The 144,179-nt window shown below is 37.1% G+C and overlaps 1 protein-coding gene and 1 pseudogene across 1 annotated transcript; one reads left to right on the top strand and one right to left on the bottom strand.

Moving 5' to 3' along the window:
* Nucleotides 1-42,983: 42,983 nt before the first annotated feature.
* LOC122907310 lies at nt 42,984-92,618 on the bottom strand. Its single transcript, XM_044250213.1, has 12 exons — nt 92,558-92,618; nt 91,097-91,150; nt 82,439-82,543; nt 77,460-77,561; nt 75,031-75,135; nt 70,194-70,298; nt 65,260-65,313; nt 64,360-64,464; nt 56,393-56,446; nt 49,717-49,860; nt 48,928-48,981; nt 42,984-43,096 (listed from the first exon to the last, which is right to left on the bottom strand). The coding sequence occupies exons 1-12, from the start codon at nt 92,616-92,618 to the stop codon at nt 42,984-42,986; spliced, it is 1,056 nt and encodes a 351-aa protein (XP_044106148.1).
* Nucleotides 92,619-92,737: 119 nt separating this feature from the next.
* Nucleotides 92,738-95,252, top strand: LOC122907312 (annotated as a pseudogene).
* Nucleotides 95,253-144,179: the final 48,927 nt, after the last annotated feature.

Raw genomic sequence — 144,179 nt, forward strand, 5'->3', positions numbered from 1 at the left:
ATGGGCCACATCTCTTTCCTTCATCCTCTTTTCCATTCCATTAATTTTGTATAAACAATGAAAAAGCCCTAAGAAGGAATCCAAGAGGCAAGAACCTGGATCCCTGTATCACTGAATGGAGAAGAGTCATTGCCCGTCAGCCAACAGTCCTCACCATCAGGTGGCAAATATTCTGTCAGATCTTCATGTTCCTTTTCCATGAGTTCAATTCCCAGGTTTTCCAGCACATTGTCTAGGTTATTGGCTTTAACCATTCCTCCTTAAGAAACAAACAGGAAAGAATCATGAAAAAAAAAGTATTACATGATTTGACAAGATCAGTATATATGTAAATTTTTTATGTCACATGCATTTAATTTAACAAAAAATAAAGAGAAACGTATAACATATTTATATTAGTGAACTGGTGTAAAAGGTTAGCTCAGCAAATCTCCTAAAATGAGATCAAGAACAACTTAGATAAAAATATTCTCGGGTTGAGGGGCCTGGCTGGCTCAGTGAGTAGAGGATATGACTCTTGATCTTGGGCTCATGAGTTCAAGCCCCACCTTGGACACTGAGATTACACAAAAAAATATTTTGAGGTGGAGGCATTACTGGTGGTGGGCTGTGATTACGTGTTTGAAGGTATTATTCACACTATCAAGTAATACTCATCTGTTCAAAGAGAGCCCAAAAGAATACCAATGGTAGGATTGTCCCCATGGGGAATACAGAGAGAATACTGCCCATGTCTGTCCCCAAAACAAAGTTAAGGCATCCACTGAGAGGGATAGTTCAAGTTTCAGATCATCAATGTTCTGCTTTAGCAATACACAAAAAACATATTGAAGTTTAAAATATTACAAATGTGGATTCATTTGCTCTCAGAGGGAAGAGTGTGTCATGCAGAACACATTCACCACAAAATTCTGCAAGGAATGCTGCTGACTGCCATTATTCCAAGGGTCTGGGACGGCAGACCAGCCACCTGCAGGAGACTTTCTCATCAAAGAATGAGCAGCAAAACCTGCAACCTTTCCTCTCTGCCTTCCTACTTCCCCTTCTTTTTTTTTTTTTTCCCCTACTTCCCCTTCTTATCTCTTTTTTCCAAGGACTGATAGGAAGAGGAAGTAAAAAAGTATCTTGGCCACAATGCCATGCTTCTTTTCTACATTTGTTGTTGCTGCTGTTCTTGCTAACTGGGCTTTGAGAAAGAACATTTTATAGAAAATTACTTGATTCATGCAATAAATGATATTAAGGATCACTCCAAATTCCTTTGTGGTGGTGTTGTTGGGCCAATCCCCGGAAAGACTGCCTATGATATTCTCTACATTATTTGTTGTATAAAGTAGATTTCAGATCCATTCAAGAGAGAATGGATTCCTTGCAATGCTATAGCGTGGTTGATTAGGTAAAAGTTCTGTGTGGTGAATGTAAGGAAATAAAAGATCTAAACGTAGGAATGTAGACAGGATTCAGAACCTGCTGGTAAAAACATCTATGTTGGTATTTGTGTTGACAGGTAGCAGATTCTCCTGCTAACCATGGTTCTTAAGTACCTTTTAATGACTTCACCCCATCCAACAATCTTTTCTGATACACCTTTCCAGCAGCTATTAGAAAACAGAAAAGCACAGTTAAATCTGAAGCAAAAAAACATGGACAGTCACAGCGTTATTAGGCAACTGGGCAATTCCAGTAGGAAAGTTTTTAACTCTTTGCCTGGGAAATCTGTTCCATCTTTCCATCAGAAATTATTTTGGGAAAAAGAACATGGTCTTGGTGACAAAAATGTATACAGTTGAGCAAACAAGAAGACTGAATGGAAGACTACTCTGCAGAAAAGAAAATCCCTTCTCCTTTGTGTCCCTTTTCCTGTTTTTGTTTCTTTTCCCTTGTCTCTCACTCCCCTCAATTTCCTTCCTTTCCCTCCCTATCCTTTATACCTCTCAGGAGTGGGAAATGGTAGCCTTATAACAATCTTCATCACTTCTAATGGCAAAATCTCAGTGTGAGAGCTTGGTGACTCCTAGATTGATTAAATCTGTAGTCAGTGAAGTTAACCTTTTCAAAATTCACTTTTAAGGGACAACATTGTGGAACTGTGGACAATGACCCCCAGAACTCAGCTCCCCAGAAAGGTTACCCTGGCACTCATAAGGCTCACCATCAATTGGCACAATTTTTTTCAGCTTCACAAATTCCTCCTCAGTGAGCTCGATCCCCATATTTCCAAGAACTTCTAGCAGATTATTGGCATCCATCTTTTTTCCTTTCAAAAGACAGGACCAATGATGATAAAATAATCACCTTTCACTTGGAAGTAGTGAATGGGTAAAATGAGACATACAACTACAAAGAATTACAGGGAAACCACAAACAGAACACATGTCCTTAATGTCATAAAATGAATACTCCCGGGGCACCTGGGTGGCTCAGCAGGTTAAGCATCTGCCTTTGGCTCAGGTCATAGTCTCAGAGTCATGAGGTCAAGCCCCATCTCAGGACCTATGCTGGGCTTTGTGCCTGCTTCAGAATCTCTCGCTCTCATTCTCCCTCTGCCCCACTCTCCCTTGTGCTCTCTCACTCTAAAAATAAATTTTAAAAAATAAGGAAAAATACTATAGATATATTGGTACTCTGTCACTATTGTCTTAAAAATGCTTTACTGTGGAAAGAACCAAGATGCCCTTCAACGGATGAATGGATAAGGAAGATGTGGTCCATATACACTATGGAGTATTATGCCTCCATCAGAAAGGATGAATACCCAACTTTTGTAGCAACATGGACGGGACTGGAAGAGATTATGCTGAGTGAAATAAGTCAAGCAGAGAGAGTCAATTATCATATGGTTTCACTTATTTGTGGAGCATAACCAATAGCATGGAGGACAAGGGGCGTTAGAGAGTAGTAGGGAATTTGGGTAAATGGGAAGGGGAGGTGAACCATGAGAGACTATGGACTCTGAAAAACAATCTGAGGGTTTTGAAGGGGGGGCGGGGGGTGGGAGGTCGGGGTACCAGGTGGTGGGTATTATAGAGGGCACGGCTTGCATGGAGCACTGGGTGTGGTGAAAAAATAATGAATAATGTTTTTCTGAAAATAAATAAATTGGAAAAAAAAGGGAAAAATGCTTTACTGTTAAAATGAAAAAAATTTGGAGTAAAGACAGATAGAATCCATATTTCAGTACTGTCAATATTGCCTTGAAAAATGACTACTGAATGATTTAACATTGTGTTAAGGAACCTTAAGCTTTACCTTGATGAAACTATGCACAAGAAATAATTTATGAAGGGGTTTTGCAACTGAAAATAAAGACAACTCATGGAATTCAAAGTAGAGAAAGATTTTGAAAATAGCCTCAGTTGCCAAAATTCTTGTACTGGTTTCCAATGGAGATTGATGATTCCCTTGAGCCTGGTGAACCCATGCTGTGACATAGTTTATGAACACAGATTTTTTTTTTTGTGAATATGTTAAGACAGAAAATTATTTATTGGTATAAAAGAATATATAATTATCTTTGAAACTACCTGACCTGGTATCAGAGAGGACTTTATTTAAAAATGTTCTGAAACTGGGGCACCTGGGTGGCTCAGTGGGTTAAAGCCTCTGCCTTCAGCTCAGGTCGTGATCCCAGGGTCCTGGGATCGAGCCCCGCATCGGGCTCTCTGCTCAGCAGGAGTCTGCTTCCTCCTCACTCTCTGCCTGCCTCTCTGCCTGCCTCTCTGCCTACTTGTGATCTCTGCCTGTCAAATAAATAAATAAAATCTTTAAAAAAATGTTCTGAAACTGAAGCAGGAACCGAGGTTGGGTGTGCATGGAAAGGAAAATTTATCATGAAAATTATAACTCAGGAGGCCTAGAGACTGGAGAAAAGTAGCTAGGTGGGGGAACAGAACTACAGAGAGATGGACAATACAAGTTCCTGGCTATCATTGTCCAATTTCTTTCTTTCTTTTCTTTTCTTTTTAGATTTTATTTATTTGACAGACAGAGATCACAAGTAGGCAGACAGGCAGGCAGAGAGAGAGAGAGGAGGAAGCAGCTCCCTGCAGAGCAGAGAGCCTGATGCGGGACTTGATCCCAGGACCCTGAGATCATGACCTGAGCGGAAGGCAGAGGCTTAACCCACTGAGCCACCCAGGTGCCCCATTATTCCATTTGTAAGGGGACACTTGATGAGGTTGATAAAGACACACAGCAAGATGTTATCAAGTGGGTAGCTTGGTTAAATCCACATTAAATGAGAAAACAATCTTGCTGCCACTCTTTCAAAGGGCCCAGGAATGCCCAGAGACATTCTTCTTCTGGCAGGAGATTCCCCTCCATAGGTATCAAGTGGCAGAGCTTCTAAGTCTCTCCTTCATTCTTTTTATGCTCCTCTCTTCCTTTGGATTAAGCACTGGGAAGAGGAAAAGCAAAACAAAAACAAAAGCAAACAAATCCTAGGCACAGCCTTTGTGTACAGTTTGGTTTATTTGTGGGGTTTTTTTTGTCCTTTAAAAAAAAATTTTTTTAAAATTTATTTTCAGCGTAACAGTATTCATTGTTTTTGCACCACACCCAGTGCTCCATGCAATCCGTGCCCTCTCCAATACCCACCACCTGGTTCCCCCAACCTCCCACCCCCCCGCCCCTTCAAAACCCTCAGATTGTTTTTCAGAGTCCATAGTCTCTCATGGTTCACCTCCCCTTCCAATTTCCCCCAACTCCCTTCTCCTCTCTAACTCCTCTTGTCCTCCATGCTATTTGTTATGCTCCACAAATAAGTGAAACCATATGATAATTGACTCTCCCTGCTTGACTTGTTTCACTCAGCATAATCTCTTCCAGTCCTGTCCATGTTGCTACAAAAGTTGGGTATTCATCCTTTCTGATGGAGGCATAATACTCCATAATGTATATGGACCACACCTTCCTTATCCATTCGTCCATTGAAGGGCATCTTGGTTCTTTCCATAGTTTGGCGACCGTGGCCATTGCTGCTATAAACATTGGGGTACAGATGGCTCTTCTTTTCACTACATCTGTATCTTTGAGGTCAATACCCAGTAGTGCAATTGCAGGGTCATAGGGAAGCTCTATTTTTAATTTCTTGAGGAATCTCCACACTGTTCTCCAAAGTGGCTGCACCAACTTGCATTCCTACCAACAGTGTAAGAGGGTTCCCCTTTCTCCACCTAAAAACACATCCTTTTAAGAGGAACTATAATGAATATTTATTTGATTCTTTTTTTATGGTCTTATTTTAAAATTTATTTTTTATTTATTTTCAGCATAACAGTATTCATTATTTTTGCACCACACCCAGTGCTCCATGCAATCCATGCCCTCTATAATTCTATCAGGAAACATTGCCCTTTCTGAAATAGAAACATTGAAACATTGCTTTCTGAAATAGAAACTATTTTTGTTTTCTTTGCTTGCTTAACTGATCCTCAGACTAGCTACCTATCACCCTTTTCATGTTTTCATGTACATAACCTAGAATTCAACTTCAACTTATACCTTCAAGATAAAGTTTTGGCAAATATAAGAAAATGTGGGACCTACCTGCAAAAATTAAACAAATTTTATAATAAAATGCCACATTTAAAATAGCAAAACAATATTTAAAAATCAGTCATGGTAGCTTTGCTCTGTTAAACTCTATAATGAAATAATTTAAACTGTGAACACTAAATTGTTCATTAACTCACCTGTGAAAGACTTCTGATTATCCAACAATCTATTTTGAGAGAACTTCCCAGAAGCTACAATGCAAAGCACACTCTTTGTCAAATAAAATACTGTTAATGGTGAGAAAGATGCTACATATATTCCAAAATATCAGGGAGAGTTTTCATTTACTGAATAAATATGTTCTTATTTCATCCTCCAGTTAAAAAAAAAATGGACACCATGTGAGAACTTTCTTTGAGTATTATGCAACGCTAAGCACCTCATAGAACTCTTAACAGACTCTATTTGTTTCACTATTTGTTTCTTCTTTGATCTCTTGTGTCTAATTCTTCTAAAAATCTCTCCCAAATCACATTCCTTCATTTTCATTCTTGTAGTTTTGTCATTCCCTAGAGGTCATGATATTAAAACATGTGTTTTGCCCCTGATGGCCTGGGTTAAAATGAACAGAAGGGTATCCATATAACTTAAGACTTATCTTTTTAAATTACTTTAAGTATACATATACTTTAAGCTAAAAGAGAACTTTTAAAAAACTTCTCCCAGCTTACCACCCCACTAAGAACTCTAGAAGGCAACTAGGGTATCTTTATGACTCACCATCAACTGGAAGCTTCTTCAGCAGCCTCTTATTTTCTTTATCTGTTAGCTCAACACCCAAATTGCTTACAAAATCTGGTACATGATGCACATTCATCTTTTTTCCTTTGAAAATATGAAATGTGACCATTCAAGAATTTTAGAGATTAGTTATTTCAAATAAAAATTTCATAATGTGAAACATATTTCAACCTAATTCTTGGAATTTCAAGGATATAATAAGATATACACATCTTTACAGAATCGAGAAGGATCATATATCAAATTTATGTAAAGATACTGAAAAGTATGATTTCCGAATCTGACAAGGAGTCAAAGCAGAAGAGAATAAATTTTATCTGAATAGGGTGCCTGGGTGGCTCAGTGGGTTAAGCCGCTGCCTTCAGCTCAGGTCATGATCTCAGGGTCCTGGGATCGAGTCCCGCATCGGGCTCTCTGCCCAGCGGGGAGGCTGCTTCCTCCTCTCTCTCTCTGCCTGCCTCTCTGCCTACTTGTGATCTCTCTCTGTCAAATAAATAAATAAAATCTTTAAAAATTTTTTTTTATCTGAATAATTATCTGGTTAATGAAAATATCAGTATCAATTCATTTATACATCTTACCAGAGAGTATTAATATATTTCAAATTTGTTTTCTGAAATGTTATTTGCTTTCAATACTGACAATACAAAAGCTTTATGTTGTTGCTTGATAAATCCTAATGTGGGAATCTATTATTAACATTGAAGTGAATACTACTGTTGGTGTAAAAACTCCAGAAAGTTCAGAAGTTGTAAGTTAGAGACTTTTAATTAGTATATAAAAAGGCAAACTATGGGACATCAGGAGCAAATATTTTATTAGGAAAGGTTGAAAGCTAAAATTTACAAATCATTAAGAGAATGGTAGAAATATTATTTAAAACTCTACTACGACATAAAGCCTGCCAATCTTGGTTTTATAAACTTCTCACTGACCTTTAGTAGCTTTTAATCCATCAAACAACTTTTTCATTGCAACTCTCCCATATACTGTAAGAAGAAATGCAAATAATAAAGAGAAAAAGACTGTGAGACTTAGAAATAATAGGAGACAAAAACATTCCAGCAACACTGACATACCAAGAACGTTCTCTACTTTTACCCTCTACCTGAGAAGGAGTGTAAAGAAGTGAAATCTGAAAAATGTAACAACTTCAACAGCATAACTATGATTTCACTTTTCTTATACCAAACCTTCAACAGTGAAGGGATAAGATCAAAGGCAACCAATTGTCTAGAGTATACTTTTGAGCTCTAAGAATTTGAAGAACTTTCTTATTTATACCAGACCCCCCAACTGGAATTCAAGCTGGCATATATGCTCTACAAAAATGTTGAAATTGGGGTTTTAGCAATGATTTTCTCATATAATGTGTTCTCATCCAGTATTCTCTTATGGTTTTAGTTCTGGACAGATTTAGTTCCTCCTTTTTGGATTACAAGATCAATTATTAATCACTTTGAAGAAAATTCCATTATATCAGCAGTTGGGGGGTGGTTATCATAATGAGAGACTAAGAGAAGCTTATTAAATTTAATAATTTTGGGAAATTTTTATTTGGATAATTGTACATTCATGTAGAGTTGTTAGAAAAAATATAGAGTGATGACTTGTAAATTTTTGCCCTGCTTCCATTAATGATAAGACTTATAAAACTGTAAGTATAATAACAAAAATATGTTGTTGGCATTGATACAATCCTCCAATGTTATTTGGATTTCCTTCATTTTCCTTGTTCTCATTTGTGTGTGTGTGTGTGTGTGTGTGTGTATAATTCTATACCATTTCATTACCTGTGAAGGTTCATGTATGCATTGCCACGGTCAAGATCCTGACTGCACCACAATGACACTTTGCTAACCACATCCTCTTGTGTGGAAGAGGAGGAAGCTCCCTATTCCTCCACAAGACCCCAAGCCCTAAATCCTGGCAGGGCCCTCCATTTCTACAATTTTATTATTTCAAAATCTTATGTAAATGAAATCTTACAGTGGTGACCTCTGAGCCTGGCTTTTTTGGCTCTGCATAATTATCTGGAAAATCACCCAAGCTGTTGCATGAATCAAATAGTTTCTTTATTTTTACTGATGAATAGTATTCCTTGACATGTATGAAAAACAGTTTGTTGAAGAGTACCTGGGTTGACTCCACAGTTTTTTGCTCTTATGTGTATGTACAGAATTTTGTGTAAACACAAGTTTTTATTTATCTGGGATCAATGCCCAAAGGTGTAACTGCTGGGTCCTATGGTGGTTTTATGCTTAGTTTTTTAAAAACCTGCAACTTTTTTCTCTAGTGATTCTATCACTTTATGATCCCACCAATAAGGGGGAGTGACCCAGATTCTCTAGCATCCTCATCAACATTTGGTGTCACCATTTTTAATTTTAGCTATTTGAATAGGTATGCAGTGATAACTCGCTGTAGTTTTAAACTGCATTTCCTTGATGTCTAATAATGTAGAACACATTTCCGTGTGTCTATTTGATACTGATAGACCCTCTATGGTGAAATGTATTTTTACCTATTTTCCCCATTTTCTAAATGGACTGCTGTATTTTACATTGCTGAGTTTTGAGGGTTCTGTGAATATCAGAGTACTAGTCCTTTGTCAGATGTGTATTTGCAAATATTTCCTTCGAGACTATAGGTTGACTTTACCATCTCCACATTGTCTTCATAGGCAAAAGCTTTTCTTTTTGATGAGGTTTAACTAATCCATTTTTTTCTGTTATGGGTCATGTTTTTCATATAATATGTTTTTAAATTAATTTACTTTTACTAGGTAACATAAACATAAGTTATGTAACTCAAATGTGACCAATGGGTATAAAGTGAAAAACAAAACTCCCTCACAAACATATCCTCTATCAGAGTTCTCTTTCCTCTAAGGGACAAACATTGACATTTTAATCTGTTTTAGAGATATTTTATGCATATATTTGTATACAAATATAGAGCCGACTGGTTCTTTTGATGGCTCTATATACTTCATTGAACACATGTGGAATCAGTTTTTAAAAAGCACTAAAATTGATATAAATTGCTTTTCCCTGTATTTTCAGATACCTTGCTTTAAGAGAATGTATATGGTTTGGTCAAATACTCCCTGCCCCTCTCTATCAAGCCTGTCCTATGGAAGGATGATACCACTGCTCATAATGAAATCATGTAAGGTGCTTTGCCTAATGAAATACTTGTCTCTTCTGAGCAGAAACTTCAAGAACTACTACTTGGTGCTTTCATCTCTTTTCCCTGTTACAAAGGTGACATCACCCACACAGGGATTGCTCCTTCAGCCTGTGCCCTAATAATAGAGAGCAGAGGGGTACAGCAAACCCTTAGCAGTATCCAATTTTGAGTGATTGCAAAAAAATTCTGTTGCCATAAGCCACTGTGAGTTTGTTTGTTGTTGTTTGGGGGTTGTTTGTTACTACTGCACCACAGCTATCTGATACAGAAACTAGGAACTCAAGTGTGGTGCTCTCTTAGCAACAACAACAACAATAGCAAAACCACTGAAAATATGTGGCATTGGCTCTGGTGCTTGGAGAGGTTGAGGAAACTGTTCCTGGAGGCTGGAATGAACTCCTGCCTTGCAGTGGTATTGGCGAGTGTATCAACTTCAACAGCTGAGAAGGCAGATGATGTACTGAATATGCTTGTGCTTTAAAAGAAGGGGTGAGGAAATATAGTGTTACTGGAGTATCTGGTTGATATTTGCTGTCATGGAGAAGTTACTAGAAAAAGACATGAACTCAGAAAACAATTGTCTGTCTGGAAAGAAAAGAGAATTCAGAAATTCTGGGTCCGGCATCGTAAACAAACAAGAACTCTTTCTCCTCCTCTACAAATGGGAGACAACACCAAGGATTTCTTTTAGTGATCAAGGGGATTTAAAAGTAAATTTCCCAGCAAAGACAAAATGAAGAGTGTTGTCATTATTCCTTTTGTTAAAATCTCTAATCTGATTAATGTGGTGGCTAGTAAATCTTCTAAGTTTGAAAAAATAATTCAGGAATAAACATCTTAGGTTGTGCTTCTATCCAAGGATATCTGATAAAACTGTAATTAAGTCTAAAGAGAAGCAGATCTCAAAAAAATTGTAGATACAAGTAATGACACACAACCTAGTCATAGCCAAGCAGATAAAGTCAACTCTATTTTAGTATAAAACATAAACTAAAAGATACTCTTGTTCATGACTCTACCTGGGTCTCCTGGACTTTGCAAATGGGAAGTAGACTTAGAAAGTTGCCTCAGCCCACAAGAAGGGGACATTGTTCAGTGCCTTCTTCAGATGAAGGAAGATGAATAATGAAAAAAGGTAGGATTTCCTCAATGGCATAGCCAACATCCACAAAGAACAATGGGCTGGGAATCTATCACTATGGTAGGATTTTCCTAAAGAACTTAAAAATATTTTACATGCTCACCATCAGTGGGTAGATTGCATTTGAGATCCTTAATTTCATCTTCTGTGAGTTTCCATCCCATGGTTCTCAAAACCGAATCGAGCTTATTGACATTAACAACTCCTCCTTGGAAATGAGAAATGTTCAAGAAACAACAAAATGAAAGAAAAATCCATTTTACATATTTAAACAACCCAGGGGCCCACAGGACCAAAGTATAGGTAGAAATATAAAGGGTATTCTCTGTCAGAAATATCTTTCCTTTGCAGTCAAGGGAGCTTTTTCTAAAATTCTGGTTTAGGGGACACTTACTTCTTAGAAATTTCCCCTTGTGGGGGAAAAAAGAATCTGAAATCTTAAACTCATTGCTCTGAATGCATTTTAGTGTAGTTAATTTGCAAGTTGTATAGTTTTTGTATTCAAATAACTTCAACAGACTTGAATGAAAGAAATAAAAAAATATATTTTTATCTTCTCACTAAAAAGTGAGCTCATTTTTGTTTGTTTTATTGTCTCAACCCCTAACCAAATTCCCCAATATTTTCCCTTTAATTTCACAGTTCTGACACACATATTAGTTTTTTTCTGCGAAATAGTCTTTAAAAGTTCAATGTAGAGATAATTTGCTCGCAGGCAGCTCTATCTCAGAAGCTAGGGATGACATTGGTGGTTAAGTAGGTTTGTGACAGTCACAATCCGGTATCTAGGAAGTAGTATGTATGTGCCTCTTAGATTCATCTGGCTTGGACTATGCTTCACACTCACCATGAAGAGACTTCAAGCCATCCAGCAACCTATTCTTGTAGACTTTCCCATCAGCTACAGGAAACAGAAATCAGATCACACAAAAGTAAGTGATGTGGAGGTTCACCAAGACAGCAAGTCACAATTTAATGTAAGGAAGATTTGTACTTTTCCCTAGAAAACTTCCAAATTACTTTCAAAAAACTTTTTAAAAACATTTCATTTATTTATCTGACAGAGACAGCAAGAGCAGGAACACAAGCCGGGGAGTCGAAGAAGGAAAGCAGGCATCCCCGAAGCAGGTAGCCTATGTGGGGCTCAATCCCAGGACCCTGGGTTATGACCTGAAGGCACACACTCAATGACTGAGCCACTCAGGCACCCCTACGTTTAAATTTTAAAAAATGAGGGGCACCCGGGTGGCTCAGTGGGTTAAAGCCTCTGCCTTCTGCCAGGGTCATGATCTCAAGAGTCCTGGGATCAAGGCCCACATCGGGCTCTCTGCCCAGCGGGGAGCCTGCTTCCTCCTCTCTCTCTGCCTGCCTCTCTGCCTACTTGTGATCTCTGTCAAATAGATGAATAAAATCTTAAAAAAAAAAAAAAAGAAATGGCCACCAACGTATCCACTCTATGCAGTTGTTGGTATCTCATCAAGTTAATGCTGGTAATCTACAGTGCTTTCATGCTTTGAAAAAAAAATTTCTTTCTGCTCTTCCATCTCGTTAGTACCCAGGATACCTTTTAAAATTGCCTTTTCTATGGAGTCATGGCTACAAAATGCATTTCTTAACCTTGATGGCAGGTTGTGAAAAAAGCAGCAGTTGATTTCCAACTACAAATCTGTAATGGATAGAATTCCTTCTTAGAAATCCTCTCCAAAATATTCTTATTATGAGAAATTTCAACCATATTCAAAATCAGAACAGAAACAATGAATCCTCCTATAAAATCAGCGCAGTTACTGATGTTCTACTATTTGATAGAATCCCTTAAGGTAAAACTGGATCATTCATTATTTTTAAAAATTATTTAGGGGTACCTGGGTGGCTCAGTGCCTCACTGCCTTTGTGGGGCACCAGGGTAGCTCAGTGGGTTAAGGCCTCTGCCTTCAGCTCAGGTCATGATCTCAGGGTCCTGGGATGGAGCCCTGCTTAGGGCTTTCTGCTCAGTGGGAAGCCTGCTTCCCCCTGCCCCTTTGCCTGCCTCTCTGCCTACTTGTGATCTCTCTCTCTGTCAAATAAGTAAACAAAATCCTTAAAAAAAAAAAAAAAAGATTCTGCCTTTGGTTCAGGTCATGATCTCGGGGTCCTGGGATTGAGCCCTGTATCAAGCTTTCTGTTCAGCATGGAACCTGCTTCTTCTCCCCACCTCTCTGCCTACTTGTGATCTCTCTCTCTCTGTAAAATAATTAAATACAAATCTTTAAAAAAAATAAAAATTAAAAAATAAAAAATATTTAGACTAATAGTCATATAAGTTTAAATAATTGTATAAATCGAACTAGAAAGTTTATAGAAGTGCTCACAAAATAAGAAATGGATGCTTCCTTCAAGACCACAGTAACATTTTAAATGCTTACCATTAACTGGCAGATTCTTTACCAGCTCTCCACATTCCTTATCTGTGACGGTTACTCCCATGTCCTCCAGGACATTTCCCACATCACTGACATCAACGTCTCCTCCTTCAACATGACCAAATGGGCACAGATTAGTACAGAGAAGGGTCTAATACCTCCCAATGTTTTTTCAGCTCCAGCTACCACAGCTGAATGATCAAACACACACGAATGTGCTAACTGTTCACCACTGTCATTGGCTGGGGCAGAAATAAAATTTCTGCCTTTCTCTGAGTAAAGTAATAGACATACTGTGTATGTAATCTAAGTTAGGACACTGTAGGCCTAATATCCACTTATGTTTTTTTTTTTTTTTTCCAATTTATTTATTTTCAGAAAAACAGTATTCATTATTTTTTCACCACACCAAGTGCTCCATGCAAGCTGTGCCCTCTATAATACCCACCACCTGGTACCCCAACCTCCCACCCCCCCTCCACTTTAAACCCCTCAGACTGTTTTTCAGAGTCCATAGTCTCTCATGGTTCATCTCCCCTTCCAATTTACCCAAAAGCACATACCCTCCCCAATGTCCATAACCTTCCCCCCTTCTCCCAACACCCCTCCCCCCAGCAACCCACAGTTTGTTTCGTGAGATTAAGAGTCACTTATGGTTTGTCTCCCTCCCTATCCCATCTTGTTTCATGGATTCTTCTCCTACCCACTTAAGCCCCCATGTTGCATCACCACTCCCTCATATCAGGGAGATCATATGATAGTTGTCTTTCTCCGCTTGACTTATTTCGCTAAGCATGATACGCTCTAGTTCCATCCATGTTGTCGCAAATGGCAAGATTTCGTTTCTTTTGATGGCTGCATAGTATTCCATTGTGTATATATACCACATCTTCTTGATCCATTCATCTGTTGATGGACATCTAGGTTCTTTCCATAGTTTGGCTATTGTGGACATTGCTGCTATAAACATTCGGGTGCACGTGCCCCTTTGGATCACTACGTTTGTATCTTTAGGGTAAATTCCCAGTAGTGCAATTGCTGGGTCATAGGGCAGTTCTATTTTCAACATTTTGAGGAATCTCCATGCTGTTTTCCAGAGTGGTTGCACCAGCTTGCATTCCCACCAACAGTGTAGGAGGGTTCCCCTTTCTCCGCATCCTCGCCAGCATCTGTCATTTCCTGACTTGTTGATTTTAGCCATTCTGACTGGTGTGAGGTGATATCTCATTGTGGTTTTGATTTGTATTTCCCTGATGCCGAGTGATATGGAGCACTTTTTCATGTGTCTGTTGGCCATCTGGATGTCTTCTTGGCAGAAACGTCTGTTCATGTCCTCTGCCCATTTCTTGATTGGATTATTTGTTCTTTGGGTGTTGAGTTTGTTAAGTTCTTTATAGATTTTGGACACTAGTCCTTTATCTGATATGTCGTTTGCAAATATCTTCTCCCATTCTGTCAGTTGTCTTTTGGTTTTGTTAACTGTTTCCTTTGCTGTGCAAAAGCTTTTGATTTTGATGAAATCCCAAAAGTTCATTTTTGCCCTTGCTTCCCTTGCCTTTGGCGATGTTCCTAGGAAGATGTTGCTGCGGCTGAGGTCGAAGAGGTTGCTGCCTGTGTTCTCCTCAAGGATTTTGATGGATTCCTTTCTCACATTGAGGTCCTTAATCCATTTTGAATCTATTTTTGTGTGTGGTGTAAGAAAATGGTCCAATTTCATTTTTCTGCACGTGGCTGTCCAATTTTCCCAACACCATTTATTGAAGAGGCTGTCTTTTTTCCATTGGACATTCTTTCCTGCTTTGTCGAAGATTAGTTGACCATAGAGTTGAGGGTCTATTTCTGGGCTCTCTATTCTGTTCCATTGGTCTATGTGTCTGTTTTTGTGCCAGTACCATGCTGTCTTGATGATGACAGCTTTGTAATAAAGCTTGAAGTCCGGAATTGTGATGCCACCAACTTTGGCTGTTTTTCAATATCCCTTTGGCTATTCGAGGTCTTTTCTGGTTCCATATAAATTTTAAAATTATTTGTTCCATTTCTTTGAAAAAGATGGATGGTACTTTGATAGGAATTGCATTAAATGTGTAGATTGCTTTAGGTAGCATAGACATTTTCACAATATTTATTCTTCCAATCCAGGAGCATGGAACATTTTTCCATTTCTTTGTGTCTTCCTCAATTTCTTTCATGAGTACTTTATAGTTTTCTGAGTATAGATTCTTACCCTCTTTGGTTAGGTTTATTCCTAGGTATCTTATGGTTTGGGGTGCAATTGTAAATGGGATTGACTCCTTAATTTCTCTTTCTTCTGTCTTGTTGTTGGTGTAGAGAAGTGCAACTGATTTCTGTGCATTGATCTTATATCCTGACACTTTACTGAATTCCTGTATAAGTTCTAGCAGTTTTGGAGTGGAGTCTTTTGGGTTTTCCACATAGAGTATCATATCATCTGCGAAGAGTGATAATTTGACTTCTTCTTTGCCGATTTGGATGCCTTTAATTTCCTTTTGTTGTCTGATTGCTGAGGCTAGGACTTCTAGTACTATGTTGAATAGCAGTGGTGATAATGGACATCCCTGCCGTGTTCCTGACCTTAGTGGAAAAGCTTTCAGTTTTTCTCCATTGAGAATGATATTTGCAGTGGGTTTTTCATAGATGGCTTTGATGATATTGAGGTATGTGCCCTCTATCCCTACACTTTGAAGGGTTTTGATCAGGAAGGGATGCTGTACTTTGTCAAATGCTTTTTCAGCATCTATTGAGAGTATCATATGGTTCTTGTTCTTTCTTTTATTGATGTGTTGTATCACATTGACTGATTTGCGGATGTTGAACCAACCTTGCAGCCCTGGAATAAATCCCACTTGGTCGTGGTGAATAATCCTTTTAATGTACTGTTGAATCCTATTGGCTAGTATTTTGGTGAGAATTTTTGCATCTGTGTTCATCAAGGATATTGGTCTATAGCTCTCTTTTTTGATGGGATCCTTGTCTGGTTTTGGGATCAAGGTGATGCTGGCCTCATAAAATGAGTTTGGGAGTTTTCCTTCCATTTCTATTTTTTGGAACAGTTTCAGGAGAATAGGAATTAGTTCCTCTTTAAATGTTTGGTAGAATTCCCCCGGGAAGCCATCTGGCCCTGGGCTTTTGTTTGTTTGGAGATTTTTAATGACTGTTTCAATCTCCTTACTGGTTATGGGTCTGTTCAGGCTTTCTATTTCTTCCTGGTTCAATTTTGGTAGTTTATATGTTTCTAGGAATGCATCCATTTCTTCCAGATTGTCAAATTTGTTGGCGTAGAGTTGCTCATAGTATGTTCTTATAATAGTTTGTATTTCTTTGGTGTTAGTTGTGATCTCTCCTCTTTCATTCATGATTTTATTTATTTGGGTCCTTTCTCTTTTCTTTTTGATAAGTCTGGCCAAGGGTTTATCAATTTTATTAATTCTTTCAAAGAACCAGCTCCTAGTTTGGTTGATTTGTTCTATTGTTTTTTTTGTTTCTATTTCATTGATTTCTGCTCTGATCTTTATGATTTCTCTTCTCCTGCTGGGCTTAGGGTTTCTTTCTTGTTCTTTCTCCAGCTCCTTTAGGTGTAGGGTTAGGTTGTGTACCTGAGACCTTTCTTGTTTCTTGAGAAAAGCTTGTACCGCTATATATTTTCCTCTCAGGACTGCCTTTATTGTGTCCCACAGATTTTGCACCGTTGTGTTTTCATTATCATTTGTTTCCATGATTTTTTTCAATTCTTCTTTAATTTCCCGGTTGACCCATTCATTCTTTAGAAGGATGCTGTTTAGTCTCCATGTATTTGTGTTCTTTCCAAACTTCCTCTTGTGGTTGAGTTCTAGCTTCAGAGCATTGTGGTCTGAAAATATGCAGGGAATGATCCCAATCTTTTGATACTGGTTGAGTCCTGATTTAGGACCGAGGATGTGATCTATTCTGGAGAATGTTCCATGTGCACTAGAGAAGAATGTGTATTCTGTTGCTTTGGGATGAAATGTTCTGAATATATCTGTGATGTCCATCTCATCCAGTGTATCATTTAAGGCCTTTATTTCCCTGTTGATCTTTTGCTTGGATGATCTGTCCATTTCAGTGAGGGGAGTGTTAAAGTCCCCTACTATTATTGTATTATTGTTGATGTGTTTCTTTGATTTTGTTATTAATTGGTTTATATAGTTGGCTGCGCCCACGTTGGGGGCATAGATATTTAAAATTGTTAGATCTTCTTGTTGGACAGACCCTTTGAGTATGATATAGTGTCCTTCCTCATCTCTTATTATAGTCTTTGGCTTAAAATCTAATTAATCTGATATAAGGATTGCCACTCCTGCTTTTTTCTGATGTCCATTAGCATGGTAAATTCTTTTCCACCCCCTCACTTTAAGTCTGGAGGTGTCTTCGGGTTTAAAATGAGTTTCTTGGAGGCAACATATAGATGGGTTTTGTTTTTTTATCCATTCTGATACCCTGTGTCTTTTGATTGGGGCATTTAGCCCATTAACATTCAGGGTAACTATTGAGAGATATGATTTTAGTGCCATTGTATTGCCTGTAAGGTGACTGTTACTGTATATTGTCTCTGTTCCTTTCTGATCTACCACTTGTAGGCTCTCTCTTTGCTTAGAGGACCCCTTTCAGTATTTCCTGTAGCGCTGGTTTGGTGTTTGCAAATTCTTTCAGTTTTTGTTTGTCCTGGAAGCTTTTAATCTCTCCTTCTATTTTCAATGATAGCCTAGCTGGATATAGTATTCTTGGCTGCATGTTTTTCTCGTTTAGTGCTCTGAAAATGTCATGCCAGCTCTTTCTGGCCTGCCAGGTCTCTGTGGATAAGTCAGCTGCCAATCTAATACTTTTACCATTGTATGTTACAGACTTCTTTTCCCGGGCTGCTTTCAGGATTTTCTCTTTGTCACTAAGGCTTGTAAATTTTACTATTAGGTGACGGGGTGTGGGCCTATTCTTATTGATTTTGAGGGGCGTTCTCTGAACCTCCTGAATTTTGATACTCGTTCCCTTTGCCATATTGGGGAAATTCTCCCCAATAATTCTCTCCAGTATACCTTCTGCTCCCCTCTCTCTTTCTTCTTCTTCTGGAATCCCAATTATTCTAATGTTGTTTCGTCTTATGGTGTCACTTATCTCTCGAATTCTCCCCTCATGGTCCAGTAGCTGTTTGTCCCTCTTTTGCTCAGCTTCTTTATTCTCTGTCATTTGGTCTTCTATATCGCTAATTCTTTCTTCTGCCTCATTTATCCTAGCAGTGAGAGCCTCCATTTTTGATTGAACTTCATTAATAGCTTTTTTGATTTCCACTTGGTTAGATTTTAGTTCTTTTATTTCTCCAGAAAGGGCTTTTATATCTCTGGAGAGGGTTTCTCTAATATCTTCCATGCCTTTTTCAAGCCCGGCTATAACCTTGAGAATTGTCATTTTGAACTCTAGATCTGACATATTACCAATGTCTGTATTGATTAGGTCCCTAGCCTTCGGTACTGCCTCTTGTTCTTTTTTTTGTTGTGAATTTTTCCGCCTTGTCATGTTGTCCAGCTAAGAGTATATGAAGGAGCAAGTAAAATACTAAAAGGGTGGCAACAATCCCAGGAAAATATGCTTTAACCAAATCAGAAGAGATCCCAAATCGTGAGGGGGGATTTCTCCCCCCTCACGATTGGGTGAGGGATCTCCTCTGATTGGGATCTCCTTTGATTGGGATCTCCCAATCTCTTCTGATTGGGATCTCCCAATCTCTTCTGATTGGGATCTCTTCTGATTTGGGGATAAAAGAGGTTCAAAAAGAAAGAAAGAAAAAAAGAATTAAAAAAAAGAGATTGAATTAAAAATTCAATCAAGAATTTAAAAAAGAATTAAGAAAAAAAAGATTGAAGAGATTAGGATCTCTTCTGATTTGGGGATAAAAAGAGGTTCAAAAAGAAAGAAAGAAAAAAAGAATTAAAAAAAAGATTGAATTAAAAATTCAATCAAGAATTTAAAAAAGAATTAAGAAAAAAAAGATTGAAGAGATTAGGATCTCTTCTGATTTGGGGATAAAAAAAGGTTCAAAAAGAAAGAAAGAAAAAAAGAAAAAAAAATTAAAAAAAAAAGAAAATGAATAAACAAAAGTATAAAAAAGAAAAATATATATATTAGATAATCTAGTTAAAAAACGTTAAAAGAGAAAAGGGTAAAAGTTATAAAAAATTTTAGCAGAAGAAGAGAAAAAAAATGAAAAAGAAAAAAATTAAATTAACTGCAAGACTGAAAAATCACAGGCAGAAAGCCATGAGTTCCGTGGTTTGTTTTCTCCTCCTCTGGAATTCTGCTCCTCTCACCTTGGTATTGAAACTGCACTCCTTGGTAGGTGAATTTGGTCTTGCCTGGATTTCTTGTTGATCTTCTGGAGGAGGGGCCTGTTGTAGTGATTCTCAAGTGTCTTTGCCCCGGGCGGAATTACACCACCCTTACCAGGGGCCGGGCTGAGTGATCTGCTTGGCTTTGCTTTCAGGAGCTTTTGTTCCCTGAGCGCTTTCCGTAGAGTTCCGGAGGACGGGAATACAAATGGCGGCCTCCTGGTCTCCGGCCCGGAGGAGCCGAGAGCCCGGGGCCCCGCTCCCCTGTGCGCCCTCAGCGAACAGCTCCCAGTAACTCACGTCTGCCCAACCTCCGGCCGCGCTCCGAGCTCACCGAGCTTGCGACCGGTTCAAGGCAACTCCAAGCTGCGAGCTTACTGTCGGCTCTGTCTCTGCAGCCGGCTTTCCCGTTCCAATATCCGCAAGCTCTGCGACACTCGGACACCCCCGATCCTTCTGTGACCCCGCAGGACCTGAGGTCACGCCGACCCTGTGTGGGCTTCGCCCCCGTTTAGCCTCCGGAGCGATGTCCCTCAGCGGAACAGACTTTTAAAAGTCCTGATTTTGTGCTCCGTTGCTCCGCCGCTTGCCGGGAGCCGGCCCCTCCCCCCGGGGTCTATCTTCCCGTCGCTTTGGATTCACTTCTCCGCCAGTCCTACCTTTCAGAAAGTGGTTGTTTTTCTGTTTCTAGAATTGCTGTTCTTCTTCTCCTCGATCTGCCGATGGATTTGCAGGTGTTTGCAATCTTTAGATAAGCTCTCTAGCTGATCTCCTGCTAGCTGAGGTAGTCTCAGCCTGCTACTTCTCCGCCATCTTGACTCCTCCCCTTCCACTTATGTTTTAAGGGTATTATACCTCCCCTAATTTCTTAACAATGAGAGTATTTTACATTTGTGAAAGTTGGCTTATCATTTGCTGTGCTAGTTTAAATTTGGCAGTCAAATCAAGAATAGTGACTATTCTTGGCAAATATTCCAGAAACAAAGAAATTTGCTACTAGAACTTTGCACTGAAAAGTTCGTGCTAAAATGTAAATATTCTAAAGTGTAATTCTGGGTAACTGAATGCAGATAGTCATCAACACAGAAGAGAAATGGGTAGAACAAAGAAGGAAATGGGGAATGATGGGTCTAGATAAAAATATAATTAGTATGAAGAATTAAGGCATTAGATTTATAGAAACTTGTAACTAACCTGTAACAGTTTCCACTGCTTCCATCACGTTTTTGAAACCAATCTTCCCATTTGCTGTAAGAAATATCATAATTGGGATGTGGCAATGTTGTAAGAAGATAAAGGAGCTAAATGAAGAAACAGATGCCTGAACCAGGGTGCCAAATCCCAGCCATGCTCTAGTTTGCCATCGGATATCAATTAGGAAACACAAATTCAAAGATAAAATTATGAAGACTCTCGGTGATGGCCAAAGCAGACCATTAAATCCCAAGCATGACACTCTTTGAGCTCAGGGCTCTGTCCTGCTAACTGCACTGGTTCCACACTGTCATTAACCAAAGCAAGATAAAAGGAAGGTCCACAGTGCCACAAATTTATGAATCAGAAGACTCAAGAGGAGACCTAAATGCATAATCCATAACCCCTGCTCCTTAGGTCTTCACAAAGTTTCTGAAAGATGTTTTTAAATATAATGAAATATAATGAATCACAATAGAGTAAATGTGATTGGGAATGCAAGAGCGTGAGGCTGGAATGGGGAGGTGACAGAGAAGCTGAGCAAGTGCAAGACGAGGAAAGACACTAAGATGACACCAGAAGAATCTGGATATGAGCCAGTTTCTCCACTGTGGAATTTAAGGCTTGTCTAAATTGTGGCTGGTGCCAGGCTCCTTTAAGAATGAACCGTTCTCAGGTGGGGACGAAGAAAAACTATCTACTGCAATCTGGATTTGGGATGTTACCTGGAAATATGTGTTCTTACTCAATGTCGATGACTGGGAAACAGTCCTCCTTTATTGATTTATTTTCATGTGATTTCGTTTGCTTTTCTCTTCCTGAGTTGTAGCTACATGAGGCTTCTTAGGAAAGTGCGACTTGGCCTCAAAGCATATGGTGTACATATATATTTAGGCCATTGTTAATGAAAACAAAACAAAAAAACAGCTATCTACCCAAAAGCCTTATTTCCTCTCATAGTATAGAATTACAGAGGGAAGTGGATGCCCAACCAGATACTATGTTCTTACCATCACCCACCACACCCCTCCTTGCATTTCGAGGTAGTCATGTAACTAGTTGCAACAAAAGAATGGTTATGGAAATGATGTGTGCCACATCTCCCTCCCTTGTGCGATCTTTTCCTTTCCATTAATTATTTATAAACAATGAAAAGGCACTAAGAAGGAATCCAAGAAGCAAGAGCCTGGATCCTTGTATCACTGAAAAGAGAAGAGCCATTGCCTGTCAACCAAAAATACTCTTACCGTGGACTTTCACGGAGAAGAGAATGAAACTTCTATTGTGTTTAACCATGACACATTTTTGGGTTTGTTCTTAAATTCAAATTTAGTTTACCCTAAATAATACATTCTCTGTTCTTAGTTCTGGTTTATCCCTATCTTTGCAAAATGCTTCTATTTTCTTTTGGTATACCCAATGTCACTAATTATTCTGCATTATCTGACACCAGCCCCTAAACGTAAACTCCTCTCCAAGGATCATTACCACCTACAGTCCTCACCGTCAGGTGGCAAATATTCTGTCAGATCTTCACGTTCCTTTTCTGTGAGTTCAATTCCCAGGTTTTCCAGCACATTATCTAGGTTATTGGCTTTAACCATTCCTCCTTTGGAAACAAACAGGAAAGAATCATGAAAAAAAAAGTATTACATGATTTCACAAGATGAGTATATATGTAAATATTTTATTTCACACACACTTAATTTAACAAAAAATAAAGAGAAACGTGTAACATATTTATATTAGTGAACTGCTGTAAAAGGTTAGCTCAGCAAATCTCCTATAATTAGATCAAGAATAATTTAGATAAAAATATTCTCAGGTGAGGGGCCTGGCAGGCTCAGTCAGTAGAGGATGTGACTCTCGATCTTGGGCTCATGAGTTCAAGTCCCACCTTGGACACTGAGCTTACACAAAAAAATATTTTGAGGTTGAAGCATTACTGGTGGCAGGCTGTGATTATGTATTTAAAGCTATTATTCATACTATCAAGTAATACTCATCTGTTCAAAGAGAGCCCAAAAGAATACCAATGGTAGGATTGTCCCCATGGGGAATACAGAGAGAATACTGTGCATGTCTGTCCCCAAAACAAAATCAAGGCATCCGCTGAGAGGGATAGTTCAAGTTTCAGATCATCAATGTTCTGCTCTTGTAATACACAAAAAAAGTATTAAAGATTAAAATATTACAAATGTGGATTCATTTGCTCTCAGAGGGAAGAGTGTGTCATGCAGAACACATTCACCACAAAATTCCGCAAGGAATGCTGCTGACTGCCATTATTCCAAGGGTCTGGGACAGCAGACCAGCCACCTGCAGGAGACTTTCTCACCAAATAGAAAGCAGCAAAAGCTGCAACCTTTCCTCTCTGCTTTCCTACTTCCCCTTCTTACCTCTTTTTCCAAGGACTGATAGGAAGAGGAAGTAAAAACGTATCTTGGCCACAATGCCATGCTTCTTTTCTACATTTGTTATTGCTGCTGTTCTTGTTAACTGGGCTTTGCGTAAGAACATTTTATAGAAAATGACTTGATTCATGCAATAAATGATATTAAAGATCACTCCAAATTCCTTTGTGGTGGTGGTGCTGGGCCAATCCCCAGAAAGACTGCCTATGATATTCTCTACATTATTTGTTGTATAAAGTAGATTTCAGATCCATTCAAGAGAGAATGGATTCCTTGCAATGCTATAGCGTGGTTGATTAGGTAAAAGTACTGTGTGGTGAATGTAAGGAAATAAAAGATCTAAACGTAGTAATGTAGACAGGATTCGAAACCTGCTGGTAAATACGTCTGTGTTGGTATTTGTGTTGACAGGTAGCAGATTCTCCTGCTAACCATGGTTCTTAAGTACCTTTTAATGACTTCACCCCATCCAACAATCTTTTCTGATACACCTTTCCAGAGAAAGCACGGTTTATATCTGAAGCAAGAGAACATTGACAGTCACAGTGTTATTGGGCAGTTGGGCAATTCCAGTCAAAAAGCTTTTTACTCTTTGCCTGGGAAATCTGTTCCATCTTTCCATCAAATAAAAATTATTTTGAGAAAGAGAACATGGTCTTGGTGACAAAAATGTATACAGCTGAGCGAACAAGAAGACTGATGGGAAGACTACTCTGCAGGAAAAAACCAAAAATATCCCTAGTTCTCTGTCTCCTTTTCCTAATTTTCTTTTTCTTAGTCTCTCACTTCTCTCACTTTCCTAACATTCCCTTGGGCCTCTCAGAAGTGAGAAATGATGGCGTTATTACAATCTTTTCAGTTATGATTGCAAAATTCTCAGTGGAAGAGCTTGATGACTCCTAGATTAAATCTGTATGTCAGTGAACTTACATTTTTAAAATTCACTTTCAAGAGACAACACTGTAGAACTGTCTACAATGACCCCCAGAACCCAGAAAGGCTACCCGGGCACCCATATGGCTCACCATCAATTGGCACAGTTTGTTTCAGTTTCACAAATTCCTCCTCAGTGAGCTCGATCCCCATGTTTCCAAGAACTTCTAGCAGATCATTGGCATCAATCTGTTTTCCTTTCAAAAGACAAGAACATCAGTGCTTGACAATTATGAACCCAATGATTCCAAATAATGACAAAATGATCAACTTCAACTTGGAAGTAGTGAAAATGGGTAAAATGAGACACATACAACTACACAGAATTACAGGGAAACCACAAACAGAACACATGTCCTTAATGTCATAAAAGGAATATTCCCAGGGCACCTGGGTGGCTCAGTAGGTTAAGCATCTGACTTTGGCTTAGGTCATGGTCTCAGAGTCATGAGATCCAGCCCCATGTCAGGCTTTGTGCTGGACTTTGAGCCTGCTTAGGAGTCTCTCTCTCATTCTCCCTCTGCCCCACTCTCCCTTATGCTCTCTCACTCTAAAAATAAAAAAAAAAATAAGGAAAAATACTAGAAATATATCAGTGCTCTGTTACTATTGTCTTAAAAACGCTTTACTGTAAAAATGAAAAAAAAATTAGGAGTAAGAGAAACAGAATCCATATTTCAGTACTATGAATATTACATTGAAAAATGAGTACCAAATGATTTAACATTGTGTTAAGGAACCTTAAGCTTTACCTTCATGAACCTATACACAAGAAATAATTTATGAAGGGGTTTTGCAACTGAAGATAAAGACAACTCATGGAATTCATAGTAGAGAAAGATATTGAATACAGCCTCAGTTGCAAGAAAACTTGTAATGGTTTCCACGGAAGCTTGACGATTCCCTTAAGCCTGGTGAATCCACGCTGTGACATAGTTTATGAACACAGTTTTTTTTGGTGAATATGTAAGACAGAAAAACTATTTGTGTTGGTATTGGTATAAAAGAATATATAATTATCTTGAAACTACCTGGCTTGGTATCAGAGAGGACTTCAGTTAAAAATGTTCTGAAACTGAAGCAGGAGCTGAGGCTGGGTGTACATGGAAAGGAACATTTATCATAAAAATTGTAAATCAGGAGGCCTAGAGACTGGAGAAAAGTAGCTGGATGGGGGAAGACAACTACAGAGAGATGGACAATGCAAGTTTCTGGCTATCATTGTCCCATTTCTACACTTGATGTAGTTGATAAACACACACAGCAAGATGTTATCAAGTGAGCAGCTTGGTTAAATCCACATTAAATGAGAAAACAATCCTGCAGCCACTCTTCCAAAGGGACTAGGAATTCTTCTTGTGGAAGGAGACTCCCCTCCATAGGTATCAAGTGGCAGAGATTCTAGGTTTCTCCTTCATTCTCTTTATGCTCTTCTCTTCTTTTGGATTAAGCACTGGGAAGAGGGAAAGCAAAACAAAAACAAAAACAAAAAACCAAAACCAAAAACAAATCCTAGGCACAGACTTTGCAGATAGCTTTTGTTTGTTTGTTTGTTTTTACTGAATCTCACTAAAAATACATTCTTTTAAGAGGAACTATAATGAACCTTTATTTCTGATTTTGATTCAATCAGGAAACATTGCCCAGTCTTTCTGAAATAGAAACTATTTTTGTTTTCTTTGCTTGTTTAACTAATCCTCACACTAGCAACCTATCATCCTTTTCATGTTTTGTTGTATCTACCTAGAACTGAACTTATAACTCCAAGATAAAGTTTTGGCAAATATAAGAAAATGTGGAACCTACCTGCAAAAATTAAACAAATTTTATAATAAAATACGCATATGAAATAGAGAAACCACATTTAAAAATCAGTTTCTAGTAGAGTGGCTTGGTTAAAATGCTAAGGAAATAAATGGAACTGGAGCGAATTGTGCTAAGTGAAATAAGTCAAGCAGAGATAGACATTTATCGTATGGTTTCTTTCATATGTGGAACATAAGGAATAGTGCAAAGGACTACAGGGGAAGGGAGGGAAACCTGAATGGGAAGAAATCAGAGAGGGAGACACACCATGACCGACTCTGGACTCTGGGAACCAAACTGAGGGTTCCAGAAGGGAGGGAATGGGAGGGCATAACCAGGTGATAGGTATTAAGGAGGGCCCGTGTGGGGATGAGCACTGGGTGTTACATGCAACTAATGAATCACTGAACACTCCATCAAAAACTAATGATGTACTATATGTTGGCCAACTGAACGTAAGAGAGAGAGAGAGAGAAGAAATATCTTTCCTTTGCAGGCAAGGGATCTATTTCTAAAAATTTGGTTTAGGGAACACTTAACTTCTTAGAAATGTCCCTCTGTGGGAAAAAAGAATGTGAAATCTTAAACTCATTGCCCAGAATGCATTTCACTGCAGTCAATTAGGAACTTGTATAGTTTTTGGATTCAAATACTTAAATGGGCTTGAATGAGAGAAATGGAAAAAATAGTTTTATCTTCTCACTAATAAGCGAGCTCATTTTTGTTTATTAGTTGGCTCAACTCCTAACCAAATTCCCCCAATATTTTCCATTTAATTTCACTATTTTGACACATATATTAGTTTTTTTCTGCACAGAATTCTTTAAAAATTCAATGTGGAGATTATTTGCTCACAGGCCACTCTATCTCAGAAGCCAGGGATGACATGGGTAGTTAAGTGGGTTTTGACAACCACAATCAGGTATTAAGGACGTAGTATATATGTGCCTCTTAGATTCATTTGGCTTTGAACTATGCTTCTCACTTACCATGAAGAGACTTCAAACCATCCAGCAACCTATTCTTGTAGACTTTTCCATTAGCTACAGGAAACATAAATCAGATCACGCAAAATCAGATTCACCAAGGCAGCAAGTCATAATTTAATGTAAGGAGGATTTGTGCTTTTCTCTAGAAAATTTCCAAATTACTTTCAAATTTTAAAAATGAAATGGCCACCATTGTATCCACTCTATGCAACTGTGGGCAGCCAAGCAAGTTAATGCTGGCAATCTACCAGCTTTCATGGTTTGAAAAAAACCTTCTGTTCTGCTCTTTCATCTAGTTAGTACCCAGGATACCTTTTAGAATTCCCTTTTCTATGGAGTCTCGCCTACAAAACGTATTTCTTAACCTTGACGGCCGCTTGTGAATAAAGAAGCAGCTGATTTCCAACTAAAAATCTGTAATGGATAGAATTCTTTTTTAAAAATCTTCTCTTAAAATGTTCTTGTTATGAAAAATTTCAACCATGTACAAAAGTAGAATACAAACAATGAATCCTCCCATATACTCAGCTCAGTTATTCATGTTCTACCATTTGACAGACTCCTTTAAAGGTGAAACTGGATCATTATCTTTAATAATTACCTAGACTATTAGATACGTAAGTTTACAGAAATGCATAAATTGCAACATATCATAATGGCTATGCTTTTTCAGTCTAGTGGGTTTTTAAAATTTTTATGTAAATGCCTTTCTCTACTTCTCCCTTCTCAGTCTACAGTATAGCCACAAGCCCCCAGAAAACTCACGTTAAGAGTCTAGAATATATATTTACATTATCCATCAATATATGCATAGATACATAATTACATTAGTGAAATCCTTTATTCTAAGTAATTGTTGAAGTATTTTTTTCTCTGCTGTCATACTAGAAAGTTTATAGAAGTGCTCACAAAATAAGAAATGTATGCTTCCTTCAAGACCACAGTAATATTTTAAATGCTTACCATTAACTGGCAGATTCTTTACAAGCTCTCCACATTCCTTATCTGTGACAGTTACTCCCATGTCTTCCAGGACATTTCCCACATCACTGACATCAACCTCTCCTCCTTCAACATGACCAAATGGGCACAGATTAGTACAGAAAAGGGTCCAATACCTCCCAAAACCTGTTGATGCCTTTTCAGCTTCAGCTACCATAGCTGAATGAGCAAACACTCATGAATGAATGTGCTAACTGTTCACCACTGCCACTGGCTGGGGCAGAAATGGAATTTCTGCCTTTCTCTGAGTAAAGTAAAAGACATACTGTATATGTAATGTAAGTCAGGACACTGTACACCTAGTATCCATTTATGTTTTAAGGGTATTATACCTCCCCTAATTTCTTAACAATGAGAGTATTTTACATTTGTGAAAGTTGACTTATCATTTGCTGTGCGAGTGTAAATTTGGCATCCAAAATCAAGAATAGTGACTATTCTTGGCAAATGTTCCAGAAACAAAGAAATTTGCTACTAGAACTTTGCACTAGAAAATTCGTGCTAAAATGCAGATATTCTAAAAAAAAAAAATAAATAAAATAAAATGCAGATATTCTAAAGCGTAATTCTGGGCAACTGAATGCAGATGATCATCAACATAGAAGAGAAATGGGTAGAACAAAGAAGGAAATGGGGAAATAATGGGTCTAGATAAAAATGTAAATTAGTATGAAGAATTAAGACCTTAGATTTATGGCAAAGAAGCAAGATGGCAGAGTATGAGACTTAAATTTTGCCTGGTCCCAGGAATTCAGCTAGATAGTTATCAAATCATTCTGAACACCTACAAACTCAACAGGAGACTGAAGAAAAGAATAGCGGGAATTCTATGAACAGAAAAGCAACCATGTTCTGGAAGGTTGGACATGTGGAGAAATGAATTTGAGGTGATACACAGGAAGATTAGACCCAGGGAGGAAGCCTCCATCAGCCGGCTACCAGCAAGTGAGAGAACAGCAGAACAAAATCAGAACTTTTAAAGTCGGCTCCATGGAGACTTAGCCACCGTGGCTAAGTGGTGTGTGTGTGTGTGTGTGTGTGTGTGTGTGTGTGTAACCCTTGCTAGGACAGTGTGGTCTCAAGACCTTCAGGGTCACCGAAAGAGCAGGGGTGCCTGAGTGTGGCAGAGCTCCCAAGTATCAGAGCAGGGAAGCTGGCTGCAGAGATCGAGCTGAGGAGTGGGCTTTCAGTCAGTGTTGCCATAAACCATGATCCCAGGCATAGTCAGCCTACTATTTTTCAAGGAGGGACCCCATAAATGGCATATTGGGGGAGACCTCCCCCTTTCCTCTATTGGGAGGAGCCACATGGAAGCATGATGCAGGAATCTGCTGGATTTGGAGACTCCACATGGGGTCATGTGCTAGAGATGGAAACGCTTGGTCACAGGCCAGGTGAGCTGGAATGTAGCCAGAGACCAGGGAGATAGGAGTGATGGACTGCTTTTCTCTGAGGGTTCACTGAGGAGGGAGGCACCTGGTTCTCAGTTCCTCTGGGGCTAGTGATTAGGAGGCTACCATTTCCATTCTCATCCTCCAAAGCTATAAGGAAAACTTTCAGGGAACAAAAGCTATGAGAGCAAACCCAAGCAGATGACTCAGCCTAGTTTCTGGCAAGGGCAGTGTAATTCTGCCTTGGGCAAAGACACTTGAGAATCACTGCAATAGGCCCCTTCCCCAGAAGATCATCAAGAATATCCAGCCAAGATCAAGTTTACTGATCAATGAGAACTACAAAACAACGGCACTAGGGGAAAACAACACATAGAATTCATGGCTCTTTTCCCCATGATTCTTTAGTCTTTCAAAGTTAAATTTTTGAAATTTTCTTTATTTTTTCCCTTTTTCTTTTTTTTGACTTTTTTTTTAAAACTTTCCTGTGTTAACCATCATCTTACCAATACCTTTTTAAAAATCTTTTTAAATTTTGACTTTTGCAGTCATATACTATCCCTTCATTGTATTTAACCTTATTTTTGGTGTGTGTGCATATATATATTCTTTCTTTAAAATTTTGGGATACAGTTTCTTCCAATAGACCAAAATATACCATAAATCTTGTTTATGGATTTGTTCTAGTCTCTTGCATGATCACATTCTCTCCTTCTTATTCTTTTTTTTTTAAATTTGAATTTTTCTTTCTTTTTTCAACCAGCTTCTTTTTTTTTTAAAGATTTTATTTATTTATTTGACAGAGATCACAAGTAGTCAGAGAGGCAGGCAGAGAGATAGAGGGGGAAGCAGGCTCCCTGCTGAGCAGAGAGCCCAACTCGGGGCTTGATCCCAGGACCCCGAGATCATGACCTGAGCCAAAGGCAGAGGCTTTAACCCACTGAGCCACCCAGGCACCCCACCAACTTCTTATCAATTTCTATTTTTAAAAGACTTTTTAAAAGTTTCTTCTTTACAATCATATTCCATCCCTTCATCATATTTACCCTATTTTTGTAAGTTTTTCATTCTCTAAAATTTTGGGAGGCAGGTTCTCCTAACAGATCAAAATACACCCAGAATCAGGTGTGTGGCTCTATTCTATTCACCAGCATGATTATATATATATATATATATATATATATATATATATTTTATATATATTTTATATATATATTATATATATATATATTTTCCTTCCTTTCTTTCCCCTTTGGTTTTGGGTCTCTTCTGATTTGTTTAGTGTATGTTTTTCTGGGGGTCATTCTTACCCTTTTAGCATTATGTTCTCTCATTCATTTATGCTGCTCTGGACAAAACGACAAGGTGGAAAAACTCACCTCAAAAAAAGAGAACAAGAGGCAGTACTGCCTGCCAGGGACCTAATCAATACAGATATTGGTAAGATGCTAGACCTAGAATTCAGAACAATGATTATAAAGATACTAACTGGACTTGAAAAAAGCATGGAAGATGCTAGAGAATCTGAAGGCTAGGGACCTAATCAATATGGACATTGGTAGTATGTCAGAACTAGAGTTCAGAATGATGATTCTCAAGGTGATAGCTGGGCACAAAAAAGGCATGGAAAATATTAGAGATACCCTGTCTGGAGAAATAAAAGCCCTTTTTGGAGAAATATAAGAACTAAAATCTAACCAAGCTGAAATTAAGGAAAAAAAACTATTAATGAAGTACAATAAAAAATGGAGGCACTTAGTGCTAGGATAAATCAGGCAGAAGAGAGAATTACTGATATGGAAGACCAAGTGATGGAGAATAAAGAGGCTGAACAAAAGAGAGACAAATGACTACTGGACCATGAGGGGAGAATTTGAGAGATAAATGATACCATGAGACAATATTAGAATAATTGGGATTCCAGAAGAAGAAGTGGGGGGCAGAAGGTATATTGGAATGAAGTATAATAGAGAATTTCCCTAATATGGCAAAGGAAACAAGCAACAAAATCCAGGAGATTTTCAAAATCAGTAAGAATAAAATCAATAAGAATAGGTCCACACTCCATCATCTAGTAGTAAAAGTTACAATCAATAAGAATAAAAATTAATAAGAATAGATCCACACTCTGTCATCTAATAATAAAACTTACTAGTCTTAGTGACAAAGAGAAAATCCTGAAAGCAGTCCAGGACAAGAAGTCTGTAACATACAACGGTAAAAATATTAGATTGGCAGCAGACTTATCCACAGAGACCTGGCAGGCCAAAAAGAACTGGCATGATATATTCAGAGCACTAAATGAGAAAAACACACAGCCAAGAATACTATATCCAGCTAGGTTGTCCCTGAAAATAGAGGGAGAGATAAAAAGCTTCCAGGACAAACAAAAACTAGAAGAATTTGTAAACACCAAACCAGCCCTACAGGAAATATTAAAAGGGGTCCTCTAAGCAAATAGAGAGCCCAAAAGGAGTAGACCAGGAAGGAACAAAGACAATAAACAGTAACAGTCACCTTATAGGCAATACAATGGCACTAAATTCATATCTCTCAATAGTTACTCTGAATGTAAATGGGCTAAATGCCCCAATCAAAAGACAAAGGTTATCAGAATGGATAAAAAAACAAAACCCATCATTATGCCATCTACAAGAAACTCATTTTAGACCAAAAGACACCTCCAGATTTAAAGTGAGGGGGTGGAAAACAATTTACCATGCTAATGGACATCAAAAGAAAGCTGGGGTGGCGATCCTTATGTCAGATTAATTAGATTTTAAACCAAAGAGTATATAATAAGAGAAGAGGAAAGCCACTATGTCATACTCAAAAGGTCTATCCAACAAGAAGATCTAACAGTTTTAAGTATCTATGCCCCTAACATGGGAGCAGACAACTATAAAATCAATTAATAACAAAATCAAAGAAACACATCGACAATAGTATATTAATAGTAGGGGACTTTAACACTTCCATCACTGAAATGGACAGATCATCCAAGCAAAAGATAAACAAGGAAATAAAGGCCTTAAATGACACAGTGGACCAGATGGACATCACAGATATATTCAGAGCACTCCATCCCATAGAAACAGGTACACATTCTTCTCTAGTGCACATGGAACATTGTCCAGAATAGATCACATCCTGGATCACAAATCAGGTCTCAACTGGTACCAAAAGATTGGGATCATTCCCTGCATATTTTCAGACCACAATGCTCTGAAGCTAGAACTCAATCACAAGAGGAAATTTGGAAAGAACCCAAATACATGGAGACTAAACAGCATCCTTCTAAAGAATGAATGGGGCAACCATGAAATTAAAGAAGAATTGAAAAAAATTCATGGAAACAAATGATAATGAAAATACAACTATTCAAAATGTGTGGGACACAGCAAAGGCAGTCCTGAGAGGAAAATATACAGTGATACAAGCCTTTCTCAAGAAACTAGGCAGGTCTCAAATACACAACCTAACCCTACATCAAAAGGAGCTGGAGAAAGAACAGCAAATGAAGCCAAAACCCAGCAGGAGAAGAGAAATGATAAAGATCAGAGCAGAAAAATAAGAACAAAACAAAACAAAAAGTGGAACAAATCAATGGAACTAGGAGCTGGTTCTTTGAAAGAATTAATAAGATTGATAAACCTCTGGCAGACTTATCAAAAACAAAAGAGAAAGGACCCAAATAAGTAAAATCATGAATGAAAGAGGAGAGATTACAACCAACACCAAAGAAATACAAACAATTATAAGAACATATTATAAGCAACTATATGCCAGCAAATTTGACAATCTGGAAGAAATGGATGCATTCTTAGAGACATATAAACTACCACAACTGAAGGAGGAAGAAATAGAAAACCTGAACAGATCCATAACCAGTAAGGAGATGAAACAGTCATCAAAAATCTCCCAACAAACAAGAGCCCAGGGCCAGACAGCTTCCCAGGGGAATTATACCAAGCATTTAAAGGAGAATTAATTCCTATTCTCCTGAAACTCCAAAAAATAGAAATGGAAGAAAAACTTCCAAACTCATTTTCTGAGGCCAGCATTGCCTTGACCCAAAACCAGACAAAGACCCCTTTAAAAAAGAGAATTACAGAATTACAGACCAATATCCTTGATGAACACAGATGCAAAAATTCTCACCAAAATACTATCCAATAGGATCCAACAGTACATTAAAAGGATTATTCACCACAGCCAAGTGGGATTTATTCCTGGGCTGCAAGGTTGGTTCAACATCCAGGCATCAATCGATGTGATACAATACATTAATAAAGGAAAGAACAAGAACCATATGATACTTTAAATAAATGCTGAAAAAGAATTTGACAAAGTACAGCTTCCTTTCTTGATAAAAACTCCTCAGATGTAGGGATAGAGAGTACATACCTCAATATCATCAAAGCCATCTATGAAAAACCCACAGTGAATATCATTCTCTCGAGAAAAACAGAGAGCTTTTCTACTAAGGTCAGGAACATGGCAGGGATGTCCATTATCACCACTGCTATTAACATAGTACTAGAAATTCTAGCCTCAACCATCAGACAAGAAAAAGAAATTAAAGGCATCCAAATCAGCAAAGAAGTCAATCTCTCACTCTTTGCAGATGATACAATACTTTATGTGGAAAACCCAAAGGACTCCACTCCAAATCTGCTAGAACTTTTACAGGAATTCAGTAAAGTGTCAGGATATAAAATTAATGTACAGAAATCAGCTGCATTTTTATACACCAACAAGACAGAAGAAAGAGAAAGGAGTCAATCCCATTTACAACTGCACCCAAAACCATAAGATACCTAGGAATAAACCTAACCAAAGGGACAAAGAATCTGTACTCAGAAAACTACAGAATACTCATGAAAGAAACTGAGGAAGACACAAAGAAATGGAAAAATGTTCCCTGGATTAGAAAAATAAATATTGTGAAAATGTCTATGCTACCTAAAGCAATCTACACATTTAATGCAGCCCTATCAAAACACCATCAACTTTTTTCAAAGAAATGGAACAAATAATCCTAAAATTTGTATGGAACCAGAAAAATCCCCAAATAGCCAGAGGAATGTTGAAAAAGAAAAGAAAAGCATGTGGCATCACAATTCTGGCCTTCAAGCTCTATTACAAAGCTGTAATCATCAAGGCAGTATGGCACTGGCACAAAAACAGACACATAGATCAATGGAACAGAACAGAGAACCTAGACATGGACCCTCAACTCAATGGTCAACTAACCTTCGACAAAGCAGGAAAGACTGTCCAATGGAAAAAAGACAGTCTCTTCAACAAATGGTGTTGGGAAAATTCAACAGCCACGTGCAGAAGAATGAAACTGGGCCATTTCCTTACACCACACAAAAACAGACTCAAAATGGATGAAAGACCTCAATGTGAGACAGGAATCCATCAAAATCCTGGAGAAGAACACAGGCAGAAACCTCTTTGACCTCAGACACAGCAACTTCTTCCTAGACACATCACCAAAGGCAAGGGAAACAAGGGTAAAAATGAACTACTGGGATTTCATCCTGATAAAAAGCTTTTGCACAGCAAAGGAAACAGTTAACAAAACCAAAAGACAAATGACAGAATCAGAGAAGGTATTTGCAAATGAAATATCAGATAAAGAGCTAGTATCCAAAATCTATATAGAACTTATCAAACTCAACACCCAAAGAACAACAATCCAATCAAGAAATAGGCAGAAGACATGAACAGACATTTCTGCAAGGAAGACATCCATATGGCCAACAGACACATGGAAAAGTGCTCAGCATCACGTGGCATCAGGGAAATGCAAATCAAAACCACAATGAGATACCACCTCACACCAGTCAGAATGGCTAAAATTAACACATCAGTAAATGACAGGTGTTGGTGAGGATGTGGAGAAAGGGGAATCATCCTACACTGTTGGTGGGAATGGAAGCTGGTGCATCCACTCTGGAAAACAGTATGGAGGTTCCTTAAAGAGTTGAACATAGAGCCACCCTACAACCCAGCAATTGTACTACTAGGTATTGACCCTAAAGATGCAAGGATAGTGATCCAAAGGGGCACGTGCACCTGAATGTTTATAGAAGCAATGTCCACAATAGCCAAACTATGGAAAGAGCTTAGATGTCCCCCAACAGATGAATGGATAAAGAAGATGTGGTACACACACACACACACACACACACACACACACACACACACACACATATATACACAGGAATATTATAGAGCCATCAAAAATGAATTCTTGAGGTGCCTGGCTGGCTCAGTGGGTTAAGCCTCTGCCTTCAGCTCAGGTCATGATCTCAGGGTCCTGGGATTGAGCCCTGCATCAGGCTTTCTGCACAGCATGGAGCCTGCTTCCCCTCCCCCACTGCCTTCCTCTCTGCCTACTTATGATCTCTCTCTTTCTGTTGATAAAGAAATAAAATCTTTTTAAAAAATGAATTCTTGCCATTTTGTAATGATATGGATGGACCTACAGTGTATTATGCTATGCGAAATAAGTCAATCAGAGGAAGACAATCATCATATGATCTCACTGATATGAGGAATTTGAGAAACAAGGCAGAGGATCATAGGGGAAGGGAAGGAAACATGAGATAAAATGAAACCAGGGAGGGAGACATACCATAAAAGATTCTTGATCTCAGGAAACAAACTGAGGGTTGCTAGGGGGGAGTGGGGTAAAAGGATGTGGTCCTGGGTGATTGACATTGGGAATGGTATGTGCTATGGTGAGTGCTGTGAATTGTGTGAGAATGATGAATCACAGACCTGTGCCTCTGAAACATATTATACCTTATATGTTAATTTAAAAAATTATAAAATAAAAGGAAAAAAATTAGAATATAGAAACTTCTAACTAACCTGTAACAGCTTCTACTGCTTCTATCACATTTTTGAGACCAATCTTCCCATTTGCTGTAAGAAATATCATAATTAGGATGTGGTAAAGTTATAAGAAGATAAAGGAGCTAAATGAAGAAATAGATGCCTGAGCTGGGGTGCCAGGCCTCAGCCATGCTTTAGTTTCCTATTAGATGTCAATTAAGAATCACAAATTCAAAGATAAAATTATGGAGAATCTTCATGATGGTCAAAGTAGAGCATTATACCCCATGCATAGCATTCTTTTGAGCTCAGGGATCTGTCTTGCTAACTGCACTGGTTACACTCTGTCATTAACTAAAGCAAGAGTGCCAAAATTTATGAATCAAAAGACTCAAGAGGAGACCTAACTGCATAATCCATAACCCCTGTTCCTTAGGTCTTCACAAAGCTTCTGAAAGATATTTTTAAATATAATGAATCACAATAGAGTAAATATGATTAGGAATGCAAGAGTATGAGGCTGGAATGGGGAGGTGACAAGAGAATTAAGCATGTGCAAGCGGAGGAAAGAGGCTAAAATGACAGCAGAAGAATCTGGATATGAGCCAGTTTCCCCATTGTGGAAATTAAGGCTTGTCTAAATTGTGGCTGGTGCCAGGCTCTTTTAAGAATGAAAATTCTCAGGTGGGGACAAAGAAAAACGATGTGCTGCAATGTGGATTTGGGGTGTTACCTGGAAATATGTGTTCTTACTCAATTCGATGACTGGGAAATGGTCCTCCTTTATTGATTTATTTTCAAGTGATTTTGTTTGATTTTTCTCTTCCTGAGTTGTAGCCACATGAGGCTTTTTAGGAAAGTGCGACTTGGCCTCAAAGCATAGGGTGTACATATATATTTAGGCCATTGTTAATGAAAACAAAACAAAACAAAAACCCAGCTATCTACCAAACCTCTTATTTCCTCTCATAGTATAGAATTATAGAGGGAAGTGGATGCCCAACCAGACACTATGTTCCTACCATCACCCATCACACCCCTCCTTGCATTTCGATATAGAAACAAAAAGAATGGTTATAGAAACAAAAGAATGGTTATAGAAATGATGTGTGCCACATCTCCCTCCTTTGTGTGCTCTTTTCCTTTCTATTAATTATTTATAAACAATGAAAAGGCCCTAAGAAGGAATCCAAGAGGCAAGAACCTGGATCCCTGTATCACTGAATGGAGAAGAGCCATTGCCTGTCAACCAAGAATACTCTTACCTTGGACTTTCATGGAGAAGAGAATGAAACTTCTATTGTGTTTAACCATGACACATTTTCGTGTTTGTTTTTAAATTCAAATTTAGTTTTCCCTAAATAATACATTCTCTGTTCTTAATTAGGACTGGTTTATCACTATCATTACAAAATGCTTCTATTTTCTTTTGGTATACCCAATATCACTAATTATTGTGCATTATCTGACACCAGCCCCTAAATGTAAACTCATCTCCAAGGTTCATTACCACCTATAGTCCTCACCATCAGGTGGCAAATATTCTGTCAGATCTTCATGTTCCATTTCTGTGAGTTCAATTCCCAGGTTTTCCAGAACGTTGTCTAGGTTATTGGCTTTAACCATTCCTTCTTAAGAAACAAACAGGAAAGAATCATGAAGAAAAAATACTATAGGATTTCAAAGATTAGTATATATGTAAATATTTTATTTTGCATGCATTTAATTTGATAAAAAGTAAAGAGAAACGTATAACTTATTTATATTAGTGAACTGGTGTAAAAGGTTAGCTCAGCAAATCTCCTAAAATGAGATCAAGAATAACTTAGATAAAAATATTCTCGGGTTGGGGGGCGTGGCTGGCTCAGTCAGTAGACTACGTACTCTTGATCTTGAAGTCATGAGTTCAAGCCCCACCTTGGACACTGAGCTTACACAAAAAAATATTTTGAGGTTGAAGCATTACTGGGTGGTGGGCTGTGATTATGTGTTTAAAGGTTTCAGTCGTACTATCAATTAATACTCATCTGTTCAAAGACAGCCCAAAAGAATACCAATGGTAGAATTGTCCCCATGGGGAATACAGAGAGAATACTGTGCATGTCTGTCCCGAAAACAAAGTCAAGGCATCCGCTGAGAGGGATAGTTCAAGTTTCAGACATCAGTGTTCTGCTTTTGCAATACACAAAAACCGTATTGAATATTAAAAGATTACAAACGTGGATTCATTTGCTCTCAGAGGGAAGAGTGTGTCATGCACAACACATTCACCACAAAATTCTGCAAGGAACGCTGCTGACTGCCATTATTCCAAGGGTCTGGGACAGCAGACCGGTCACCTGCAGGAGACAGACTTTCTCATCAAATAATGAACAGCAGGGGCACCTGGGTGGCTCAGTGGGTTAAAGCCTCTGCCTTCAGCTCAGGTCATGATCCCAGGGTCCTGGGATGGAGCTCCGTATCAGGCTCTTCGCTCAGTGGGGAGCCTGCTTTCTCCTCTCTCTCTGCCTGCCTCTCTGCCTACTTGTGATCTTTGTCTGTCAAATAAATAAAGTCTTTAAAAAAAAAATGAACAGCAAAATCCACAACCTTTCCTCTCTGCCTTCCTACTTCCCCTTCTTTTTTTTTCCCCCTACTTCCCCTTCTTATCTCTTTTTTCCAAGGACTGATAGGAAGAGGAAGTAAAAACGTATCTTGGTCACAATGCCATGCTTCTTTTCTACATTTGTTGTTGCTGCTATTCTTGCTAACTGGGCTTTGAGTAAGAACATTTTATAGAAAATGACTTGATTTATGCAATAAATGATATTAAAGATCACTCCAAATTCCTTTGTGGTGTTGTTGGCCAATCCCCGGAAAGACTGCCTATGATATTCTCTACATTATTTGTTGTATAAAGTAGATTTCAGATCCATTCAAGAGAGAATGGATTCCTTGCATTGCTATAGCGTGGCTGATTAGGTAAAAGTTCTGTGTGGTGAATGTAAGGAAATAAAAGATCTAAACGTAGGAATGCAGACAGGATTCAAAACCTGCTGGTAAATATGTCTGTGTTTGTATTTGTGTTGACAGGTAGCAGATTCTCCTGCTAACCATGGTTCTTAAGTACCTTTTAATGACTTCACCCCATCCAACAATCTTTTCTGATACACCTTTCCAGCAGCTATAAGAAAACAGTGAAAGCACAGTTTATATCCAAAGCAAAAGAACATGGACAGTCACAGGGTTATTGGGCAATTGGGCAATTCCAGTCAGAAAGCTTTTTACTCTGCCTGGGAAGTCTGTTCCATCTTTGCATCAAATTAAAATTATTTTGGGAACAAGAGTACAGTCTGCTGACAAAAATGTATACAGTGTTGAGCAATCAAGAAGACTGATGGAAAGAATACTGTGCAGGAAAAAAAATCACTAGTTCTCTGGGTCCTTTTCCTGTTTTGATTTGTTTTTTCCCCCTATTCTCTCACTCCCCTCAATTTCCTTCCTATCCTTTGACCCTCTCATGAGAGGGAAATGGTAGCCTTATTATAGTCTTCATCAGCTCTGACGTCAATATCTCAGTGGAAGAAATTGGTGACCCCTAGATTTAATCTGTATGTCAGTGAACCTTTTTAAAAAAATCATTTTCAGTATTTTATGGAAGAAATAAAGAGACAACACTGTAGAACTGCCTACAATGACCCCAGAATCCAGCTCCCCAGAAAGGCTAAACTGGCACTCATATGGCTCACCGTCAATTGGCACAATTTGTTTTAGCTTCAAAAATTCCTCCTCGGTGAGCTCAATCCCCATGTTTCCCAGAACTTCTAGTAGGTCATTGGCATCAATTTTTTTTCCTTTCAAAAGACAGGAACATCAGTGCTTGACAATTTGGAATCTAACGATTCCAAATAATGACAAAATGATCACTTTCAACTTGGAAGTAGTAAATGGGTAAAATGAGACGCATACAACTAACTACACAGAATTACAGGGAAACCACAAACAGAATACAGGTCCTTAATGTCATAAAAGGAATACTCCAGGGGCACCTGGGTGGCTCAGCAGGTTAAGCATCTGCCTTTAGCTCAGGTCATGATGTCAGGGTTCTGGAATCAAGCCCTGCATCTGAGCTCTCCACTCAGCGGTGAATCTGTTTCTTCTCCCACTGCCCCCTCCAACCTCCTCATGCTCTGTCTTTCTCTCATTTTCAAACAAATAAATAAAATCTCAAAAAAAAAAGAGGAATATCTCAGCAATGGATTTGTGTCCATCTAATGCAGCAGAGGGTAAGTTTGCTTTACTTAGCCTGCAAATTAGAATAATGGAAATAATGTAAATTTATATTTTTGGCAGGGGAACTTAGAATTACAGGGAGAGTCTAAATTATATGAATTTTCTCTTTATATATGAGAATATATATATATGAGGTTTTTTGAACATTGGTGAGGTAAATTATATTACTGCCTTACTAAAAACATTTCTGCCAAATTTCTTTTTTTTAAAGATTTATTTATGTATTTGACAGAGATTACAAGTATCTGCCAAATTTCTTATCAAAATACAGAATTTTAATTGTATTTTAAAATTTGAAGTTGTGCAGATAAGTACAGTATAGGATCTTCAAAATAAGTATTTGATGAAATATAATATAAAGATAAAATATTACAGTTTGGGCAAGTTGAAATGATTATTTTTAAGATGATATAATTTTTTTGGTTTTTAGTTCCCATTAGTTAGCATATATTGTAATATTAGACTCTGGTATACAATATAGTGATTTGTCACTTCCAAGCAACACCCCGGGCTTATCACAACAAGTGCATTCCTTAGTCCCCAGCACCTATTTCATCCATCCTTCTGCCTTCCTCCCTTCTGGTAACCATCAGTATGTTCTCTATAGTGTAGAGTCTGTTTCTTGGTTTGCCTCTCTGTTTTTTTTTCCATTTTTTTAATAAAATAGTACAATTTTATAGTAACTTGCCACTCACCAGAAAAAGCATTCAATGCATCCATTAACTTTTTCATTTTAATCTTCCCATTATCTGTTAAGAAACACATGTAAATCAAACACAGATATAACACTGACACTCACTAGTGATATGAAATCTTAAGAATAAGACAGTATATTGGGGTGCCTGGGCTAAGCCTCTGCCTTTGGCTCAGGTCATGATCTTAGGGTCCTGGGATCGAACCCCACATTGAGCTCTCTGCCCAGCAAGGAGCCTGCTTCCACTTTTCTCTCTGCCTGCCTTTCTGCCTACCTGTGATTTCTCTCTCTCTCTCTCTCTCTCTCTCTGTCAAATAAATAAATAAATAAAATCTTTTTTAAAAAGACAGTATAATTATATTCTAATATTTTATCATATATTCATCTCTACCATGAGCCAGAAGTTCTAAAATATTAGTAGAGCTTTAATTCATTGGGTTGTAGGAAATTAAACATCTGACAGTTAAGGATGAGATATAAAATTAAATTACATTTTCTGTAGAGTCTGCTTCATGACTCCTATGCATTTGAGAACACTCTACTGTTTAAGCACAAAGAATAGGATTTACGATTTGTGTCTGCTATATATTAATGTTGGTATTTGGCTGTTCTAATGATCTCTGTATGTAATAAGCTGATACTTAGCAGTTCTTGACTTTTCTTTGACAGAGTTTCTTACTCCTTTATTCTATGTAAGTAAAAAAACAGGAAAACACCTCAGTGATTAGCTTGAGGTAATTTTAAATGTAGAGATTCTGTACATTTTTAAATGTATACTATTAACATTAAAAACATTAACATGAAAGCATATTACAAAGACAGAATTAACTCAGAAATTTAGGATACTATAGAATCTCAGATTTACTTTTCTTTATTAGACAAAAAACAACTAAGATATTGCATTTGCATAAAATTTTATTTTTTGTTTAATTGTAGATGACAAATATTTAAATAGAAGCTTCATGTTATTTTTGTTTTTTATTTTCTTCTGGCTTTAAAAATATAGAGCAGGCTATTATTCATTTTTAAAAAATTTGTTCAGATATAATTTACATAGCAAACAATCAAATCATTTAAAGTATACAAATGGAACGTTTTCAGGATATGCACAGAATTCTGCAACTATCACCACTACCTAATTTCAGAATATTTTCATCATCACAAAGAGAAACTTCATTAGAAAACAAATAAAAGAAAACAAAAACCATACCATTAGTTTGCAGTTCCTACCTACTGCCCCAGTCTCAATAATAGGCAATCACTAATCTGTGTCAGGGAAAATGTCAAGAACGACTAAGTGTCAATATATTATATGAAGAGATAATTTCTGAAATCCAAACAGAAACACTAATATGTAGTAATATAGATTTAAATGGAGATTTACATCTATTCTGGACATTTCATATAAATGGAATCATACAACATATCCTCTTTTGTGATTGACTTGTTTCACTTAGCATCATATTTTCATTAGTCCACTGCATTTCAGCTCTAATTCAGCTTTAATTGTATCTCAGAGTTTTTAATTCATCAAGGGAGATGGCCAAGAACAGATGGACTCTGAAATAGGGAGTAGAATATGAGACAGCTTCATAAAAACGCAAAATTCTCTATATTAGAGCCTGCATGTTTGAAGACCCCTGACACTGAGAAAGTGAAGCGTGCTATCATATGGCGATGAAATGTGTCTCTCAAGTTAATAATCTCCCACATTTTCTCTTTTATTTTCCTATTACTTTTGCATTAATCTCCTTCCAGACTGTTTTTCATGTTATTTTGTCCATAATTACTTGTTTTTCCATCACTTTTTATGAGTCGCAATTATAGGATTTATCTGTGTTTTCAGTATTTCTTTGGATCCCAAAGTTAAAAGGTTGATACTACATGTTAATAAAATGACAAGAAAGAATATTACTTTATTTTCTTTCTGAGCTCATTCTTAAGTTTCTAATAAATTATCTTCTTACTGGCAAGTAAATTTTTTTCAGAGGTGATTTTATAGGAGCTCACACCTCAAGTTGTAATTAGCAGTGCAAAAATTTATATGCTTACTCACCATCAACAGGTAGGTTCTTTATCAAATCATTACTTTCCATTCCTGTGAGTTTCATTCCCATGCTTTGCAAAGCAGTGTCTAGTTTGGCGACATCAACAATCCCTCCTGGGGAGAAAGAGAAAAATAAAAGCAAAATTGAATATTAGAATGTGATGAAAGGTATGAATTACTGTGTGTTATAAATAGTGGCTACACCTTAAAGAATAAGGTTGACTGTCTATTCAGTTGTATAAAAACTGTCAGTAATAACAGTGAAACTGGCATTTCCTCCACTGAGTTTTTTTCGGTGGGGGGGAGGAATCAATTTCTATAATTAGCTATTAAGGGTTGTGGCACAACTTCAAGACTATTTACAGAAATAGAGAAAATAAAATTCATATGCTGCTGTAGGAAAAGTATTATATTTGTTTCTTTAACTGAAATTCACATGGGGGAAGCTTGGGTTGCTCAGTCAGTTAAACGTCTGCCTTTGGCTCAGGTTATGGGATCAAGTCCTACATTAGGACTGCTTCTCCCTCTGCCTCTGCCATTTTCTCTCCATCTCACATGAATAAATAAATAAAATCTTTTTTTTTTAAACTTCACGTGGTTCTTTCCTCTGAATACATTTTCCAAAAAAAAGTCTAATAATTCCTCTCATTTTTTGTTAGTTTATGAATTATGGGGATACAGATTTTTATGATGACATCACTGACACCTGTGTATCTCACCCAGCTTTGTTAATAAACAGAACAGATACAATAAAAATATCTTCTATGTTCTCCTCATTCCCCATCTTTCCCCACCTTTCCCAGGGTGACTTACTGACTTATGTAAGTGTTTATAATGCCCATGCATGTTTTACTGGCATATGTTAAACAGTTTTGTAGAACTTTTTTTTAAGGTTTTATTTATTTATTTGAGAGAGAGAGAGAGAGAGAGAGAGAATGAAAGGGGAGAAGGTCAGAGGGAGAAGCAGACTCCCTGTGGAGCTGGGAGCCTGATGCGGGACTCAATCCCAGGAATCCAGGACCATGACCTGAGCTGAAGGCAGTTGCTTAACCAACTGAGCCACCCAGGTGCCCCGGTTTTGCAGAACTTTTAAAGTTTATATAAATCATATCACATTGTGAGTTTCCTTTTGCAACATGCAATTTCATTGAATTCTTGTTTTTTATATTTGTCCATGTTGAAACATGGGACATTTTCATTTATTTTATTTATTCATTTATATTTTTAAAGAGAGCATGAGAGCAAGAGCAGTGGGTTGAGGGCGCACAGAAGGAGAGGGAGAGAGAGAGACTCTCCAGCAGACTCCATGCTAAGCATGGAGCTAGATGTGGAGCTTGATCTCATGACCCTGAGATCATGATCTGAGTAAAACCAAGAGCTGGATGCTTAACCAACTGAGCCAACCAGGCTCCCTTCATTCATTTTAAATACCATTATTCTACTATAATATTATGCCATCATATACTTACCCATTCTCCAACAGATAACATTTAGGTTATACCCAAATTTTTGTCATTACAAGAAAACATTGCAACATACATTCTTGTGAATGTCTCTGTTGATGAGGGTAAGAATCTGAGTAATATATTTAGAAGTGGATTAGTTGGAGTGGAATATATATATTTTGAATTTCTTGAGATTTTATCCAGTTGCTTTTGAAAGTGCTACTATTAATATTAGCAGTGTACAATAATTTCCATTGCTCCATACTATTTCCATAGCTTAGGGTGGCTTGACTGTTACAATTATGGTACATTTGACATCTGTGAACTAGTATTTTATTGTTGTTTTAACTTAGACTTCCACGATCATGTGTGAAATAAAATACTTTTTATAAGTGATTGGCCCCACAGAGATCTCCTCTTTTGTCCAATGTCTGATCTCATATTTGTCCACTTCAATACTAGTTGTTTGGCTTGTTCTTATGGATTCTGGCCTTTCTAATGAGTGTGTAGTGGTATCTCATTATGGTTTAATTTGTACTTCTCTAATGACATAAGGTGTAGACATCTTTTCATATGTTTAATTGCCATCTGTGTATCTTCTTTGGCGAGGCTGTTATTCAGCCACAAAAAAAGAACGTGATCTTGCCATTTGCATTGACATTGCTGGAGCTACAGAATATAATGATAAGTGAAATCTGTCAGAGAAAATCTTTGGCCTTTTCTTAAATCAAGGGTATTCAGTCAGTCCAGTCTACTAATAAGCCCATCGAAGGCATTCTTCATTTCTGCCATAGTGGTTTTGATCACTAGCCTTTCTTTTGCTTCTTTCTTAGGATTTCCACCTCTCTACTTACACTGTACATCTGTTCTTGCCTGCTATCTACTTTATCCATTAGCATATTAATTATAATTGTTTTGAATTCCAACATCCCTGCCAAATTTGAATCTGTTTCTAATGCATGCTGTCTCTTCCATTTGCGTTTTTTACCTTTTACAATTCTTGTGATTTTTTTTTCCATTTTTGTGATTTTTTTTTTCTTGATAGCTTTGCATAATGTACTGGGTAAAAATAACTGCTATGAACAGGTGATCTGGTGGTAAGATGTATGGGGAAGGGAAACATACTATAATCCTATGATTAAGTCTCAATCTTTTCACAAGCCTTTGCCTCTGGACTGTGAACATCACATGTGCTATGCCAAAATGTGCTTAAGTTGGGTATTTCCCCTCCCCCAGGTCAGCTAGGGTCTGATAAAACCTCAGCAGTTTAGGCTATGATTAAATAGTTTCTCCTTTTTATGAAGAACAGGACACTCTGGTGTATTTCAAAACTGTTTCTCCTCCCCCCCCATCCCGCCCACGTGCCAGAAGCTTCTTGAGATTCTTCTTCAATATTCACTGTGAGAACCTGGTTGAGATCCTAGCGGTTAAACCCACAAAAGCATGGGCACTTCCTCTATGACGCGGTACCCTACAAATTTTTGACTCTTAGACTTGTCCTCACTGATCCTCTAGCAATTCATCAATTACAGTTTAGGTTTTCCTGTCCTGCCACTGGTTCTCAGAGAGGCTTCTGCTCAGTAAGTTGTGGTTTGCATGTCTTTCCCTCCAATTTGGGTGACACAGTTTCCCTGTGACCTCATTTCTCATATGGATCCAAAAAGAGTTGATTTTTAAATTTGTTTGGCCTTTTGCTTACTGTTAGGACATAGTGGCTTACAATTTCATCTAAGTTAACAAACTTACTGACATGTGCTTATTCATATTATCCCTTGTTACCCTGTTAAAGCCAGGTATCTTTTCCCGCTACTTAAAAAAAAAAAATATATATATATATATATATATATATATATATATATATATATGAATAATATATTTACTATTTTAACCATTTCTTCCCAAATCAAAAGTCCCTACTCATTAAACAATACTCCCCATTCCTCCCCGCACCCAGCCTCTGTCTCTGTGGATTTAACTACTCTAGGCATCATACATAAATTGAATCAGACAATATTTGTCTTTTTGTGATTGGCTTGTCTCATTTAGCAAAATATCTTCAAGACTCATCCAAAATCTCCTTCTTTTGAAGGGTGATAAACACATAGATTGATTCCATCTCTTGGCTCTTCAGTAGTGCTGGATATACGCTTTAGGATATACACAATAGTCTAAATGTGTGTGTACCTCCAAAATTCATATGTTGAAAACCAAATGCCCAAAGTGACAGTAAAGGGAGTTGAGGGAAATTGGAAGGGGAGGTGAACCATGAGAGACTATGGACTCTGAAAAACAACCTGATGGGCTTATTAGTAGACTGGACTGACTGAATACCCTTGATTTAAGAAAGGCCAATGAAAGGAGAAGGGAATTTGGGTAAATTGGAAGGGGAGGTGAACCATGAGAGACTATGGACTCTGAAAAACAATCTAGGGGTTTGAAGTGGCGAGGGGGTGGGAGGTTGGGGTACCAGGTGGTGGGTATTATAGAGGGCACGGCTTGCATGGAGCACTGGGTGTGGTGAAAAAAAAATAATGAATAATGTTTTTTTTTAAATAAATAAATAAATAAATAAATAAATAAAAGAAAAGGCCAAAGATTTTCTCTGACAGATTTCACTTAACATTATATTCTGTAGCTCCAGCAATGTCAATGCAATGGCAAGATCACGTTCTTTTTTGTGGCTGAATAACAGCCTCACCAAAGAAGATACACAACCTGAGGGCATGGATGGCATGGAGCACTGGGTGTGGTGCAAAAACAAAGAATACTGTTACGCTGAAAAGAAAAAAAAAAAAAAAAAGTGGGCCCTACGGGAGGGGCTTAGGTCATGAGGGCAGAGCCCTTCTGAAAGAGATTAGTCTTTATAAAAAGTGCCCCAGAGAGATCCTTGCCCCTTGCACACTGTGAGGATACAATGAGAAGTCGGCAACCTGGAAGAGGGCCCTCACCTGACCATGCTGGCACCTTGATCTTGGCCTTCCAGCCTCCAAAACCGTGAGAAATGAATTTCTGTTGTTTATAAGCCATCTAGTCTCTGGCAGTTTGTTAAAGCAGCCTGAGTAAACTAAGACATATACCTAGAAGTGGAATTGCTGAATCATATAGAAATTTCATTTTTAAGCTTTTGTGGAGCTGCCATACTTGTTTTCATAGTGGCTGTACCACTTCACTTGCTCACTGCCGGTGTACAAGGCTTCCATTTTCTCCACATTCTCACCAACACTTGTTATATTCTGTTCCTCTTTTGAAAGCAGACATCTTATGGGGTCTGAGGTGGCATCTCATTGTAGTCCAATACAAGTCTAATTGTTACTCATTTGTGGGTAGTCAGAATGCATCCTGGTTGCATTCTTGGGGGGTTTTTGTTTTGTTTTGGAATTGTGAATTCCTTATGATATGATTAAGCAAAGACCTCTTAATTACCATTTAGGATTCATTATGTGCCCTGTATTTTAGAATCCCTGTCTTTCAACAATCACAAAAAAATTACCAACTATTAGGTCTTCAAATTAGCATTTTCCTTCTTTCTCCCTGTTAGCTCTTTGTACTACTATTGGATAAACCGGCAGATTTCCCACTTTCACCCTCATGTCTCCTCCTCCTTCCTATTTGTAATCTTTGTGTCTCTATGCTGGAATCTTGGCAATTTTTTCAGAGTTTTATTCCAATTATCTAATTAATTCTTTGGTTATCTCTAATCTGTTAATGATACCATTGTGTTTTTTAATTTTTCAGGCTAGGCTTTTCATTTCTTGAAATTTTATTTTGACTCCTTTCAAATCTACTTTTTCCTGTGGTAGTTTCTATTTCTTTTCAAATTATTCCCATTTTTGTTTTATGAATTTAATCATTTAAAGTGTACTTATTTTATAGTCTATCTAAAATATTTGTATTATGGGAAATCTTTTGAGTACAGTCTTTTTATTGTATGTATTGGTATTAATTGGACATAGTTTTTTTCATATCTTTTATAATTTTCTATTTCAAGATCATTTTAAGAAAGGTTTTATAGGGAAAATCTTACTGACCATGACATGAGAGTGTATTTCTTAAACTCTAGAGTTACTACAATGCTGGTACTTTTCGTTAATTTTTTTGTGAGTTTCTGGGTCATGCAAATATGAACTGGAACCAATGTGAGCATAGGGTCACTGTCATGAATTTTCAAAGAAGATACTTCTTCATGATCTTAGAGTCTGTGACTATACAGATAAACTTCCTTTTATCTACTTGTGCTGATTAGATAGTTTTCTAGTTTTCCATTTCATTAGGGGTAAAGTTATTCAAAGTCCTACTTTTAAGACTTCCATCTTAAGGTTAAAGAATAGTACAGGAGGTCATTTTGTAAGATATATACAGAAAAGATCTTTGGAAAAAAACATTAATATGGTTTTGCACACACATGCATGGTGGCAGGAATATAAATTAAGTGTGCAAAAGTCTCTTTATCTGCTTTTCATCTTCAGATTCATCTCCTTTTTCATTATACTTATTACTTACCTTTAAGAGTTTTCAAACCATCCATCACCCTATTTTGGTACACCTTTCCAACAGCTGTAAGAAAAGACACAAATCAGACCACACCAATGAGAGATTAAATGAGACATTATGAAAGCCTTAATTTTAGAAGACATCATAATTTACCCCAGAAAAAACCTAATTTAATTTTAAATAACCAAAAAATGTAACAAGTAGAGAAAATTCTGTCTCCTGCTGGAGGTCTACTATGCTGAAACACACACATCTTAATTCTCTATGTCTTCCTTTCATGTCTCCATTTTCCTCTTAGTATTTTCTCATTCTTTTTACTTTCCCATATGTCCCTGTTCATTCTTTCTTTTTTTTAAAAGATTTTATTTATTTGACAGACAGCACAAGTCGGCAGAGAGGCAGGCAGAGAGAGACGAGGAAGCAGGCTCCCTCCTGAGCAGAGAGCCCAATGTGGGGCTCGATCCCAGGACTCTGGGATCATGACCTGGGCAGAAGGCAGAGGCTTTAACCCACTGAGCCACCCAGGTGTCCCTCCCTGTTCATTCTTGAGAATGCCTTCTGACTGGAATCAGAAGTTAGAATAGGCACTTCCTTGACTTAATACAAGGTTAATTTTCCTGACTGAAGGGTCCAAAGATACTATAAAGTTACACAGCTGGGATTACTTCTTAAGATAGAACTGCATGATTCCTTCTAATCCTCTTTTTCTTTATAAAATGGAGATAATTCTGGAAGTTTGCAAAAAAGAAATACACATCTAAGTTCCTTAAAGTCTACATCATTATTTTAAATGCTCACCATCAACTGGCAGATACTTCTTTAGTTCTAAGCACTCCTTATCTGTGAGCTCTATCCCAGTTTTTTCCAGAATACTTTCAATATCGCTGACGTTAACTTCTCCTCCTTCAAAGAAATCACAGTACATGAAAAGTTCAATATGACCTAAATATGAAATATGAATATCAAAATTATGAAAAAAATTATTTATTTGGTAGATATTCAACAGCTGTGAACAAAGTAGCAAGAACTTTGTGCCATCAGCTATCATGGAAACAGAATTGTTCCCTTAACCCCCCAAAATTCAGTATCTATAATTAAAGAGTAAAGTAATTTAAACAAGATATAAGTGGCTTGGGGATTCTAAGTTATTTAAAATATCACAGATATTTATTTAAAATTCAGTGTCTCTGTTATTCCCTTAATTATAAGTGATGTATCTGATTTTACTTAACTACTTAATATGTTAATCCAGTGTAATATGCATTTGCTTTTGAGAACATTTAATTCTATTACAGAAGTTAAGTAAGTACATTAGTTCAAGTTTGTAGTTTATAAAACATGGACTAAATCTTTTAAGATGTTTGCAGTATGGATAAGTAGTATTTAAGTAAAGGATATGTAAGTTAGAAAGGAATGGAAGGACAGAACAATATCGAATGTTCATGGGGCATTAAATATACATGAAGAACCTCTTCACTAAATTTATCTGTTAGACTAAATATATAAGAAGCTCTAAATATTTATGATACTCTAAAATTGCTTGAGACACTAAAAGAAGCACTAAATATTCAAGATATGATAAATATTCATGAGACTCAATATTCAAATGACTTTAATTTGGCAACTCATTGGTGATACCCATTTAGGTCTTATGTGTCCTCTGCTCAAGGAACACAAAACCTATGGCTCTTCAATGGCCTTAATGACAAGCTACAACTATTATCTAGAGGTACTTCACCCTGTGTCTTTCTGAAAGAGCAAGTCTGTATCATTGGCTAGAGCACTTTCCATCTGTGGGCCCATCTGCTTAAACCTCAACCCTGATTCTTGTCACCACATCACCAGCAGAGAAAACTAATGCTGTTGAACAGAGAGACACACAAAACTTACTATGCACCTTGTGCATCTTAGATTCAGGTAGTCTGGTCTTTCCATTCACCATACCCTAAATTTGTTAATTTATTCTGTAATCCCCTTCACTACTTGCTGTGTGTTTTAAATGATTTAATAAACTGTGTGATTCAAACATTTTAACTGGGTTCTTGAGCCTTTCTGTTCTGTGAACTCTAGGTTAACTTGTTGGGTAGTATACTTTGAGGCTATAATTGCAGCAAGTATCTCTTCATGATACTCAGATATTTATAATTGAAGTATTGTTTGGAATAAATCCCAGAGAATAAAGAATTTTCTATCAAGGCATTGCACTGAAGTACACAGTGTAAATAATCTAAAGTTAAAATTGCATATCATTTATCATGTAAACAAGGAGGGTGTTAAAAGTAATTAGTTAAGGAGGAGGGGCAAGACGGCAGAGAAGTAGAAGACCCTGTTTTAACTGGTCCCCTAAAGTGAGCTAAATATCTACTAGAACACTCTGAACATCCATGAAATCAGACTGAGAGACAAGAGTTTACACTTCTGGATCTCTATGGGGGCAGAAGATATCAGTGGAGCGGTAAAGTGGAGTGGGAATGCTCAGACTGACATTGGAGAATAAACAGAAGGGGGAGGGAGTCACCAGAAGTGACCCATTGGAAAGTATTACCCCAATACAAAAGTGTCCTATGATTGGAGACCAGTATTAACTAGGAGTCTGATTAAAAGCACTCCAAAGGGGCGCCTGGGTGGCTCAGTGGTTTAAGCCTCTGCCTTCAGCTCGGGTCGTGATCTCAGGGTCCTGGGATCGAGCCCCACATTGGGCTCTCTGCTCAGTGGGGAGCCTGCTTCCCCCCTCACTCTCTGCCTGCCTCTCTGCCTACTTGTGATCTCTCTCTGTCTGTCAAATAAATAAATAAAAATAAAAATAAAAATAAATAAACAAAAAAAAAGCACTCCAAAAAGAGCAAAAGATCTTAAGGGGCAACCTGTGGAATCTGTCAGTCACTGGCATGGGTCTAAGCCCACATTATAAGATGGTCACCACTGGCAACCACCCATGACAGACAGTGTCTCATGGGGCCCTCAGCCCATGGTCCCTGAGCACGGAGTATTCTGCTGCTTGCACCACCACTTGGGCTGGGTGCACTCCCGCCCCCACACAGGACAGCCCAGTGTGAACTCCAGTTGGGATCCCTAGGCCCGCAGACTTCCACAACCTATATGACTGTAGGGTCTGAGTGCACCCAGCCCCCAACTGAGAGAACCCAGCGTGATCTCCAGTCAGGGTCCCTCAGCCTGCAGACCTCCACGATCTGCACGGCTGTGGGGTCTGAGCATACCTGGTGTGGGTCTGGACCCCAGACAGCAGTCCCAGCAAAGGCAGCCACCAGAAGCAGACTCTCTGGACCAATATCGCTCATGGTTTTAGTGCCATGGGGGTGCAGAGACAAGTGGGGGCTTTGTGTGACCTCTGGGATGATGGCTGGAGTGCACACCACCTGTGTGAGGTTGCACTGTTCAGCAGAGTTTGCCGGGGCACGGTGGGGGGGGCGGTCTGTCTGTGTGTTCTGGACCACCCAGAGGGGAACATCTGAGGCTTCTCTCTGAGGCAGAGGTCTGGGTGCAGACAGATTCTTTGCTCTGACCCTCTGAAAAGCCACAAAAAGCCACCAAAGAACAAAAATCCCTGAAGAGGGGCTCGTGGGTGGCTCAGGGGTTTAAGGTCTCTGCCTTCGGCTCAGGTCATGGTCCCAGGGTCTTGGGATCGATCCCCTCATGGGGCTCTCTGCTCATCAGGGAGCCTGCTTTCCCCCCTCTCTCTCTGCCTGCCTCTCTGCCTGCTTGTGATCTCTGTCAAATAAATAAAATCTTTAAAAAAAAAAAAATCCCCGAAGAACAAAAGGCTGAAAAACCTGTTTCCACAGAGCCCAGCCCCTTTGTAGGGGGAAGGGAACTCAACCCAAGCAAGATTGACTGGAAAACAATGCAGCAGGCCCCTCCCCCAGAAGACAAGCCAAAAGAACAAGAGGACAACCACCACAGGGTCCCCATAAAATTGTAAAACCCCAACATCAGGAAAACAATATATTAAGCTCCACAATAATATATGGATCATGGTTGATATATTCAGCTATACATCCCCTCAACCACCTCTCACCAAAATGACTAAAGGAGGAACACCCAACAGAGGAAAAATTCAGACTGTGCCCTCTGCCATAGAACTATTGGATATGGACATAAACAGTACGTCAGAAAGAAAATTCAGGGTAACAATTATCCAGGCAATGGCTAGGTTGGAGAAGACCATTAGTGGCAATATAGAATCTCTAAGGGGAGAAGTGAGAGCCAATCTGGCAGAAGTTAAAAATGCTATCAATGAGATCCAATCTAATCTAAATACTCTAACAGCTAGGGTAACCAAGGCAGAAGGTCGAATTAGTGACATAGAAGACAAACTGATAGAAAAGAAGGACCAGGAGGAGGCCTGGAACAAAGAGCCTAGAAGCCATGAACACAGAATTAAGGAAACAAATGATGCCATGAAACATTCCAAGAAGAAAGAATACCTATTCTTCTAAAGCTGTTTCAAAAAATAGAAACAGAAGGAAAACTTCCAGACCCTTTCCATGAAGCCAGCATTACCCTGATCCCCAAACCAGGCAAAGACCCCATCAAAAAGGAGAATTTCAGACGAAAATCCCTGAATAATATGGATGCCAAGATTCTCAACAAGATCCTAGCTAATAGGATCCAACAGTACATTAAAAAGATTATCCACCATGACCAGGTGGGATTTATCCCTGGGATGCAAAGATGGTTCAACATTTGCAAATCAATCAATGTGACAGAACAAATCAATAAGAGAGATGAACCACATGGTCCTCTCAATTGATGCAGAAAAAGCATTTGACAAAATACTGCATCCATTCCTGATTAAAATGCTTCAAAGTATAGGGATAGAGGGAACATTCTCAACTTCATAAAATCTGTCTACGACAAACCCACAGCAAATATCATTCTCAATGGGAAAAGCTGACAGCCTTCCCTTTGAGATCAGAAACATGACAAGGATGCCCACTGTCTCCACTGTTGTTCAACATAGTACTAGAAGTCCTAGCAACATCAATCAGACAACAAAAAGAAATAGAAGGCATTCAAATGGAAAAGAAGTCAAATTCTCTCTCTTCACAGATGACATGATACTTTATATGGAAAACCCAAAATACTCAACCCCCAATCTACTAGAACTTATATAACAATTCAGTAATGTGGCAGGATACAAAATCAATGCACAGAAATCAGTTGCTTTCTCATACACTAGCAATGAAAAAATAGAAAGGGAAATTAGAGAATCGATTCCACTTACTATAGCACCAAGAACCATAGGTATTTGGAATAAACCTAACCAAAGAGGTTAAGGAGCTGTACTCGAGGAACTACAGAACACTCATGAAAGAAACTGAAGAAGACACAAAATGATGGAAGAGCCTTCCGTGCTCATGGATGAGAAGAATAAACATGGTTAAAATGTCTATAGTGCCAAGAGCCATCTATACTTTCAATGTCATCCTGATCAAAATTCCACTGGCATTTTTCAAAGTGCTGGAAAAAACAATCCTAAAATTTGTATGAAACCAGAAGAGATCCTGAATTGCTAAGGAAACGTTGAAAAGGAAAAACAAAACTGGGGGCATCACGCTGCCTGATTTCAGCCTTTACTACAAAGACAGAGCATGGTACTGGCACAAAAACAGACACATAGACCAGTGGAGCATAGTAGAGAGCCCAGATATGGACCCTCAACTCTATGGGCAAATAATCTTCGACAAAGCAGGAAAAAATATACAGTGGAAAAAGGACAGTCTCTTCAATAAATGGTGCTGGTAAAATTGGGACAGTTATGTGTAGAAGAATGAAACTCAATCATTCTCTTACACCATACACAAAGACGAACTCAAAATGGATAAAAGACCTCAATCTGAGGCAGGAACCTATCAAAATCCTATCCATAGGCAGTAACCTCTTTGACATCAGCCACAGCAACTTCTTTCAAGATATGTCTCCAAAGGCAAAGGAAACAAAAGTGAAAGTGAACTTGTGGGACTTCATCAAGATCAAAAGCTTCTGTACAGTAAAGGAAACAGTCAACAAAACAAAGATACAGCCCACGGAATGGGAGAAGATATCCACAAATGACACTACAGATGAAGGGCTGATATCCAAGATCTACAAAGAACTCCTCAAATTCAACACTCAAAAAACATAATCATGTCAGAAAATGGGCAGAAGTCATGAACAAACACTTCTCCAAAGAAGACATACAAATGGCTAACAGACATATGAAAAAATATTCTTCATCATTAGCCATCAGGGATATTCACATCAAAACCTCATTGAGATACCACCTTACACCAGTTAGAATGGTCAAAATTAACAAGAGACAAGAAACAACAAGTGTTGGAGGAGATGTGGAGAAAGGGCAACCTTCTTACACTGTTGGTGGGAATGCAAGTTGGTGCAGCCACTTTGAAAAACAGTTTGGAGATTCCTTAAGAAAATAAAAATAAAGCTACCCTATGACCCTACAATTGTACTACTAGGTATTTACCCCAAAGATACAGATGTAATGAAAAGAAGGGCCATAAGTACCCTCAATGTCAATAGCAGCAATGACCACAATTGCCAAACTGTGGGAAGAGCCAAGATGCCCTTCAACAGATGAATGGAAAAAGAAGATATGGTCCATATATACAATAAAATATTATGCCTCCATCAAAAAGGATGAATATCCAACATTTGTATCAACATGGACAGTCTGAAGGAGATTATGTAGAGTGAGATAAGTCAAGCAGAGAAAGTCAATTATCATATGGTTTCACTTACTTGTGGAGCATAAGGAATAACATGGAGGACATTAGGAGAAGGAAAGGAAAAGTAAACTGAGGGAAATTGGAGGGGATGATGAAGCATGAGAGACTGTGGACTCTGAGAAACAAACTGAGGGTTTTGGAAGGGAAGGGGGTTGGGGGGATGGGTGAGCCTGGTGGTGGGTATTAAGGAGGGCACGTATTGCATGGAGCACTGGGTGTGGTGCATAAACAATGAATCTTGGATCACCGAAAAGATAAAATAAAATTTTTTAAAAAGTAATTAGTTAAAACTAACCTACCTTAGTGGTAAGCCATAACTGTCTAGAGAAAACTGTAATGTAACATCACTCTGAAGTAAAACTCTAGGCTATGAGTCTTCAAACTTTTCTATAAAGCAAGCTAGTAAACAATCAAAAATACTTTAGGCCTTGTAGGGCATATGGTCTCCATCACGATTCATCATACTGTAAAAGCAGCCATTAATAATACATAAACTAATGGGGGTGGATGTGTTCCAAAGAAACTGTTTACAAGACCAGAAGTAGATTTGCCCCAAGGGTCAAAGTTTGCCAATCCATATTCTAACCAATTAAATAGAAATACTTCCCCAGTAAAATGGTAAAATGGCAGAATAAAAAGACTATGACGTGATGTTAGAATAGACCATTAAAAGAGAATTTAATGTAAGAATTAGGATCTTAGATTCACAGTAACTATTTACTAACCTGTAACATTGGTCACTGCATCCATCAGTGTGCCGAGTTCAACCTTCCCATTAGCTACAAGGAAAGCCAAAACAAAGTAATAATGCCAAAGAGTCATATATGAAACAGACACAAAATTGGGTATATATTGGGAAATAAGAGATCAAACTTTATTAGCTCCGCTGCTTTTTTGGATTCAACTATAAGGATACAAACCCTAGATATGAAGACTTAACTCTACATTAGTTAAGGGAGAGTCCTGTTGCTTGGACAAAATGGACTTTTGAATATACCTCTTGAATTTTAAGGCTGCTCTCTACCTCACTGGCAGGGTGAAAGGTCCCAACAAGTTATTTGGCTGTGTAGGATCTTCTCAACTTTGGTTCAGCTACATTTGTTAGACAAGTCTGTGGGGACTCCCTTTCTTATGTTCCTATGTTTTCCTAACTTATCTTTCTTTAATTTCTCTATGACAAGTATCTTGGGATTTCTCACCATATAAATTAGTAATATGTTTCTTTATTAACACTATACATACTTGTTTATAAAAATAGGTATGTATTTCTCTTTAATCTGAAAAGAAAGGTAGATATTTCAGATAGTTCCCAAACTGGAAGGACTTACGGTAACACAATAACTAGTTACAAAGGAGACTCAGCAGTTCACTGAAAGCTGATGGGTTAATAAAAAATTCTATGTGATGAGTCGAATATACAGACTTATTCTCCTATGTCCTAAGCCTTTATGAAGTCATTATGTAACACTATTGATCATATTTTAAAAATATAATGAGTCATAAAAATGAAATCAACTGAAGAAGAATATTATGGCTTATTGGGAATAAACTGAAATTAGGATGGTTCTGAGGGGGAATTTTAAGAGAAGGCCAAGTTTGTATTTGTGTATTAATTATGAACAAGTATCCTCTTGTACACTACTGAAATTGACTAAGATGTTGCTGGTCATTTCACAATGAGTGTATTTTCTGTCAAAACTTCTTTTGAAAACGGAAAACTATGAGTGATGATGAGGAAATGGTCTTTTTGCTTTGAAAACATTTATACTAATGATCTGGAGCCCTCTGGTTACAGACTGCTCAATTGAAATATTAGAGGTCTAGCATATATTTGAGATTCCTCTTACAGACTTTGTGTCACTCCTTTATTCCATTCATTCTTCAATATTTATTGCCTCAAAAATATAAATTGATGTAGGCATGATTCTTGCCTACGAGAATATCACAGCTTATAAACAAACAAAAGTGATATAAAGATATTTATTTTTTACACAATATGGTAAGTATATAATAATATATATGTGTATAAAATGAATTTTAAACTAAGAGAGAGGGTAAATAAAGTGACTTCCATGGGTCAGCGAAGCTCTGGAAAAGATAAATTTTGAGATTAGTTTTATAAGTAAGAATTGGCCTGGTGAAATATGCCCAAGTGTTTTTGTTGTTTTGTTGTACGTAGAAAAGGACAGTTGGATATCAAATTAGATGCTATGGTATACGCATTAGATAACAAACAGGATTTGTACATTTATTGGTTGAAAGAAATTTTATGTAGTTACCTACTAAATTTTCAGGTACCATATTAGGCACTAAAAAAATTAAAATGTGTTTAATAATAAATTTAACATAATCTCAGTTTTAGAACAGATCAGTCTCTGGGGTGAGAAAGATTAGTTTACTATAGTAGAGGAGTTGGGTTGACATAGAGCAGACAACAAAATCAGGAGACCCTCCTGCTAAAATTCATCTACTTATAGCCACTGCTTTCCAAAAGGCTGAAAAGCATCTTCTATAAAAACCCTGAACCACGCCTATAACCAATAATATGGTTCATATGCTTCAGTGTTGGAGACCAATATGGATGCAGAAAATAATACAAGATAAAGCTAAAAGGAAAGCAAGGGTCCGATCACTATGACATAGTTAATAGTCCTAATTGGTAGGACTTGGTATCCAATGAGATGTGGCACTAAGAAAAAAGCTGGAGTGAAAAATTATACCAATTTTTAAACTTGTTTTACTAAGAAACATGATGGCGTCCCCAACTGAGACAGGACAGGTATAATCAGGAGACAGTTTTTGGTAGATTTTTTTTTTAAGATTTTATTTATCCATTGGACAGACAGTAGTAGTAGACACAAGTAGGCAGAGAGGCATGCAGAGAGAGAGGAAGGGAAGCAGGTTCCCCGCTTAATCCCAGGACCCTGGGATCATGACCCGAGCCGAAGGCAGAGGCTTTAACCCACTGAGCCACCCAGGCGCCCCTTTGGTAGATATTTTTAAATATAATGAATTGAGATAGAAAGACCTGAGGCTTTGCTGAGGAAGAATGAATTTGGTAGCTAGAATCTAACAGGAATTTGAATCTGGGCATCTGAATTGGCAAAAAAGAAGTCAAACACTCACTCTTTGCAGATGATAAGATACTTTATGTGGGGAACCCAAAAGACTCCACCCCAAAACTGCTAGAACTCATACAAGAATTCAGTAATGTGGCAGTATACAAAATCAATGCACAGAAATCTGTTGCATTTTTATACACCAACAACAAGATGGAAGAAAGAGAAATTAGGAAGTCAATCCCATTTACAGTTGCACACAAAACCATAAGATACTTAGGGATAAACCTAACCAAAGAGGCAAAAAATCTGTACTCAGAAAACTATAGAACACGCATGAAAGAAACTGAGGAAGACAAAAGAAATGGAAAAATGTTCCATGCTCATGGATTTGAAGAACAAATATTGTGAAAATGTCTATGCTACCTAGGGCAATCTACATATTTAATGCAACCCTATCAAAACAACATCAACTTTTTTCAAAGAAATGGAACAAATAATCCTAAAATTTGTATGGAACCAGAAAAGATTCCGAATAGCCAGAGGAATGTTGAAAAAGAAAAGAAAAGCATGTGACATCACAATTCTGGCCTTCAAGCTCTATTACAAAGCTGTAATTATCAAGACAGTATGGTACTGGCACAAAAACAGACACATAGATCAATGGAACAGAACAGCGAGCCTAGACATGGACCCTCTTAACTCAATGGTCAACTAACCTTCAACAAAGCAGGAAAGACTGTCCAATGGAAAAAAGACAGTCTCTCCAACATATGGTTTTGGGAAAATTCAATAGCCACATGCAGAATGAAACTGGGCCATTTCCTTATACCACACACAAAAATAGACTCAAAATGGATGAAAGGCCTCAATGTGAGACAGGAATCCATCAAAATCCTGGAGGAGAACACAGGCAGCAACCTTTTTGATGTCAGCCACAGCAACTTCTTCCTAGAAACATTGCCAAAGGCAAGGGAAGCAAGGATAAAAATGAACTATTGGGACTTCATCCTGATAAAAAGCTTTTGCACGGGCGCCTGGGTGGCTCAGTGGGTTAAGCCACTGCCTTCGGCTCAGGTTATGATCTCAGGGTCCTGGGATCGAGTCCCACATCGGGCTCTCTGCTCGGCAGGGAGCCTGCTTCCCTCTCTCTCTCTCTGCCTGCCTCCCCATCTACTTGTGATCTCTCTCTGTCAAATAAATAAATAAAATCTTTAAAAAAAAAAAAAAAGCTTTTGCACAGCAAAGGAAACAGTCAATAAAACCAAAAGACGATGACAGAATCAGAGAAGGTATTTGCAAATGACATATCAGATAACAGCTAGTATCCAAAATCTATAACGAACTTATTAAACTCAACACCCAAAGAACAAATAATCCAACTAAGAAATGGGCAGAATCCATGCCCTCTATAATACCCACCACCTGGTACCCCAACCTCCCACCCCCCCCCACCACTTCAAACCCCTCAGATTGTTTTTCAGAGTCCATAGTCTCTCATGGTTCACCTCCCCTTCCAATTTACCCAAATTCCCTTCTCCTCTCTAACGCCCCTTGTCCTCCATGCTATTTGTTATGCTCCACAAATAAGTGAAACCATATGGTAATTGACTCTCTCTGCTTGACTGATTTCACTCAGCATAATCTCTTCCAGTCCCGTCCATGTTGCTATAAAAGTTGGGTATTCATCCTTTCTGATGGAGGCATAATACTCCATAGTGTATATGGACCACATCTTCCTTATCCATTCATCCGTTGAAGGGCATCTTGGTTCTTTCCATAGTTTGGCGACCGTGGCCATTGCTGCTATAAACATTGGGGTACAGATGGCCCTTCTTTTCACGACATCTGTGTCTTTGGGGTAAATACCCAGGAGTGCAATTGCAGGGTCATAGGGAAGCTCTATTTTTAATTTCTTGAGGAATCTCCACACTGTTCTCAAAGAGGCTGCACCAATTTGCATTCCCACCAACAGTGTAAGAGGGTTCCCCTTTCTCCACATCCTCTCCAACACATGTTGTTTCCTGTTTTGTTAATTTTGGCCATTCTAACTGGTGTAAGGTGATATCTCAATGTGGTTTTAATTTGAATCTCCCTGAGGGCTAATGATGATGAACATTTTTTCATGTGTCTGATAGCCATTTGTATGTCTTGATTGGAGAAGTGTCTGTTCATATCTTCTGCTCATTTTTTGATGTGTTTGCCTGTTTCGTGTGGGTTGAGTTTGAGGAGTTCATTATAGATCCTGGATATCAACCTTTTGTCTGTATTGTCATTTGCAAATATCTTCTCCCATTCCGTGGGTTGCCTCTTTGTTTTTTTGACTGTTTCCTTTGCTGTGCAGAAGCTTTTGATTTTGATGAAATCCCAAAAGTTTATTTTCACTTTTGTTTCCTTTGCCTTTGGAGACGTATCTTGAAAGAAGTTGCTGTAGCTGATATCGAAGAGATTACTGCCTATGTTCTCCTCTAGGATTCTGATGGATTCCACTCTTGTTCAACATAGTATTAGAAGTCCTAGCAACAGCAATCAGACAACAGAGAGAAATAAAAGGTATCCAAATTGGTAATGAAGAAGTCAAACTCTCTCTCTTCGCAGATGACATGACTCTTTATATGGAAAACCCAAAAGACTCCACCCCCAAACTACTAGAACTCATACAGCAATTCAGCAACATGGCAGGATACAAAGTCAATGTGCAGAAATCAGTGGCTTTCTTATACACTAACAATGAAAATACAGAAAGGGAAATTAGAGAATCGATTCCATTTACTATAGCACCAAGAACCATAAGATATCTGGGAATAAACCTAACCAAAGAGGTAAAGGATCTATACTCGAGGAACTACAGAACACTCATGAAAGAAATTGAATAAGACACAAATAGATGGAAGACTATTCCATGCTCTTGGATCGGAAGAATAAACATTGTTAAAATGTCTATACTGCCTAGAGCAATCTATACTTTTAATGCCATTCCAATCAAAATTCCACCGGCATTCTTCAAAGAGCTGGAGCAAATAATCCTAAAATTTGTATGGAATCAGAAGAGACCCCGAATCGCTAAGGAAATGTTGAAAAACAAAAATAAAGCTGGCGGCATCACATTACCTGATTTCAAGCTTTATTACAAAGCTGTGATCACCAAGACAGCATGGTACTGGCATAAAAACAGACACATAGACTAGTGGAACAGAGTAGAGAGCCCAGATATGGACCCTCTACTCTATGGTCAATTAATCTTCGACAAAACGGGAAAAAATATACAGTGGAAAAAAGACAGTCTCTTCAATAAATGGTGCTGGGAAAACTGGATAGCTATATGTAGAAGAATGAAACTAGACCATTCTCTTACACCGTACACAATGATAAACTCAAAATGGATAAAAGACCAACGTGAGACAGGAATCCACTATAGACATTTTAACCATGTTTATTCTTCTCATCCATGAGCACAGAAGGCTCTTCCATCATTTTGTGTCTTCTTCAATTTCTTTCATGTGTGTTCTGTAGTTCTTCGAGTACAGCTCCTTAACCTCTTTGGTTAGGTTTATTCCAAATACCTATGGTTCTTGGTGCTATCGTAAGTGGAGTTGATTCTCTGATTTTCCCCAAACTATACTGAGATACCACCTTACACCAGCTAGAATGGCCAAAGTTAACAAGACATGAAACAAGTGTTGGAGAGGATGTGGAGAAAGGGGAACCCTCTTACACTGTTGGTGGGAATGCAAGTTGGTGCAGCCACTTGGAAAACAGTGTGGAGATTCCTTAAGAAATTAAAATAGAGCTACTCTATGACCCTGCAATTACACTACTGGGTATTTACCCCAAAGATATAGATGTAATGAAAAGAAGGGCCAACTGTACCCCAATGTTCATAGCAGCAATGGTTACAATTGCCAAACTGTGTAAAGAGCCAAGATGCTCTTCAACAGATGAATGGATAAAGAAGACATGGTCCATATATACAATGGAGTATTATGCCTCCATCAGAAAGGATGAAACCCAACTTTTGTATCAACAGGGATGGGACTGGAAGAGATTATGCTGAGTGAAATAAGTCAAGCAGAGAAAGTCAATTATCATATGGTTTCACTTACTTGTGGAGCACAAGGAATAACACGGAGAACACTGGGAGACAGAGGAGAAGTGAGTTGGGGGAAATTGAAGGGGAAGATGAAGCATGAGAGACTGTGGATTTTGGAGGGGAGGGTGTGACGGGTTGGGTGAGCTGGGTGGTAGGTATTATAGAGGTCACATATTGCATGTAGTACTGGGTGTGCTGCATAAACAATGAATTTTGGAACACTGAAAAAAATTTTTAAAAAATGAAACCTTGGGCGCCTGGGTGGCTCAGTGGGTTAAGCCGCTGCCTTTGGCTCAGGTCATGATCTCAGGGTCCTGGGATCGAGTCCCGCATCGGGCCCTCTGCTCAGCAGGGAGCCTGCTTCCTCCTCTCTCTCTCTGCCTGCCTCTCTGCCTACTTGTAATCTCTCTCTGTCAAATAAATAAATAAAATCTTTTAAAAAAAGAAAATGAAACCTTGCCATTTGCAATAACATGGATGGAAGTAGAGGGTATTATGCTAAGTGAAATAATCAGAGAAAGAAAATTATCATATGATCTCATTAATATGTGTAATTTGAGAAACAAGGCAGAGGATCATAGTGGAAGAGAGGGAAAAATGAATCAAGACAAAACCTGAGAGGGAGACAAACCTAAGAGACCCTTAATCTCAGGAAACAAACTGAGGGTTGCTAGAGTGAAGAGGGATGGAAGGGATGGGGTGGCTGGTTGATGGACACTGGAGAGGGTATGTGCTATGGTGAGCACCATGAATTGTGTAAGACTGATGAATCACAGACCTGCACCCCTGAAACAAATAAAACATATGTTAATTTTAAAAAAAGGGAATCTGAATCTGGTTTCACCCAATCATGTTTAGGGAGGAATTTGGGCTGCAGATAAACACACAGAAGTACTCAGCATGTAATGACAGTTGGAAATATGAGTGTGGATAATACTTTCCACTGAGAATTGTAAAAGTTAAAATGATGAATGGGCTTAGGACACAACTATTTGAGGGATACTAATAATAGGGCAATTAGTCATTTTATTTCTTTCTTTTCCTTCTTTCCTTCCTTCTCTCTTATTTTCTTCCTTCCTTTTTTCTTCTTTCTTTCTTTCTTCTTTTTCTTTATTTCTTTTTCTCTCTCTTTCTTTCTTTTCCCTAACCTATAACATTAATTTTGCTCCCTGTAAATTCATTACTGGATCAGAAAGTAGTTATAGTCTACGGCCATACCACCCTGAACGCGCCCGATCACGTCTGATCTCGGAAGCTAAGCAGGGTCGGGCCTGGTTAGTACTTGGATGGGAGAAAGTAGTTATAATAGTTGTGAATGTGCTGTTTATAATCTAAAAGGAAAGAGTTTAATGATAGAAATGAAGGAAAGAATTTGTTTAATTTATAGAAATGAAGGAAAGAATTTGTACTCACATTAAGACTAGTTGCTTCTCTAAGCTTCTGCAAAAATGCTATTTTGATACTAGGTAAAATTAATTGTACATACTTTCCTGTACAAGTACACAAACTTTCCTCTAAGATACACTGGACTTGGAAGACTAACCAGTAAGTGGCAGATTTTCTGTTACACCTTCAAATTCCTTTTGTGTGAGCTTGATCGCCAGGTTTTCCAGGACAGTGTCCAGGTTATTCACCTTAACCTTTCCTCCTTAGGAAACATACAGGAATGAAATATGAAAAAAAAGGGTTTAAAATATTAAAAATATATTTTTGCATGTGAATTACTACCTGAATATATATACCATTGCCATTCCTATAATAAAGGCAAAGGAGAAAATATACTTATGTGATTACTTTTCTGTGTAAACTCCCACTTAACATGTCTAAGAGCATTAAATAATCATTAGAAAAATCATTAAATAATCATTAGAAAAATCAGAATGAGTAGAAGTCTGTAATATAAATAGGTTATGAAGGGATAGGCTACAAGATTTGATTATAACCAATATTAGAAAGAATAGGAATTAGCTTTGATGCTAGGGACCTCATTAATTAATTCATTAATATTATATTGAAACAGAGTGAAGATCATAAGGTAACTTTAAAAACAAGTAGAACCTTAGCACTTTTTTGGTGAAATATGCATACAATTCATCATTTTAAAGTAAACACTTCAGTGGCATTTAGTACATATTCATGTTGTTGTGCAAATTTCACTTCTAGTTCCAAGACATTTTCATCATCCCCAAAGGAGAGCTGAAACATACTAAGTAGTCCCTCCTTACTTCTCTCTCTACCCAGCCCTGGCAACCACTAATCTACTTTTTGTTTCTATGGATTTGACTACAATCTTCCTACATAACAAGCTCTCCTTAAACAACTCCCTGAAAATCTGGTAGTCCTTTTCTCTACAACTTGCTGTGTGTGATCATATTTTGGGGTATGAGGATGGATTCCCTAGATTTCAGATGTTTCTGTCTTTCTTGTTGGGCTTTTAACTTACCTTTAATGGATTTCACATTATCCAATATTCTATTCTGAAATACATTTCCAGTAGCTATAGGAAAAAGAACAGTTCATGTCAGAAGGGAAATGGTATGAATATTCACTTACTTGTTTTATAACTTCAGTAAGATAACTATTTATTATTAAGTGAGGAATGTGTTCTATCTCATTATTAAATTTAAAAAGAAGTTACAGAAAGGAACTGTCTTATTGTGATAAATTTATGTATTTTTTTGGTAACTAGGAGATTGACAGCTGAGGGAAACACTATTATGGTGAAACAATCACTCAGCTTCCTTTTTCTCTGACTTTCCCCTTTTATTTCTCTTACTGTAATTTCCTTCTGTATTTTCTTAGGATTTAGGCTGATGAATTACCTGACATTCTGATGGCAATGTTATGGCTGAAGGGTTGGTAAAATGTAGACTCCATCTAAATGACAAAGCCTTTTCCTAATCATTTTCAGAAGTGCCTAACCAGGTAAAATTTTTAAACTGTTCACACAGGCCACAAAACCAAATTCTCTAGAAAGTCTTTGTGGCTTCTATATCGCTCACCATCAATGGGCAGAGTTTCCCGTAGTTTTTTAAGTTCCTCATCTGTGAGCTCGATCCCCATGCTTTCCAGAACTTTCTCTAGGTCACTGACATGAACCTTTTTTCCTTTGAAAATGCAAGAACATCAATGTCTGAGAATAATCATTTCACGAAATGGTGAAAAATTCATTCTTGCTATAATGCATCTCTCCCATTTGAAGAAATATGAGGGAAAATAAAACATGTCTAACTACACAGAATTATGGGGAAATAATCACAAAGTAGAACATAATCCCTTATTATTTACAAAAGGAAGGTCTCTTACTAATGGGGATAAATCTGCCCTGCCCAGAACTAATTTGTTTTATAATTGGCCAGCAAATTAAGATAATAGATGGAAAATGTATATATTCAGTTATCATTTATTATATTTATTATCATATGATTTGAATAGTATGATTTTCTCTCCATAATGACAATAATTTGATACGATCAAAGCTTTACAATATAATTGTAAATAATTATACAATGCACAATGTAATGATTCAACAGCTCCACACATTACTTAGGCTTATCATAAGTGTACTCTTAATCCCCTTCACCTCTTTCACCCATTGCCCTTCCCCCTTTCCTCTGGTAACCATCTGTTGGTTATCTATAGGTAAGAGTGTTTCTCTAGTTTGTGTCTTTTTTCTTTGTTCATTTGTTTTGTTTCTTAAATTCCACCTATGAGTGAAATCAAATGGTATTTGTTTTTTTCTGACACTTATTTCACTTAGCATTGTACCCTCTAGATCTATTTAAAAGTACTCTCTTATACAAAGATTGAGTGATGTCTGCAAAAGTAGCTGAGCAGGTTGCTCCATGGAAATCTCTCTCCACTGAAACACCAAATGAAAAAAAAACAAAAACCTATCAGAATCAGTTTGGTCAGAACTCTGAAAGATAGTCAAAGGTTTACATCAACTAAGTGAAAGCTGAATCAAGAAAAAGGCAACTTACAGTAAGAGAGCTTTGTGGCATTTTAACTCTTTTCCCTAAACTATTTTTGATTAGACATGCCTGTCAGTAAAACATTTTCTTTCTTTTTTTGTTTTTTCCTTAAGATTTTAATTATTTACTTGAGAGAGGGAGAGAGATGGTGGGAGAGTGCACAAGCAGGGAGAGAGGGAGAAGCAGGCTCCCCCCTGAGCAGGACCCTGGGATCATGACCTGAGCTAAAGGTAGAGGCTTAACAGACTGAGCCACTCAGGCACAACATTTCCAAGCACAAAAATGGTAATCTGTTGTTTACCTATAAAGGGTTTTATTCCATCCATATGCTTTATCATTTCAACTTTCCCTTGAACTGTAAGAAAATGTAAATCAATTACATACATGACATTCACTTGGAAATGCAAACTGGAAATGCAGTAGCATTCATTGGCTCCTGAATTTTATCACACAAGTACATGAAAAATAATCACTCTACTTATTATAAAAGTGCCTGTTTTAACAACTGCTTTGATTCATTGTCAAATAGCAAAACAAATTTTAAAGGTGTGAGATTCAAAAGTCACCATATTTTCATAGGATTTTATTTTTAATTTTAGATATTTGAGAATCAAACAGGATTCTGACTAGGCCAAAAAAACCAAAATTTAAAGTTGGAACCTATTATTCACCAGTATTTTAATTGGCTTTTTGAAAGTATCACTTTTCCTCACTGATTTTGCTTTCATGTACACTGACCTAGGCAGACCAGTTTATTCTTTTTTCTAAACTAAGTTTTTGAAACTATTCCGGGACTTAAGTTTTTAATTTTTTTAAAGATTTTATTTATTTATTTGACAGACAGAGATCACAAGTAGGCAGAGAGGCAGGCAGAGAGACAGGGGGAAGCAGGGAGCAGAGAGCCTGATGCGGGGCTCGATCCCAGGACCCCGGTATCATGACTGAGCCACCCAGGTGCCCAGGCGCCCCATACTTGAGTAAAATATTCATTTTGAGATTAACTTCCCAACTCTAATGATTTGCATAATTTGTATTATAAGTACTCAATTGAATTTTATAAAAATCAATATTTAAAGAGACTAGATAGAAACATATTAAAGTAGAGAATTATCTCAGATGATTTTGGGGATACAAATTCAGCGAAGAAAAAAAAAACCTAAAAAATTGTCACTGTTAGTAGGTTGAAAAATTCTTGATTTTTGTCAAATTTTGAGGGATAAATTATAGTATGTAGTATGTAAAAACCCCTATATCATGAAAGATTTACAAATAAAGGTTCTAGATAACAAATACTGAAGTATTAGAGGTATGTAGTGAATTTCAGCAAAAGTCATGTAACACTCACAGGTATACATATAACAAGTATTAGAACAGAGAACAGGAAAAATATATATAAGTTATTTATATGATTGCTAAATCTAGGCTAAATAGAATCTTTCTTCATTTTCTCCTGGATCTGTTGAAGCAGGACATTCCAAAAGTTATTTCTATAGTAAAACCAGCTAACTAGGTCAGGAAAGCATGAAAATATGCATCAGTTTTATGGGGCCACTGGAAATTCTCAGAAACAAAGATGATAACACCTAGTAAATGTATAACTCACTATTTGAGTATATGCTTTCTTGGGTCACATTTCAACTAAATCTTGCCCTCTCCAGTAAATTCACATCTCCATCCTGACAGACACATTCTGAGAAAAGCTTAGCCCTAAATGGGAAGTTTGAGTTCTATATGTCCCCAGTGATATAACTGGGGCTCTGCGCTTGAGCCTTAATTTTTTAGAAAACTTCATTTTAAACTCATTACTGATGGTAACTCCCCAGATGACCAGATCATCAATAGCAGTAATTTAAATTTAAATTCTAACTCTGATTTAAAGAAAAAAGGATGAATCATTCAACATGTCCATTTTATTTCATAAATACTTTTTTTTTAGATTATTTATTTATTTGTTTGACAGAGAGAGAGAGAGCAAATACAGGCAGAGCAGCAGGCAGAGGGAGAGGAAGAAGTAGGTTCTCCACTGAGGAGGGAGCCCAATGTGGGGCTCGATCTCAGGACTCCAGGACCCCAGGACAATGACCTAACATGAAGGCAGCTGCACAACCCACTGAGCCATCCATGCATCCCTATTTCATGAAAAATTTTTAATATAATAATGGTTTTCATTGTTTTTGTTGATTTTAAATTATTATTTTAAAATGAGGAGCAGAAATCAAGGGCAATACTAGAAGACAGTTTTAAATAATAGCTATATTTCCCCCATAATTCTGCTTACGTTAGCAATATTTTTTTAAAAATTCCATCATAATCTCAGATAGATAAAAAATAATTTTTTGTTATGAAAATTGGGATTCCACATCTAACTCACTTTTCTTAATGGATAAAGATCATTGCAAGCAAAGAAAATAAGACAATGAAGACCATTTATATATTCTTTCTGGTATATTAGCAGTGGTAAAAATTATAGAATAAATTAAATAAATTAACAAAGCTATACTTGAGGGAACAATGGCTATCATACATAATGAGGACATTAAATGGATGAGTAAGGTTATAAGATGGCCAGGAAATGTTCCAAACAGATACTTCTTAGCCCAATTGTAATATTCTCAGACTAATATTTAACTTTTTATTAGTTTGAGAATTTTATTAGCCCCCATTCAGAATTTACGAAAATTTACTCAACCTTAAACTGACTCTAGCCCATCAAGGGAGATTAGAACTTTGGGACAGTCCTTGGACTATGGAGTGTGGCTCAGCAATGTGGGGACGTAATGCTGGGCATTCAGGCACTCCACACATTCAGGCCTAAGTGCTTAATGATCCTTTTCCCTTCCAGGGTATCTAGCAGACTCGGTCCTGTTCTTTTGGCATAGGAAATGGGTCCTACACTTCACATTCCTCCTTTATTCTACCTTTTTAAATGTCCTCGAAGATGGTGGGGGTAGGGACAGTAATGCTATTTTAATAATTACCAACTTAGGAAACCTGGCTGACTCAATTGGTAGAGCATATGTCTCCTGGTCTTGGGGTGGTGAATTTAAGGGCTGTCACTGGGCCTAGAGCTTACTGAAAAAAAAAATTGAAAATAATTTCCCACTTTGGGCTATGTTCTATAATTTTTAAAAATTTTCTTGTGTTAAAGTTTCTTCTATTTTATGTATCCCATTCCCTTTCTCCCACAGCACTGTCTTTCTCTAATTCTGTTCAGGTCTAATAGTGGCCCTACCCATACTCCAAGCAGAAAAAAAGTTGCTGAAAATGTCAAGGAGCAAAACATGTTTACTTACAGTCTGAGTCATCTTTAATGTTTCCATCTTCTTAATGCCAACTAAGAGTTTTCAGAGATTCTTTTAAAGAAGCCCATACTAACCAATTCAAATATATCTTAAATACTCACCATCAACTGGTAGATCATATGTCAGATCATTAATATCCTTTTCTGAAAGGTTCATCCCCATATTTTGCAAAGGAGCACCCACTTTATTGACATCAATAATCTCTCCTGTGAAAAAGAAAAGAATATGGGAGAAACTTATTGACTCCAAAATGTGACCATTGATATTATTTATAGTGCATTATGATAATCAGCCTCATGAGAAAGACCAAGACTTAATCAAGTCCATTCATATATATCAAAAGGATCATATTGATCATATTGATCAAAAGGATCAATAAGGATGTTAGAATTAGAATAGAAATCTTCCAGGTGATTGGGCAATTTTTGAATCATTTATACCAAAGTGTAAATTCAAAATATGGTTGATACTAAGGGTTTGTTTTTGGTTTTTTGTTTGTTTGTTTGCTTTTTCTGAACTCCCAGATTAGATGTTTCAACTCCTGACAAAAATCTGTAATCACGTTCTGTTCCCATTTATGTGGAGGCCTATGTTACTCAGACCAATCTTCCTGCTAGAAACTGAAATCTTGGATAAAATGTAAAAAGCATCTCCTCAAAAGTACTGAAAAGCTAATAAGAGAGTAAGGAATTACTACTGCAAAATCTAATGAAAAGCAAGAACCTAGGGAGGTGAGCTGGACACTGTTGTTGCTTTTGCTCAGATGGTATTTGCTCCATTTGGATTTGAATTGTAATGATGGCCTCATGGAGTGTGGGTGATTCTTTCCAAATGCCCAGCAGAGGCAAGTATTCCCCAGCAATGAGCGTTCATCCTTAGCCTCAAAGGGTTCTTTTAATAACTGTCCAGGGAAACAGTTTGATTGTGTCACAATCAAACACAGAATGAAAAATTTACCTGGGAGAGAACAAACGAAATAATAGGCAGTAGCAACAGGCTCACAAAAACTTCAGATTTGGAAATTATCAGGCACAAATTATAAAACTATTATGCTTAGTATGTTTAAAGCAATGGAAAACAAGCTAGAAAGTATCTGCAGGAAACAGAAAACAATACAAAATTACCCAGTATGGCTGAAAAAGAAAAAAAAATTAAAAATGGAAAGAAGGGGCAAAGAGGAGGAAGGAGGGAGGAAGGAAACAAGCACCTGCATGGGAACATGAAGTGGATCCTGAACCACATGGAACTCATCTTCCACCTACTAGTAAGTCTAGGGCTGCAGGCAAGTCCTTGGGGGCAACCATTGGCTTAGTGCCAAGCAGAGGTGCTGTTGCTGTCTTGCTTTCCTGAGCTGCTTTGTGGACAGCTCAGGATGTCTGTGGGGCACTCTTACTGGTGCACACTTACTGAGGCACATACGGCATCATCTGCACCCATGAAGGCCCGAGCTAGACCCAAGTGGGCACATACCCACATGGTCTAATCTTGAATCAGAATAATGTGGATCTATATTAAATGTGAAAGATTTTTATGTTAAATTTAAATTTGAAAGGATAGTCAATATTTCTGTACCAAAGAAAATAAGAAATAATAGTGCGCTGTATGTCTTCATATTTCTTTATTATATTGGGATTTTTAACCTGGCATGATAGTAAATGTGTACATATGATAAGTTATCTGATAATATAAGTGGTTTCTAAACCCTAAGAAGTCAATCTTCTCACTAGGAAATATGTTACACAGCTAATGGAAGATGAGAAAAAAAAACAAATAACAAATAACCTACTATTAAAAATCACACACAAAAAATGTTTCCATAAAGAATAGCCAGAACAAGGGTAAGAGGGTATGTGTGTGTGTGTGTGTGTGTGTGTGTGTGTGTATGAAGGTTGGAGAGTGAGGGGTTAGAACTATCAATATTAAAAGATTATAAAGCTGTTATATTCAAAGCAATTCAGAACATGAATAAGGAGACCAGTAGAACAAAATGTAAATTCCCAAAATAGACAAGTGCACATAGAAATCAAGTATATCATTAGGATGGTGTCTCAAATTGAAAGGACTGCTGACAGACTTTTAAGTAAATAATTTGGGGCAACTGTAGGGCCATTTTCAAAAAAGGTAAACTAGATCTGTATTTCCTGATGGAGTGCAATGTGAAGTACATGGTATTACTTACAAAGTATTGTCAAAAAATGTGGAAACTAAAAATAAATAAATAAAATGTTGAGATTGAAAATAATTAAGCCATTTGAGCTGACTCCTAGTTCGTAAGGAATACAGATGATAGACGAATAAGATAGATGAGAAAACACACATTTAGTATGTGGGAAATTCTACAAGACATTTGGCAACAGTTTCTTCAAAAAAATCAATGCCTAGAGAATAAGAGAGGGTAGAGGAACAGCTGTAGATTACATGAGATTCATGTGTCATAACAGATGCTATATGTAAGGATATTTGGTTTTTTATTTAAATAAACTCACTATAAAAATATTTTAGAGATAAGAAGGGAAATTTAAAATTAAACTATATAACGGTATTACAGTTATGTAAAAAATGGCCTGTATTTTTAAGAGATGCATACTGAAGTATGTAGGGACAAAATGAAATGGGATTTGCTTTGAACTATTTCAGTTAGAAAAAATTTTTTAAAAAGAAGCAAATGTAATAAAGCTTTGTAATTGTTGAATCTAGGTGATAGGTATATGTGAGTTCATTCTATTACTCTCTGTACTTTTGTGTACATTTGGAAATGTTTATTATAGCCAAAAGGTGCAAAGAACCAAATGCCCATCAACTGGCTGTGAATAAACAAAATATATCTACATACAACAGAATATATTACTTGGCAACAAAAAGGAATGAAGTTGTACACCCATGTTCATAGCAGCATTATTTATAATAACTAAAATGTGGCAGCAACTCAAGTATTCACTGATGGATGAATGAATATATATATATATATATATACATACAGTAGAATATTATTCAGCCCTAAAAAAAGAAACACTGACATATATTACAGCATGGATGAAACTTGAGGAGATTAACTAAGTGAAATAAACTAGTCACAAAAAAATAGATACTACATGGTTCTACTTAGATAAGGTACTCAGAGTAGTCAAAACCATCCAGACAGAAAGTAGAATGTTTGCAAGGGGCTAGAGGTAGGGGAGAACGGGGAGTCTTTGTTTAATGCATATAAAGTTATAGTTTTAGAAAATGAAAAAATTCTGGAGATGGATGGTGGTAGTTGTTGCATGGTTGCACAAAAATGTGAATGTACTTAATACCAGTGAACTGTACACTTAACAATGGTTAACAAGTTTTACGTTATGTATCTTTTACCACACTAAATTGAAAATAAAAGAGAATGGGATGCTGATATGTGCTACAATATGGATAAACCTGAAAATACTACACTAAGTGAAAGAAGCTAATCATAAAGATCACATACTATCCCATTTATATGAAATGTCCAGAATAGGTAATTCTATAGAGACAGAAAATAGATTAGTAGTTGTATAGGGCTTGTGGAGTAGTGGGGAAGAATAAAAGGGTGAGAGCTATAGGGTATGGTGTTTCTTTCTGAGGTGATCTGGGTACTCACAAAGTCCTTTGAGAACTCTACTGACTATAATGATATTGTAATTAGTCCCAGTAAAGTAAATTATAATCCAAAAAGCGACATCCAATGACTCAGACTAGAAGGACATGGGGATAAAATGGGACAAAGAAGAAATTGGAAGAAGGTAAGAAAACAAGTTTCAGTCTCTAGCTCTGTATTGTATATGAAACTGTCTTCCTACCATGTCACTGAGAATTGAATAGACTACAGTAGGTTACAATCTTTCCTCAGAACGTGGGTTCCTAAATGCAAACAAGATAATAGTACTTCCTATAATATCAGAAGACAATTGATTTTGTGTGGGGTAACCATGAGAGCATATGGTACTAACCATTGGCAAAAGATTATTATAAAGGGTTTAATTAAGTACAAAAGTCAGCAAATATCTGAGGCTCTGTCCATAGTGTACCATTACTACCCAGCATTGCCAGTCTCATTTGGAGTAGAAACTCATTTGGAGTAGAAACTCCTTTCTTTTATTCCATTCACTAATTAAATATTTATTTCGTACCTAATATATAAAAGACAATTTGTTGGGGGAGGGATAAAGATGGACACTGGAGGATCAGGCATAGTCTCTGCCAAAATAAGTTTGCATTTTATAGAAGGGAAAAGTGGTACTCATTTGTAACACAAGAGTTAAGTTAGAGCAAAGTGAGTAATGGTTTCCTCCTAGGCTTTTAGCATATATTACTAGGGTAATAATGATGGTACAAAAATTAAGAAAGAGTATGAAAATAGGATCCAGAGTTTCTCAACTACTGGACATGCCATGCCATTGGCATCTTCTTCAGGAACAATTCTTCATAATGTTGAAAAGTCTTACAAATTGCATAGCACTTAGTATCCCTGACACTCAAGGAATTTAATGCTAACAGTGTCCACTCTTACAATCACTTGATAATAATTATTTGTGACAATCAAATATGCCCCCAACATATTTCTAAAGGCCTCATGTGGCTGCTTTGGTCAAATGCCACAATGAAAACTATGAACTCAATTTCTGACAAAATCGATGATGTCTGAGGGGCGGTCATAGAACATAAGAAATTCAAATACACAATTCAATATCTGAGTGAGAAAACTGATCTAAAGATATATAATTATAAAGAAATGAATTTTCAGAATATAGGGATGGTTGGGGGAAAAGAAGTTTTTCTAGAGAGAGGTAGGATTAGGAAATAATCCTTCCTGAAGATCTACAAACTATCTCCTGAGTGCCAATGTCACTAGTTTTAGAAATTCTCATATGCGTGTTCACAAGCATAAACTCCCTTCAAAGGCACAGTCATTTCTCAAATACTCACCATTAAGTAGCAGGTTTTCTGTCAGTCTTTCCCATTCCTTTTGTGGGAGCTTAATCCTCATTTCCCCCAGAATGCTGTCCAAATTACTCACATTAACCTTCCCTCCTTAGGAAAATAATAGGGATAGAAAATGAGAGAAAATAGAATGTTCCCAAAATATTAAAAATACACTTGCCTGTGTATTATTAATTTAATTAACCTGTGTTAATGATAAAAAAGAGAAAATATAATTCATATCTTTGTATTATCATTTAACATTTTAAATAGGACTATCAAGACTCATTTATCTTTTCTAATTATGCAGAAAAATTTAATAGGACGTATAGAACCAGAATCTATTTTTCTATTACCTTATCTTAGGACAACTTGAGATAGCAAAACATGCCTAAGGTATAGTTTAGCACCTAGAGGTCTTGGACCACAGATCGCATCATTCCAAACAAAATAAAACCAGTCATTCTCCTTTTTCTGAACTCCCAGGTCATTTCTGTTGAGAAATTGCTGATCCTTTACTTCAATGTTTGCTGTACAGACCTATATTTGATTTCTCAATTTAAGATTTCTTCATTCTATTTCCATTCTCCCTGTCCCCAGTTTTTTTCTTTCCCCTGAACCTTCTCTGGCCTTTTGTAGCCTTTAGAAATCTTAGCATTGCTTATGATTCACAGTGAAACAAGTTGCTGATATAATAAATTTAACATAAGGTTTTAGGATGCATTTATTTCTATTTAGAGACATGTTCTTCTGTGAGTTTTCAAAATGTCTTCTTAGTCCCAAATTAGTAGCTTTAGAGATTCTTTCCATCACTTCATAAATCCAAGACTTCCTGAGTGGCTTGATGTTATATTAAATGCTCCGTGTTAATTTGCATGTTTAGTCTAAAAGTTTTAAATTCCTTTTCTCTGAGATTCAACCTCTTTTCCAGAAAAGTGTACAATTTGTTGATATTAATCATTCCCACCTCCTTAGGAAATGGAGAGGAAGAAGACCAAAATTTAGTGACTCTTAAATGTAACCCAAACTGTTAATGTCTATTAATTCTTGATATTTAAAAGATGTTCAATAATAGAGTTAGAATAAAATCTCTTCCCTAGATCAGTCCATAGAGTAGAAAGCTTTAAAGGAACCAATGAACTGCTCAGTGAAATACAAGTAGAGGAATAATAAACTTCATACTTTCATCTAATAAGTGTGATTTTTTTGTTGTTGTTGTTGATGATACCTACAGAAAATTTTCTTTTTCTCAGTAAATTTCCTTAACTATCACTTATTTTTATTTTTAAAAAGATTTTATTTATTTATTTGAGAGAGAGAGAGAACAACAGTGGGGAGAGGCAGAGGCAGAGGGAGAAGAAGGCTCCCCGCTGAGCAGGGAGCCTAATGTGGGGCTCAATCTCAGGACCCTGAGATCATGATCTGAGCCAAAGGCAGATGCTTAACTGCCTGAGCCACCCAGGTCCCCTTATGTTTTGTTTATCAATCACTGTAATAACTTTGTGTGATGACAGATGATAACTACACTTATCACAGTATTTCAGAAAGTGCATAATTGTTGAGCCGCTACATTGTACACCTGAAACCAATATTGTATGTCAACTATACTTCAGTTAAAAAGAAATAGACTTTTAAAAAAGCCATCATACCACCCATTAGCCTATTCTGACAGATCTATCAGCTTTAAGAAAGATACAAATCAAAATCTCGCCAATATGATATGAAGTTTCATTAAGACAACAGAGAAGCCATCATTACACAGAGTCAGATTTAACATCTCCCTAAAGTACAAATGTACTTTCAATAGTTTTAAAAAATACGTGAAATGGAAAAAATAAGGCCACTCTTCATTTATGGGCACTTAAGACAGTTATTGCTGGGTCTCTAGCAGGCAGAACACTCCCCATTCATTTATTCTTTGTGTCTCATTTATTTCCACTTAATACTTTACAATGCCACCATTTTTCTCTCAATTCTTATTTTAAACTTTAGGACTCACAATGGATTTAAGAATAATAGCCAGCATTTCTCATCCATGGTCATAGGATTTCTTTTTTTTTTTTTTAATATTTTTTTTAAAGATTTTATTTATTTATTTGACAGAGAGAGATCACAAGTAGACAGAGAGGCAGGCAGAGAGAGAGAGAGGAGGAAGCAGGCTCCCTGCTGAGCAGAGAGCCCGATGCGGGACTCGATCCCAGGACCCTGAGATCATGACCCGAGCCGAAGGCAGCGGCTTAACCCACTGAGCCACCCAGGCGCCCCCATGGTCATAGGATTTCTGACTAGAGCCAACTGATGCCCAAACTAAAAATGAGATGACACGGCTGGTATATCTTCTTAAGATAAAAAAGTAATGTCTTCTAAAAAAATTTTTTTGGACAATCTTTCATTTTCACTTAGACAGGAAATAGAACTGTTATAGAAATACTCACCATCGATTGGCAGATTATTCACCAAAGCCTCATATTTCTTATCTTTGAGTTCTCTCCTCACGTTTCCTGGAACTTTTTTCATGTCATTTATATCAACCTTTCCTTCAAAGCAAAAGAATGAAGACTTCTGGCATAATTGTGAATGATGTCATGATTCCACATAATTAAAAAATATTCGTTTTTGTGACATTACAGCCAACTGCTGGATGAAAAGAGACTTAACCTAACAAATGGGCCTTTGGGGCTTCAAATAAACTTTCTTGTTAAGTCTAGTATAATCTCCAAATGACAGGCAAGGCAACAGAACATGCAATTATGAGTATACAGTTTGCAGGAAATTAGAATGATATAGACTGCTGATCTAATAGCTTTATCAGCACTTTTTTGGGTTAGAATGACACAGGTTGCTGGTCTAAATAATATCATCAGCACTTTTATTGCTGATTTTGAGATTACCTCTAACTTTACCAAAATTTTCCTTCACCGTTTACTGTGTTGAACTGGAATTTAGCTTTCCCACCATAAAAGAAGATATGTTAATTATTGGCAAAGACTCTAGAAGACTTTGGAAATAATAAAGAACATTGAAGTTCTATTGCTAAAAGTTCTGATAATCCAATATCTAACTGTAGGCATTTATGCCCGCACATTATTAAAAGAAGTGTAGGGACAGATTTTTAAAGTCCATACAATCACGATGTGGAAAGAGCATTATATTATAACTTAGTGAAAAATAATTTGGTTGTCAGATTTCTAGTAGCATCTTACTCTTAGGTGTTTTTCTAAGATGTTACCTGTAATAGCTTTTACTCCATCCATTCCATCTGTTAAGATATTATATGGAAAACCCAAAAGACTCCACCCCCAAACTACTAGAACTCATACAGCAATTCAGCAACGTGGCAGGATACAAAGTCAATGTGCAGAAATCAGTGGCTTTCTTATACACTAACAATGAAAATACAGAAAGGGAAATTAGAGAATCGATTCCATTTACTATAGCACCAAGAACCATAAGATATCTGGGAATAAACCTAACTAAAGAGGTAAAGGATCTATACTTGAGGAACTATAGAACACTCATGAAAGAAATTGAAGAAGACACAAATAGATGGAAGACCATTCCATGCTCTTGGATCGGAAGAATAAACATTGTTAAAATGTCTATACTGCCTAGAGCAATCTATACTTTTAATGCCATTCCAATCAAAATTCCACCGGCATTCTTTAAAGAGCTGGAGCAAATAATCCTAAAATTTGTATGGAATCAGAAGAGACCCCAAATCGCTAAGGATATGTTGAAAAACAAAAATAAAGCTGGCGGCATCACGATACCTGATTTCAAGCTTTATTACAAAGCTGTGATCACCAAGACAGCATGGTACTGACATAAAAACAGACACATAGACCAGTGGAACACAGTAGAGAGTCCAGATATGGACCCTCAACTCTATGGTCAATTAATCTTCGACAAAACAGGAAAAAATATACAGTGGAAAAAAGACAGTCTCTTCAATAAATGGTGTTGGGAAAACTGGACAGCTATATGTAGAAGAATGAAACTCGACCATTCTCTTACACTGTTCACAAAGATAAACTCAAAATGGATAAAAGAACTCAACGTGAGACAGGAATCCATCAGAATCCTAGAGGAGAGCATAGGCAGTAATCTCTTCAATATCAGCCACAGCAACTTCTTTCAAGATATGTAACCAATAGCATGGAGGACAAGGGGCGTTAGGAGTAGGGAATTTGGGTAAATTGGACGGGGAGGTGAACCATGAGAGACTATGGACTCTGAAAAACAGTCTGAGGGGTTTGAAGTGGCGGGGGGGTGGGAGGTTGGGGTACCAGGTGGTGGGTATTATAGAGGGCACAGCTTGCATGGAACACTGGGTGTGGTGAAAAAATAATGAATACTGTTTTTCTGAAAATAAATAAATTGGGGAAAAAAAATAAATAAATATCAAAAAAAAAAAAAAAAGAAAATGCTAAAAAAAAAAAAAAAGATACGTCTCCAAAGGCAAAGGAAACAAAAGTGAAAATAAACTTTTGGGACTTCATCAAGATCAAAAGCTTCTACACAGCAAAGGAAACAGTCAAAAAAACAAAGAGGCAACCCACAGAATGGGAGAAGATATTTGCAAATGACAGTACAGACAAAAGGTTGATATCCAGGATCTATAATGAACTCCTCAAACTCAACACACACGAAACGGGCAAACACATCAAAAAATGGGCAGAAGATATGAACAGACACTTCTCCAATCAAGACATACAAATGGCTATCAGACACATGAAAAAATGTTCATCATCACTAGCCCTCAGGGAGATTCAAATTAAAACCACATTGAGATATCACCTTACACCAGTTAGAATGGCCAAAATTAACATGACAGGAAACAGCATGTGTTGGAGAGGATGTGGAGAAAGGGGAACCCTCTTACACTGTTGGTGGGAATGCAAGTTGGTGCAGCCTCTTTGGAGAACTGTGTGGAAGTTCCTCAAGAAATTAAAAATAGAGCTTCCCTATGACCCTGCAATTGCACTCCTGGGTATTTACCCCAAAGATACAGATGTCGTGAAAAGAAGGGCCTCTGTACCCCAATGTTTATAGCAGCAATGGCCACGGTCGCCAAACTATGGAAAGAACCAAGATGCCCTTCAATGGATGAATGGATAAGGAAGATATGGTCCATATACACTATGGAGTATTATGCCTCCATCAGAAAGGATGAATACCCAACTTTTGTAGCAACATGGACGGGACTGGAAGAGATTATGCTGAGTGAAATAAGTCAAGCAGAGAGAGTCAATTATCATATGGTTTCACTTATTTGTGGAGCATAACAAGTAGCATGGAGGACAAGGGGTGTTAGAGAGGAGAAGGGAGTTGGGGTAAATTGGATAGGGAGGTGAACCACGAGAGACTATGGACTCTGAAAAACAGTCTGAGGGGTTTGAAGTGGCGGGGGGGTGGGAGGTTGGGGTACCAGGTGGTGGGTATTATAGAGGGCACGGATTGCATGGAGCACTGGGTGTGGTGAAAAAATAATGAATACTGTTTTTCTAAAAATAAATAAATTGGAAAAAAAAGATATTGACACCAAACTTCCCATTCGCTGTTAAAAAAAAAAAAAAAGGGTTTAGTTGGGATCCAGAAAAAGATGGAGCTTTAGAATAAAAATATAAAGTATCTATGCTGTGAAAAAAACTCCAGGCAGAGTCCAGTATTTCCACTATTTAATTTGAGTACACTTTCAGTTCTTAATTTCAGGCTTTCATTGGTTTAGTCTGTATTGGTAAAATGGACTCCAAGACTCTAGGAAAGATATTTCGTGCTGTCACACTAGTTCATAAAATCTTAGAGGACAATTCATGTTGTCTGTGTTTTCTCCGGAAACTTTCCATTCCAGCAGGGACACAAAGCTCATGCAGGTACCAAGAGCAAAGAAGTAAGGACCAGAATTCTCATCTCATCTCTTTTACTAATGCACTTTCTATTCTTTTTAATCAGTGTCCATTTCAGAACGGCCGGTGACTATTAGTCAACCATTGCAGCATAGTTCTTTATTACTCCAAATAATTATTTTTTTCTTATTGTTTCCTGCTTATTTCAGTTTGTTTCTTGATTTATCTTTCCACACTCATTAATTATCTATTTATTCATTCATTCGTTCACACATAAAGGGGGACTGATATAAAGCCTCATTCCAAGGAACCACCAAACAGACCAAATAATGACAATTCTTAGGGAATAAGGCTTTGAAAGAGCTCCAGTCCACCACTATTCTCTCCAGTAGCTTCCAGGCTACTAGTTCCCACTGCAAATACAGAATGTTATTTTTCAATATTATTATGGAGCTATAAGACAGAGGATGGGAATAGGGCAAGTTTAAACATCACAAAGCTCACTATTTTTAAGGAGATTCAGTCTTTTATTTCTTAAAAAAAATGCTCCCCAGAATTCAGCAAACCTTTGGTTAATGTCCAGTCCTGAAAATATTAATTTTGATAGTTTTTGCCAACTTTCTCATTGCTTTTATGGAGGAGAGAGTTTTTGGTGGCTCTTACTCTGCCTTTTATCTGACATCCCCAGGTGAGTTTCTAAACTAATGAAACTAGCTGAAAAGCTAAAAATTACTTTACCTGGCAATTATTGATAGCTCCACCTAATTATCTTTTACTGATATCCCAGTAAAACTTAAAAGCATAAAAAAATAAGTAAAAAACTAACTACATGCTTTTCATTGGTACATTGGTACATTGGTCCTGGAAAACTAAGGAATGATTTAATAAAAAATACCTTTTGGAAAAAAAACCCTCACCCTATTAGAAGGGTATGAAACCCATGGCAAAGATATAACTAAACAGTACCTGAGTCACATGAGAAAACATATTTACATCTAAGAGGCAGTATTCAGCCAAAATGTTTCTAGGTGATATTTCTTGATCTCATTGGATTGTGCCCAGCTAAACATATTCTGTTTTAAAGTTTATTTAAAGTGGGGATTACTATGTGATTCATCATACTTCAATCCTAATCAATATTTACTTTAATACCTATAATTCTGACATTGAATCATGAAATCTGGTCCAAAGATATGGTAACTAGGAAAAATGTCATAAATATTGGCTGAAACCCTGTAGCCTTGTTCCTGTGAAAACAACATTCTCAGCTTCAACTAGAATACTAAAAATTATGATATATTCGACATTAAGCTCCTTTGGTCAAGGAGTATGTTTATTTTTATTCAACAGTCTTATCAATCAATCAATTGTATCTCTAGCACTTAGCATAACCTGTTTATAGTGCTCAGTAAATACTTGCTGAATAAATGAACAGTGAAAAAGTATGAACTTTAGATTGATATATTAAGAGAAAATATCATTCTTATTTCAGCTATGTAAGTCCTATAAAAAATACCAGCCTCAAAACCCACTTTTCACAAAGGTACAAAGACACCTAAATCACTCACCATCAACTGGTGGAGTTAGAGTAAGATCATTAAGTTCCTCAGCTGGAAGACTGCCTGCCATGTTTTCAAGAGTAGAGTCAAGGTCATGGTCATCAACCTGCAATCCTATAAAAAAGAAAGACATGAGGAAATTAAAATACAAGCTAAAATATAATATTAAGAGAATGGTCGAGTTTCATTCTTCTACATATAGCTGTCCAGTTTGACCTCAATGTGAGACAGGAATCCATCAGAACCCTAGAGGAGAATACAGGCAGTAACCTCTTCGATATCAGCCACAGCAACTTCTTTCAAGATATGGCTCCAAAGGCAAAGGAAACAAAAGTGAAGATGAACTTTTGGGACTTCATCAAGATCAAAAGCTTCTGCACAGCAAAGGAAACAGTCAAGAAACAAAGAGGCAACAGAATAGGAGAAGATATTTGCAAATGACAGTACAGACAAAAGGTTGATATTCAGGATCTATCAAAAACTCCTCAAACTCAACCGACACGAAACAGGCAAACACATCAAAAAATGGGCAGAAGATATGAACAGACACTTCTCCAATCAAGACATACAAATGGCTATCAGACACATGAAAAAATGTTCATCATCACTAGCCATCAGGGAGATTCAAATTAAAACTACATTGAGATATCACCTTACACCAGTTAGAATGGCCAAAATTAACAAAACAGGAAACAACATGTGTTGGAGGGGATGTGGAGAAAGGGGAACCCTCTTACACTGTTGGTGGGAATGCAAGTTGGTGGAGCCTCTTCCGAGAACAGTGTGGAGATTCCTCAAGAAATTAAAAATAGAGCTTCCCTATGACCCTGCAATTGCACTCCTGGGTATTTACCCCAAAGATACAGATGTCGTGAAAAGAAGGGCCATCTGTACCCCAATGTTTATAGCAGCAATGGCCACGGTCGCCAAACTGTGGAAAGATCCAAGATGCCCTTCAACGGATAAATGGATAAGGAAGATGTGGTCCATATACACTATGGAGTATTATGCCTCCATCAGAAAGGATGAATACCCAACTTTTGTAGCAACATGGACGGGACTGGAAGAGATTATGCTGAGTGAAATAAGTCAAGCAGAGAGAGTCAATTATCATATGGTTTCACTTATTTGTGGAGCATAACAAATAGCATGGAGGACAAGGGGCGTTAGAGAGGAGTAGGGAATTTGGGTAAATTGGAAGGGGAGGTGAACCATGAGAGACTATGGACTCTGAAAAACAATTTGAGGGGTTTGAAGTGGCGGGGGGGGTGGGAGGTTGGGGTACCAGGTGGTGGGTATTATAGAGGGCATGGCTTGCATGGAGCACTGGGTGTGGTGAAAAAATAATGAATAATGTTTTGCTGAAAATAAATAAATTGGAAAAAAAACAATGAATACTGTTACACTGAAAAAATTAATTAATTAAAAAATATATAATATTAGTTCCTATGTATAGTGGTTATTCATTTCATCATTAAAAAGAGGTTAAGGATCGGGGGAGGAGTCAAGATGGCGGAGAAGTAGCAGGCTGAGACTACCTCAGCTAGCAGGAGATCAGCTAGAGAGCTTATCTAAAGATTGCAAACACCTGCAAATCCATCGGCAGATCGAAGAGAAGAAGAACAGCAATTCTAGAAACAGAAAAACAACCACTTTCTGAAAGGTAGGACTGGCGGAGAAGTGAATCCAAAGCGACGGGAAGATAGACCACGGGGGGAGGGGCCGGCTCCCGGCAAGCGGCGGAGCAGCAGAGCACAAAATCAGGACTTTTAAAAGTCTGCTCTGCTGAGGGACATCGCTCCGGAGGCTAAACCGGGGCGAAGCCCACACGGGGTCGGCGTGACCTCAGGTCCCGTGGGGTCACAGAAGGATCGGGGGTGTCTGAGTGTCACAGAGCTTGCGGATATTGGAACGGGAAAGCCGGCTGCAGAGACAGAGCCGACAGTGAGCTCGCAGCTCGGGGTTACCTTGAACCGGCCGCAGGCTCGGTGAGCTCGGAGCGCGGCCGGAGGTCAGGCAGACGCGAGTTACTAGGAGCTGTTCGCTGAGGGCGCACAGGGGAGCGAGGCCCCGGGCTCTCGGCTCCTCCGGGCCGGAGACCAGGAGGCCGCCATTTGTGTTCCCGTCCTCCGGAACTCTACGGAAAGCGCTCAGGGAACAAAAGCTCCTGAAAGCAAAGCCAAGCAGATCACTCAGCCCGGCCCCTGGTAAGGGCGGTGTAATTCCGCCTGGGGCAAAGACACTTGAGAATCACTACAACAGGCCCCTCCCCCAGAAGATCAACAAGAAATCCAGGCAAGACCAAGTTCACCTACCAAGGAGTGCAGTTTCAATACCAAGGAGAGAGCAGCAGAATTCCAGAGGAGGAGAAAACAAACCACAGAACTCATGGCTTTCTGCCTGTGATTTTTTAGTCTTGCAGTTAATTTAATTTTTTTCTTTTTCATTTTTTTTTAACTTCTTCTGCTAAAAATTTTTATAACTTTTACCCTTTTCTTTTTTAACGTTTTTTAACTAGGTTATCTAATATATATATATTTTTTCTTTTTTATACTTTTCTTTATTCATTTTCTTTTTTTTAATTCTTTTTTTTTCTTTCTTTCTTTTTGAACCTCTTTTTATCCCCAAATCAGAAGAGATCCTAATCTCTTCAATCTTTTTTTTTCTTAATTCTTTTTTAAATTCTTGATTGAATTTTTAATTCAATCTCTTTTTTTTAATTCTTTTTTTATTTTTTTTTTCTTTCTTTCTTTTTGAACCTCTTTTTATCCCCAAATCAGAAGAGATCCCAATCAGAAGAGATTGGGAGATCCCAATCAAAGGAGATCCCAATCAGAGGAGATCCCTCACCCAATCGTGAGGAAGGAGAAATCCCCCCTCACGATTTGGGATCTCTTCTGATTTGGTTAAAGCATATTTTCCTGGGATTGTTGCCACCCTTTTAGTATTTTACTTGCTCCTTCATATACTCTTAGCTGGACAAAATGACAAGGCGGAAAAATTCACAACAAAAAAAAGAACAAGAGGCAGTACCAAAGGCTAGGGACCTAATCAATACAGACATTGGTAATATGTCAGATCTAGAGTTCAAAATGACAGTTCTCAAGGTTATAGCCGGGCTTGAAAAAGGCATGGAAGATATTAGAGAAACCCTCTCCAGAGATATAAAAGCCCTTTCTGGAGAAATAAAAGAACTAAAATCCAACCAAGTTGAAATCAAAAAAGCTATTAATGAAATTCAATCAAAAATGGAGGCTCTCACTGCTAGGATAAATGAGGCAGAAGAAAGAATTAGCGATATAGAAGACCAAATGACAGAGAATAAAGAAGCTGAGCAAAGGAGGGACAAACAGCTACTGGACCATGAGGAGAGAATTCGAGAGATAAGTGACACCATCAGACGAAACAACATTAGAATAATTGGGATTCCAGAAGAAGAAGAAAGAGAGAGGGGAGCAGAAGGTATACTGGAGAGAATTATTGGGGAGAATTTCCCCAATATGGCAAAGGGAACGAGCATCAAAATTCAGGAGGTTCAGAGAACGCCCCTCAAAATCAATAAGAATAGGCCCACACCCCGTCACCTAATAGTAAAATTTACAAGCCTTAGTGACAAGGAGAAAATCCTGAAAGCAGCCCGGGAAAAGAAAAGAAAATGTCACCATTGTAACATACAATGGTAAAAGTATTAGATTGGCAGCTGACTTATCCACAGAGACCTGGCAGGCCAGAAAGAGCTGGCATGACATTTTCAGAGCACTAAACGAGAAAAACATGCAGCCAAGAATACTATATCCAGCTAGGCTATCATTGAAAATAGAAGGAGAGATTAAAAGCTTCCAGGACAAACAAAAACTGAAAGAATTTGCAAACACCAAACCAGCTCTACAGGAAATACTGAAAGGGGTCCTCTAAGCAAAGAGAGAGCCTACAAGTGGTAGATCAGAAAGGAACGGAGACAATATACAGTAACAGTCACCTTACAGGCAATACAATGGCACTAAAATCATATCTCTCAATAGTTACCCTGAATGTTAATGGGCTAAATGCCCCAATCAAAAGACACAGGGTATCAGAATGGATAAAAAAACAAAACCCATCTATATGTTGCCTCCAAGAAACCCATTTTAAACCCGAAGACACCTCCAGACTTAAAGTGAGGGGGTGGAAAAGAATTTACCATGCTAATGGACATCAGAAAAAAGCAGGAGTGGCAATCCTTATATCAGATCACTTAGATTTTAAGCCAAAGACTATAATAAGAGATGAGGAAGGACACTATATCATACTCAAAGGGTCTGTCCAACAAGAAGATCTAACAATTTTAAATATCTATGCCCCCAATGTGGGAGCAGCCAACTATATAAACCAATTAATAACAAAATCAAAGAAACACATCAACAATAATACAATAATAGTAGGGGACTTTAACACTCCCCTCACTGAAATGGACAGATCATCCAAGCAAAAGATCAACAGGGAAATAAAGGCCTTAAATGATACACTGGATGAGATGGACATCACAGATATATTCAGAACATTTCATCCCAAAGCAACAGAATACACATTCTTCTCTAGTGCACATGGAACATTCTCCAGAATAGATCACATCCTCGGTCCTAAATCAGGACTCAACGAGTATCAAAAGATTGGGATCATTCCCTGCATATTTTCAGACCACAATGCTCTGAAGCTAGAACTCAACCACAAGAGGAAGTCTGGAAAGAACACAAATACATGGAGACTAAACAGCATCCTTCTAAAGAATGAATGGGTCAACCGGGAAATTAAAGAAGAATTGAAAAAAATCATGGAAACAAATGATAATGAAAATACAACAGTTCAAAATCTGTGGGACACAACAAAGGCAGTCCTGAGAGGAAAATATATAGCGGTACAAGCTTTTCTCAAGAAACAAGAAAGGTCTCAGGTACACAACCTAACCCTACACCTAAAGGAGCTGGAGAAAGAACAAAAAAGAAACCCTAAGCCCAGCAGGAGAAGAGAAATCATAAAGATCAGAGCAGAAATCAATGAAATAGAAACAAAAAAAACAATAGAACAAATCAACGAAACTAGGAGCTGGTTCTTTGAAAGAATTAATAAAATTGATAAACCCTTGGCCAGACTTATCAAAAAGAAAAGAGAAAGGACCCAAATAAATAAAATCATGAATGAAAGAGGAGAGATCACAACTAACACCAAAGAAATACAAACTATTATAAGAACATACTATGAGCAACTCTACGCCAACAAATTTGACAATCTGGAAGAAATGGATGCATTCCTAGAAACATATAAACTACCAAAATTGAACCAGGAAGAAATAGAAAGCCTGAACAGACCCATAACCAGTAAGGAGATTGAAACAGTCATTAAAAATCTCCAAACAAACAAAAGCCCAGGGCCAGATGGCTTCCCGGGGGAATTCTACCAAACATTTAAAGAAGAACTAATTCCTATTCTCCTGAAACTGTTCCAAAAAATAGAAATGGAAGGAAAACTCCCAAACTCATTTTATGAGGCCAGCATCACCTTGATCCCAAAACCAGACAAGGATCCCATCAAAAAAGAGAGCTATAGACCAATATCCTTGATGAACACAGATGCAAAAATTCTCACCAAAGTACTAGCCAATAGGATTCAACAGTACATTAAAAGGATTATTCACCACGACCAAGTGGGATTTATCCCAGGGCTGCAAGGTTGGTTCAACATCCGCAAATCAGTCAATGTGATACAACACATCAATAAAAGAAAGAACAAGAACCATATGATACTCTCAATAGATGCTGAAAAAGCATTTGACAAAGTACAGCATCCCTTCCTGATCAAAACCCTTCAAAGTGTAGGGATAGAGGGCACATACCTCAATATCATCAAAGCCATCTATGAAAAACCAACTGCAAATATCATTCTCAATGGAGAAAAACTGAAAGCTTTTCCACTAAGGTCAGGAACACGGCAGGGATGTCCATTATCACCACTGCTATTCAACATAGTACTAGAAGTCCTAGCCTCAGCAATCAGACAACAAAAGGAAATTAAAGGCATCCAAATTGGCAAAGAAGAAGTCAAATTATCACTCTTCGCAGATGATATGATACTCTATGTGGAAAACCCAAAAGACTCCACTCCAAAACTGCTAGAACTTATACAGGAATTCAGTAAAGTGTCAGGATATAAGATCAATGCACAGAAATCAGTTGCATTTCTCTACACCAACAACAAGACAGAAGAAAGAGAAATTAAGGAGTCAATCCCATTTACAATTGCACCCCAAACCATAAGATACCTAGGAATAAACCTAACCAAAGAGGCTAAGAATCTATACTCAGAAAACTATAAAGTACTCATGAAAGAAATTGAGGAAGACACAAAGAAATGGAAAAATGTTCCATGCTCCTGGATTGGAAGAATAAATATTGTGAAAATGTCTATGCTACCTAAAGCAATCTACACATTTAATGCAATTCCTATCAAAGTACCATCCATCTTTTTCAAAGAAATGGAACAAATAATTTTAAAATTTATATGGAACCAGAAAAGACCTCGAATAGCCAAAGGGATATTGAAAAAGAAAGCCAAAGTTGGTGGCATCACAATTCCAGACTTCAAGCTTTATTACAAAGCTGTCATCATCAAGACAGCATGGTACTGGCACAAAAACAGACACATAGACCAATGGAACAGAATAGAGAGCCCAGAAATAGACCCTCAACTCTATGGTCAACTAATCTTTGACAAAGCAGGAAAGAATGTCCAATGGAAAAAAGACAGCCTCTTCAATAAATGGTGTTGGGAAAATTGGACAGCCACGTGCAGAAAAATGAAATTGGACCATTTCCTTACACCACACACAAAAATAGATTCAAAATGGATTAAGGACCTCAATGTGAGAAAGGAATCCATCAAAATCCTTGAGGAGAACACAGGCAGCAACCTCTTCGACCTCAGCCGCAGCAACATCTTCCTAGGAACATCGCCAAAGGCAAGGGAAGCAAGGGCAAAAATGAACTTTTGGGATTTCATCAAAATCAAAAGCTTTTGCACAGCAAAGGAAACAGTTAACAAAACCAAAAGACAACTGACAGAATGGGAGAAGATATTTGCAAACGACATATCAGATAAAGGACTAGTGTCCAAAATCTATAAAGAACTTAACAAACTCAACACCCAAAGAACAAATAATCCAATCAAGAAATGGGCAGAGGACATGAACAGACGTTTCTGCAAAGAAGACATCCAGATGGCCAACAGACACATGAAAAAGTGCTCCATATCACTCGGCATCAGGGAAATACAAATCAAAACCACAATGAGATATCACCTCACACCAGTCAGAATGGCTAAAATCAACAAGTCAGGAAATGACAGATGCTGGCGAGGATGTGGAGAAAGGGGAACCCTCCTACACTGTTGGTGGGAATGCAAGCTGGTGCAACCACTCTGGAAAACAGCATGGAGGTTCCTCAAAATGTTGAAAATAGAACTGCCCTATGACCCAGCAATTGCACTACTGGGAATTTACCCTAAAGATACAAACGTAGTGATCCAAAGGGGCACGTGCACCCGAATGTTTATAGCAGCAATGTCCACAATAGCCAAACTATGGAAAGAACCTAGATGTCCATCAACAGATGAATGGATCAAGAAGATGTGGTATATATACACAATGGAATACTATGCAGCCATCAAAAGAAACGAAATCTTGCCATTTGCGACAACATGGATGGAACTAGAGCGTATCATGCTTAGCGAAATAAGTCAAGCGGAGAAAGACAACTATCATATGATCTCCCTAATATGAGGGAGTGGTGATGCAACATGGGGGCTTAAGTGGGTAGGAGAAGAATCCATGAAACAAGATGGGATAGGGAGGGAGACAAACCATAAGTGACTCTTAATCTCACGAAACAAACTGTGGGTTGCTGGGGGGAGGGGGGTTGGGAGAAGGGGGGTAGGGTTATGGACATTGGGGAGGGTATGTGCTTTGGGGTAAATTGGAAGGGGAGATGAACCATGAGAGACTATGGACTCTGAAAAACAATCTGAGGGGTTTGAAGTGGTGGGGGGGTGGGAGGTTGGGGTACCAGGTGGTGGGTATTATAGAGGGCACAGCTTGCATGGAGCACTGGGTGTGGTGAAAAAATAATGAATACTGTTTTTCTGAAAATAAATAAATTGGAAGAAAAAAAAAAGAGGTTAAGGACATTTAAGTGTTTAAAGAGTCATTAATGGACTAAAATTAATCTACTCACTTATAACCAATACATCCAATATTGAAGATAGTCTTGCATAACAACGCATTGAAATAGGGCTAGAAATCATTCAGGTTACTTTTGGCAGCAAAAGAGCAAATCTAACAGTTTTTAATACAAATATCTGCACAAATCAAGTTCATTTTGTCACTGTATTTCAAGATACACAATCTTAAATTTTTATAGCTAGGCCTAAATTTTATTATTTCCACAACCAAAATCGAGGTAAACCTAAATACTTAGAACATCTTTTAAATATAAAACAGAAAATTATTTCATCAGTAAGAACATATATATTAAAATTATTATGAAAATATATATGAGAATGGGAGGAGGCAATATTTAATAAGAAAAAAAGCAAAACACAAGAGTCTCAATCTGACTTCTCAATATGGATCTCACTCACCTTTTATATCTTCCGGAGAAGTCAGCAACTTATTCTTATACATATTTCTACTAGCTGTAGATGGAAGAAACACATAATTTAGGTCATAAAGAAAATACCTAGACATGATAAAACAATACCAAATATCTAAGTTCAGAAATATAGATCATAAAGTAATTTGCTCCTAAAATTTACCTAATATCTTCTAGAAATAATAAAACAAAAAATGAAAACAAAATTCTTAATGTGTATGGTAAATCTATCAATTCTTTAGCACCTGAGACAATTATTAATACCTACCATGCCAAAGCAAAACACTTCCACATTTTGTATTTTTTCTGACTCCACCTTTTTTCCCCTCTAGTAGTACAGCTCTATATCTCTCCTCCTATTTGTTTCCTAGAGGTCTTAACCAAAGGCCTCTCAATGAAATGAAAAATAACTATTAATATTCCTTTTTCCAAATGGCAAGAATTATGATTGATGAGACTGTTGATTTACATGTTTTAAATGGCAATTTATATATTCCTATAAATTAAAAATAATCATCTTTAAAATTATGGATATTTTAAAATGCTGACTTATAAATGATCTAAAATGAACAGAGTACTAAATAAATAAAAAATTTAAGGATATAATCCTAATTCTCTGAAGATTCTACATGATATTTGCAATGCTGAAAAACTGCCTTGATCTCTTGAAGGCAATATGAACTCTTTTAAAGACTATTCTGATATTTGAAATGCCTGATATTTGAAATGCCCACCATTAATACAAGTTGGTGTAACCACTTTGGAAAACAGTGTGGAGATTCCTCAAGAAATTAAAAATAGAGCTACCCAATGACCCTGCAATTGCACTACTGGGTATTTACCCCAAAGGTACAGATGTAGTGAAAAGAAGGGCCATCTGTACCCCAATGTTCATGGCAGCAATGGCCACCGTCTCCAAACTGTGGAAAGAACCAAGATGCCCTTCAACGGACGAATGGATAAAGAAGATACGGTCCATATATACAATGGATATATACAATGGAGTATTATGCCTCCATCAGAAAGGATGAATACCCAACTTTTGTATCAACATGGATGGGACAGGAAGAGATTATGCTGAGCGAAAAAAGTCAAGCAGAGAAAGTAAATTATCATATGGTTTCATTTACTTGTGAAGCATAAGGAATAACACGGAGGACACTGGGAGATGAAAAGGAGAAGTAAGTTGGGGGAAATCAGAGGGGGAGACAAACCATGAAAGACTGTGGACTTGGAGAAACAAACTGAGGGTTTTGGAGGGGGAAGATTCTGGAGGGGAGGGTTTTGGAGAGGAGGGCAGTGGGGGGTTGGGTGAGTCTGGTGGGTATTAAGGAGGGCATGTATTGCATGGAGCACTGGGTGTGCTGCATAAATAATGAATTTGGAAACACTAAAAAAAATTAAATTAAATTAAATTTTAAAAAAAGAAAAAAAAAAAAGAAATGCCCACCATTAACTGGAAGTGTCTTCTCTGGCTGCAAGTGTCCTTTAGGTGAGGGCTTTATACCCATTTTTCGCAGGACATTATCCAGCTCACTGAAGTCAGCTTCTCCTTCAAAACAAAAGAAGTAGAAAAAGATACCATTTTTTAAATATCATAATTTCAAATTATTAAAGAGAAAAAGGCATAATGTTACCTGCTAAACAACAAGCGGTCAATTGCAGACACAGAGAATGAACAGTATTTCTTTAACACTGGTTAAAGAGATGTTCCCATAATGATGATTATAAAGTAATATTTCACAATCAAAGTTCATATAATTTAAAAATTATTAGAATAATAATTTATAAAGTTTTATTATTTACTATCACAAATAACAAAGATGATGTATACAACTGTTTAATATAGGGTATGAAATTAAGATAGAAATCAATAGCAAAGAGATCCTAGAAATCAACAGCAAGAGATCCTAGTAAAATCCTGTAAGTTTGGAAATTAAAGAATCCCTGTCTAAATAAATCATGTGTCAAAAAAATAAATAAAAAACCCACACTGGAAGAATATATTTTGAATTGAGTAACAATAATAATATTACATATTAAAACTTGCAAAGGTGTGCTCAGAGGGAAATTTACAGCCTTAAATGCCTACAGTAAAAAGATGAAAAGATCAATAACCCAAGGTTCTATCTCAAGAAGTTAGAAAAGAACAGCAAATTAAATGCCCCAAAAGGAGAAGAAAAACAATAAAGACAAAAGCACAAATTACTTAAATAAAAAACAAACTTTAAATAAAATGAATGTAGCCACTGAAGTGCTAAATGCCTGCACTAAGACTGACAAAGGAAAAAAAGAGAGAAAGCACAAATAACAGGTTTTCTTTTTTTTTAATTTTTTATTTTTTATAAACATATATTTTTATCCCCAGGGGTACAGGTCTGTGAATCGCCAGGTTTACACACTTCACAGCCATCAAAAGAAATGAAATCTTGCCATTTGCGACAACGTGGATGGAACTAGAGTGTATCATGCTTAGCGAAATAAGTCAAACGGAGAAAGAAAATAACAGGTATTTCTCACGGTAAAAAGGACATCACCAAGAATAGCAAAGACAAGCCTAAGGAAGTAAAACAAATTTAAAAGATTTATGCTTCAGATACCAAGACATATTAAAGCTATGTTAAGATAGTAGTGTACTGGTGCAATGACCAACAAATAGAACAAAGACAAAGAACAAAAAGAATAAGAAGTCCAGATACATAATATATGTATGTGTGTGCGTGTGTGTGTGTGTGTGAGTGTATGTGTGCGCGTGCGTAAAATGTTAGCCTTACATTAAAGTAGGGAAAGGATCATCTTTTCAGTAAATGGTGCTAAATATCCATTTAGAAACAAACTGAGGGTTACAGAAGGGAGAGGGATGCCGGGATGGGGTAGCTGGGTGATTGGTATTAAAGAGGGCACATGCTGTGATGAGCACTGAGTGTTACAATTAATGAATCATTGAACACCACATCAAAAACTAATGATGTACTGTATGTTTGCTAACTGAATATATATAAAAAAAAGTGTCCCTTATCCCATATCATATAGAAAAATCAATTCTGAGTGGATTATTGATCTAAATGTGAAAGAAAAATAACAAAACTTCCAGAAGATAAAACAGGAAAAGTTTTCATGACCCTAGTGTATGCAAGGATTTCTTAAACAAGCCCCCAAACACTCTATAAAAGAAAAGACTGACTAATTCAACTGTATGTGAAAAAGAGAAACTTCTGTTCATCGGAAGATAAAATACACAGGAGACCCTTTGCAGTGCTGCCAACACCCTGGCAGAGAAGCTGAGGTCACCAACAACCTTGAAATACTTAAGAGTGGAGACAAAATTCTTTCAGCAATACAGATAACCAAAGTGCATTGTTGTGGGTGATGGTGCTGTTGGTAAAATGTGCCTTCTGATATTCTACACAACAAACAAATTTCCATCTGAGTATGTACCAACTGGTTTTTGGTTTTTTGTTGGTTTTTGAAGATTTTATTCATGTATCTGGAAGAGAGAAAGAGAGAGCAGGAGCATACGTGCATGAGCATGGGGGGAGCAGCAGAGGCAGAGGGAGAAGCAGACTCCCAGATGAGTAGGGAGCCCAATGTGAGGTTCAGTCCCAGGACCCTGAGATCATGACCTGAGCCGAAGGCAGAGGCTTAACTGACAGCCACCCAGGCACCCCTGCACCGCCTGTTTCTGACAACTATGCAGTTACAGTTATGGTTGGTGGAGAGCCATATGCTCTTAGGCTTTCCAATACTGCAGGGCAAGAGGATTACTACAGCATTCGACCACAGAGTTATTCACCAACAGATGTATTTCTAGTCCATTATTCAGCGGTCACTCCATCCTCATCTGAAAATGTGAAGGAAAAGAGGGTACCTGAGATAACTCGCCACTGTCCAAAGACTCCTTTCTTGCTGGGTGGGACCCAAATTGATCTCAGAGATGACTCTTTTATGATTGAGAAACTTGCCAAGAACAAACAGAAGACTGTCACTCCAAAGACTGCTGATAAGTTGGCCCATGACCTGAAGGTAGTCAGATATGTGGAGTGTCCTGCACTAGCACAAAAAGGCTTAAAGAATGTATTTGACCAGGCGGTATTGGCTGCCTGGGGCCTCCAGAATCAAAGAGCCCCAAGTGTACACTTCTATGAACATGTCTACAGAATCCTTCTGCACAGCTGGTGTCTGCCTTGTACTAAAAGCAATGTTAAATAAAACTAAAGATGAAAAATGAAAAAAAATTTTTTTGCAATAATGACCAATGCCCTTCACCTACCCACATGCACTCCAGTGAGTTAAGGTCCTCAGGTATGGTCTCCCTCCCCCTCGATACCAGTTAATCTGAGTAATTGTGTGTTGTCAGAAAAATGATTAGTACTGGTTTCTGTTTTGTCATTTCAAAAAATATGTTTTTGTTTAAATGCAAGGAATGCTTGTGATGACTCTGCAACAAACTGATTTGGGTTGTTGAAGCTGCTCCCAGGCTCCATTCACACTGGAGAATAACCTGGAACATCTAAATTATAGGGGGGTTTTTTGTTTCCTTTTTTTTTTTTTGTAGGAGGGAGAGTACATGGGGGAGTATTTTTATTTAGCCATGTTTTTTAAATTCATTAATCACTGGACAGCCCTTAAGGGGAGGAGGATGGACTGATTCTACATTCCACTTCCTATATCTAGTTTACAATACTTGTTCCCCACCCAGTGCTCTTAGGAAGGAGTATAATAAAAGCCTCAATAACATACTTTGAAAGTTGCTTTCTCTCCACCTTTGAGTAGGTCTAGTACTTGATGAAACTTGTGAAACTAGGTGGAACCTGTTCTGTTCCTCTTTTCTAGGATGCACTATATATGGGACGGTGACTTGGAAGGAAATTTTTTGCCATTTGCTGATATTTTATTTTATTTTTAAAATTTTATTATGTTATGTTAGTCACCTTATAGTACATCTTTAGTTTTTGATGTAGTGTTCCATGATTCACTGTGTATAACACCTAGTGCTCCCTATAATATGTGCCCTCCTCAATACCCATCACTGGGCTAACCCATTCACCCCACCATCTCCCCTCTGAAACCCTCAGTTTGTTTCCCATAGTCCATAATCTTTCATGGTTAATCTCCCCCTCTGATTTCCCTCCCTTCATTTTCCCTTCCTTCTCTTAATGCCCTCCATGCTGTTCCACATATAAGTGAAACCATATGAGAATTGTCTTTCTCTGCTTGACTTATTTCACTTAGCATAAACTCCTCCAGTTCCATCCATATCTATGCAAATAGTGGGTATCCATCCTTTTTGATGGATGAGTAATATTCCATTGTATATATGGACCACATCTTCTATATCCATTCATGTATTGAAGGGCATCTCGGCTCCTTCCACAGTTTGGCTATTGTGGACATTGCTGCTATGAACACTGAGGTATATGAGGCCTTTCTTTTCATCACCTCTGCATCTTTGGGGTAAATACCTGGTAGTACAATTGCTGATATTTTTTTGAAGTTAATTTGTAATTTCTCTCATTGATAAATGAAGAAAAGTGCTGCACCTTTTGAAATACACCAAATGGACTGAGTATATAATTTAAACACTTTTCCCTGTCAAAATAAAAGACAATAAAATACAAGTGAAAAGGAAAAATATACAGTGAGATATTTACAATTTATAAAGCTGCAACAGACTTATATCCAGAATACATAAAAAACCATAGATAAAAGAAAAGAAATAAAATATTCAGCATGGACTTCCAGGGAAGATGGTGAATTGGGGATCATAAGCTCACCTTGTCCCATAGATAAACCTATATACATCCACATATCAGTGTTAACTAACTCAGAAAATGACCTGAAGACTGGTAGCACAGACCCTCCGCAGTTAATTGAAGAGACGAGGTTACACTGAAGAAAAAAAAAAAAGATAGAGACGTGTTTGGAACCAAAACTCCTAGGAAGACTAACCACAAATGGGAGCATGGACAAAGGAGAAAACAGACCTCAAACCAGACACCCCAGACATGGGGGATTGGCACTGTGAAGATGAATTCCCATAACATTTGGCTTTAAAAACTAGAGGGGCTTAACTTGGACATTTTTACAATCAGTGGATTGCAGTGAGAACTTCAGGAAAGAGATAGAAAATATAAACAGGAACCAGAGATGAAAAACACATTAACTGAAATTTAAAACACACTACAGTGAATAAATAGACTAGAGGAAGCAGAAGAACTGATCAGCAAGCTGAAAGACTGTAATGGAAAGCAGCTACGCTGGATAGGAGAAAGAAAAAAGAATAATAAAAAAATGAGAATAGATTAAGGAAACTCAGTGACACCATCAAGCATAACATCATTAGCATTATAGAGATCCCAGAAGAAGAAAGAAAAGAGCAGAGAAAATTTATTTCTCTGATATATACAAGATATAATAGTTGAAAAATTCTCTAATCTGGGGAAGGAAAAAAATCCAGATTCAGAAGACACAGAGAGTCCCCAAGAAAATCAACATAGGAAGTCCACACCAAGACATATAATAATGAAAATGGCAAAAAATAATGGTAAAGAGAGAACTTTAAAAGTAACAAGAGAAAACTGTTATATACTAGGGAAACTCCATAAAGCTATCAGCTGATTTTTTAGCAGAACTTTGTAGGCCAGAGGGAGTGATTAAAAGTGCTGAAAAGGGGGGGAAGAGACTGCAAGCAAGAGTACTCTATCCTCTGGATGTTAGGGTGGGGCTCGGTTAAGGGTCTGCCTTCAGTTCAAGTCATGATCCCAGGATATTGGGGTTGAGTCCCACATAGGGCTCCTTGCTCAGCAGGGAGCCTGTTTCTCCCTCTGCCTGTTCTGCCTGCAGGTCTCTATGCTTCTGCTCTCTCTCTGACAAATAAATAAATAAAATCTAAAAAACAAACAAACAAACAAACAAAAAAACTATGCAGCAAGGCTATCATTCAGGATAGAAGGAAAGATAGAGTTTCCCACACAAACAAAAGTTAAAGGAGTTCCTCACCACAAAACCAGCCTTACAAGAAATGTTAAAAGGAATTCTTTGGAAAGGAAAGGCCATAATCAAGAGTAAGAATATCAGGAAAGGAAAATATCTCACAAACACATACAAACATAACAAAAGGAGTAGATTAATCAGTTATAAAACTATTATGGAGGTTACATCACAAAAGCAGTAAAATCAACTATAGCTATAAAAATCAGTCAAGGGATTCACAAAATAAAAGGAGGTAAAGTATGATATTATATATGTAAAACATGGGCCTGGGTAGAAATTTAGTGCTTTTAGAATGTTTCAAACTTAAGTAACCAGCAACCCAGTATATATTTCTATATATATCTTATGCATAAAGTATTGCGTATAGACCTAATGGTAACAATAAATCAAATACCTGTAATAGAAATGCAAAAAATAAGGAGAAAGATATTCAAGCGTATCACCAAAGAAGGCCATCAAACCACAAAAGAAGAGAGCAAGAGAAGAAAGCAACAAAGAAGAACCACAAAATCAACATAAAACAAGTAACATAATGTCCATAAATGCATACTTATCAATAATTACTTTGAGGAGAGAGGAGTCAAGATGGCGGAGAAGTAGCAGGCTGAGACCACATTAGGTAGCAGGAGATCAGCTAGATAGCTTATCAATCGATTGCAAATCCAACAGCAGATTGAAGAGAAGAAGAGCAGCAATTCTAGAAACAGAAAATCAACCACTTTCTGAAAGGTAGGATGGCGGAGAAGTGAATCCAAAGTGACTAGAAGATAGACTGTGGGGGGAGGGGCCGGCTCCCAGCAAGCGGCAGAGCAAAGGAGCACTAAATCAGGACTTTTAAAAGTCTGCTCCACTGAGGGACATCGCTCCAGAGGCTAAATCGGGGTGAAGCCCACTCGAGGTCAGTGTGGCCCCAGGTCCCGCGGGGTCACAGAAGGATCAGGGGTGTCCAAGTGTTGCAGAGCTTGCAGGTATTAGAGCAGGGAAGCTGGCTATAGAGACAGAGCCAAGGAGTGAGCTCTTAGCTCAGGATTACCTTGAACCGGTCACAGGCTGGGTGAGCAATGAGCACAGCCAGAAGCCAAGGAAATGGGAGTGACTGAGTGCTTTTCTCTGAGGGTGCACTGAAGAGTGGGGCCCTGAGCTCTCCGCTCCTCTGGGCCGGAGACTAGGAGGTCGCCATTTTCATTCCCATCCTCCGGAACTCTACGGAAAGTGTTCAGGGGACAAAAGCTCACGAAAGTGAACCCAAGCGGATTACTTAGCCTGGCTATTAATGAGGTGCAATAAAAAATGGAAGCTCTCACTGCTAGGTTAAATGAGGCAGAAGAAAGAATTAGTGATATAGAAGACCAAATGACAGAGAATAAAGAAGCTGAGCAAAAGAGAGACAAATACTGGACCACGAGGGGAGAATTTGAGAGATGAGTGACACCATAAGATGAAACAACATTAGAATAATTGGGATTCCAGAAGAAGAAAGAGAGAGGGGAGCAGAAGGTATATTGGAGAGAATTATTGTAGAGAATTTCCCTAATATTGCAAAGGGAACAAGCATCAAAATCCAGGAGGTGCAGGGAACCCTCCTCAAAATCGATAAGAATAGGTCCACACCCTGTCACCTAATAGTAAAATTTACAAGTCTTAGTGACAAAGAGAAAATCCTGAAAGCAGCCTGGGAAAAGAAGTCTATAACATACAATGGTAAAAATATTAGATTGGCAGCGGACTTATCCACAGAGACCTGGCAGGCCAGAAAGAACTGGCATGATATATTCAGAGCACTAAATGAGAAAAACATGCAGCCAAGAATACTATATCCAGCTAGATTATCATTGAAAATAGAAGGAGAGATAAAAAGGACAAACAAAAACTGAAAGAATTTGCAAACACCAAACCAGCTCTATAGGAAATATTGAAAGGGGTCCTCTAAGCAAAGAGTAGATCTACTAAAAGTAGTAGATCAGAAAGGAACAGACATTATACAGTAACAGTCACCTTACAGGCAATACAATGGCACTAAACTCATGTCTCTCAATAGTTACCCTGAATGTTAATAGGCTAAATGCCCCAATCAAAAGACACAGGGTATCAGAATGGATAAAAAAAACCAAAACCCATCAATATGCTGCCTATAAGAAACTCATTTTAGACCCAAAGACATCTCCAGATTTAAAGTGAGGGGGTGGAAAACAATTTACCATGCTAATGGACATCAGAAGAAGCCTGGGGTGGCAATCCTTATATCAGATCAATTAGACTTTAAGCCAAAGACTATAATAAGAGATGAGGAAGGACACTATATCATACTCAAAGGGTCTATACAACAAGAAGATCTAATAATTTTAAATATCTATGCCCCTAACATGGGAGCAGACAACTATAAAAACCAATTAATAACAAAATCAAAGAAACACATTGACAATAATACAATAATAGTAGGGGACTTTAACACTCCCCTCCCTGAAATGGACAGATCATCCAAGCAAAAGATCAACAAGGAAATAAAGGCCTTAAATGACACACTGGACCAGATGGACATCACAGATATATTCAGAACATTTCATCCCAAAGCAACAGAATATACACTCTTCTCTAGTGCACATGGAACATTCTCCAGAATAGATCACATCCTGGGTCACAAATCAGGTCTCAACTGGTAGCAAAAGATTGGGATCATTCCCTGCATATTTTCAGACCACAACTCTTTGAAGCTAGAATTCAATCACAAGAGGAAATTTGGAAAGAACCCAAATACATGGAGACTAAACAGCATCCTTCTAAAGAATGAATGGGTTAACCAAGAAATTAAAGAAGAATTGAAAAAATTCATGGAAACAAATGATAATGAAAACACAATGGTTCAAAATCTGTGGGACACAGCAAAGGCAGTCCTGAGAGGAAAATATATAGCGGTACAATCCTTTCTCAAGAAACAAGAAAGGTCTCAAGTACACAACCTAACCCTACACCTAAAGGAGCTAGAGAAAGAACAACAAAGAAAGCCTAAACCCAGCAGGAGAAGAGATATAAAGATCAGAGCAGAAATAAATGAAATAGAAACCAAAAAACAATAGAACAAATCAGCGAAACTAGGAGCTGGTTCTTTGAAAGAATTAATAAGATTGATAAACCCCTGGCCAGGCTTATCCAAAAGAAAAGAGAAAGAACCCAAATAAATATAACTATGAATGAAAGAGGAGAGATCACAACCAACACCAAAGAAATACAAACAATTATAAGAACATATTATGAACAACTCTATGCCAACGAATTTGACAATCTGGAAGAAATAGATGCATTCCTAGAGACATATAAACTACCACAACTGAACAGGAAGAAATAGAAAACCTGAACAGACCTATAACCTAAGGAGATTGAAACTGTCAACAAAAATCTCCAAACAAACAAAAGCCCAGGGCCAGACAGCTTCCCAGGGGAATTCTACCAAACATTTAAAGAAGAATTAATACCTATTCTCCTGAAACTGTTCCAAAAAATAGAAATGGAAGGAAAACTTCCAAACTCATTTTATTTAAGAAGCCAGCATCATCCTGATCCTAAAGCCAGTCAAGGATCTCACCAAAAAAAGAGAATTACAGACCAATATCCTTGATGAACACAGATGCAAAAATTCTCACCAAAATACTAGCTAATAGGATCCAACAGTACATTAAAAGGATTACTCACCATGACCAAGTGGGATTTATTCCAGGGCTGCAAGGTTGGTTCAACACCCGCAAACCAATCAATGTGATACAATACATTAATAAAAGAAAGAACTATATGATACTCTCAATAGATGCTTAAAAAGCATTTGACAAAGTACAGCATCCCTTCCTGATTAAAACTCTTCAAAGTGTAGGGATAGAGGGCACATACCTCAATATTATCAAAGCCATCTATGAAAAACCCACCGCAAATATCATTCTCAATGGAGAAAAACTGAAAGCTTTTCTGCTAAGGTCAGGAACATGGCAGGGATGTCCATTATCACCACTGCTATTCAACATAGTACTAGAAGTCCTAACCTCAGCAATCAGACAACAAAAAGAAATTAAAGAATCCAAACAGGCAAAGAAGTCAAACTATCACTTTTTGCAGATGATATGATACTATATGTGGAAAACCCAAAAGGCTCCACTCCAAAACTGCTTAATCCTGTACAGGAATTCAGTAAAGTGTCAGGATATAAAATCAATACACAGAAATCAGTTGCATTTCTTCACACCAACAAGACAGAAGAAACAGAAATTAAGGAGTCAATCCCATTTACTGTTGCACCCAAAACCATAAGATACCTAGGAATAAATCTAACCAAAGAGGCAAAAAATCTATACTCAGAAAACTATAAAGTACTCATGAAAGAAATTGAGGAAGACACAAGGAAATAGAAAAATGTTCCATAAAAAAAAAAAAAGAAAAAGAAAAATGTTCCATGCTTCTGGATTGGAAGAATAAATATTGTGAAAATGTCTATGCTACCTAAAGCAATCTACACATTTAATGCAATCCCTATGAAAATCCCATCCATTTTTTCAAAGAAATGGAACAAATAATCCTAAAATTTATATGGAACCAGAAAAGACCTAAAATAGCCAAAGGAATACTGAAAAAGAAAGCCAAAGTTGGTGGCATCACAACTCCTGACTTTAAGCTCTATTACAAAGCTGTCATCATCAAGACTATATGGTACTGGCACAAAAACAGACATATAGATCAATGGAACAGAACATAGAGCCCAGAAATAGACCCTCGACTCTATGGTCAACTAATCTTTGACAAAGCAGGAAAGAATGTCCAATGGAAAAAAGACAGTCTGTTCAACAAATGGTCTTGGGAAAATTGGACAGCCACATGCAGAAAAATGAAATTGGACCATTTCCTTACACCACACACAAAAACAGACTCAAAATGGATGAAGGACCTCAATGTGAGAAAGGAATCCATCAAAATCCTTGAGGAGAACACAGGCAGCAACTTCTTCGACCTCAGCTGCAGCTACTTCTTCCTGAACATCGCCAAAGGCAAGGGAAGCAAGGGCAAAAATGAACTATTGGGATTTCATCAAGATCAAAAGCTTTTGCACAGCAAAGGAAACAGTTAACAAAACCAAAAGACAACTGACAGAATCAGAGAAGGTATTTGCAAACGACATATCAGATAAAGGGCTAGTATCCGAAATCTATAAAGAGCTTAGCAAACTCAACACACACCCAAAGAACAAATAATCCAATCAAAAAATGGGCAGAAGACATGAACAGACATTTCTGCAAAGAAGACATCCAGATGGCCAACAACATGGAAAAATGCTCCACATCACTCGGCATCAGAGAAATACAAATCAAAACCACAATGAGATACCATCTCACACCTGTCACGATGGCTAAAATTAACAAGTCAGGATATGACAGATGCTGGCGAGGATGTGGAGAGATGGGAACCCTCCTACACTGTTGGTAGGAATGCAAGCTGGTACAACCACTCTGAAAAACAGCATGGAGGTTCCTCAAAAAGTTGAAAATAGAGCTACCCTATGACCCAGGAATTGCACTACTGGGTATTTACCCTACAGATACAAACGTAATGATCTGAAGGGGCACATGCACCCAAATGTCCACAATAACCAAACTATGGAAATAATCTAGATGTCCATCAACAGATGAATGGATAAAGAAGATGTGGTGTATATATATACAATGAAAAACTACGCAGCCATAAAAAGAAATGAAATCTTGCCATTTGCAATGACTTGGATGGAACTAAAGGGTATTATGCTTAGCGAAATAAGTCAATTGGTGAAAGACAACTATCATTGGATCTCCCTGATATGAGGAAGATGCAATGGGGGGTTTGGGGGGTAGGAAAAGAATAAATGAAACAAGATGGGATTGGGAGGGAGACAAACCACAAGTGACTCTTAATCTCACAAAACAAACTGAGGGTTGCTGGGGGTCGGGGGATCAGGAGAGCGGGCGTTATGGACACTAGGGAAGGTATGTGCTATGGTGAGTGCTGTGAAGTGTGTAAACCTGGCGATTCACAGACCTGTACCCTTGGGGATAAAAATACATTGTATGTTTATAAAAAAATAAAAAAATTAAAGATGGGAAAAAATAATTACTTTGAATGTAAATGGACTAAACACTTCAGTCAAAAGACATGGGGTGATGAAATGGATAAAAAAGCAAGATCTATCTATACGCTGCATACAAGAGACTCATTTCAGACCTAAAGACACATGCAAACTGAAAGTGAAAGGATGGAAAAACATTAATCATGCAAATGGATGTGAATAAAAGCTGGGGTAGAAATACTTACATCACACAAAACAGACTTTAAAACAAAGACTATAACAAGAGACAATGAGGACATTACATAATGATAAAGGGAACAGTCCAACAAGAAGATAAAACAATTATAAATATTTAGGCACCTAACATGAGAGCACCCACAAACATAAAGCAACTATTAATACATATGAATGAAGAAACGAATAGTAATACAGTAACAGTAGAGGACTTTAACACCCCACTTTCATCAATGGATAGAATATCCAGACAGAGAATCAATAAGGAAGTGGTGCCTTTGAATGACACATTAGACCAGATGGATCTGAAAGATATATTTAGAACATTTCATCAGAAAACAGTGGAACACACTTTCTTTTCAAGTGCATATGGAACACTCTCCAGAATAGATCACATTAGGCCACAAAACAAGTCTCAGCAAATTCAAAAAGATTGAAGTTGGCAACCTACAGATTGGGAGAAGATATTTGCAAATGTCATATCAAATAAAGGGTTAGTATCCAAAATATATAAAGAACTTACACAATTGACCAATAAAAAAAAACCAAATAAACCAATTAAAGAATGGGCAGAAGACATGAACAGACATTTCTTCAAAGAAAAAAATACAGATGACCAACACATGAAAAGATACTCAATAACACTCTTCAACAGGGAAATGCAAATCAAAACTACAATGAAATATCACCTCACACCCGTCAGAATGGCTAAAACCAAAAACACAAGAAACAGTTGTCAGCAAGGATGTGGAGAAAATGGAACCTTCATGTACTGTTGGTGGTGATGCAAAATAGTGTAGCCACCGTGGAAAAGATTATAGAGCTTCCTTAAAAAATTAAAAATAGAATACCCTATGATCCAGTAATACACAACTAGGTATTTACCAGAAGATTACAAAAGTCTAATTCTTTTTTTTAAAGATTTTATTTATTTATTTGACAGAGAGAGATCACAAGTAGGCAGAGAGGCAGACAGAGAGAGGAGGAAGCAGGCTCCCCACTGAGCAGAGAGCCTGAGGTGGGACTCGATCCCAGGACCCTGAGATCATGACCTGAGCTGAAGGCAGCGGCTTAACCCACTGAGCCAACCCAGGCGCCCCAAAAGTACTAATTCTAAAGGATATATGCACCCCTATGTTTACTGCATCTTTATTTACAATAACCAAATGATGGAAATAGCCCATGTATCCATCAACTGATGAATGGATAAAGAAGATATCTATAGATATATAGATAGATACACACACACTCAAGGGAATATTATTCAGCCATAAAAAGAATGAAATCTTGCCATTTGCAACAACATGGATGGAGTTAGAAACTATAATCCTAAGTGAAATAAGTCAGAGAAAGACTAATATCATATGATTTCACTCATATGTGGAATTTAAGAAACAAAACAAATGAACAAAGAGGAAAAAAAAGAGAGGTAAACCAAGAAACAGACTCTTGACTACAGAGAACAAACTGATGGTTACCAGAGTGGAGGTAGGTGGTGGGATGGGTGAAGTAAGTGATGGGGATTAAAGAGTACACTTAAGCATGATGAGCACTGAGTGAAGTATAGAGTTGTTCAATCACTATAATGTATACCTGAAACTAATATAACACCTTATACTAATTATACTTGAATTTTAAAAATGAATATTTTTTTAAAATTCAGTATGTAAAACACAGACATCCAAGCAGACAAACAGGCAACAGACATGAAAGGAACCTTACAAAAGAGGTATCCAAGTAACCAATGAAATGAAAAAGGTGCTCAACATCATTAATGAATAGGGATATGCAAACTGTAACAATGGGATCCTACTGCATGTCCACCAGAATGGCTAAAATGGAGAAAAGAGACAGATATCAAGTATTAATAAGGCTGTAAAGCAACTGAAACTCTGACATACTGGTTGGTTGGTTGATGTGTAAAATGGTACGATTACTTCAGAAAATGGACTGACAATAGCTTACTTGTGGAGCATAAGGAATAACATGGAGATTAGGAGAAGGAAAGGATAAGTGGAATTGGGGGAAATCAGAGGGGGAGAGGAACCATGAGAAACTGTGGATTCTGAGAAACAAACTGAGGGTTTTGGAGGGGAGGAGGGAGGGGGTTAGGTGAGTCTGGTGGTAGGTATTAAGGAGGCACGTATTACATGGAGCACTGAGCGTGGTGCATAAACAGTGAATCTTGGAACACTGAAAAGATAAAATTAAATTTTAAAAAGGTACTATAGAGGGCACGGATTGCATGGAGCACTGGGTGTGGTGCAAAAATAATGAATACTGTTATGCTGAAAATAAATAAAAAATAAATCAAAACAAAAAAGACAATAGCTAGTAAAGTATACACAATCTTATCCTATAACAAAGCAATTTCAGTATGTGCAATTTCAGTATAGCAGTATGTGCTTCATAACTACTCCAAACTGGAAATGTCCTGTGATGGTAGATTGGAGAGGTATATTGTGGTATAATTATACAATGGAATATTGCCCAGCAATGTATTCAGGTATAATGAGTTAGTTAGAAATCATTTCAGCCACTACAGCAGGTTCTCTAAAGATCTCCTTGACTATAATTTAGTAGATTTTATAATATGCAGCAATGAAAATGGACAAACTGCTTCTACATGTGGCAATATGGATGAATCTTAGAGAATAGCACGTACTATAATGTTAAAGGAAGGAAATCAGATAGCATGGAACATAAATCACATGGTTCCATTTAGACAAATTCCAAAAACAGGCAAAGCTAATCTATGGTCCTAGAATATAGGATGTAGTTACCTCCAGAGAGTATGGAGGAAGTGACTGTGAAGTGGTATAGGGGATCTTCTGGATTATGGATAATATTTATTTCCTAACAGGCGATAGTTTAAATAGATGTGTTCACTTTGCAATAATTCTTAAGCTGGACACAAGATTATATGATAGAGTAATAATGTATTTCATACTTCAGTAAAATATTTATCAGAGAAAAAAGATAGTGTAAAAAATTGGGAACTCAAATTTACAGTAACTTCTTACTGACCTCTAATATCTTGTACTGTATCCATCAGTGTTTTCAGATCAGTATCCCCTTTAGCTATAAAATAAGGCATAACTGAGATACAAAGCAGATTCATTTAAAAATTATAAAACAATAAACCAGAAACAAGCTAAATTCCTTTATTCCATACCATCATTTGGCTCACTTTAATTGCATAATTCTTAGTTTTCTGAGATTGACCTAAAATATGGCAATGGTAGCAGGGACAGAGAGACATTGGTGGATTTATACATGGGATTTTTTTCAATTTTTTATTATGAAAATTTGTAAACATATAGCAAAGTTGAGAGAATTGTGCAATAAACACCCATATGTCCACCTCCTAGATTCTACTATTAAACATTTTACTATACTTGATGTGTCACATATCCATCCATCTACTCATCTGTGTGGTAATTTTTTGAATTAGGTTTATATAAAGGTAAAACTTACAAAATGAGTGATAATCCAGATAGTGGATGATAGGAAATAAGGGGATCAAAAATGAATCCCATATGTCTAGCTTAGGTAAATAGATGGACAGTGGCAACACAAATGAGATTGAGAATTCAGGACAAGAAGACTAGGTGGGAAGATAATGAGTTCAGCTTTAAATATGTTGAGAAAAAGAAGCCTTGGAATATCCAAGTGGAAATGTCTGGCAGGCATTTGGAGGTACCAGTCTGACGCCTATATAGAAATACAGATTTATAGTCACAAGCATGTAGATGATAGATTGGACCACAGAATGATGAGATTACCCAGAGAGAGTATGTAAAATGAAAATTAGAGAATGAATAGATCTGGGTCAGAGGGAACAACACAGATGACAAAATAGCCTAATTTCAAGAAGGTCGGAATTATCACCAATATAAAAGACAGGAGAAAGCACCAATAAAGAGTGGATAATGTCTAATGCAACTGGCAAATGGCAAGTTACTGGTGCCCTGGCAGAAGTTTCAGTAGTATTATGGGGCTGTGTCAGAATAAAGGAATGAATGGGAAATGTGGGAAGGATATACAGCACACTTTCATTTCCTTTTCCATCTTTTAATTGTGCCTTCTGAACATCCCCAGATGTGAAAGATGGTCTCAGAATCAATGTAGTCAAGTGCTTTGCACTCTATATGGATTCAGAAAATGGAAGACAGAATTCATTCTAACTCTAGAAGTAGAGCTTTTTCTGAAATTTTGCATGGTTTTTATCATCACAAAATTAATCTGGTTTCAGAAAAACTGTTTTTGTTTTTGTTTTTGTTTTTTTAGAAAAGCTCTGATATAAAGCCTTAAGACCAAGCTTTCCCAAAGGGCTTTTTATATCTAAAATGAGTTACCATCAACTGGAAGTTTTTTTCTTAGCTCTCCATCTTCTTCTTTGGTGAGTTCAATGCCCATGTTCCTTAGTACCTCATTCAGGTCTCTGATAGCTACTGTTTCTCCTTAGGAAAGAGAAAAAATATATACGGAAATTCCTACCAGTGTTGAAATATTCCCGTCTATTTTATCTATGCATTATAGATCTTTTCTTGGCAGGGATATACGAGACCTGTGGAACATGTGTCAGTATATGTGGAGATTATACATGGTTAGAATGAGGCTCTCTTCCCTTAAACCTTTTTGGAGACATACACCCCATTAATTTCTAAAGGGAACAGAATTACTTTCCAGAGTATAATTCTTGTGGTAGATAGAAGTAGGCAGTTGTAGTGAAATGAGAAAACTGCCATGGCTGAAGTAAGAACACATGGGTTTGAATATTATTCTCTACTAGTTATTGTCTACTGGAATTTAGGTAAGCAACGTAACTTCTTAGAGTCCTAGTTTTCTGTTGTATGAAATGAAGATGAGACTATTGGTCTCAGAGCTTCTGTGAATAATACTTAAGAAAAGGTGTAGAACTCTGTCAGGTATGTAGCAGAGGGTTGATACATTTTAATAGCTACCTCTAAGCCAAAGTAGTATTGATTTCCTTTTTTAAGGAACTAGATTCATTGCCTCACCAAAATCACGGAATAATTACTTTCTTATTCCACATTTCACAATTAGCCTGCAATAATAAACTGTTTCTTCTCTTGGAAAATTTGTTAAAATTCATATCAATATGATCAATATAAAAAACAAAAACAAAACAAAGGACCAAATAAAGTAATTTAAGTTATATTGGATCCATGTGTTGGGTAGTAGCAGGATTCCTTATCAAATGGTTAGAAAACAAGATAAGAGATCAATTGAGAGTTGTTTGTTAATTCATCATCCATCTTCCCTTTGAAAGTGTTCAAATCATATAAGATTTCACTATGGTACATCTTCTCCTTAGTTAAAGACAAGGCAAAATTCAGTTCACAGAGAAAGAGATATGGAATTCACAAACAGTTTTAAGTTTCTAAGGAAACACTCTTCTGATTTGCCTTCTTTTTAGGACTATCTATCTCTGTAAAAGTCAAAATCTTTTCCCCCTTGGAGCAATTGTTAGTGAAATTCTGTCATGTTGAAATATGTTGTACAGGTATGACATTTTAAATGGTATTAACATATTTTTCTTTTCCATATTCCTTTTCTTCCATAAAACTTTTCCTATCCAGCCATAAAATTTATATAACTCAGAAGGAAATTTTTTTTAATTTTCAAAAGCCACTTTGTAACAAAGCAAATGTGAAGATCTAATATTTAGTTTTATTGTAAACCAAAGGGTTGAAAGGCAAATAGATAGATAGATAGATAACATAGGAAAGCTCCTTTCCTCCTCCTTTCCACATCCTGCTTGGTAAGAAAAGAAGGGGAAAAGTCTACTTCATGGTTTAAGAAAAGGCAGGAGAAATAGAGATAAAGATCTCTTTCTCTCAAGAAGGTTTAAGTGTTCCTGTTGCTTACTGCACATGCCCCTCATCTCTATCTACCCTTTACTCCCCTTTCCCAAGCCAAACTCTAAGAGGAGGTAAGACAGAAAAACTCTAGATATTTTGGTGGAATGGGAGTGAGGGTATAGAAAAAACCAAGGAGACCTTTTGTCACACTTCCTATTTAGAACTCTGAGATCGACCTCACAGTGTGTCCAGACAACATGACATTGTCACCAGAACAGATATTGTGGTATGGTCTCTATAGGCAAGAGAGAAGTCTAGAAACAGGCTACCCAGTTGCTCCCTCTGGCTTTGTATATATGAAAGATATTCAGTTACTCCCATGTTCTCCCAGTAAACCAAATGGAGGTTTTCTCAGAGATGGAGGTCAGTGAATCCGCCATGGGACACCAAGTCAAAGGGAAAGGTAAACCCTAGCAGAGGCGATGGAGCAGACAATACAGTCTGGGGCCTAATAGAATCCTTGACTGAGACTCACAGGACCTCATCAACTGTGAGGGCTAAGGCTTAGCCAGACAAATTAGTGAAAGAAAGAACATAGATCCTTGACTTTGCTAAAAAAAAACAAAAATAAAAAACAAACAAACCAGACCACAAGTTTCTCAAGCAGTGAACTTCAGCAGGAGACGTCACCAAGGTGCTCAGGATACATGACGTGTGAGACGTTGTTAAAGAGGCTATCAAGAACCCAGAGGGAGGGACGCCTGGGTGGCTCAGTGGGTTAAGCCTCTGCCTTGGGCCATGGTTTCAGGGTCCTGGGATCAAGCCCCACATTTGGCTCTCTGTTCAGCAGGGAGCCTGCTTCCCCCTCTCTCTCTGCCTACTTGTGATCTCTTTCTCTCTCTCTCTCTCTGTGTCAAATAAATAAATAAAATCTTAAAAAAAAAAAAAAAGGAACCCAGAGGAAACAAGGTATGGCCACCCTCCTCTACCAGCTGGACACCCAAGCTGTCCCTGATACTGGGATACTTTTCTGAGGGGTAGAGGGTAAGTCTTGAAAAACTGAGAATTTCCCAAAATAAACTGGATCAACCAAAAGAAACTTTTTATTTTAAACCAGAAGAAACTATGTTAAGCTTTATTTTTTTTAAGTTTTTACTTTAATTCCTGTTAGCTAACATACAGTGTAATATTAGTTTCAGGAATATAATACACTGGTTCAACACTTCCATGTAACACCTACTGCTCATCACAAGCACATCCATAATCCCCATCACCTGTTTAACCCATCCCTCACCCACCTCTCTTCTGGTGACCATAAGTTTGTTCTCTACAGTTAAGAATCTGTTTCTTGGTTTTCCTCTCTCTTTCTCCACACCACCCCCAGCATTTATTCATCTGTTCTGTTTCTTAAATTCCACATATGAGTGAAATCATATGTATTTGTCTTTCTCTGACTGACTTATTTCCCTTGGGATCATAATCTCTAACTCCATTCATGTCACTTCAAATGGCAAGATTTCATTCTTTTTTATGGCTGAGTAATATTCCTCATATATATATATGCCACATCTTTTTTTTTCTTTCTCAAATCTAGGGTTATAGTTAGGGTTAGGGCCAGAGAGAGGGTATGTGCCTGGTATCCTGCAGTTCAGAGACCAATCCCAGAGGGTTACCCTAAACCTAACCCTGGAGAGGTCTCTGAAACTAGATGAAACTTAATTGGTCAACTTAAGTCCTGTCCTCTCATGTTCCAACATCTTCCACCCCACTCACAGTCAAAACAGGATGGGGATGAAGAGGGAAAGTAGTTAGAAAAAATAACACCCTGTTTATTACATGGTGTATTAAATTTGATTCTGCTACATTTACACACCTATTTCTTTAATATTTTTTTCTTTCTGATTACTTTCCTACTTCCTCCTTCTATTCCTCTCAGATCATTTGTCTTTTCTATATTTAGATTTCAGGTCTATTAGTGATTCCAAAATACCTGTAGATATTGTTTAATCCTGATGGCAAAACACATGAACATATATATTACATATATATATAGATATATATCTATCTATATATATATTCACTAACCTTAGAAAAATACCTACTACTGGGATTGCTGGGTCTTATAGTAAAATTATGGTCAGCTTTCTAAGAAATTGCCATACTTATCTCCACAGAGTTAGAATACCCTCTAGCAATTGTATGGGTTACAATTCCTCCATATTATTGCTAATACTTGGTCTTGCGATCTTTTAAATTTTTGTTATTCTAGAGGATGAACAGCAGTATCTCTTAATGATTTAAATTGCATTTCTCTGATAACTAATAACATTCAGCCTCCTTTCATGTGGTCATTGGCCATTGATATATCTTCTTTTTTCCATCATTTTACATGATCTGGTTGGGTACATAAAAATTCCATAGGAATTTTTTAAAATTTTTATTTATTAGGATTTTTTAATTTTAAATTCATTTAGTCAACATACATATCTTCTTTCATGAGATGTCCAAAATGAGCAAAATCTTTTGCTCACTTCCATTGGTTTGTCTTCTTATGCTGGAGTTGTTCTTGATATTCTGGATATCAGTACTAAGTCACATACATTTTGCAAATATATTCTCCCAGTCTATGTCTTGCCTTTTATTTTCTGAACTGTGTCTTTCAGAAAATGAAGTTGTTTATCTTTTTTTTTTTTTAAGATTTCATTCATTTATTTGACAGAGAGAGACCACAAGTAGGCAGAGAGGCAGGCAGAGAGAGAGAGGAGGAAGCAGGCTCCCCGCCGAGCAGAGAGCCTGATGCGGTACTCGATCCCAGGACCCCGAGATCATGACCCAAGCCGAAGGCAGCAGCTTAACCCACTGAGCCACCCAGGCACCCCTGAAGTTGTTTATCTTGATGTGATCCAATTTAATCATTTTTAAATTTTCATGCTTAGAATTCTTGGTCACTTGTCTAAGAAATCTTTTTCTACCCTAAGGTCACAAGATTATTTTCCTATATTTTCTTCAAGAAGTTCTCATCGGGGCCTGGTATAAATAATTGACTTTGACTAAAAAATGCAAATTGACTTTCTTCATTGAATTTTGGGTTTAGTTTTTATTGACTAATTCACTGGAAACCATCTAATACACACTGTTTTTCAAAATATACAAAAGAATTTGCCACAGATATTACTGTAAGTTTAAAAAATTTATTATACTTATTCAAATCTCTAGCACTTAACATAGCATCACCTATTCAGTAAATATGTTAAATAAATGAATTAGTTAATTAACAAATTTTTCACTCATCAGGAGATGACCTCCTATCTCTTATCCCATTCTTCTTGTTCATTTTATTATCAGCTGTAAAATAAGAAACTAGGTCACAAAGGTAAATACTTATAATTATAGAGAATGTTATAAATTAATGTAAACAGAGGATTTAGGGAAGCTGTATTTATTTACCTAAATACAATCTAATTTAATTCCAAATCAATATAAAGAATAGGAAAAAAGAAAGCTATCAAGAATCAATGATGAAACCAGACAGAGAGACAAACCATAACAGACTCTTAATTTCAGGAAATAAACTGAGGGTAGCAGGGTAAGAGGGATGGAGTAGGGGGGTGATGGACATTGGGGAGGGTATGTGCCATGGTGAGCACTGTGAACTGTGTAAGACTGATGAATCACAGACCTGTACCCCCGAAACAAATAATACATTATATACTAATTTAGAAAAATAAAATAAATTTAAAAAATAAAATAAAAGAATCAATGAAGATTCCTGTTTTCTGAGAGATAATGAATTAGTTACAAAATAAGGCACTTTGAAATATAAAACAAGCAAAAAAAAATCAGAATTCAAGTTTTGTAGTATCTTTCAGGACTCAGAATGAGTTCCCTTTTAGGCAGTGATGAAAAGAAGACACATTTGGGGCACCTGCCTGGCTGGGTTGGTGGAGCATGTAACTCTGTATCTCCAGGTTGTTGGTTCGAGCCCCACACTGGGTATTGCTTAAAAATAAGATCTTAAGAAAAAGAGACACCAGCATATAGTACATCATTAGCTAACTGACCATAATAAAAAATAAATAGATAAATAAATCCTTTAACTCTAAAAAAAAAAAAAAGACACATTCATTCTGCTCATGTAAGGAGATAGGGGTATGGCATCTTTTTTTCCTTGTTACCCAATGAAACTCTTAAGCCATTCATTTTAGTGGGCTGCCTCTTCCAATTGTGCAAACCAACCAAGAAAAATGGCGCCTGTGCTTGAGAGTCTATTGGGAGGCCTGGAAGGCAGCAGGACATACAGACCTTGCTGAGAAACTACAGCAAGGGGAAGGTAGAGAAGAAATGGGAGCACTGACATCACAGCAGAAGAGTCTGCAACAGCCAACAAATTCTCCGCATCCCCAGCATACCATCAGATAGCAAAATGTTTCCTGTGACCCAGTGAAAGGAACAGGGGTTGGTGAGAGGAGCCAAAAGCCCCAAGCACTGGACTGTCTAAATGAGGAGCACAGCAACAAGGGCCGGTAAAGATGGCAAGATAAAATGCCAAGTGCAAAGGGAGATCAGTCAGTGAATGCCAGCATGAAGACATAAAAATAAACGAGGATCAGAGCAGACATATTACTATGATGGTCACCTCCGTTTTGACTCCTTAACTACAGAAACTACCTGGCTGAAGCTGTTCCTTCATTTTCTTTTCTGTGTCCCACCACACTATGTGCATACCCCTACATGCTAGCATTTCCATTCAGAACGCTTTTACCACCTGGCCTGGCCTATAAAGTCTGTGTTAGGACCAGTTAACTTGTCCACTCCTCTGCAAACTGGGGGGTCAGGGACATGAGCAGCCATTTCCCCTGTATGATTCTGTTGTCACAGATGTATTTAGTCCTATTTCCTTCATATCCAGTTCCCTGTTGGTGTCAATTAGGCCTTTCCTCTTCCACGCTCCCTTTGCCTGTCTGGTCCTAGCTGCAGTTCCCATTGCTCCCTGACCACCCCCCTTGGTAAACCTTGTGCCTGTCTCATGTACGACCACATCACTAAAAGGGGGGAATAAGATAAGGACTTTTTTTCACATTTTATAATCATATTAAAAATAGTAGGCAAATTGCTTAGTGGTTGGGTTGTTCCACTATTTTCAACATTTTGATTATATTGGCTTTCTTCATAGAATTTGGGGTTTAGTTTTTATTGACTAATTCACTGGAAATTATTAGATTTGCAACTTAAAGGATGTGTCATTGTTTCTTTAAATAATAATAACGCATTATACCTCTATGTATAAAATGTTCTATTTATAAGGTTGAAAATCCCAGTCTTCTAACATTGTAAAAAGAACTTGCGTTTCATAAATTTTTGTCTTGTTTTGAGCTACATAAAGGCAGTGAAAAACAACAGCATTTGTTCTAGAAATGCTTTTCTTCAGAGAAGCTGATTTTTGTTAATGTCTAGATTCTGTCTTCAAAGTGCAGACTAGCACTTTTAAAAGGGGAAAGGAGGAAAAATTGAAAAGAAAAATTCTGAGTTACAGAATGTTGTGTGCCAGGACTTTCTTGATCTATTGGACTGGATCTAATGGTAATGGTGGCAGCTTAGGACTCTGCTACGTGGGAGCAGTTCTCAAGGTCCTTGGACTTGCTCTGAACCCTGGGAAGTCTCTATTCTGTCATCTGGACACCTGGCAGGGCTATGGAAGGGTCAATCTGCTTTCCTATTGGGTCATAATCTTCTGAGGGGCCAAAATCATGTCTCATTAAATTCCATATTCTCAGTGTTTAGCACAATACTAGAACATTGTGGGATCTTCATAACGCTTTTTGAATCAGCAATACAGAGGAAAGATTGCTCAAGTATTCTTATAAGTTTTGATCTAAAGTACTAACATAGTAAATACATAGCCTTCTTTCTTCCATACTCCCCAAATGAGACTTTTGGAAACCATAGAATTTATTCTCAAGGAGGGAAACCTAAAGCATAACATTTAAGGTAATTTTTAATTATTTTTATCATTTTCTATGGTTCTTTCTATATGAATTTTATATGTAAGACATTTAGATTAATAAAAAGACTTCTCAGAACACAGAGCCATGTGAACCGTGTGTATGTATATGTCACTTTCAACTGACAGGTCCTTCAGAATCTTATAAAATTCTTTACCTGACATCTCCATCCTCATGTTTCCTGGAAAAGTATCTAGGTTGCTGTTATCAACCCTACTTCCTAGGAAAAAAATAAAAATGATAAAAGCGATGAGAATGGGAAATGTTAATGATTTTCAATTTAAGAAAAAATACTTCCTATTATCTTCACACTGCTATGTTCCATTTCAGTGTGAAAAGGACAGACTTTTGACATGTATTCAAATGCACACTCTTAAGTCATTCTATCAGAAACAGAAGCATGCTCTTTTAATCATTTTACAGAGAATATAGCTCTAAAGCACAGAAACATTTAATCTAGTACAGTCCATATGATATTGGACATGAAGTGTTACTCGCTGATATTGAGCAAACAGCCTAACTATTTGTAAACATGTGGTAAATAAAGTGCCATGCAGCCATAGAATGGGGAATCAACTTTCAGCTCGTACTCAGAGGAAAATGTGATTTTTTCTTACAAAACAATATATTTGGTATTCTCCACCAGTCAATTCATCAGGTATAACAATCATAAGTGCAGATGAACAAAGCAAGTCTAAAAACAAATAACAAAACTGACAAAATTTAAGGGAGAAATAGAAAATACAAAAATCATAACTGGAAATTTTAGCACCTCTCTTTCAACAACTGATGGATTAACTACCAAAAAAGCCAGTACAGATGATCTGAGGAAGCTATCAACCACCTTTGGTTAATTTATATTTATAAAACACCATACTCTTTAATTGCAGAATATACATTTTCAAATGCACATAGTAGATTTACCAAAATAGACCATATGCTGGACCATAAAACAAGTACCAACAAATTGAAAAGAATTGAAATCATAAGGGATATGTTCTCTGACAGCAATAGAATTAAATTATAAGTAACAATAAAATAACTAAGAAAACCCCAAATATTTAGAAATTAAATGACACACTTCTCAATAGTCCATGGATAAGAGAAGAAATCACAGGGAAAAAAGAACATATCTCAAACTGAATTATAATGAAAACAAAGCATTTCAGCATTCATTGAATGCAGCCAAGGAGGGGTTTAGTAAGAAGGGTATAGGTCTTCATGCTTATATTAGAAAATGAGAGGTGCCTGGGTGGCTCAGTGGGTTAAAGCCTCTGCCTTTGGCTCAGGTCATGATCCCAGGGTCCTGGGATCGAGCCCCCCATCGGGCTCCCTGCAGGGAGCCCGCTTCCTCCCCTCTCTGACTGCCTCTCTGCCTACTTGTAATCTCTGTCTTTCAAATAAATAAATAAAATCTTTAAAAAAAAAAAAGAAAATGAGAGACAGCTGAAATCAGTCACCATAGGTTTCACCTTAAGAAGGTAGGAAAAAAGTAAAATAGATCCAAAGTCAGTAAAAAGAAAGAAATAACAAAGATACAAGAAGTCGACAAAATATAGAGAAAATTATCAAAGCCAAAAACTGGTTCTTTGAGAAAATCAAAAAAGTTGATGAAGTCCAGTAAGGATTGGCCAAAAAAAAAGGCGGGGTGGGGGAGGGAGAACATAAACTGCCAGTCTCAGGAATATAAGAGGGGAATGGGGGGCTCAATTCTAGGACTCCGGGATCACGACCTGAGGCAAAGGCAGACGCCCAACCAACTGAGCCATCCCACTGCCCTATTTTGTTTCTTAAATTCCACATATAACTGAAATCATATAGTGTTAGTTTTTCTCTGGCTTATTTTGCTTAACATAATACATTCCATCTCCATCCATGTCATTACAAATGACAAGATTTCATCCTTTTGATGGCTGAGTAATATTCCATTATATATATCTCCCATATCTTCTTTATCCATTCATCAGTCAACAGACATTTGGGCTCTTTTCTCTAGTTTGGTTATTGTTGATAATGTTGCTATAAACATTGGGGTGCATGTGCCCCTTCAAATCAGTACTTTTGTATCCTTTGTGTAAATACCTATTAGTGTAAATGCTGGATATTAGGGTATCATTTCCAAAATTATCAAAATAAAATAAGAAAAGAGTTCTGTAATCTGGCAGATTCAGGGTCTGCTATTTATTAACTCTATCAAACTCTTAAACATATAAAGTCTCTAATAGTCTAGTGGCAGAGAAATTTAAGTTTGTTTTTTACTCCAGTGTTTTCCAAATTTAGTCATAGGACTCTTTTTTATGGCATATTCATTATATCCCATGGGCCAGCATTCAAGGATAGCTGTTTTTGATACATTGCTTCATACTGTATACCCAATGACATCCCAAAATAGTTTGAGGAATTAGTCAATGAAAGTTAATATATTTTAAAAAGATTATATTAAAATGTTAATAAATAGAAATAGAAATATAAAATAGAAAAAGAAATAAAAATTCAAAGGAGAATTACTACCTAAGAAAAAGGTAGTAAAAACAAACAAAGCCAACAAAGCTATAATGATTAAATATTGTTTAGATCTGAACTTTCTAGAAGCTAAGGCATAAAGGGGAACTTGAGTTATTGTCTACAAAAGAAGCACACTGGTCTTTGGGAGAGATACAGTTTTTGATATTAAATTTCAAGACATTTTTCATATTCATCACTAAATAATATAATAGGCAATGTCATCAGGAAACATGACACTTGGTATGGCTGTTTTTAAACCAGTTCTCAAAAACAGTTGACATATATTATTAGGAAGTTGCCTCAAAAAAGTCATTTCTATGAAACATCCCTTCATAAATATTTTTGGCTTGTCAAAGATACATGTGTGGGCCTAACCAAAAGTAGGTGGCAATAGTCAAAGAAGTAAACCTTGAACTTCTGCAACCATAGAGGGAGCTTAAAAATGGGCAGTATGAAGTGATTTGACCATAGGTGCAATTTTAGCTTGCACCTATGTGTCAGAAATTAGTGTCAGAAATATTCTTTGCACACAAAAAAGAAACATTCTTCTCATTTAATGTGCAAAATATAAATCGTTCCTTCTTTTTCAGCACTAGAGGGGCAAGAAAGGGCAACCTATCAGGGAACTCAGAGGCCTAAGACTATAAAATATTATGCAAACCAAAAGAAGAAACTGGTCGTTAACACTATAATTGACAAACATTGTGCTAAAATTAAACTTTGAATTGGTGTATAAAAAGAAACTGGGGGGAAAAAGTGGGGAGCCAATACAAAGAAGTAACCAAAGAAAACAATGTTCAAATAACAAAAGAAAAAAAATAATAAACCTGAACAAAAATTCTCCTAATAGTTACAGAGGTTTTCGCTAGTTTCTTGATGAAGAGTTATTATAAATCAGTATCAGGAAACCACTCGTTATCATGTTAATATGTCTCATATGATTACAATTTAAACAGCCCAATTCCAAGTACTGTTTTAGTCATTTTAACTAATGCTTTTTTTCTTCTTCATAAGGCCCTTAGTGAGAAGATAACTGCAGTCAAGACCCTGGTCTCAGACGAGGCAGAAGAGGTAACTAGTACTCTCTAAGGGGCATGTTCTCCTTTAGTTGTGCTATACATTTCACACAGATAGAATAAAGACATTAGAAAATTAAGCCAGTGTTAAATCATTTTTAAGGCCATCTCAAAATCCTAGCTGGGGTTTTCCCAAGAGATCCATAACCCATAGCTTATCTATCTCTATTCAACTGAAAATTCTTACTTTCAGGTAGAGGTGAAAATCCGGAATTGATTAAATTGCTCATAAACTCTTCTAAATTCACTTTCCCATCCTCTGAAAGAAAAAAGATGTGTCAGGGAACAGGGAATATGATCAAAGACTGGCAACTATAGCATAATTGCTGTACTGAAAAATGGTTTATATATTTGGTCTTAAAATACAGACATATATATTCAATAAGGAAGACAAACTGATGCATATCATTCAGATACTTACATTCATCCCCTATAGATCCTCCTTTGTATGATGCTACTGAATATAAGTAGAACCCAATAGGGTAGTAGGTTGATAGAGCCTTGGATAATCCATGAAGCAGATAAACCCCTTAGGGATTCTTGAAAACTTCGAACAGAGGCATGTCAACTAAGATAAAGCATATCTAGAAACATGACTCACCTGTAAGAGTCATATTCTGTAGTAATCTTTCAAGCACATCTTCAGGTAATGGAACTCCTATATTTTTCATAATGGAGCTTAGTTCTTCAGGAGTGACCATATTTTTCCTAATGGCAGCCAGAGTTTTCAGGGGGCCTTCTTTTTCTATATTCAAAAAAATATACAATGCATGAAGTTAAAAAAAAAACACTCAAATATCAGTACTGGGTCCTGGATAATAATAACAACAACTTCTAGTAGTAGTATTACTGCTACTTCTATCACTTATTAAGTATTCTGTATGAGCTTCTAAATGCTCTATATACACCTTTCATTTAATATCACATCACAGATATCTCACTGTTGGAGAAGTCAGTTAACTGAACACATTAAAGCCAGATTATATTCGATGTTTCATGGCTAGGTAGTGGAGTAATGGGAAGAAGACCTATTACATAACATGGAGGAAGCTTAGATGTTTCAACATGTTTCTATATTTGTTTCAGTAGCTAATATTCTCATGATAAAAATCCCATTTTAATAAAATGATAATAGGATAAAAAAGAAAAGGAAATACTGATCGAAGAAAATTTAGTATAGCTGACACACAATGTTACATTAGTTCCAGTGTACAAATTAATGATTTGAAAGTTTACCCATTATGCTATCTTTACCAGAAGTATAGCTACAATCTGTCCCATTACATCACTGTTACAGTATCATTGCATTCCTTATGCTGTGCTATTTATTCCTGTGATTTATTCATTCCATAACTTGAGGCCTCTATCTCCCTCACTCCTTCACCCACTTTGCCCAACCCTCAAACCTCCTTCCTTTGGGCAATCATCAATATGATCTGTGTATTTATATGTTTGATTCTGCTTTTTGTTTATTGGTTATTTGTTTGGCTTTATTTATTTATATTTTTATTTTCAAGTAATCTCTACACCCAATGTGGGGTTCAAACTTACAACCCCAAGATCAAAAGTCACATGTTCTATACACTGAGCCAGCCAGGCACCCATTTGACTATTTTTGGATTCTACTTATGAGTGGAATTATATGGTATTGGTCTTTCTCTGTCTGACTTATTTCACTTAGCATAATACCCTCTAGGTCCATCTATGTTGTCTCAAATGGCATGATCTCATCCTTTTTATGGCTGTATAAGATTTCATTGTATAAATATGCCACATCTTCCTTATTCATTCATCTGTTAACACTTAATTTGCTTCCATGTCTTGGCTATTATAAATTATGCTTCAACCAACATAGGAATGCATGTATCTTTTTGAATTAGAAGAGAATATCAATTTTATTCCCACAGGATTTCAGAGTGTTCAAGACACTGGCAACTCAGAGGAGCCATCTTGATCACAATCTTGAATACCAATCACAAACTTGGATACGAAATCCAGATGGACTTCGTATATTTATCCTTTTTGAGTGATGGAAAAAATACTACAATTTCAAGAAAAGGTCAGACAAGGATTCCTTATTGATTCGTTATCCCAGTACATTTGTTATATGTATGTTATAACATGTTATAAATGTTATATGCATTAGAAAGCTAGACAAATGCACAAAATTGAAACTGAAGAATTCTACTCAAAATTTTTATTGTTAAAAAAGTGACATGCAAGCCGTGCCCTTATTTTCAGAAAAACATTATTCATTATTTTTTCACCAAACCCAGTGCATGGAGCACTGGGTTTGGTGAAAAAATAATGAATAATGTTTTTCTGAAAATAAATAAATTGAGAAAAAAAAAGCGACATGGACGGGACTGGAAGAGATTATGCTGAGTGAAATAAGTCAAGCAGAGGGACTCAATTATCATATGATTTCACTTATTTGTGGAGCATAACAAATAGCATGGAGGACATGGGGAGTTAGAGAGGAGAAGGGAGTTGGGGGAAATTGGAAGGGGAGGTGAACCATGAGAGACTATGGACTCTGAAAAACAGTCTGAGGGGTTTGAAGGGGCGGGGGGTAGGAGGTTGGGGTACCAGGTGGTAGGTATTATAGAGGGCACGGATTGCATGGAGCACTGGGTGTGGTGCAAAAATAATGAATACTGTTAGGCTGAAAATAAATAAAAAATAATTTTTTAAAAAGTTCTCACTTACTTGAACCTTTTGTAAAATATGGCATTTTCTTTAACTGGGTCAGACAATCTTTTAAGTCCACTTTCCCCTCATCTGAAAATGAAACATAAAGAAATGAAAAATCCAAAGATACGAAAGAATGAGTCACAAGATATGCATGTTTACTAAACGTTCAGAACCAAGTTAGTCCTGTTTTCTAACTCTGATTCTGCTAAAAACATCTCACATTAACTATGAAAAGGAATATGATTATGATGACTCCTGTGGTCTTTTTTGTTGAAGAGCCAATGAGCATTTTATGGATTTTACACATATTTCCAATTGGGACCATTTACAAGTCCTACTATAACCATTTATGTTTTTCTGATTTTTTAGAAGTTTTTTAAATTTATTTGAGAGATATAGAAAGGGAGAAATCAAGAGAAGGGAGAAGAGAGAGGAAGAAGCAGGCTCCCTGCTGAGCAAGGAGCCCGCTGTGCCCTGGGATCATGTCCAGGCCCAAAGGCAGATCCCCACCCACCCAGGTGCCCCACCATTTATGTTTTGAGGGAAGACAAGAAGATATTCACTAGAAATACCACCAAACTCAACCATACCTAAAGAAGACTATATATACTTGTAAGCAAAGATATATTAATAAAGGAAGTGTGCAGTCTTTTGCCTTTTGTTAGTCATATACTTGGAACTTAAGAAAAAAGAATACTGTAAGGCTTTGCACGTAAGCTAATCATCCCACTGGCAGGATTTCAAAAATACCAGTGTAGCTCTTCAAGGACTGTGAAAAACCAAACTGGTAGTTGTTATCACCACATTAAAGCTTGGCCCTGTGCTTCATGGGCTTGAGAGAGCTTGCTTCACAGCCCATGTCCAATAAGAATGTAAGATTCAAACCTCAGGAGCCAAAGAAAGGGAAAGAGTGGAAGATTATACTTCCCTAGGATAATTCAATATGAGAATAATCCAAAACAACTCTCATCCAGCCTAATAGGGAAAATCTAATGTTATTGAACTCATTACATTTTATGCCTAATCAATCAGCTCTGTGGATTCATGAGTGAAAGTAACAGAAGTTTGATACGTAATAAATGACTCAGAAAAGGAATACTTACTATCAAGAGGAATAGATGTAAGTACCTCCTGTAATTCTTCTTTTGGGCAATAAATCCCCAGGCCTTTCAGTATAGATTTTACTTCATCAACATCAACTTTTTCACTGGTGACTTTGTTTAAGGCATTTGCAAGTTCTTTAACCTCTATCAAGAGAAAGTATTTTCAGTTTAGATACAAATTCTAAATAATCAGCTTAAATTATAATTCAAAAAATTTGTGTAGGTACCTAGCATTTTTTAAAAGATGGTATAGTACCCACCTTAAATACTCTGTTGAGGTACATATGTATTCAACTCTCACTTCATCCATATAAAATAGATCCATTATATAAAGCAAACTCATAGCAGAAATTAAACCTTGATATCTGTCTCCTTCTTGTGCATCTATTTCTGCTTCTCATGTTTCCCACATCCTTTCTGTATGTGTCCAGTGATTTTTTTGCTGCTCCCCAGTCACTGTCACCTCAATCTGCCTTTCCCCCATTCTTTTATTAAACTGAATTTGTCTTATACTGACTCTCTTTTTTTTATTTCGTTTTAAAATATTTCCTTATTTATTTATTTATTTTTTAATTTATTTTTTATTTTCAGCATAACAGTATTCATTATTTTTGCACCACACCCAGTGCTCCATGCAATCCGTGCCCTCTATAATACCCACCACCTGGTACCCCGACCTCCCAACCCCCACCCCTTCAAAACCCTCAGACTGTTTTTCAGAGTCCATAGTCTCTCATGGTTCACCTCCCCTTCCAATTTCCCCCAACTCCCTTCTCCTCTCTAACTCCCCATGTCCTCCATGCTATTTGTTATGCTCCACAAATAAGTGAAACCATATGATAATTGACTCTCTCTGCTTGACTTATTTCACTCAGCACAATGTCTTCCAGTCCCGTCCATGTTGCTACAAAAGTTGGGTATTCGTCCTTTCTGATGGAGGCATAATACTCCGTAGTGTATATAGACCACATCTTCCTTATCCATTCGTCCATTGAAGGGCATCTTGGTTCTTTCTACAGTTTGGCGACCGTGGCCATTGCTGCTATAAACATTGGGGTACAGGTGGCCCTTCTTTTCACTACATCTGTATCTTTGAGGTAAATACCCAGTAGTGCAATGGCAGGGTCATAGGGTAGCTCTATTTTTAATTTCTTGAGGAATCTCCACACTGTTCTCGGAAGAGGCTCCACCAACTTGCATTCCCACCAACAGTGGAAGAGGGTTCCCCTTTCTCCACATCCCCTCCAACACGTGTTGTTTCTTGTCTTGCTAATTTTGGCCATTCTAACTGGTGTGAGGTGATATCTCAATGTAGTTTTAATTTGAATCTCCCTGATGGCTAGTGATGATGAACATTTTTTCATGTGTCTGATAGCCATTTGTATGTCTTTATTGGAGAAGTGTCTGTCCATATCTTTTGCCCACTTTTTGATATGATTATCTGTTTTGTGTGTGTTGAGTTTGAGGAGTTCATTAATTAGAGTTCAGAACCTTGGTATACACAGGAATAGCTAATAAAGCCGCTAACAGAATGATTATTGTTTAAATAATTGGAAACAAATGTTAATGTAAGAGAGACTTTTGTCCCTCCCCCCATTTGTCAGTTTCCTCTTTATTTAATAACAAATACTTTAGTAGTGGCCTAATATAAGTAATAACATATGTATTATTTCCTACCCTTCTTCCTTCCATCTGGAAGACACTTCTCCCAGTTCTTCCAGTAGATGATTCCTTTTCATCCTATCACATCTCAGGACATGCTTACCTGGCCATTCTATCTAAATTAAACCACTGCACCTTAATGCTCTACCTCCTTCTTGCACAAGTTCTCCTTAACATTTAGCACAATTTGTAGTTACTTATTTGTTCATCTTTCTTCAGTGAGTTCTCCAGGGTCAGAGACCAGTATATACCTCTCTTTCTTACCAGCACAGTGCCACTTGTTTGTTGAATGAATGGATTGAATTAATGGTCTTCCTGCTCCTAGTGGTTCTGTAATCTAATACACTGTTAAATCAATCTTTAGAGACAGCTTCGCACCTGACACTCTCTTGCCCGAAGAATATATTGAGACCTGTTTTGAGGTAACATTTAATACTCCCTTCAATGTAGACCCATCAACTATCTCTCATTCCTCATCTTTCAAATCCTACTTATGTCTCCATTTTTTTCTTCCCTTCTAATGTCTAGGTCTCGGGGTTTTCTTGCTTTCCCTCTACCTACCAAGATGTTACCCTTTCTTCTACGCCCTCCTCAATTCTTTTCATATGAATCTAATCTTCATCTGAACTCTTAAAATAATAAATATGTATCACTAATTTGATCTTATAGCACATTAGTTATTTTTTTATGAAAATGACCTATCTCTTCATCTAGATTTTAAGATTCTCATGGCCTATCTCATGCACATTTTTTGTTCAATATATGTGTGGTGATCATGAAGCTATTAACTTATAAGTTATAGTATAAAATTAATATTATACTAAAACATTAAGCTACATAGACAAGACCATATGTGCACGTGGAATCTTGCTGTGGGGTTTTAGGTATGGTACAATTTCTTCAAACTTCACTTTTCTCATTCTTTATTATAATACTCCTACTTAACAGTAGAGTCATAAAAAATAGCTGATAAGAAATAAATTATGTAAAAGAACTTAGTAAAACATCAACATTATACAAATGTATTATTGTTGCCAACCAACTATTATTTGAAACCAAACAAAATTAAATATGTCTGTAAAGAATATGAACAAAACTATGCACATTTTTCCCCAAGATACTTTTTATACTAAAAATAAGAGTTGGAGAAGAATTTGGTAAGTTCATAAAACATGAGACTAATAACTCATTTTTAAAGTGAGTCAGAACTTTCCAAAATTATACTCAAAAGTTAGATATTTCACAGAGGACATCCATTATGAGATGGCACAAAACATTTCTTGGTGCCACAATCAAAAAGACCAAGATTCAAGTTGGATGGATCACTGATCCCAATAAGTTATATATATTTCCATCAGGATGAGAATCCACATATTCTCTATGCAACTATAAAAAAGAATGAGAAAGTTCTTTATATTCCAATATGAACAAATATCAAAAAAAGATTGTTACATTTTTAAAAAATCAAGGATACAGAACAATGTACACAGTATGCTTCTACTTATGTAAAAGGTATGTGGAGGGATATATATATTTTTTGTTTGTTTGTTTATTTTTTCTTGAGTGCTCTAAATACTACCTACATTAGAAACCAGTTACTTATTCATTAGTTACTAGAGGAAAAGGAATAGGAACTCAATAGAGAGATCAGGTATGAGGCAAAGTTTCACTATGTACCTTTATACTTTTAAACTTATGATCTGTGTGAAAGCATTACATATAAAAAATTAAATTTATTAATTAAGACATTTTAGGGTAATGTATTTTGGCATTCTTGTTAGAAGACATATTGTTTTCTTCAACTACAAACTTACAATGTTACAAACTAGATTTCATGAACATAGGAAGCTCACCTTCATCTGAACTCTTAAAATACTAAATGTACAACATTCATTTAATTTTGTATTATACACAAAATTATACTTTTATGTAAGTGATCCCTCACTTTTCGACAACTAGCTAACAATTTCCTATATTCAGAATGTGTATAAAACTTCCTAATTATTCTCACCTCTAAAATCTTGCAAGCGCTTATTGCTCTTCAGTGCCAAAAGGGCAGTCTTTAGGGAAACCTCTCCCTTTTCTGTAGACAAAAACAGAACAAAGAAAAATTAATAAATTCAAAAAACATAAAGCACTTTCACTGTGAGCTAGGTTGGTTCACTGACTGCCCCCTTAAAGCTTATGATTTTCTAGATATGCAAACTTTTGTCCAGAATGCAATCTACACTCTCCCTATAGAAATCCTATTCATGTCAAAACCAGCTCATAAGTCTAGTTTTCTAAAAAGCCTTCCCTTGTGCCTCTATGATACCCTGCTAAAGTATACTCTTCCCTTTTCCTTTCCTTCACAATCTGTTTTCTGGAAAGAAATGTTTTTATTCATCACATCCTCCACTCTTCAAACTGCTCTAATCTGGCTTCCATCTCCTCAGAAACTGCTTTTACCATGTTCATCTGTTAACTCTTTATTGCCAAACTAATGAACACTTTTTAACTTTTTGGTCTTATTTAATACTTTCCTCCTTCAAACTCTTTTTTCACTCTGCTTTTTTTTCCTCCTCCCACTCTAGTTGCTTCTTAATGTCCTTTAAAAACTATTCTTTCCCCACCATTACTTAAATGTTACCATGCCCCGTGCTTTACCCTTGGCCCTCCTCTTGTTACACTATATGAACTATTTCTGAATTCTCAAGTTTCTGTTTCTAGGCCAGATCACCGTCTACTACACATCTTCAGCTCTACGTCCGCAAACCCCTCAAACACAATATATCCTTTGGGGGGGGGATTTAAAACACAAATAAATTAATTATTTTATTTCTATGCAAATAACAAATCTTTGGGAACTTTGGGTCCAAAATCTTTGGGATCAAATGCATTTATTACTTCCATATTGCCAAACTTTGATTTAATTGGTTCTATCTTTATCCCCATGTGGCAGCTGGAGCGCTCACTTTAGAGGGAATCTGTCCTAATTCCAGTCTATCAAGGAAAATCTGCAAGTTAAAAACTCCTCGCGATCAGCAGAGAATGGCATGTGGCAAATGAAACTCTCAGTGAATTATTCTAATTACATTTTCTTTTACCTTCATATCTTAAAAAGTTGTAAGAAAAGAGAGAGAACAACTTTCTGTGGTTTTGACAATTGTGTTTACATCATTTTCTAATGACTACTATTTTTCATGGACGCTGAGTATGAACCTAGTTTGAAGTGTCTGCTGTCAGCTTGCACAATGGGTGCCTAGAAACAGGAACTAGGAATAATTGGATGCATTCAATACATAAAAGTATTGGTTAATATTATTACAAATAATCTTTATGGCATTCTCTTATTTTCACAATTTTCTTTACTGATTTACTGCTTTATATTGAAGACAGAAGAGACAAACACAAAATGATGAAACAAAATTCAAATAAAAGAATGAAAAATTAAGATGAGGCAAAATTAAAACAAGCAATAATTGGATTAACCTACATCATCTTCTTAAAATAAAATATAATTTATTATAAATCAAACCCCTCCAAATCTCAGTTTAAACTGTTATTCTGGGTTTTACATATCTGAAAGGAATTATCACATATTAATTGATTAAAAGAATATCAGAGTATTTCTGAGAAATCAGTTTTAATGGAAGATAATAAATATCTAACAATACTTTCTAAACAATTGAAAAAAAAGGAAACTTAAAGTTTCATCTAGGTGGCAAACTTTATAAATGACCTCCTATTCAGTAAACGTAGTTCCTACTAAGTTTTTTAAAGCGAAGATGCATAGATTATGTATTCAGAAATACACAAACACTTAAAATTTTCCCATTAGCTGGAAGAACCTGAAAAATAAGTGAGATAATATGAGTAAGGCCAAAGAAAGAAGTGGAAAGCCAACTGTTTGTTTGATCTTTCCACCTACTTCACACTGTATTGAAACTATATATTTAACCTGTTCTCCCAACAGAATGCTTTAAATTTACTTACGCTTTAAGCATTCATTTTTACTGTATTTTCAGATTTTCAAAATGTATCCTTCCCTCATAGATCTCATGGAAATTTCCCCCAAATAATCACTTTTCTCAAACAGTTATAAAGCAAAATGGTCTCAGTGATGGTAAAGATGACATATTATTGAAATGTCACAAAAAAAGCTTTCGTATCTAGCTGAATGAGTTAAGGAAATCTTCAAGGAGGTCACATTTTTTTTCCAATTTATTTATTTTCAGAAAAACAGTATTCATTATTTTTTCACCACACCCAGTGCTCCATGCAAGCCGTGCCCTCTATAATACCCACCACCTGGTACCCCAACCTCCCACCCCACCCCCGCCACTTCAAACCCCTCAGACTGTTTTTCAGAGTCCATAGTCTCTCATGGTTCACCTCCCCTCCCCTTTTTTTACTGACGTGGCAGTATATCTGAAGGTTAACAGATTCATGAGGAAAATGTATAGAAATATAAGTGAGTGTGATGTGTTCTGGGAACTCTAAGTAGTTAGTTAATTTTGGATTTAGTTTAAATTACTCAATTTTTAAATTAAGTGTCTTGAAACCTTACAAAAATGTGTAAGAAAGTTTGTGGGAAAAGGTTAATCTAACATGTCAGATAAAAGGAACTAGATTATTAAAAAAACAACCCTGTATAATTTGTGAAGGAATTTAGATTTATCTGTTATCTGTTCTCATTTCAATCTTTTCCCTCAATCATGCACTTCATCAAACACACTATATCTTATGCCGAACTCATCCTTGCACTAAAGCCTGATCCTCCTCCTGTATTCCCCAGCTTATTAAAGGCATCACTAGGGAATGTCTCCCAAGCCAAAAATCTGTTAGTCACCCTAAACTCCTTTCTCTCTCCCTTCTCTAACTTAACCAAACAATGATGAAGTTCTGCCTCCTAGAACTCTATATATCTGTTCCTTTCTTCCCATCCCTAGATCCAATGCCTTACTTCAACACATTATTTTTAACCTGAATTACTGCACGCCTTCTAAAATGTCTCTTTGCTTCCAATCTCACCCTCCCCTGCTCTTTCTTAATGCTATCAGAATGCCCATTAAGGGGTGCCTGGGTGGCTCAGTTTGTTGAGTGCCTGCCTTTGGGCCAGGTCATGATCCCAAAGTCCTGGGATCAAGTCCCCGCATCAGGCTCCCTGCTCAGTGGGGAGCCTGCCTCTCCCTCTGTCTGCCACTCCCTGCTTGTGCTCTCTCTCTCTCAAACTCTGAAAAACAATCTGAGGGGTTTGAAGTGATGGGGGGGGGTGGGAGGTTGGGGTACCAGGTGGTGGGTATTATAGAGGGCACGGCTTGCATGGAGCACTGGGTGTGGTGAATAAATAATGAATAATGTTTTTCTGAAAATAAATAAATTGGAAAAAAATTTAAAAAAAAACACATAAATAAAATCTTTTTAAAAAGAAAAAAGAATGCCCATTATAAAGTGCAAAATTTGTCATGTCATTTTTCTACTTTGAAATCTTCAGTGACCCTCCAGAGCCTTCAGGATAAAATTCAAAATCTGCTGCCAGAAACAAAAATAAAAACAAAACCCTTCTGGATCCGCTCTTGAGTATATGGCCACTTCAATTCTTTCTTTCCCACTCCTCCTGCCACTAAGTACCACCACGTTGATAATCAAATGTCAACATGAACTGTAAAGCTTATTAAACACACACATGCACATGTACACACACATACCTTGGCCATGATGCAGATATTCTGAAGCAGGAAATGTAAACAATTTGTTTTTAACAAATTCCCTAGGCAATTCACCCATGTAATCTGTCTAAAATCCAATGGTATACCTCCTACCGGACTGTTTAAGACTTCCTTGATTTCTCTACCAGCTTTGTTCTTCTATACTTTGCATTTACTGAACACTCCTTCATACCTCCTTCCAGTCCCCTTCCCTGTACTCCCAGTTCTTGGCTAGCTCCTACTCATATCTTAAAACTCAATTCCAGAGGTGCCTGAGTGACTCAGTCAGTTAAGCATCTGCTTTCAGCTCAGGTCATGATCCCAGGGTCCTGGAATTGAGCCCCTCATGGGGCCCCCTGCTCAGTTGGGAACCTGCTTTATTTTTTTAATATATATTTTTAAATTAACATATAATGTATTATTAGCCAGGGGTACAGGTCTGTGAATCGCCTGGTTTACACTTCACAGCACTCACCATAGCACATACCTTCTCCAATGTCCATAACCCAGCCACTCTCTCCTTATACCCCTCCCCTGGCAATCCTCAGTTTGTTTTGTGAGATTAAGAGTCTATTATGGTTTGTCTCCCTCCCGATCCCAACTTGTTTCGTTGATTCCTTTCCTACCCTCCAAACCCTCAACATTGCCTCTCAACTTCCTCATATCAGGGAGATCATATGATAATTGTCTTTCTCTGATTGACTTATTTCATTAAGCGTAATACCCTCTAGTTCCATCCACGTCTTCGCAAATAGCAAGAACTCATTTCTTTTGATGGCTGCATAGTGTTCCATTGTGTATATATATACACCACATCTTCTTTATCCATTCATCTGTTGATGTACATCAAGGTTCTTTTCATAGTTTGGCTATTGTGGACATTGCTGCTATAAACATTCGGGTGCATGTGCCCCTGCAGATCACTACATTTGTATCTTTAGGGTAAATACCCAGTAGTGCAATTGCTGGGTCATAGGGTAGCTCTATTTTCAACTTTTTGAGGAACCTCCATGCTGTTTTCCAGAGTGGTTGAACCAGGTTGCACTCCAGGAGGGTTCCCCTTTCTCCGCATCCTCGCCAGCATCTATCATTCCCTGACTTGTTAATTTTAGCCATCGTGATAGGTGTGAGGTGGTATCTCATTGTGGTTTTGATTTGTATTTCCCTGATACCGAGTGATGTGGAGCACTTTTTCTTGTATCTGTTGGCCTTCTGGATGTCTTCTTTGCAGAAATGTCTGTTCATGTCTTCTGCCTATTTCTTGATTGGATTGTTGTTCTTTGGGTGTTGAGTTTGATAAGTTCTTTATAGATTTTGGATACTAGCCCTTTATTTGATATGTTGTTTGCCAGTATCTTCTCCCATTCTGTCAGTTGTCTTTTGGTTTTGTTAACTGTTTTCTTTGCTGTGCAAAAGCTTTTGATCTTGATGAAGTGGGAGCCTGCTTCTTCCTCTCCCTCTGCCTCTCCCTTCACTGGTGCTCTCTGTCTCTTTGCTCGTTCTCCCTCTCCCAAATAAATAAATAAAATCTCTAAAAACTTTAAAAAATATATAGAACTCAACTCCAACAGTAATTCCTCCAAGAAGCCTCTTCCAACTACCCTATCCAACTCTCTGTAGGTTAGGTATCTATTGTATACATTCCCATAATACTGTTTACCTCTGTCATGGTATTTAATAATTGGTATTCTCATTGCTTGTGATCTCAGTAGACTGTAAGCTCTTTTATCTTTATATATTTAGTAACTAACAAGCAATAGGTACTTAATAAAGTTTTGCTGAATGAATGAAATTGCTCTCCTCTGAATTCTAACAAAACTCAGTGTCATCACTTGTATAGGAAAAAAACCTCAGTTCTCCTGTGTTTCTCCTTTACTCTCAAACTACTACCATACTCACAACACTCTGGCACAAGATGTTGGGGCAGGCAGTTTCCCCCACCAAGCAAGTCTCTGCAACATCAACTGAGCATCCTATAATTTAACTCAATTCTGACACTATCTTCCTGGAGATGGCATCAGGTCCCACAAGTTAAGGGCTCAGTCCCATAAGACTCTCCTTCCTCCTACTTCAGAAGCCAATCACAAGTAGGTCCCCAGGTTCCCCACAACTTATGTCCAACTTGGCTACAAACTGAAGATTCCTATGACTTTCTCCCCCTTGGATTCAATTATTTGCTAGAATAGTTCACAGAACTCAGGGAAACATTTAATGTTTACCAGTTTATTAAAGGATATGATAAGTATACTTGAGAACAGCCAGATGAAGAAATACATAGGGTGTGGGAGATCTGGGAGGGTCCCAAGCATAGCAGCTCTGTCCCTGTGAGTTGAGGTAAATCACTTTCTTGGCATGTGGATGTGTTCATCGACCTGGAAGCTCTCTGAACAACTGGGATTTTATGGAGGCTTCAAACATAGGCATAATCAAGGATTCACTCCATTTCCAGCCCATTTCCCCTCTCTGGGGAATGCTAAAAATTCCAAGGTTCTAATCATGGATTATCTTTTCATCCCCACCTAGGAACCAGATGCCCACCCAGAACTGCCTATTAGAACAAAAGATGCCCCTAGTGCTCAAATCACTTAGGAATTTACAAGTGTCTTAGGAGCTCTATGCCAGGAATGCAAAGACCAAATATATATTTCTTTCTTTTTTTCAAATTATATTCAGTTAGCCACTGTATAGTTTTTGATGTAGTGTCCAATGACTCATTAGTTACGTACAACACTCAGTGTTCATCACAACACAGGCCCTCCTTAATACCCATCACCTTGTTATTGTCTTATTACCAATTACAATATCACATCACTGTTTCCCTGGTTATTACTCAAGCGCTGCCATGTAACATTGCAAATGCACTGAGCTTCTATCTCCTATATTGTTAAATACTCTTTTGTTGTTTATAGCTTGCCTCACCAACTAGACCAAAAGTTTCCTAAATATGAATACTTTATATTTATTTGATTACATTACATATTACATATTACATGACACCTTACATATAACAGGTACTTGTGATCAGGTCTTTGGATAGCCATATAGGCCATGCACTGCCTAACGCCAAAGCGTGCTATTGACAACAGATGTTGTGCAGTGGCCCCAGTCAATATGATTGATGAAATAATGCTAAAACCCATTTAATATTGTAAAACAAAAGTACTTTTAGGAATTGATTTTAAATTAATTTTAAAACACCCATAATAATTGGCAAAATTTGAAAATTATATGTTGTTTTCTCTGAAAGCTCTTAGGATTCACATTCAATCAACCTCATGCCACAAATATCTCAAGCTGAGGGCAGAAAGTCTTCCCTTAGTCTATTCCTGGCTAAAAACAGTTTTATGTCAGCACAACCTTCACAGAGAATTACTTCATGTTCCCTGATTTACATAGTAGATGCTAAAAATACACACACAAATTACACTCTGATGGAATCAACACAGGATACTTGATGGGGCTTTAAAAATCTTATTAATCTTATTCAAAGACTTTTCCATCAAGATAAATGCATGATTTCAATAGACCTGCTCTATTAGAGTGTTTTTTTCCATTAGGATAATAAAAAAAGAAAATTGTTGGGGAGTGAATAATGGAGGACAGGGAAGGGGAATGGAAAATTTATTGTCACTTTATTTGGAAAGCCAACTTATAGTTATTATATGTACCATCAACATCAAGCGCGTTCTCTAACATCTGGTGTTCTTCAGGCTTTACAGAAACATTGAGGTCATCAAAAGCATCTTGCAAGTTATTAATTTGAATTTTGTTGGAGTCCATCAAGTTGACAGTCTGGAGGGCAGTAGATAAATCTGAAAACATATGCAGATTCTGTAAGTCATACATCTCAATTAATATTATCTCTATGATTCCAAAATTAATAAGCCAAATATTCCTTTATTCCAAGCATACTTCCCTGAGATGTTATTTTTGTCTTAATATAAAAAATATTAAGATGACTGAGGGCTTTTTTAATTTAACTGAATAAAACTAACAGGTTTTTTTCAAGTTAAAATGGGCCATTTTAAAGTTAAAATAGCATCTCCTAGGGAAATGTTTAATTTTATACCAGTGAGAGGGAATTTGGGGCTTATTTCTATGTATATAATAACAGCCCAAATTTCAGAGTATAAAAAACATTAGTCCTGAATTTTCTTTTACTTACATATTTTTCTGCTCCTTTCATTTTTTGCTTATTCCTCATAACTTTTATTCTATGATTAGAATTCCCCCCAGAAGTATGGGAATATTAGGTGTTCAGGAATATACTGTGCCTGAAGGTGGAAATGGACTTTACTTTTTAATTTAAAAGGTACAAGAATCAAATGCCACAAAATCTATAGAAGAAATATGAATTGAAGAGTTTCAAGATTACAGGTAATAGATGTAGGGGTTTTCCTATGAAGAAAACAAAAATGTTGGAGGTTCTTTCAGGCTGAAGAAGTCCACATTCTTCCCAGGTCTTATCTAAACCTCTAGGAGTTTTCCCCTCTAAATGGGATCCTTAGGATTGGAGCTGTGCCTCTATCTGCTTTATCAATGAGTTAAACAAATCATCATACACTCAAGGTCACCATTTGGGTTATAATCACTAGTTTATGTAGGAAAATATTTAAAAGGAGGCAAAGTACAGGGATACAAAGGAATTGCAGAAAAGAGTTGTACTATTTAATAAGACATTGTTGGATAAGAAACTTTCCAACAGATCTTAATTCTTGAGGGCCTTTAATGTCTCCAATAAATTCCAGCAGACTTTTCTGTAGAAATTACAAACTGATTCTAAAATTCACATGGCAATGGAAAAGATCTAGAATAGCCAAAATAACTTTTTTTTAAGTAGAACAAAGTTGAAGGACCAATACTACCTGAGTGCTTTCAATATTTATTATAAAGCTATAGTAATCAGACAATGTGCTATCTGTGTAAAGACTGACAAAGATCAATGGAACAGAACAGAGAATCCAGGAAATAAACAAAGAAACAAACATGATTTTCTACAAAAGTACAAAGAAAATTCAGTATAGAAAATATAAAGTATAATTTTTTCAACAACTGTGCTGAAACAAACGAATGTCCATATGCAAAACAAAACAAAACAAAAAGGAACTTTGATTCGTACTTCATTCCATATATAAAGATTAACTGAAAATAGATCATACACCTAAGACGCAAAACCAAAACCCATAAAACTTTTAGAAGAAAACATACAATAAAACCTTTGTAAGCTTGCGTGAGGCAAAGATTTCCTATGTGTGACATCAAAAGCACAATCCATAAAAGAAAAGAACTGATTAATGAGACTTTATCAAAATTAAAATTAATTCTTTTATTTTTTTTAAAGATTTTATTTATTTATTTGACAGAGAGAGAGATCACAAGTAGGCAGAGAGAGAGAGGAGGAAGCAGGCTCCCTGCTGAGCAGAGAGCCTGATGTGGGACTCGATCCCAGGACCCTGAGATCATGACCTGAGCCGAAGGCAGCGGCTTAACCCACTGAGCCACTCAGGCGCCCAAAATTAATTCTTTTTTAAAGACACTTAAGAAAATGAAGAGACTCAGAGTAAAATTTGCTCAGTATAAGACTCAGAGAAAATATTTCCCTAAATATATATCTGATAAAGGATATGTACCCAGAATATATACAGAAATACAAAAACAAACAGCCCAACTTTAAAAATGGGCAAAAGATCTAAACAGACACTTTACAAAGAAGATATACAGATGGCAAATAAGAACATAAGAAGATGTTCAGCGTCATCAGTCATTAAGGAAATGCAAATTAAAACCACTGTGAGATACTATTCAACTTACTAGAATGATTAAAATTAAAAAGACTGACTATACCAAGTACTGGCAAGGATTTAGAGGAACCAAACTCTCATCCACTGCTAGCAGAAATGTAAAATAGTGTGGCCACACTGGAAACCAGTTTGCAGTTTCTTAAAAAGTTAAACATACACCTACCATATGAGCCAGCCAAGCTTTGGTAACTGCCCAAAAGAAATGAAAGCTTATGTTCATACAATGACTTGTACATAATTGTTCATAGCAGTTTTATTTGTAATAGCTCCAAACTGGAAATATGGTCCACTGATAAACTGTGGTCTATCAGCAAAATGGAGTGTTATCCAGCAATAAATAAGAATGACTTCCTGATACATGCTACATGGATGAATCTCAAAATAATTATGCTGAATGAAAACATCCAGCAAAAAAAGAACATATCCATTTTATAAAATTCTGATAAATACAAATGAATCTATACTGACAAAAAGCACACCAGGGTTTTCTGAGGATGAGTGAGAGGATAGAAAATGGCAGGAAAAGATTACAAAGGAACATGAGGAAGTTTTGGGGGTGAGGGATATGTTCATTATCTTGATCATGATGGTAGTTTTATAGATGTACGCACATATCAAAACTTACCAAACTCTTCACTTTAATTATAAAAATATACATCTTTTGTATATCATTTATACCTCAAAGCACTGTTTAAATAATGACAAAAGGCAATAGGAAACTATGACAAATGAAATATTGTGTAAATGAAATATTGATTGACCCACCTTCAAATTGAGGAACTGGCTTATTTGTGTTCAAAGAGTCCAAAATTTGTTTGAGACTTACTTCACTATTTTCTAAAAAGTAAAGTATAAGGATTATAAAATGGCAAAGTGTAAAATAACCACGACAGGAAATGGGGAGATGGGCAGATTTTGTTAATTTCCAGAAATTAGCTGGATAAAAACTAATCAATTTAAAATAGTTTTACCAAGAATCTGTTCCCTTAAAACAAGAAAAAAATTCTAATTATACTATTTGTTTTAATTAAATTTTGATGTATACATTTTACAAATATGATGCCAGATAAACAGAGGGTACCTCTTCAAAATATTTCCAGGAGAAGGGTGCCTGGGTGTCTCAGTTGGTTAAGCACCTGATTCTTAATCTTAGCTCCTGTCTTTAATCTCATGGTGATGAGTTCAAGCCCCCCACTGGGCTCCACACTGGGTGTGGATGCACTAGGTAAGTAAATAAATAAATAACATTTCCAAGAGAAAAGTATTAATTTTAATTAGTTCTCAGAATGCTTATGTTCTCATTACGTTTCTAAGACCTAGTTTATCTAAACTATGCATACATAAAACAGATATCCCAAGCTCACAGTAGAACTAGGACTTCATTAAGCTCAACATAGAATGTTCTTTAAAAAAGGACTCACCATCAGTAGATGCTTGACCCAGAATCTCCTGGAATGTCTTATTGGTCAGTGGAATTCCAGCACTCAAGAGTTGGAAGCTCAGTTCATTTGCAGGCATCTTATCATTTCTGATCTTATCAAGAGTTGTAATCTCTTTAAATAAATCTGTAAATACATTAAGAATAGAGAACAAAGGAAGAGGCTTGGACCAAGTCCTTTCTTAGACTTAACACCCTGACTTACAGAGAGTAAATGTTTACAAAAGGAATTCAGAGCAAAAGGGTTTTCAAAACATATCAATGGGCTTTGGTTTCAGAAGTCACTTAAACAATAAGCAAAATTTAATACACCCCTAACCAGCTAAAAATTGAACTTCTGCAAAACTTTTGTAAAAATTTGCTTTTATTTATTATTTCCCCTCAAAGATAATAACTACTATGTGCTCAGTCCTTCATAGACTGTAAAGCATTTCAAGTAGAGCTAGGTACTAGCTCTTAGAATGAGAACAGCTAGCAGAAATAGAACACAGGTAGTTGGAGAAAGAAAAATGAAAATATAAATCTGCTATGCCCTTAAAAACACGTAGTAACATCCTATCATAGGATTAGAGAACCTCTCTTACCTACCTGCTAGTTTTAGATGTGCTAGGTCTTTTTTTTTTTCCTTTACTTTCTTTTACAATGTTTCCTTATAGGTGAGATAAAGAAGCATGTGGAAATTATTAGAGGTGAGAGAAAATTGTACTAGATTCATGGGATACCTTACACTGAAGCATATACTGAGACAAACTGCTTTAAGGAAGCATTAATTCTAGGAATGTAATCTAAATAATTCTTTATGGTCAAAGTATAGACTGACTATGATAAGGAATAAGAAAGTAGATTATAACATCTCAGTAAAGCAAAGAAAACTTAATTAAAAGCACAAGGCAATACAAACTATACTTTAGAAAAAGGAGAATACCATAGAAAGATCTTAGAAGTTTATTTTTAATTTTCATTATTTTACTATACTTACTGTTGAATGGTGTTGATGGTTTAGATGAATTAGTGAAAACATCAATAATATCTTTTACGATCTTGTTATTTTCTGCAAAGTTAAGAAATAAAATAGGGTTTAAATAGATTTGAACCTCTTTAAGGTACAGATCTGATATTGCTTTAATATAATTCCATTCAGTTTCCAAAATTCTATGACTATAATAAATGGTAAGAAATACATTTTGACTGAGAGCATGTGCACACGCACACACACACACACACAAATAAACATTTTATAAAATAATACTTCTGTGCTGCATACTGATATTGTCTAACAAATTCCACATTATTTCATTTCATTTTAAAATGCTATTCAGGACTTAGTAAATTTATTTCACAACCCAGTATTGTGACCCATGGCTTAAAAAAATTACACATAGGTTATATAGTTCAAAAATATATACACACCTATAAAGAATATGAGAGAATACATAGGGCCCCTCCCTGCAGAGATGATTTATACAACAAAGACAGCCAAGGAAGAGAAAGAATTTAAAAAAATAATTCCTTTGGAAAAAAGTTCTGTTTTGGTGAGAAAAAAGAAATTCGACTTGTTTTTACTGTCACCACTCCCTATTTAACCCTGAAACGAACAAGGAAAAACTATGCATAAAAGAAAATATATAAAATTATTAATCTTTCCAAGTAGTAAAAACTCTTACAAAAACCTAATAGCTGAATTTCAATTTCCTCTGAATTATCCATAACATCACACATAAATATCTCTTACTCTTTGGAGGACAGGGTTCAGGATACATTACCCGCAAAACACAGCACCTCAACATACTGAATATTTTAAGCTGAAGAAATTTGAGAAATGGAAGGTGCAGTTAGGATTCAGACTCTCCCATCCTCCCTGAAGCAGGTCATTAAGACTCTCACATGAGAGATGCTCTTGCTATACCCAGAGGAACGGAGCATCCTAATCTCTAAAGACTGAGGGTTGGAGGGACACCCAGAGGAAACTGAAAGAACAGACCTTGTTAAATTTCCCCCACTTTACCACCCTTAGCTTGTATAATTTTGCCCTATCACATTTTCCACCACTCTCTATCCTTTATCAAACATAACATTAAAACATAAGGGTTTAACCACTTCTTTGGGTCTTCATTTCCTTATGTATACTCCCCTTTCACGTAAGTTTATAGTAAATATATATGCTTTTCTCTTATTAATCTTTTGTTACAGAACTCCAAAAGAGTTCTAGAGAACCTAGAAGGGTAGGAGGAAAAGATTTTTTTCCCCCACTCCTACAGAATCCTGCTTCGGGGGATCACAGGCTCACAGACTGAATATAACCGAGATACAGTCATTTTCATTGTCTTAGGGAGTGTTGGGGTTTTCTTCTCATTTGAATTTAATTATCTTAATATAAAATATGTGCCTTCAAGTTACCCTACAGTCCACATCCCTTCCTTTCGTCTTATACCTAATTCATTTTATTAATTTTCATTATGTCCCTGGCTACTGCAGACATTTGAGTCAACTGACTCTGGTCTGCTTCAAAAGTTACCCTTCTCTGGAAGCCTACTGTAATTTGTTTAAAGAGCAAATATTGGAACTACTGCACTGTATCTCTTGAAGTGGTGGATGATTTGACCCATCTTTCCTGTTTTTTGTTTGTTTTAAGATTTTCTTTATTTACTTGTCAGAAAGAGAGAGAGAACAAACAGGGAGAGCAGCAGGCAGAGCAGGGGGAGGGAGAAGCAGGCTCTTGGCTGAGCAGGGAGCCCGATGAGGGACTCTGTCCCAGGACCTTGGGATCATGACCTGAGCCAAGTGAAGGCAGATGCTTAACCAACTAAGCCACCCAGGCTCCCCCCTTCTTTCCTGTTCTAAGCAGTTAGTTTGGCCTTAAGTATTTTCTCACTCTTGCAATTTTTGTAGATTGAAAGTTTCTATAGAGACTGCTTGTATAGAAACCTAGAATTGTTGAAGAAAATATACCAAATGCCTAAATAGCGAGGAAGAATTTCTCCTGAGTCAAAGAAGCAGAGAGAAAGAAAGAGAGGGAGGGATTGGGAGGGCGGAAGGGGAGAGAGACTAGAAGTCTGATGGGAAAGAATGAGAACTGCCCTGTGGGAGCACCCTGTTCCCAAACCCCTTCCCACAGATGCAGGATTACCAGAGGCTCCATCCACTAGGTGTCAGTAGAAAAGATGCAAGGGAGGTTTTTTGTTTTTGTTTTGCTTTTTAGCTTTTTATTTATTTAATTTATTAACATATATGTATTCTTTGTTTCAGGGATGCCAGAGAGTTTTAAAAGCTCTTCCTTTATCTCCCATATTATGGTGCAACCTTAGAATTAGAGAGGGTGCCAGTAATGAATTAGCCTAGATAACTGAATCAACCCTTCTACTAAAAAGGACTAAAAATTTTAAGTAAAATTATTACTTTAAAATTGGAAGGGGAGGCGAACCATGAGGGACTATGGACTCTGAAAAACAATCTGGGGGGTTTGAAGTGGCGGGGGGGTGGGAGGTTGGGGTACCAGGTGGTGGGTATTGTGGAGGGCACGGCTTGCATGGAGCACTGGGTGTGGTGAAAAAATAATGAATACTGTTTTTCTGAAAATAAATAAATTGGAGGAAAAAAAAAATAAAATTACCTTAAATCAATCAATTTTCTGCCAAGAAAGTAAGAAATTTCCAGACTAACAACTGATGGAAGGCTGTAATCCAGCAACATGGTTACTGTTTTTCACCCAGAGTATTTGCCAAAGACAAAAAAAAACATTGGACAAACTTAAGTTTGTATTTTCAAAGGTCTGACAAAGCCTAGGTTTCTCCCAAATTGGGGGGTTTATCCTCAACTTAAAAAATGTTTCTCGGGCGCCTGGATGGCTCAGTGGGTTAAGCCGCTGCCTTCGGCTCAGGTCATGATCTCAGGGTCCTGGGATCGAGTCCCGCATCGGGCTCTCTGCTCAGCAGGGAGCCTGCTTCCCTCTCTCTCTCTCTCTGCCTGCCTCTCCATCTACTTGTGATTTCTCTCTGTCAAATAAATAAATAAAATTAAAAAAAATGTTTCTCTAGATTTCAATACCCAGAGAAAATATCAAGAATAAGAAAAAAAATTGTTTATAGATAATTTGGCTTTTCTCTCTAGTTACTTTAAGATTTTCTTTCCTTCTGGTAGGCTGCAGTTTCATCATATGATAAACCTATCATGTATGGATTTCCTTTCATCCTATGTGGGATTCACTGGATTTCTTTAATTGGTAGGTTTAGGTCTTTCTCGTTCTGAAAAATTCTCTGCTATAGTTCTCCAAATATTTTCTCTGCAACCATACTGTCTCTTCTCCCCTGAATGGATATATATCATGTCTATTCATTTTTTCTTTTTCTAGCTTTACTGAAATATAATTGACACACAACATTACATTAATTATAATGTAAGAGTAAAATATGTAACATTATAATCTGATATACATATATATTTCAAACCAATTCCTGCAATAAGTAGCCTTTACATTCTGCCTTCCTCTTAGACTCTTTCTTGTATTCTATCTTTCTATGCTGTGTTTTGTATAATTTCTTCAAACTATTTTGCAGTTCATATTTCTTCACCTATGTTTAATCTGCTGACATTATTGTCCATTAATTAATTTTAATTATTACTTTTTTAATTTCTAGAAGTTCTGTTTCTTTTTTTCAAATTTTAGACTCCCTCACATGGTTCCAAATTTATCTTTTTTTCTTTAGAAGAATAAGAATAGTCTCCCATGATTCACCTCCCCTTCCAATTTGAAGTGACGGGGGGGGTGGGAGGTTGGGGTACCAGGTGGTGGGTATTATAGAGGGCACGGATTGCATGGAGCACTGGGTGTGGTGAAAAAATAATGAATACTGTTTTTCTGAAAATAAATAAATTAATTAAAAAAAGAAAGTATTTGACAGAGTACAACAACCATTCATGATTAAAAAAAAAAAAAAACCTCAACCATTTAAAGGTAGAGGGAAGATTCCTCAACCTAGTAAAAGCCATATATGAAAAACCCACAGGTAATATCATCCTCAGTGGGGAAAAGATAGAGCTTTTCCTTTGTAGTCAGGAAAAGAGAGGGATGACCACTCTCACTACTGTTATTTAACATAGTTAGCTATCAGACAACAAAAAGAAATAAAAGGCATCCAAATTAAAAAAAAGAAGAAGAAGAATACAGGAAAAGTGAAATTAAATGAATGGAAAATACTTACATAAGAAGGACAATATATCATGAACAAAATGGGTTTTTCCAAATTTTAGGTTTCATTTGGTATTTAAAAAATCAACATAATACACCACACTCACAGATTACAAAAAAAACCCCTATGATCTATCTAAACAGATGCATAAAAATTGTTTGGGAAATTCATGATGAACCAAATAAATATAAATTCAATTCTTTAGCAAGCAAGGAATAGAAGGCAATTTCCTCAGTCTGGTGAACAGCATTTATGAAAAATGCCACAGTAAATATCACACTTCTTGGAGGAGCTCTGTTTTTAAGAATTATCCTATCTCTGGAATCCAGAGTTGAAGAAATGGAAGAGCAGGGCTCTATCGTATTTATTATTGTGACCATGATAATCTAATAAAGGAGTATCTGGTTTTGAAACATAGATAACAAGAATACTTGGCTTCTATTCATCTTCTCCAAATAAAGACTATCCACATGCTTTTCAAAAGGGTTCTAACAGTTCACAGTGACCAAGATTTACACATCAGTTCTATAACAACCTTCCTAAATATACAGCATTATTATTCTTAAAAAAAAGATTAACCTGTGTGAGCGTGTGTATTCTAAACAGGAAACCTATGAGGTAACTCAAGTGCTCACCATCTGTTGCAGAGTTCAGTGATGCCTCAGGTTTTTCTTCACTTAAAGGTTTCTCCAGGTTCTCCAAGGCAGATAAAAGGTCTTTAAGTTCAACTTTCCCATCAAAGACACTATTAACAATGTTGGATGCATCTTCTATTTCTATATAGAGA

Source organism: Neovison vison, chromosome 5 (genome assembly GCF_020171115.1).
Source record: "Neovison vison isolate M4711 chromosome 5, ASM_NN_V1, whole genome shotgun sequence".
Taxonomy (NCBI): Eukaryota; Metazoa; Chordata; class Mammalia; order Carnivora; family Mustelidae; genus Neogale; species Neogale vison.

What these genes read in the sequence shown, in the direction of transcription:
- LOC122907310 (XM_044250213.1), bottom strand. Translation starts at nt 92,618, where the DNA reads ATGGGTATAAAGCCCTCACCTAAAGGACACTTGCAGCCAGAGAAGACA. An exon ending in TCTAACTCCACCAGTTGATG is followed by an intron (nt 77,562 to 82,438) that starts GTGAGTGATTTA and finishes TTTGCTTTGAAG; the next exon opens with GAAAGGTTGATATAAATGAC. An exon ending in ATATGATCTACCAGTTGATG is followed by an intron (nt 65,314 to 70,193) that starts GTGAGTATTTAA and finishes TTTTTCCTATAG; the next exon opens with CTACTGGAAATGTATTTCAG.